The sequence below is a fragment of the Balaenoptera musculus genome, chromosome X (assembly GCF_009873245.2).
Source record: "Balaenoptera musculus isolate JJ_BM4_2016_0621 chromosome X, mBalMus1.pri.v3, whole genome shotgun sequence".
In the NCBI taxonomy this organism is placed as follows: domain Eukaryota; kingdom Metazoa; phylum Chordata; class Mammalia; order Artiodactyla; family Balaenopteridae; genus Balaenoptera; species Balaenoptera musculus.
Window position 1 is genome coordinate 19,956,035 of NC_045806.1, and position 142,992 is coordinate 20,099,026.

The 142,992-nt window shown below is 40.1% G+C and overlaps 2 protein-coding genes across 4 annotated transcripts; one reads left to right on the top strand and one right to left on the bottom strand.

The window, feature by feature from the left end:
* Positions 1-14,461: 14,461 nt before the first annotated feature.
* APOO (apolipoprotein O) lies at positions 14,462-73,164 on the bottom strand. Of its 3 annotated transcripts, none has more exons than XM_036841081.1 (10): positions 72,923-73,164; positions 57,030-57,134; positions 50,639-50,746; positions 49,095-49,214; positions 45,207-45,261; positions 42,089-42,184; positions 33,772-33,863; positions 30,271-30,351; positions 18,154-18,219; positions 14,473-14,718 (listed from the first exon to the last, which is right to left on the bottom strand). In XM_036841081.1, the coding sequence occupies exons 1-9, from the start codon at positions 72,929-72,931 to the stop codon at positions 18,184-18,186; spliced, it is 702 nt and encodes a 233-aa protein (XP_036696976.1). In that variant the 5' UTR covers positions 72,932-73,164; the 3' UTR covers positions 14,473-14,718; positions 18,154-18,183. The 3 variants fall into 3 exon arrangements, with proteins under 3 accessions (XP_036696977.1, XP_036696976.1, XP_036696975.1); XM_036841080.1 differs by having other exon boundaries at positions 57,030-57,180; XM_036841082.1 differs by lacking the exon at positions 57,030-57,134 and having other exon boundaries at positions 14,462-14,718.
* Positions 73,165-73,314: 150 nt separating this feature from the next.
* On the top strand, positions 73,315-101,169 carry CXHXorf58 (chromosome X CXorf58 homolog). Its single transcript, XM_036840314.1, has 9 exons — positions 73,315-73,446; positions 77,041-77,176; positions 78,185-78,284; positions 81,852-81,946; positions 82,360-82,471; positions 93,384-93,515; positions 97,827-98,056; positions 100,113-100,275; positions 100,829-101,169. The coding sequence occupies exons 2-9, from the start codon at positions 77,061-77,063 to the stop codon at positions 101,003-101,005; spliced, it is 1,125 nt and encodes a 374-aa protein (XP_036696209.1). The 5' UTR covers positions 73,315-73,446; positions 77,041-77,060; the 3' UTR covers positions 101,006-101,169.
* The last annotated feature ends 41,823 nt before the right edge of the window (positions 101,170-142,992 follow it).

Below are 142,992 nucleotides of genomic sequence, written 5' to 3' on the forward strand. Positions count from 1 at the left end.
GAGTCCATGAGTACAAATCAGCTACAGGAATATAAAGAGTGGTAATCTTAGGCCACCATTCCAGCCCTTGCAGTGACTAATTTCAGTAGTGAGCAGGTGGTAATGGTCATGTGTCTATCTTTCATTTAGGACTGACCGATTCAGACCTAGTAAGCCCCTTGGGTTCTTGAATACAATTTGGGGGGGGGGGCTTGAGAGAGAGAGTGCAATATTGGATTGCCTACTAATTTGGGTATGTGGCTGTTTGAGCAATTAACTTGGTTACAGGGAAGTGACATTTGTACCTCCAAGCTGGTGAAAAGGTCATACCTACTACAACTTTCATATGCTAATTTGTGGGCCTACCTGCCCCTCCCACCAGATTAGAAGCTCTTTTAAGGACAGGACCCATCTTACCTGGTCTCCCCAAAGGATTTAACAACAAGCTTGGCCTCTGGAATCACACAATTCTTTTTTTAACATCTTTATTGGAGTATAATTGCTTTACAATGGTGTGTTAGTTTCTGCTTTATAACAAAGTGAATCAGCTATACATATACATATATCCCCATATCCCCTCCCTCTTGCATCTCCCTCCCACCCTCCCTATCCCACCTCTCTAGGTGGTCACAAAGCACTGAGCTGATCTCCCTGTGCTATGCAGCTGCTTCCCACTAGCTAGCTATTTTACATTTGGTAGTGTATATATGTCCATGCCACTCTCTCACTTCGTCCCAGCTTACCCTTCCCGCTCCCGGTGTCCTCAAGTCCATTCTCTACGTCTGCGTCTTTATTCCTGTCCTGCCCCTAGGTTCTTCAGAACCATTTTTTTTTTAGATTCCATATGTATGTGTTAGCATACGGTATTTGTTTTTCTTTTTCTGACTTACTTCACTCTGTAAGACAGACTCTAGGTCCATCCACCTCACTACAAATAACTCAATTTCATTTCTTTTCATGGCTGAGTAATATTCCATTGTATATATGTGCCACATCTTCTTTATCCATTCATCTGTCGATGGACACTTAGGTTGCTTCCATGTCCTGGCTATTGCAAATAGAGCTGCAATGAACATTGTGGTACATGACTCCTTTTGAATTATGGTTTTCTCAGGGTATATGCCCAGTAGGGGGATTGCTGGGTCGTATGGTAGTTCTATTTTTAGTTTTTTAAGGAACCTCCATACTGTTCTCCATAGTGGCTCTATCAATTTACATTCCCACCAACAGGGCAAGAGGGTTCCCTTTTCTCCACACCCTCTCCAGCATTTATTGTTTCTTGATTTTTTGATGATGGCCATTCTGACTGGTGTGAGGTGATACCTCATTGTAGTTCTGACTTGCACTTCTCTAATGATTAGTGATGTTGAGCATCCTTTCATGTGTTTGTTGGCAATCTGTAAATCTTCTTTGGGGAAATGTCTGTTTAGGTCTTCTGCCCATTTTTGGATTGGGTTGTTTGTTTTTTTGATATTGAGCTGCATGAGCTGCTTGTAAATTTTGGAGATTAATCCTTTGTCAGTTGCTTCATTTACAAATATTTTCTCCCATTCTGAGGGTTGTCTTTTCGTCTTGTTTATGGTTTCCTTTGCTGTGCAAAAGCTTTTAAGTTTCATTAGGTCCCATTTGTTTTTGTTTTTATTTCCATTTCTCTAGGAGGTGGGTCAAAAAGGATCTTGCTGTGATGTCATAGAGTGTTCTGCCTATGTTTTCCTCTAAGAGTTTTATAGTGTCTGGCCTTACGTTTAGGTCTTTAATCCATTTTGAGTTTATTTTTGTGTATGGTGGAATCACACAATTCTTGATTTAAATCTCAACTCTGCCACGTGCTAGTCGTGTGGACTTGATTATGCCGGACTTAAGGGTCCTCATCTCAGAATTATTAAAAGGATTCAATGAGATTATTTTGCCCTGCACCAAGAAGGCAGTCAATAAATATTAGTTCCTTTCTTTCCCACTCAAAAATGTATGGTCAGGCAGACTCAGACTCCCCCATCCTACCCTTTGCCAGTTAGCTTTTTAATTTCCCATGAGTCCTTCCTCTCCCTGTTGGCGCATGCTCCAGAGACTTCCCTTGAGCCCTGCCAGTCTTGTTCCCCCAGGAATTTCACTCCTCCCCAATTCCCACCATGATAGGAGGAGGAGTTGGGGAGGCAGGAAGGGACCAGGGGCTTTAGGAATAAGAAAGAGGAGCTGGTATGCCTTGGGGAGCAGGGAGGAAGCCCAGTTACTAGAGCAAGTTAAATCCATTTCATTCATTGATGAAATAAATATTGATTCCATCTCACTAGGTCCTAAAGACTATGCAAGAAGCTGGGGATACAGCAATGAGGAAGAACAAGGTCTCTATCTGATCTTTGCAGACTTTTGGAATTTATATTAGTCATTAGTATATTGTATGTGGGGAAAAGATGGTGTAGACAAAAGATAGACAAACAAAATATAGCGATAGTGCAAGAAGGAAAATAAAACTACCTTACACTGGTTGATTGGAACCCACCCAACTGAAGATCGATTTAGGTCAAGACCTGGATGTCAAGGAGCTAGCCTTGCAAAGATCCAGGGCAGGGCTGCTCACCCCCAGCACTACTGACATTTGGGGATGGATCATTCTTTGTTGTGAGACTGTCCTGTGCATTGGCAGAAGTTCAGTAGCATCCCTGGCCTCTGCCCACAAGATGCCAATGGCACCCACTCTCCTAAGTTGAGACAGCCAGAAATGTCTCCAGACATTGTCAAGTGTCACCTGGGGGACAGAACTGCCTGATTGAGAACCACTGGGCCCAGCCTGCTTGGCCTCACCAGTTCCAGCTGCCCCTCCCTCTCAGTGAATCTGTCAACTGTGACAACTGGCAATAGATCTTGAAGATGAAAGAGGTAAACCACGAAGTGGGAATACTTCCTGGTTCAACCCTTCTTCGTGGGCTGCTCTTCTTCCCCACTTGCAGCCTGAAACTGGGGTGAGATAGTATCAGAATACCACAGGGTACACAGTCAGGCGGGTACCATGGGACTGGGTTCTGCATCACTCCCCTGAAGAGGACCCCCCAGCAGTCCATCAAACTTAGAGAAGGGCCAGGCAGCCACATTTCTATCGTTCAAGACCAGATTTTTAGTTGCTTTTAGCAGTTGTCTTAGTTAACTGGAAAAAGTAAATGTAAACAACTCTACCTCAAATTTTATCGTTTAAACTCACCATCTCTAAATATCATCAGCTTCCTAGAAATAAGCCACAAATAGAAATAACTGAGCTAATATCACTTGAACTTCCTAAGTATACTTTTATTACATTTTGAGAAATTCCCTCATTTTCATTTCAGAGACTATGTATAACACGATATGGGACAGAACAGGGTGTTGGGGCAGAGTTCAGGTAATAGGGGTGTTGCTTGGGCAATGCAGGACACAAAGTCTTTTTTTTTTTCATTTTAAAAATTGTGATTTTAAAAAAACAACATAAAACCTACCATCTTAACCATTTTTAAGTATGCTATTTTTAAGTTCAGTAGTGTTAAGTATATTTACATTGCTATGCAAAAGAACTTTTCCATCTTGAACTTTTTCATTTTGCAAATCTGAAACTCCAGAACTCCAGAACCTTTTCATTTTGCAAATCTGAAACTGTACCCATTAAACAAGAACTCCCCATTTCCCCCTCACCCTAATTCCTGGCAACTACCATTCTTTCTGTTTCTATGAATTTGACTATAGTAATGCCCCCTTAACCATGGGGGATACATTGTTCCAAGACCCCCAGTGGATGCCTGAAACCACAGATAATACCGAACCCTATATACATACAGGCATACCTCGTTTTGTTGCATTTCACTTTATTGTACCTTGTAGATACCGCAGTTTTTACAAATTGAAGGTTTGTGGCAACCCTGTGTCAAGCAAGTCTTTTGGTGCGATTTTTCCAAACATTTGCTCATTTCAGGTCTCTGTGTCACATTTTGGTAATTCGTGCAGTATTTTAAACTTCTTCATTATTATTATACTTGTTATGGTGATCTGTGACCTTTGATGTTACTATTACAAAAAGATTATGACTTGCTGAAGGCTGATGATGGTCAGCATTTTTTTAGTAATAAAGTATTTCTAATTAAGGTACATACATTGCTTTTTTAGACAAAATGCTATTGCACACTTAATAAACTACAATACAATATAAACATAACTTTTATATGTCCCAGGTGGGATGGTGCAAGATTTCATCACACTACTCATAATGGTAACTTAAAACTTACAAATTGTTTATTTCTGGAATTTTCCATTTAATATATTGGGAACTTGGTTGACTATGGGTAACTGAAACTGGGTAACTGAAACTGCAGAAAGCAAAACCATGGATAAGGGGGGACCACTGTACTTTAGATACCATATCAGTGGAATCACACAGTATTTGTCCTTTTGTGACTTATTTCAATTAGAATAATGTCCTCAAGTTTCATCCACATTGTAGCATGCTGACAGGATTTCTTTCCTTTTTAAAAAAATTTTTTTGGTTTTAGATTTCCTTCATTTTTAAGGCTGAGTAATATTCCATTTATGGATATATTACATTTTATTTATCTGTCGATGGGCATTTGGGTTGCTTCCACCCCCCAGCTATTGTGAATACTGTTGCTATGAACACAGGTATGCAAATACATACACAGTCTTTTAAAAAACATCTTTATTGAGATATAATTCACAAACCACACAATTCACCCATTTAAAGTGTACAATTCAATAGTTTTCCATATATTCGGAGTTGTGCAACCATCACCACAATTTTAGAACATATTCATCACCTCAAAAAGAAAACCATTAGCAGTCACTTCCCCTCCATGCCCCTGCCCATGATGGTCAGCTTTATGTATCAACTTGGCTAGACTACAGTCCCTAGGTGTCCAATCAAACACTAATCTAGGTACTGCTGTGAAAGTTATTTTGTAGATGTGATTAAGTCCATAATCAGTTGACTTAGATCTAAGTGGGCCTGATTCAATCAGCTGAAAGGCCTAAAAGCAGAACTGAGGTTTCCCTGAAGAAGAAGTTCCACTTACGGACTATAGCTTCAGCTCACACCTGAGAGCCTGCCCTTCCTGACACTCTGTCCTGTGGATTCTGGACTTGCCTAGCTAACCCCCACAATCACCTAAGCAAATTCCTTGCAATAAACCTCTCAATATATATCTCCTACTTGTTCTGTTTCTCTAGTTGAACCCTGATTGATAACACTCAACTCCACTCCCACCCTACACAGCCCTAAGCAACCACTAATCTACTTTCTGTCTCTATGGATTTGCCTATTCTAGACATCTCAAGTAAATGGAATCATACCATATGTGGTCTTACAATACAATATGTGACTGGTTTCTTTCACTTAGCATAACGTTTTAAAGTGTCATCGATGTAGCATTTATCAGCACGTCATTCCTTTCCATGGCTGAATAATATTCCATTGTGTGAAAATACATTTTGTTTACCTATTCATCTGTTGATGGACATTCAGTTGTTTCCACTGTTTGGCTGTTATGAATAATGATGCTATGGACATGTGTGTACCAGTTTTCATGAGGACCATGTTTTCATTTCTCTTGGGTATATACCTAGGAATGGAATTTTTGGGTCATATGAATACTCTAGGCTCAATATTTTGAGGAACTGCTGGACTGCTTTCTCCACATTCTCATCAATGCTTGTTATTGTCTGCCTTTTTTATTATAGCCATCCTAGTAGATGTGATGTGGTATCTCACTGTGGTCTTCATTTGTATTGCCCTAATGACTAAGGATGTTGAACATCTTTTTCATGTATTTATTGGCCATTTGCATACCTTCTTTGGAAAAATGTCTGTTCAAATCCTTTGCCCAGTTTTAACTGGGTTATTTGTCTTTCTATTGCTGAGTTGTAAAAGTTCTTCATGGGCTTCCCTGGTGGCGCAGTGGTTGGGAATCCGCCTGCCAATGCAGGGGACACGGGTTCGAGCCCTGGTCTGGGAGGATCCCACATGCCGCGGAGCAACTAGGCCCATGAGCCACAACTACTGAGCCTGCGCGTCTGGAGCCTGTGCTCCGCAACAGGAGAGGCCGCGACAGTGAGAGGCCCGCGCACCGCGATGAAGAGTGGCCCCCGCTTGCCACAACTGGAGAAAGCCCTCGCACAGAAACGAAGACCCAACACAGCCATAAATAAATAAATAAATAAATAAATAAATAAAATAATTTAAAAAAAAAAGTTCTTCATATATCTGGACACCGACTCTTATCAGATATACGTCTTATTATACAAATATTTTCTGCACTCAATGGGTTGTCTTTTAATTTTCTTGATAGTATTGTTTATAGCACTAAAGTTTTTAAATTTTGAGATAGCCCAATTTATCTATCCTGTCACTTGTACTTTTGGTGTTGTATCAAAGGAACCATTGCCCAACCCAAGGTCATGATTTACTCCTTTACCAAGATTTACTCCTATGTCATCTTCTCAGAGTTCTGGTTTTAGCTCTTACATTTAGGTCTATGATCCCACACAGTCTAAAAGTCTTACCTATTTGGTAGCGCTTTCCCAGGGAAATATTTATGGCACCATCAAAAAACAAACAAACTATTGTGTTTAAAACAAAATGTGCAATGTGTGCTCTTTAGCATTCTGATCTAGGCTGAGAACAATATTTGAAATGAGCTAGTGCTCTCTCTGTAGGACAAATAAATGCTTTCATAAGTACGTCACTTTTGAATGGAGTGCAGTTTATGACCTATTTACTTATGAACTAGCCCAAACAGCTTGCCTCCATAGCGTGAGGGAAGGAAGAAAGACTCTATTGTAAGAATCAGAAAAAAAAATCCAATCACTAATTTGGTCTAAATAAGGGAGCTTAGAGATTTTGGTGGCTTTCAAAACCTACTTTCTCTTTGCTTGAGGAAGACGAATAAAAACTGTTTTTTAATGTTTTGTGACCTGGAAATATTTAATGTAAATATAATAGACCTTTTATATTTACGTTTTTCCTCTAAAGCAGAGGGGAAGATGGCACAACATAAATTAAACAAATAGCATCTCAACATGCTGTTTTGCGTGTCCCCAAGATTACCCACACATTCGGCAATTCGCTGAGATGACTCACAGGACAGCATACAGTTGTCCTCGTGGCTTAGGTTTATCACGGCAAAGGGTACACAACAAGACCAGCAAGAGAAAAAGACAAGGGCAGAATCTGGAGAAATGCACGCATAAGCTTCAGAGGCTCTCTCCCTCCCAGCCTAGCAGGGATACATGAGTGTCTTCCTTTCTCCAGCAGAAAACCTGCAGCCACACAGGTGCAATGCTTCTGCCACAGGGAAGCCCATTATAGAGACTCAGCACCCAAGGTTTTTACTGGGGGCTGGTCGCAGAGGCAGCCCCTGCCTAGCAACTACCAAAATTCACGATCCCCAGAAGGAAATCAAGTGCTTGCCATAAATCACATCATTTGCACAAACAATCTATGTGACCTGACAGAGCAGAGTCTGGTGCCCCAGCCTTTATCAGCTTGGGGAACTTCTGAGAAGCTGAGTTTCCTACGGGCCAACCCTGCAAGCAAGTCTTTCTAAAGATGGCAGTCTCAGGCCTGCTATGTTAACTCTCTTCTGCACAGAGGCCATCGCATTCACTTAAGCTCTAATTTGAAATTTACTTAAGGAAACATTCAAATTTGGTGTCTAATAATATTCTGATTTTGTCATCATTTTAGTGAGATGAAGTTTATACTATCAATGAATTTTAAAAAGTATATTACAACAGTAGATATTGTATGGTACATGTTTAAGCTAAGAGATTTTTAAAGGACAGTGGCATACCTTACTATGCAAACAGATATTAATTTTAGAGCTACTTTATTTATTTATTTATTTATTTATTTGGCTGTGTTGGGTCTTCGTTTCGTGCGAGGGCTTTCTCTAGTTGCGGCAAGTGGGGGCCACTCTTCATCGCGGTGCGGGGGCCACTCTTCATCGTGGTGCGCGGGCCTTTCACTATCGCGGCCCCTCCCGTTGCGGGGCACAGGCTCCAGATGCGCAGGCTCAGTAGTTGTGGCTCACGGGCCCAGTTGCTCCGTGGCATGTGGGATCTTCCCAGACCAGGGCTCGAACCCGTGTCCCCCGCATGAGCAGGCAGATTCTCAACCACTGCGCCACCAGGGAAGCCCAGATATTAATTTTAAATTAAACATATCTATCCATTAAAGCACGACCTGCAGGATCTCAACTGGTACTACTCTTAGCCAGACATTTAAATTCCTATTCATACTGAAAGTAATAAGACATTAAATCTTGTCTAGGACTTCCCTGGTGGTGCAGTGGTTAAGTATCGGCCTGCCAATGCAGGGGACATGGGTTCGATCCCTGGTCCAGGAAGATGCCACATGCCTTGGAGTAACTAAGCCCGTGTGCCACAACTACTTAGCCCGCATGCTGCAACTACTGAAGCCCACGCGCCTAGAGCCCATGCTCCGAAACAAGAAATGCCACCGCAATGAGAAACCCGCGTACTGCAATGAAGAGCAGCCCCTGCTCGCCGCAACTAGAGAAAGCCTGTGCGCAGCCAAAAAAAAAAAAATCTTGTCTATATGCAATAACATTAAGGAATAAGCTAGAAGAATAAAACAAGGGTGCCTCAAAAGCCCAACCTGGGCCAACTCCTGCTGAACTTACTACAGAAGGTGTTCCAAGGGGCAACAGTGATTACACAAAGAGAGCACAAGTTAGGTCCTAACGCAGTAAACGTAAAATCACGCATTCAATGTCATCTGTTTTACCAGGCTTGTTTCCTCTGATTACTCTTCTTTCTCTAAAAAACTTACTGTACACAAAAAACGTATAACCACTGCCTAGGTACATTACGTTCATGTTTTAGACAAATATCCTCGGGTGCTTCTTTGCACAAGACCAATATCCGGAATCACTATCTATTAGATAGTTAATCTGTATGTTACAATGATGCTCCCCTGTAATTATTCTGATTGTTTTGTGTACTTGCTTTGTCTTTGCATCTGAATTGTAAACTGTATTTCTCCTCTCTGCCTATCAAAGCAAAATATCTAGACCATGCACTCAATTGATGCTTAATAAATCTAAGGAGGAAAAGTTACAGGGACTGAAGGCCTTTACAGAGTACCTAGCCCAATCTCCTCTGTTCATAGATTTGGAAGTCAGAAACACAGGGACACACACTCTCAGGTTGGTGGCAATGAAATAATTCCAATACCTATGGGTACCCTCAAAGGCTCGACTAAAACAAAATCATAATGCAATTTTGAACTTTAAAGAGTTCACTCAACACACATTTTGCAATGTATACATCAGTACATTAGGTCAGCACTGGGAACACAAAGAAGAAAGATACTTGCCCTGGCCTCAAGGAGATTATAGTCCACTAGAGATCAGGTATGAGCTAACAAGGGTAGAACATGCATAAAGCCATAAGAAATCTAGAAAGTGATCCAGGAGTTCAGAGAGAGAAGATTTTTAATGTCTGGAAATTCAGTTCTTCAGAACTGAAGAGTGATGGTGAATTCAATAGGAGTACAAACAAGTTAAAAATGGTTTGCAAGGGTGCAAGTTTTTCCTAAACCTCACATCCTGCCTAGAAACAAGTAACAAGAACAGAAGATGTCCCAAGGGGTAACAGAAATCACACAAAGAAATCTATTAGTAATAAGTTAAGCCTCTTTAGGTCAGTGGGACCACAAAGAGCCAGTAACACAAAGTGAGGGGTAGGAAACAGTGCCATGTTTGCTTGATAGGATAGAGGGCAGGTGCGGAAAGGAGACACATTCTCCTCTCCACCCTCACCAACAGGAGGCAAGTGGGGTGCATGAAGTGGGGAAGGCCCTGGAAGCACTACGGCCACTTCCGGTTCTGAAGAGCCTCAGCCAGGCTAATGATACACTAAGCACTTTCTGCTTTTCTTCACGGAAACAACGGACTTCCTATTCCAGAGAACATGCCCCCAAATGCATCACAGCCTCCCTCTTGAGCAATGTTGCAATAGAAAGTTGCCTTCCCAAGGGAGGATTCAGAAAATGAATCAGAGATATGACCCACAAAATGCCATAGATACAAAGACACACCAAAACCTTCTCAAACTTTAAAAAATGGGGAGAAATGTATCATATTGCATTCATTACAGGAAGGGCCCCATTGGACACATGGAACCAAAGTTTACAAAGTAAATATGACACTTTTAATATTAACTTCCTTGCTTTTCTTAGAACTTGTTTTTAAATGTTTTTGTTATTTCTATTTGTGTCAATTTTATATGGGTTCAGGGTTTCAAGAGTCAAACAGTTCCACTAAGTCTGTTGCAAAAAACAGGAGTCCTATTGTCTCCCTCTCCCCAGCCTTTCCTTGTGTGCTAGTGCCATCCCTTTCTTCTTGGCTTCCTGGGGTTTCAGGCGAAAGTAATGTATGTGTTCAGACACTATCATTACCCGAAAGCCATTTTCTCATAATTTAGAAGAGATATGGAAGATAAATGAGATGGCTGATACTTAAAAGCTGATATTTTCCCTGTAGTGAACGAAAGCATTTAAAATCATTCCTCCAGACTTCCCTGGTGGTGCAGTGGTTAAAGAATCCGCCTGCTAACACAGGGGACACGGGTTCGAGCCCTGGTCCGGGAAGATCCCACATGCCGCGGAGCAAGTAAGCCCGTGCGCCACAACTACTGAGCCTGCACTCTAGAGCCCGCGAGCCACAACTACTGAAGCCTACGCGCCTAGAGCCCCTGCTCCACAACAAGAGAAGCCACCATGATGAGAGGCCCGTACACTGCAATGAAGAGTAGCCCCCGCTCACCGCAACTAGAGAAAGCCTGCGCACAGCAGCAAACACCCAGCGCAGCCAAAAATAAAATAAATAAATTTAGTTTTTAAAAAAATCATTCCTCCAACCACACTCAAATTTGGGGTCACTAACAAAATCCCAGTATTGTGTCAAATAAGCATTTAAAGGACTCACTAATGACTTCACTTTTGAGTGTGGGGAGCAGTCTTTGCATCCTGTATTTTCCTCCATCTTTGCATTTGTTTTTTGTTCCACCTGTCCTGTACACTCCCAAAACAGGCCAGCACTGAAGTGAGTCTTCAGTGTGTACCTTCAGGGTGTACCTGAGAGGAGAGAGAGTTTACGGAGTGACTTTGCCAATGCTGAGTCTGAAGACTACGTCACAGGTGGGAGGGTGGGCAGGGAGAAGAGTCACTTCCTTCGCTTTTCTTTTGCCTTTAAGAGTCACAGCTAGGGCTTTCCTGGTGGCGCAGTGGTTGAGAATCTGCCTGCCAGTGCAGGGGACACGGGTTCGAGCCCTGGTCTGGGAAGATCCCACATGCCGCGGAGCAACTGGGCCCGTGAGCCACAACTACTGAGCCTGCGCGTCTGGAGCCTGTGCTCCGCAACAAGAGAGGCCGCGATAGTGAGAGGCCCGCGCACCGCGATGAAGAGTGGCCCCCGCTTGCCACAACTAGAGAAAGCCCTCACACAGAAACGAAGACCCAACACAGCCATAAATAAATAAATAAATAAATAATTTAAAAAAAAAAAAAAAAAAAAAAGAGTCACAGCTAAAGTTGAACAACTAAGTTCTAGAGCTGATTAAGATGATAAAGGCCCTTAAATATGAAATACAGGTGACTCAGCACTGAACAAAATGTGAAATAGTGAAACACTTGTTTATGAAAACAAACTTTTCTCCCACTGAGAAATGTGCTTGGCTATCATTTCATAAACTTAAATAAGCCTGAACTTCGGTTATATCTGGAGTTTGACCTAATTGTACCTTTAGAACTATGTGCTGGCTAATTATTGACTTGAAATCTGAACCTCTCAGAAGGGAAACAAAACATCAGACAGGAGGTGGACAGGGTGAAAACCAAAACCTCAGGCAAGTTTCTTTCAACCAGTGGTGAACAAAACCATTATTGCAAATATTTACTTTTAATTAAAATTAAGCCTCGGATGAGGGTGTAGTCCCACAAATATACTGCTGGTCCCTCTGACAGTGGTTTTTGCATTAACTTGGGTGGGTGCAATGAATTAAAAAGTGAAAACTTACACTCACGGTAAATTCCTCAGCTCCTATAAATAATCATGAATAGTGCTGGTCACAGACGAAAATGATCCTCTAAATACCCAGCCTTTTCCAAAAGATTGTGCCAAGTGTGTTCATCAAGATAGGAGAATGAGGAAAACATAATCTGTCTCTTTTTTTTGCTGAGCTCAAGCATTCTGAATTCTATCTTTAAACTAATGAAAATCATCATTACTCATTACTTGGCCTAATTTTAACTGTCACAGATTTGCTATTTAACCACAAGCTAGTTGCATTTTTCTATCTCTATATGTGAACACAGGCATTTTACATATATTCTGAATTTTCTTTGAGCCGTTTAGATATAATGTCATTGATCCATTAGGGAAGTGCCTTGCATCACACAGGCCTCTACTGGGCTGGGATCCAGCACTGCACTTAGCACAAAAGTTGCTGACCCAGCGGCCCAGGCACCTGCTACTCCACTGCCTGGGTGGGTGGTCCCTCAGCGGGGCTCGATTCTTCTATCTACTACTATTATTGTGACTCTGTCCCAAGGCGTGACATAGGTGATAAGATTGATGAAGGCATTCTTTAGCGCCACTAGTCCCTTTCTTCCCCACTGAAACAATTGCTTTTAAATCTTGATTTTTGACAAAGCAATCTTTCTCAGGACACATTATTACAGAACAAAACATGCCACATCTGTCTCTTCAGAGAAGCTTAAATCACTCCATATGGTAGAGAACGTTCTCTCCAAAGCCCTAAAGTTATTCAAATAGATCCATCCTGATTAAGTTAGAGATAAATTGGATTGAGAGTCAGTCTTATAATAAAAAATGGTCATAAGAAACAGAATAAAGAGTGTAAATGTAAGTAGAGAGTATTACCTCAGGACAGAGAAAAACAGAGTACAAATGCACTAAGGTCAGGAAATAAGCCAAAAAGGAAAGATATAAAATAGCACTTAGAAAAGTATAAACAGCTAGGGAAATGCAAGATACTATAATATGCAAAATTTATATTCCCTGCAGTTCAAAGTTCATGGAAGGCACGCAAAAAGTATTAAATAAAAAAAAGGCAGCACTGGATACAAACAGCCATGAAAGGAAAAGATCATAGTATAAAAGCAACTGAGTTGCCCTGGGTGGGAGGTGATTCTCTTGTTATCCTAAATATGGGCCAGATACTACCGGGTGCCAGCTCTGTGAGACCCACCCTCCTTGGAGGAGTTAAGAGATTTTAAGGCGATGTTTCAACACGACTAAAGTGTTAAAAATGGAAGTAATACCTTCCAATTAGGAGACTCTGAAACACCTTTTGATTGATGATCTCCAGAGCACGCTGTGGTGGGGGCCATTCCTTCATCTTCTCTAGATCAACAGTGAGGAAACCTGTGGATTCTCTACTTTCTGGAGGCGACAGAGGAAGCCAAGCCAATGGGAAAAGCCTGAAACAATAAAAGTATATTTATAGTGAGATATTATAATTTAGGCACAGCTTTAATGTATTTGGTTGACTGGTACAGTAACACGAAAGTATTTCAGTATAGCAGGAAATAAAATATTTCTGGGTCACTAGGGGGATTATTCTAGAGACAAACATGCTTCGGCTCATTAATCCAGTAACAATGCTGGCACCATTCCTGTCATCTTGGCTCTGTCAAATGTATTTAACATTAACATGTGCATGTTCCATTTGTGTATCGCTATCTTACCAACTGCTATCAGTTCTGGAAGGTCAACAATTTAGGAATTAAATTGACACTATAAGAATACAAAGATGACTTATAATTTCTAAGCTTGATTGAAATTTGGAAATTCTCAACCCTCTTTCATATAGTTTCCCCAACCATCCTTCCTGGCTGGCTGACAAGTCAAAAGAAACTCCTGCTGTTCCCACCAGCACTGGGAAGACGGAGTTCAATGAGCTGTGCATTTAGAGGCCACAAAGGCAAATACAAGGCCTACACACAGAGAACCAACACACACAACCACATACCATTCCTCCACTGGCAGAGGACAGAGACTACGTCATTAGGCATCTCCCGCTGGCAGTCAAGAACTGGAAGATCTGTACAAGCTGGGAGGCAATGGCACACAATAAGGGGTCACGGTCACTGTTTTCTTTTGTATGTCTTCTCATCAGGGTCAGGCAAACTATTACTTACAAGTTTTGTTCCTTGTGCTGGCAATAGAAGCATCGTCTCTCAGCTCCAGAGCCACTTTTCCCAACTTGACCTTTGGAGACTGCCTGACAGCTGATGCTAAGAAGCAGAGTGAATGGTTTTAACACACACACACACCATGCACACACGCACACACGCATACCCCCCCCACATACATGTACACTCAGAGACACACACAGGGACATCAGATACACTTAAACTGTCACTCAATAAATAATAAGAGAAAAAAAAGCAGAACAACTTTTGTTTTTAACTTAGAATTTTAATTATGTACATAAATAGCAACATGAGAACAAGGAGTTCTAAGGCTTATACATTATCTCTAGGTGAAAGAACTTCAGATTAGTCCACTTGGAGTATGGCATCACCCAAGATAACAAAGAGGCCTAGTATAGTTTCTCCTGAAGAAGAATGCCAATTTACTACATTCAATACTAACTTCTCTGCCATTTTTCTGTAGAAATACTGGTTTACCATATGGAGTTTCCAATGTTTACCTATAACTAAAAGAAAAAGAAAAACATAAATAAACAGTTCCTCCCAAAATAAAAACAGCTCTAAGATTTTGCATTTTGAAAATTCTTTAGGTTTAAGTAATCACATCAAATACTTGTAATACCATTATATGACCATGAGGATCACAATGAGCCAGAGAAAACAGTAATTATTCCCATTTTATAAATGGGTACACTAAAAACCAGAAAGGTTTTGTGTTACATCAATACTACATGCAGATTCTCAGCTAGCTGTGTATCTGAGATAAACAGATGGATGGGTGAATAAATTAAAAATAAACGCTTAAATGGCACAGGACACACTACATCGCTCCCCTTCTGAAAACCAAACAACTACATTTCCATCCACCTGCTGGAGGAGAGCATGATTATATCATTGCTAGTCTGACGCATACCTTTCCTCACATCACCCCATCATTCTTTTCTGGAATGAAACACACATCAAATCCAAAGACACCAAAGACAAACCAATTCTTCTCCAGATTGCCTTTTTCCTAATACGTAATGAATCTACTTAGCAATTAGAGGTTTATAAATATTTTAGAGGCCAGTGACTACTCACTTGATCTTTTAATATAAAACTAAAAATTCTTAAACATCTAAACCACTAACTTACCTTTTCTATCTCTGTTTATTAATCTGTTTTGAACTTCTCTAAGAATTCAATAGATTTACTGCACTGTTAAAAAAAACCTACAAACTGCCAGTAATCTATATTAATAAGGATTCAATAGATCATGGTAGTCCATACTAGGAAATTATGAAGCAGCTAAAGGAGGAATGAGATAGACCTATAAGTACAACAGGGAAAGATGTACACAACATATTAAGTGGAAAAAAAAAGCAAGTTCATTCATTCATTCAACATAACTAAACATAACACTGTCTACAAAGTATTCTTACCAAAAAATTGAACCAAAATCTGATTTAGCCTTCAGATCCAACTATCAGTTTATGGGAAATGCAGAGAGGAGAGGAACCAAGAGATAAACAGAATGACACTAAATGGATGCACTCAGCCACAGCCAGAGCATGGGAAATTTAAAGGACAAATAAGCCCAGTTTTTCAACAAATAAATGATAAGAGAAAAATGAGGGAGAAGGAACTATTACAGTTTAAAAGGGACTTAAAACATCTGAAAATAAAGACAGTTTATATCTTTGTAAAAAAATTAAAAAACAAAAAAATAAAAGGGACTTAAGAGACTCATCAGTCAAATGCAGTGGGCAGATCTTGCTTGGATCCTGACTCAAACAAAATAACTGTAAAAAAGTTATTAATGAGACAATCAGGGAAATCTGCAAACTATCTGAATATTAGATGATATTACGGAATTAGTGTTAATTTCTTTAGGTGTGATAATAAAACTGCAATATGTGCCTGCATGGAGCTTTCAGTGTACTTGCAAAACAGTACAAGGAATATGATCTCATTCTATCAAAAACCCAAAAGCATGTATGGATGCGTGTGTGTGTGCATGTGTGTGTGTGTGTGTGTGTGTGTGTCTGTGTGTGTATGTGTATGTTACACATAAAGAAAAAAGTCTGGAATGATGTACCAAACTATCAACAGAAATTACCTCTGGGAAAGGAATGGAGGACAAGACAAGCTTTAAAAATATTTATCTAAAAAAAATTCTTTACAACAAATATGCATCGCTTTTATAATCAAAAATTACATCTCCAATAAAGAGCTAACAAAAATTAAAAATGAAATCAAGGCTGTGTATATAGTAAGCTGAACTCTGGCCCAGAATAGTTTTGAAAGAATGAAGTGGATATGTACATAGTTTTCCTTTATTCTGTGGCTCGTTGCCCCTGTAAAGAAATATAACCATATTCAGTGTAAAGTCTCTGAAGGACACGTGTGACTTCCTGGCTGCTTACCCACCAGTCGCCTTTCTAACAGCATATCTGATGCACATCGGTTCCCACTTTCCAGAGATGCCAGTTCTAGGGTAGGGCTTACGCCGCTGCTTTTTAACAAGCTTCCCAGGTAACTTGTATAACAAAATTTGAGAAATGCTGATTTGGGGTTACTATATGAAAGGCTGTGATGTGAAAGAGGATCTGGATTTATTTTCTGTGACTGCTAAGGCAAGATCAGACCACTGTGTAGGAGTTACAAGGAGACATATTTTTGCTTAGTATAAGAAACAGCTCCCTAAAAATTAGGACTGCCCAAAGATGGCTGTCCTGTGGGGTGCTTTTCCTATCAGTGGAGGTGAAAAGTGGGAACACACAGGGCTACAGAGAATTTACGCTTGAGGCTGGGGGTTGGGCCAGATGATCCTTTTCAAATTCTAAGATTATATGACTCTCTAGGTCTCTGAAAACACGGAGACAACTTGAGAAAGAAAACCTCAAACCCAGAGCTTTCATGAGTTTTAAATAGTAGCCATGACTTATGATAAATGTGACACTGATTTTTTAAACAAATTCCTATTATAAAGAAAATGCATATTCATTGCAAAAAATTTAAAAATACATAAAGTTACATAGAAGAAAAAATATAAAAATCATCCATAATCCTACCATCCGAAGATACATACTTAAATTTTTTGTTGTGTTTCCTGGTCATTATCCTCTCTAAATATGTATCACACTAGCTTTTTTTTTTTTAATTTAATAATTGTGCATATGTTCCCAGGCAATTAAATATTATTGAAACATAATAACATTCCTCTTTATGGACATACCATAATTAAACCATTTTCCTGTAGCTGAATATTCAGATTGTTTCCAAATTCAATATAATCTAATTACCATGAAATCATAAGTGCTATTATATAATTTTTAATATATACACAAAATAATATTAACATAACTAGTGTTTTCTACTTAGCAAGTACTCAATGGGTAAATATTGAACATATGAATGAAAACAAATGGTGAATTGAGTATACGACCAGAAGAAATCACACTGATTGACTTTATCAGATACCATCCTAAATTTCTCTAGACTCAAGTTACTCAAATCTGCAGAGAAAGATGACACCTATGAATTCCCTATGTCACTTACTCTATATAATCTTGAGCTTCTCTACAATAGTCATGCATTCAGCAAATGTTTATTCAATGATTATTAGATGAATACAACTGTGCGTACTATAGTGAAATGCTGTCTGAAAAAAAAAAATAAGCCTAAGAAATAATTGTTTGAAATAGGTTTATAGACAAATCCCAAATGTCGAGTTCTAGCTTGTCTAAAAAACCCAGGTACTTCTCAGGAACAAACACAATTAAAAACTCATAGCACTTAAGCCCAGAAATTAAAGATGGAATGAAATATCATCCTGACCCTTATGTGTCCACACGAAGTTGAAATGGCTACAATTAATCAAATTAAATTAATTAAAGACAAGCCATTTCAATTGGTGCTAATAATGCTAAAAATAACCACAGAGTTTTCTTGTTCTTTACCTGATTAAAATGGGCAGAGCATGGAGTATTCTACTTATTTCCGGGTGAATTCTTCACATTTTCCGACTTGTAAAACATAAAGTAAGAATATTAATGCAGTTTGAAAAGAAATAGTAAAACTTCTAAAGAAATAGTAGACTATCTCAAAGTGCACATCTTCACTATGTGACTGAATATTATCTGATGCAAAGTGACCCATGTCTCGGTAAACTGAAGGAATTACTAGGGCTCCCTGAGGGCCCTGCTGTAAAAAGTGACTCAGGCACAGAGAGCAGGAAATAAAGCTCCATTAATCCTCACTACACAGATTCGGCCAACAGCTGATTTGATAAAAAATCCAATCAATAGTGAAAAGATTTCTTTACTACTTCATGCCACTGTAATTGTTAAAGAAGGTTACTGAATCACTTTGCTGTACACCTGAAACTAACACAACACTGTAAATCAACTATACTCCAATTAAAAAAAAAAGAATAATCATCATGATCTGAAACTAAAAAAAAAAAAAGGTTTTACACCTATGGGACGGTTTCCGGTGGGTACTCCACTCCGTATATCATCCACCATAGGGGCCAAATCACATAACATGTTTACTCTGAAAGAGGTTATAACCAGACCGCACCCATTCCGCCTGGCCACCATCTGGGAACATATAATTAGGTCACGTCATCAATGAGAAGTAAGGTAGGAAAGGTTCTAGTGGGAAAAGTTCACGTGCTAAATGTTTAAGGCCTTACTTTCTTTCCCAGATGTTTTTAAGACTTTAATTCTGAAAACACGTTAATAAGACCAGATGTACGTCAAGGATCTGAGCTCTCATGAGATGGCAATCTGAAAAACACTAGGCTGTAGTTGGGTGGGCAATAGGGCTGTGATTCTGTGATCTAGACTTGGTGCAGGTTCTGCCGGTGGCCTTCTCTCAGAGTTATCCACGGGTGAAGGAGGGGGAAATGTGAGAAAGCAGGACCACATGCCTAACCCTGTAATTTCAGAGCATGGTTTCTAGGCAACTTCAGGCTTACTGAAGTGGTTGAGAACCTGTCTCTAAGCATAGTGATCATACATCTTGGCTTGCCCAAGTTATACATACTGGTTTATACCTATTGTCCCAGCATAATTAATAGTGCCCCCTTTCACTCTCAAGAGTATCCTGGTTTGGATGATAAATTATATGGTCACCCTATCTACAGACCACATTCACTTGATGATGGAGTTCTGGGGAAAAAGGCCATACGTATTGCTTGGTGGATCATCATACAATATCCAGGTCTACTTGTTGCTCTGAACAGAGCTCTACAGGACTCAGCGCCTATGCCTTACGCTATTCCTTGAGAGCCACTTTCACACACACACACACACACACACACACACACACACACACACACACAGAGGCCTTCTTGCTGTTGCTCTTCCAACTTGCCAAGCTCTTTCCTGGGATAAAACCTTTGCAAAATAAATCCCTTGACCTAGACTGGTCCATCCCAATTTTGGCCTGGCTAAATGCTATTCATCCTTTAGATCAAGGCTTTCCTCTGTCCTCCGCCCTTCGATTCAGATAAGAACCTTTTATTCACATTGATAGCACCCATGCACTTCCTGATTTGTGTAATTCTTTCATTCATGTTTGAATCCTTCACAAATATATATAAGTTTCATGAGGGCACAATACTCCTAGAACCTCCTAGCACACAGTATTCAAACATTCGTTGAATAAACAAATGAAATGAGGTAGAACCTAGAGACCTGATGAGTGTTTAAAAAAAAGTTTGGGTATTAATGAAGAAGAGATAAAAAGAGGCTTATGAAGGCAAGTGAGATAACCATGTCCAACAACTGGGTCTGTCATAAAAACCATGTGGTTCCCTACTTAGTTAAATGTATTTTAGGTCTGAATTACCTTAACATAATGCTTGCCAAATACTTCTAGTGATATTCTTATATATTCTACTACCTATATTTGCCAGCAACTCAATCTCAAAAATATAAGATAAGATATATTATCTTAGAATAAGATAAGAATATAAGATGCTAAATTCATAAGCTTCTTTTATCCTTTGGACATTAAGAAAATGAGCACATAAAAACATTCTTCTGGTTGAAGAAAACAACTCTGTTGCTAGGAAATTTTTCTTGTTTGATTACATATCACTTATAGTATAACAAAACATGACAGTCAAATATCTCACTAGTGAAGTACTGAACCTATCCACCCTATTACAAATCAGATCTCTCTTGGCAGAAACCATCATCATCTCAGCAAAAACAACATTATGACTTCAAAAGACAGTTTGTGACTTAGCACAAGCCAGAAATTAAATTTTTTTGCATTTTCGGACAGTTTTATTTAAAATATTTTACAATGCAACCATTCTCCTTATAATCTAATTTCAATACATATTGGGTTTCATCATTTTTTAAAAGTGATTGATACATTTTATTTAACCCAACACATCTAAAATACTATTATTTCAACATGTAATCAATATAACATCAATCAACATTAAAATTATGAGATAGTTTACAATCTTTTTATCTGTACCATGTCTTCTAAATTTGGTGTGAATTTGCGCTTACAGCATACCTCAGTTCAGATTAGCTACACTTCATGTAGTCAACATCTGGTGCCTGCCATATTGGATTGCAAAGGGCTAGAGGAATAAGCTAAACAGCACTGCACTGTGATGGTTAATTTTATGTGTCAACTTGGCTAAGCTACAGTAGAAATTTTATTTTCTTACCATGTCCATGAACATGAATAATAATTTCTATTAGCAAAATTGAAACATTTGTTTTAATCAAAATATTTATTTCTAATTAGTATGCACTGCCATATGAAGGGGGATTTCCAGCCAAACTTTTGAGGTACAGGAATCCACTTGAAATGTCTGATCCCCTCACCAGTTGAATTATTTTGATCAATTACTTAACTCCTCCAAAATGCAGTTTCCTCGTTTATAACATGGAGATAGTAATAGAACCTGCCTCACAGACTCTTCCTGAGCATACAGTTAGCACCCAGGGCCAAGCTCACAGCAAGTGCTCAATAAAAATGACCTATCCCAAAAGAAATGAAATTGAGTTATATGTAGTGACGTGGATGGACCTAGAGACTGTCATACAGAGTGAAGTAAGTCAGAAAGAGAAAAAATAAATACCGTATGCTAACACATATATATGGAATCTAAAAAAAAAATGGTTCTAATGAACCTAGGGGCAGGACAGGAATAAAGATGCAGACATAGAGAATGGACTTGAGGACACGGGGAGGGGGAAGGGTAAGCTGGGACGAAGTGAGAGGGTGGCATGGACTTATATATACTACCAAATGTAACATAGATAGCTAGTGGGAAGCAGCTGCATAGCACAGGGAGATCAGCTCGGTGCTTTGTGACCACCTAGAGGAGTGGGATAGGGAGGGTGGGAGGGAGACGCAAGAGGGAGGAGATATGAGGATATATGTATATGTATAGTTGATTCACTTTGTTATAAAGCAGAAACTAACACACCATTGTAAAGCAATTATACTCCAATAAAGATGCTAAAAAAAAACTACCTATCCTATGTGGTAGGCCACTTAAGTTTTTTGATGAGGAAATAAAAGGTAAACATAAATGACCTGTTAAAGACCCCAGTGAAATTCCAGTTCACTGGATGTGGTAGGCAGAATAACGGCCCCCTCAAAGATGTTTGCACCTTAATCCTGGAACCTGTGACTGTGCTACCGTACATGGCAAAGGAGAATTACGGTGGCATTGGAGTTAAGGTTGCTAACCAGCTGACCTTACAATAGGGAGATTATCTTGGATTATCTGGGTGGGCCCAATCGAATCACATGGGTTCCTATAGTCTAAGAGGACGGAAGACAGGGTCAAAGAAATGGGACATGAAAAGGACTCATCTGCAGCAGCTGGCTTTGAAGACGAAGGAAGAGGGCTGGGAGTCAAGGAATGCTGCAGCCTCTAGAAGCTGGGAACTACCCTCACTGACAGCTAGCAAAGCAGACCTTGGTCCTATAACTGCCAAGAAACTAAATTCTGTCAACAACCTCAATGAGCAGGAAGCGGATTCTCCCCTGGTACCTCCAGAAAGGAACGCAGCCCTGCTGACACCTTGATTTAGCACCGGACTCCTGACCTACAGAGTCTAAGATAATAAATTTGTATTACTTTCAGCCAGTAAATTTGTGGTCATTTGTTATGGCTGCAATAGGAAACTAAAACAGATAGGAGGACTTTTGACTAAGGAGTATAATAAGCCCTAGGGCTCCATTTTCCATCAGGAAATGCTACCTTTTCCTATGCAGATGTCACATGACATTTATCATAGCTACCATTTCTAAAGTCTGTCCATTTTCTCAGCTTCTCACATGGATAAACTCAATCCTTGAAACAGCCCCATGAGGTACTACCCCCATTTCCCAAGAGCACCAGAGCAATTTCCCAAGGTTTCAAGGCTTGTTAGAGGTGGGGGTGGGGTGGGAGTGGGGGAAGAGCCCGGTGCACCCACTCTGGAGTCCACTCTCTTGGCCACCAGGCCATGCTGCATCCTGCCTTGTCTACCTTTCCTCATACCAAAAGTGTATGTCTTTCGAAAAAGGAGACATTTTTTTTCAAGATTTCTTACTTTTTATTTTGCTAAGTAATGATGTTTAAAAAAAAAGAAAGGGACTTCCCTGGTGGCGCAGTGGTTAGGAATCTGCCTGCCAATGCAGGGGACACGGGTTCAATCCCTGGTCCAGGAAGATCTCACATGCCGTGGAGCAACTAAGCCCGTGCGCCACAACTACTGAGCCTGCGCTCCAGAGCCCACGAGCCACAAATACTGAGCCTGTGTGCCACAACTACTGAAGCCCAGGCGCCTAGAGCCCGTGCTCTGCAATAAGAGAAGCCACCGCAATGAGAAGCCCCTGCACCGCAACGAAGAGTAGCCCCTGCTCGCCACAACTAGAGAAAGCCCATGCACAGCAATGAAGACCCAACGCAGCCAAGAAAAAAAAAAAGAAAAATCATTGCCTAGTACCTTTATTTCTTAGAATTTTAAACAGCAAAAACTAGAAAGGGCACAAATTCAGAACAAATTTAGCTTTATGGAAAACCCACCACATTGTCCTTTTTATTTTATTGTGGTAAGAACACTTAACATGAGATCTGCCCTCCTGACAAATTTTTAAGTGTACAATACAGTAATGTTAACTACAGGCACTATATTGTACAGCAGGTCTCTAGAATGTATTCATCTTGCATAACTGAAACTTTATACCCATTGATTAGCAACTCCCCATTTTCCCCTCCCCCCAGCCCCTGGCAACCACCACTCTACTCTCTGCTTCTATAAATTTGACTATTTTAGATACTTCATTTAAGTGGAATCATACAGTATTTCTCCTTCTGTGACTGCCTTATTTCAAAGATGATCATTTTAAAATCACGTAACTTACAGCAAAACTTGAGTGTGTTTAGAAAGCTACGGAATTTCGAATGGAGAAAAAGGAAGCGGGACACATTTACTCCAGATGATGGCTGCTGCTTCCCTTTCATTTTCCTGCTGAGCCAGCAAAGGCTCGAATACAACTATTAAAAGCTCAGCTTTAGAAGTTCTGCTCAGTTTTCATGTTAGTAACAGGTTTATATTTCTTTTATATTTTCCTTACCTTCAAAGAATTATTAAGATTTTTTTTAGTTACTGTTGGTTTTTAACAGTCATTCTACAATTCTTTGATAGTAACTTGTCACATTTTTTTAAAATCTAGTGAAAATTAAACATGACTTTTACTGAAACACACTGCTGTGCTTGGCTAATGTAGAAGACAACTCCAAAAGAGCTATCTGTGACCCTGGGGCCTGACACCCACAAATAGCCTCCATCTCTGAAACTCAGGCTTTGAGCTGGGACTATTCTGAAAGGGTTTCAGATTAGCAATGGACAATCAATAGTTTCATGCTTTTATTAAACACCTAGAGTCAAAGAGTGAAAACTGTAATGGAAAAGATCTATGAATCAACTACATTAAGTACTTCTGATCATCAAAAGACACCAAAACTGAAGAGACAAGCCTAAAACTGGGAGAAGACATCCGCAAACATGTGACCAAAAATATTAGTATCTAGGAAAAAATAAAGAACTCTTATAAATCATTAAGAAAGGAACTAATGACCCACATAAAAAATGGCCAAAAGACATGAACAGGCATTTCAAGAAGAAACCAATAAACATGTGAAAAGATGCTCAACCTCATTAGTAATCAAAGGAACATACAATAAAACAACAATGAGAGATTCTGAGACTATTTTGACATGCCAGACAGCGAGGAAACTATTGCAGTCCTTGCGTCATGTCAAAAGGACGCAGAGCCAACTTCTACTAGCCAAAATGGAACAATCTGAACTCCAACAAGGATAAGAAATACAAAGCATTCAAACCCAAATATATTTAAGTCTACAAATTCAAAATGATTCTAAAAAAAACCCCACTAATTGGTGACCTTCTGAGGATGAGAGGGAACCAATTTATTATTTTGAAAACCAGATAAATAAGAGCAAAAATTGAGCATTTATCCTATCTTTCCTATAACTGAGTAACTAAATAGTATATGAGGGGAAGTAGTTCCTTATTAAAGTGTTCTAGCTATTATGTGAAAATGAAATGACAGAAGTAGAATATCACCATTTTCCAACTCCCAGTGAATCAGTAGGTCTAGGCATTGAGCCTCAACAGCCACTAACGCCAAAATGGTAAACTGAAGCAAAAACTTAGATGCCTACATAGAACTATAGCCTTGCCAATAGGATCAAACACGAACTTGATTAGGCAGCCTCTGGATCCAGTGGCCAATCTACAGGAAACGTAGAGAAGAAAGGAACACGTTCAACTGCACCGTAAGCGTGCAATGCGCAAAACCCAAACTGTTGGAAACTCTACAGGTCCGACACGCCAGGTTCCTTCAACAGATACAGTGTAAGGAAAATAAGAGGATGGAAGGGGAACCTGTAGATTAAAAGTGACTTAAAAGGGAAAAAAAGACTTAAAAGGAATATCAAGTCAGAAATAATCATGGGCAAGACTAAAGTGACAGGGATAAAGACTTAGGTGATAAAGCCATTAAGAAAAACAGGGAAGTTACTTCCTACTATGGAAGTCAGGATAGTAGGTAGTTTTGGATGGAAAGAGAGGAATGTGATTGGGGTGAGCTACATGGAAGGGCTTCTGGGGAGGCTGGCAAAATTCCGGGTGTTTGTCCTAGATGATGGTTACAAGGGTGTGTGCCTTATAAGAATTCACTCAGGTATAAAAAACTCAATTTAAAAATTGTTGAAGGAAAGCACATTATTGTGGCAACTGAAGAAATCTGACTATGGACTGTATATTAGATAATGATTATGGAAACAATGAAATGTCAACTTTCCTGAGCATGATAATGGTATTGTGATTATATCAGTAAATGACCATGCTCTTTAGAAATATATGCTGAATTAGATATGGGTAGAAAGCGCAATATCTACAACTAACTCCTAAATGGTTCAGAAAAATAAAATACACATGTCTGTGAGCACCCAAGCATGTGTAAAAAGACAAAGCAAATGTAGCAAAACGTTAATTGGTGAATCTAAGTGAGGGGTATATTCATTATACTATTCCTGCAACTGTTCTGTAGTTTTGAAATGGTTTTTCAAAATAAAAATTGGGGAACAGGGGCTTCCCTGGTGGCACAGTGGTTGAGAATCTGCCTGCCAATGCAGGGGACGCGGGTTTGAGCCCTGGTCTGGGAAGATCCCACATGCCGCGGAGCAACTGGGCCCGTGAGCCACAACTACTGAGCCTGCGTGTCTGGAGCCCGTGCTCTGCAACAAGAGAGGCCGCGACAATGAGAGGCCCGTGCACCGCGATGAAGAGTGGCCCCCACTCGCTGCAACTAGAGAAAGCCCTCGCACAGAAACGAAGACCCAACACAGCCAAAAATAAATAAATAAATTTACAAAAAAGAAAAAAAATTGGGGAACAAAGTAAAGACACACACACGCACACACACACACACACACACAAACACACAAACACACCCCACAGTGAAAAACTATTTTAAAGGCACCAGACTGGCAAAAATGGAAAACTTGTCATCTAGTAAAATTGATGTGCAGACCCTATGAACTAGGAATCTTGGCCTAGAAAAACTCTTTTTTAAATTAAATTAAATTTAATTTAATTTTTGGCTGTGTTGGGTCTTCGTTGCTGAGCGCGGGATTTCTCTAGTCATGGCAAGCAGGGGCTACTCTTCGTTGCAGTGCGCGGGCTTCTCATTGCGGTGGCTTCTCTTGTTGTGGAGCATGGGCTCTAGGCGCGCAGGCTCCAGTAGTTGCAGCATGTGGGCTCAGTAGTTGTGGCTCGTGGGCTCTAGAATGCAGGCTCAGTAGTTGTGGTGCACGGGCTTAGTTGCTCCGCAGCATGTGGGATCTTCCCAGACCAGGGATCGAACCCGTGTCCCCTGCGTTGGCAGGTGGATTCTTAACCACTGTGCCACCAGGGAAGTCCCTGGCCTAAAAAACTCTTAATAAACCATGACACATACAAAAATATGCTCAAAGCTGTGTGTGCAACAACAATATACTGAAAGCCATCTAGCTAGCCATCAACATGGGTATTTTCCCACAAAGAAATATTCCATAGCAGTGTAAATTAATAAATTACGGGCACACAACCCATAAACATAATGTTTAGGGAACAAAACAACTTGCAAAATAACACATATAGTAAGACTCCATCTAAACTATATATTTATTTACATGTATATTTGATAGTTATTTATTTTATAAAGGCAAAAAACAGGCAAGCTCAACTACAGTGTTTTAGAATAAATACGTTATGTGGTTCAACTAAAAGAAAAAGTTTAAAGAAAAACAATGGAATGAAAAGCACAAAATTCTGGATAGTGGTTCTCTCTGGGGAGATGGAAGGGCCCAGGAAGAACTTGGAAGACATTGGTAATTTCCTATTTTTAAAGATGGATGGTTTGTTGGTATATGTATGGTCATTATATTGTTGGATTTTAAACTGTAAATATACATATATATGCAGTTATTTTATATTATATATGTTGTATTTTATGACATATTTTATATGTTCTTTTATCTCAAAAAAAGAAAAAAAAAACCTAGACCCATTATGATGACAATATTTCTGGATACACCCATCTTTGCTTCACAGTTCTGACAAAGAATTCATTTTAGCTGAAGCAGATAAATTCCTCTTCACTGACCAATGACAGGACTGAAAGACCACCTCATCCAAACTTCGTTGATAGAAGACTCAGTGCAAACATTTAGAATTAATTCCTAAAAGGGAAAAGGGATATGGCAGAGCAAACAATGCCACAGACTGAGGGTTTCTGAGAGTAATACAGCTCCATGGGAAATAATATAATTGACAACTGAACCATCATTCATACCACTTAAAATTTCAGGGCCCCATTATTTGATAGTGAAATGCCATTGTCTTTTATTGATTTCCCTGCCCCCCACTTGTTGGACTTTGTGGGTTTCAGTATTTTTTGTTTGTTTGTTTTTGCTTTATTAACGAGAGCAAAGACTTAAGCTACCCTGGAACAGGAATCTTTTGGGGCCCGGGAACTCTTTGAAGGGAACTGAAGAACACCTCATGGAGGAGATATTTGTTTGTTTCTTAGCGTGTTTGGAAATTGGTTTTCAAGTTAGGCTTCAATTACCAGTCTCAATTAGGTGCAATCTGATTCATAATTGTTTGTACTATAATAATGTAACAGATGTACCTACTTTTGGTTGTAAATAGTCAAAGAAATTTGTGGCATGCAGGGATCTAGTTCCCCTGCATTGGAAGCACAGAGCCTTAACCACTGGACCACCAGGGAAGTCCCTCAGGGCCCCATTTTAAACACAATGTCCACAAATTTCTTTGACTATTTACAACCAAAAGTATGTACATATCAAATAATTCCCAAAATCTAACTATATCAAATCTTGAATTAATAAGGCCTTCTGATATTTTTCATTTAAAACTTGTGCTAGGGCTTCCCTGGTGGCGCAGTGGTTGAGAATCTGCCTGCCAATGCAGGGGACATGGGTTCGAGCCCTGGTCTGGGAAGATCCCACATGCCGCGGAGCTACTAGGCCTGTGAGGCACAACTACTGAGCCTGCGCGTCTGGAGCCTGTGCTCCGCAACAAGAGAGGCCGCGATAGTGAGAGGCCCGCGCACCGCGATGAAGAGTGGCCCCCTCTCGCCGCAACTAGAGAAAGCCCTCGCACAGAAACGAAGACCCAACACAGCCAAAAATAAATAAATAAATTAATTAATTAATTTAAAAAAACACAAAAACTTGTGCTAAATGTTTAAGTAGTCAACATCCATTTTATTATCTTCTATTCACAACAGATAGCTGTCAGGACAACTGTGCTTTGAGAGTAAATGAATGGAAGAACACTAAGCTCTCAGTGACGCTCAAGAGCATAGAAAGAAGACCAGAGGAGACATGCAGACCAACCCCAGGCTAATTAGGCATCTTTACTATCTCACTCCCCAAAGACTTGCATGTAAATACGAGTAGCTGTAATAGGCAATGTTTTCAAATTACCATAAAATGCTGTTCTGCTTAGCTTGCATTCCAACCACAGTCCCATTGGTGTGCACGTGTCTGCCTAACACCACAGTGAGCGCTCAGAGGCTCCCAGGGGATCCCCCCCACCATAGCTTTCATGTGCCTCGGTTCTGCACTGACACCACAGTGAGCACTCAGAGCTGAGGAGGAGTTTCATTTTCCACATTTCTTTCTAAGGCTGTGTATAGCTTTCCTGACATTCTGTTTCCTTTCCCATATTAAACTCAGTGTGGACTTAAGGAATTTTTTAAACAGGAAAGAAAGCTTCCAAAGAAAATGTCAGAGAAATGAAAATAAAACTATGAGCGTTTATTCTTTAAAAGGGATTGCCAAAGGGCACTTGATATTAATACAGAACTTCCTACTCAAGAGCTAGTATAAACAGGCTCAACAGAGACTAATTCATTTACAAATCACCAGTACAATAATTAGTCTTACGATTTCACTGGAAGATTATTTATGTAACTAATGAGGAGGGCTTATAATTTATTCCGTAATGTTACTTCCAAATTCCAGTTCGAAATCCTGGGTTTTGAGATAGGTATGTATGTATGTATCTATTTATCTATCTAGCTATTTATTTATGGGCCATGCCGCATAGCATGCGGGATCTTAGTTCCCCGACCAGGGATCGAACCCATGCCCCCTGCAGTGGAAGCTCGGAGCCTAACCACTGGACCACCAGGGAAGTCCCTAGGTATTTATATTTTTAAAAAGGGTATTCTGATTTGAGATGACAGGAGTCAAAAGTATTCTATGATACAGAAGGTATGTTAATAATAAGAACCCTAATTCTTCCTTATCGAGCTGTGCCTCTGAGTGCTTGGAGGAGACATGATGCCTTGTTCTATATTCACTAATCCTTATCAGAGGAAAGAGAGAATGTCCCAGCAAACATAGGCAACATTTAATCAGCTAAGTGGCTGTGAGAAGAGACAAAAAAATGACCTGTCCTTATAATTCCACAACCTTTTCCCCTCTGCTGTTCGCCCACCAATCAGCACAGTGGCCTGTAACTGGTGCCTGGTCCTGTATATGCCCTTAACTGGGCCCATAGGCTAGGGGATGAACAGTTACAGTACTGATAAAGTGAAGAATGAAGCCTATGATGAATGAAATAGCAAGAGGAGGAGTCTCGGTTATTTGTCTTTTGCTGGGAGCATAGCATGTTCCCTTTGAATCTAGTTTTGAAAAAACTTTCAGATAATATGCAACACTTTGAGCCAACTGTAAATACAATACAGTGGAAATTATGGTCTAAGACTGGGGTGGAATGTATTTTATGGTCCCCACTTATTCAGCCCTGCTGAAAATAATCAAATGCACAGAGGTTCTATTGCTCCTCCAATAAAGGCCACCAGAGAATCTGAGCTAGAAGCATAAGGAAATACAAACAGAAAAAGCAAGAGCAAGCAACAGGGCATCAAGAATTTTATAAAACCCGAGAGAAACCACATATTTAAACCAAAAGGAAGATAATGAAAAAGATCTTTCTCACCTTTTGAATATTCTCCTTCCACAAATCTTCAACGACTATGTATCCTCGTAAACCCCAGTCATATAATTTCTCCCCACTGACCTTGAAACAAAATATAAAAGATCCATTGCTATTCCATACATGAAGTGGTAAGGAAGAGAATTTTCTGTTTTCTTTTGTCCTGTTTCCAAAAGAACTGTATTTAAGCATACGACAAACACAGGAATCTTGGGACATACACATTAAAACTGTGCAATGTAAGCAAATAAAAGATAGTAAGAATGATAGCATAAAAAGAAAAAATAGCTTGCCCGTGTATAGTTACTGTTTAAAATAATTTGCCATAAATTATAGGTGTATATTTCAAACTTTCACAATTTCAAGGAAAAAAAAATGTGGATCATTGCTGATATGGGAAATGCCTGAAGATCAGACAAGAAGGAAGGCTACTACCTATCACATCTAGCACGTAACAGCCAAACAAGTCTGAAAATCAAGCTTAAAATCAATCATTCATTTTAGGGGCTACGTAAAAAAATAGGTGAGCTCAGTAAAGATGCTCTCAGTCTTCCCAGATCCCTCAAAACATAAAGTCTTTGAGTTTCTACAGCGATTTTGCCTCCTGTTTCAAAATCCTTTCTACAACATCCTGAGAGGTAGGCCCCAGGGTCAGAGAATATTTTGGGGTCAGTGAGCTCACTACCTTAAAATGCACTTGTCCAACTTTGGCCTGCTGGCTTTAATTGTTGGAAACTTTTTTTTTAAGTATTGAGCTTTCTTAAAAAAATGCTTCCAATAATTTGCATTCGTTGGTCCTACTTATGACCATATTGATTATTCTTCTAAATGACAGTACTTCAATTTTCTGAAAGCAGTTATTATTCTCTTCCTAATTTTTATAATAATTTGTCAATGTATAGCATTTTACTTTACAAAGCACATTCACATGATTTATCTCTATTCTATATAACAACCCTATGTGGTAAGTAGGCAAAGACTGTAAGGAAATATTCAGAGGCCAAGTGACTCATCCAAGATCACAGTGCTAATAAATCCAGGGGTTGCTGCAACATGCTGGTTTCTTACAAGTTACATTCTTCCAGTTGCTCCAACTGTTCTTAGAATATGATATGATTCTCAGACCCACTGGTAGACATATCAAGCATTTATCATGAGTATGGCACTGTTTTCAGTGCTTTAAATTTGAGAGAAAAATAATATTTGCCATCACTTTAAGGGTTTTCTTACAGTACTTTTCTCCAAACACTACTGAACAGAAAACAGAATATAAGTGATTAAGTGGCTTGTCCAAGGTCATGGCATTCATTAAAAAAAAGAATAAAAAAGAAGAGGAAGTAGAAAAGAAACTGTGAAATAGGAACTAAATGACACTAAAACGGTATCAGAAATTCTCTTTCAGTCGCTGATGTTGTTTTGTTTTACTGTGGCAAATACACATAATATAACATTTACCATTTTAACCACTTTTAGGTGTACAATTCAGTGGCATTAATTACATTCACGATGCTATGCAGCCATCACCACTATCCATTTTCAAAACGTTTTCATCATCCCAAACAGATCACTAATGTTTTATATCTAGTGAAACTAGTTAATTGCTTTGCTCTGGCTTACCCTAGGTACAAAATAAAAGACAAAACTCCTTCCCACTGACTTTAAAAATAAATTAGAATACAACTCAGATTTGCATGCTACTATCTTGGTTGTGAATACAAAAAATCTTTTGCAACATATGCTGTGGCATATAAGATAAAAAAAGACCTCTACTCAGAGGGCAGCCACATATGCTTCTCAACCAGCAGCCAATTTACTATTTACACCATAACAGACTGAGATGATGTTTGATCATTTTTATGATCTAGGGCAGGCAGACACGATTCACTGTTCCAGAGCTGGGGCTGAAGCAGGCAGAGGACCAGTAACTGTCTGCCTCCAGGACTGCTGCAAACAATGTTAAGGCCATGCCACGAAGATCTTACTGGTATTTGCCACCAAAGGCAACAATTTCCCGCAGCTGGAGCCACTGGGCTCCCACCTTCAACTGCAGCACCATCTAGGAATCTAGACTCGATACTGTCACAAGGACTCCAGGGGGCACAGTTTCAGGTCAGTTTGGCTCAGAGCCCTCAGGGCCCAAATCTGGTGATGGCACTGCTATTCCTCCTAGGACCAAGTCTCAGTGTGAGATGGCAATTCTGGCAAATGAGTCCTTGTCTCCATAAGCTGTCTAGGACCTCAAAACCTCGAGTCTGCCTTGCTCTTGCCAGTTTTCCAAGGGCCTCTACATGTAGAGTCGCACTAAGTCCACATACCACTGCCCGGAGAGAGTCTAGTCTTTATCAGTGGTTCTCAAATATTATGGGCTTGCTAAAAATCCCCCGGAGGGCTTGCTAAACCACATATTGCTGGCCCTAACCCTCAGAGTGTCTGAGTCAGTAGGCCCGGGTTGGAGCCTGAAAATGTGCATTCCTGACAAGTTCCCAGGTGATCCTGATGCTGCTGGGCCGGGGACTACACTCTGAGAACTGCTGGTCCAGCTGTTATGGACTGAATTGTACCCCCCAAAATTCATATATTGAAGCCCTAACCCACAGTGTTAATACAGTAGACTGTATTTGGAGACAGGGCCTTTAGAGAGGTAATTAAGGTCAAGTTCGTCATAAGGGTAGAGCTCTAATCTAACTAGTGTCATTATAAGGCAAGGATGATAAACCAGGGGAGTGCACGCACAATGACAAGGCCATGTGAGGACACAGGGAGAAGGTGGCCATCTGCAAGTCCCGGAGAGAGGCCTCAGGAGAAACCAACCTTGCTGACACCTTGATCTTGGACTTCCAGCCTCCAGAACTGTGAGAAAATAAATTTCTGTTATTTAAGCCTCACAGTCTGTGGTATTTTGTTACGGCAGCTCAAGCTGACTAAGGCATCAGCTTTATCCGTGTTCTTGCCACTGTGTTCTACTTGCCAGGATGCCATCAAACTGAGGCCTGAAGGGTAGGAAAGGAGCAGCCAACTGACAGCCCTGAGAAAGGCGTTCCCAGCAGAAGGGACTGCACTCCCTGTAGTCCCCAGCAAGGAAAGCAAGGCTAGCACCAGGATGAGGGAGAAGGCGCAGAGGGCCAGAGCACAGGCCCGTGCCTGCAACTCCAAGGAGGGCAGGTTGTGACCAGATAAGCCCAAACTGAGAATGACCTGTAACTATCAGCTTTGGAATTTGAGTCTCTAGATTTCCATGTAATTATGCAAAAAAAAGGCATAGCAAATTTTCTTTGATTAATATTCAAATTAGCATGCATTCTCTGAATACTGACATTGGACGGAGGGCCAGAACTGAGGTACATAGTGCAGAAAAACATTTAAATTTGTTGTAGTTCATTTATATGTGCAAACAAATTTTAGTCTGGTGTTAGAAAGGCTGCAAAATAAAATTAAATTAAGCAGTAAACCTATACATACATAAGCAAGAACAAAGGACATGCAAGCTTACTGGATCTAACTTACCTGGACAAATACGATGGCTTGTTGTGGATAATAAAGAGAGGCAGCTAATCCCATGAAACCAGGTGGATACACCAGCTTCTTTATTTTTGAACCTATTATAAAAAGGTTATGGACACCATCAGAGTATTCATTATCTTCACCATTACAGTTTCCGTCATATATCTAACATTGAGTAAGACTTCTTTGGTCTTAGACTGACAGAGAATGTGTCTAATATATGAACCAAAAAGGACCACCACATTTTCATAGCTTTAGGAAGATACAATTCACACAACTCACCCACTTAAATTGTACCATTCAACGGCTTTTAGTGTATTCACAGAGGTACACGGCCATCACCACAATTAATTTTAGAAGTGATCACCCAAAAAGAATCCCCACATCCGTGAGCAGTCACCCCCCAATTCCTCCATCACCTCCAGCCCTAGGAAACCATTAATCTACTTTCTAGCTCTATGGATTTGCCTACTCTGGACATTTCGTATAAATGGAATTATATAATATGTAGTCCTTTGCACCTGGCTTTTTTCATCAATACAATGTTTTCAAGAGAACTACCATTTCTAAGGAAACAGAAAAAAAGATTGTTTTAAAAAGAAAACCAGACATTATTTTGGTTTCTAAGGTTTACATTCTTTCATAGTAAACTGGCTTCCTATTTAAATACTGAATGCAAGCATTCCTCTCCTCTCCTTTCCAATATCCCATAAAAATAACAGTAAAAGAATAAAATACAGATAATAAACCCAAAACGAAGAGAAAATGTATGGAGGGGCTAGTGGCTATTAAGAAGTCTCAAGCAAGTTTCAGAAAACGGAGAGTGGATGGGAGCAAGAGGACAGACAGCCTTTAAATCCTGAGCAGGGGCCACAGCAGAGGAGGGAGCAGAATGTCCCTGGCAGCCCAGAGATGTCAGGTACCATGCAGGGTGGAGAGGGCAACCAGGGATCAAGATAGAGGGAGAAATACAAGTCCTGTGCATGGACCAGGTGAGCCTCTCCTTCCTCCATGCCATGCCAGTGCAAAACTGCCTGTAGTCATGCCATCTCGCCAGACAAAATCTTAAAAGGGGGGCAGGGTATCGCGGAAGAAATGCCATGGATTTGCTGCTGAGAACCGAGACAGCTGGTGTGAGTGCATGTGCGTGTTAGTGCTGAGGGTCCAGCCTTCCCCAGGTGGGCACTGTCACCCCCCCACCTAAGGGCAGTCCCCTTTTGGCTCACCCTGAGGGAGAACCTGCTTGCCAGCAAGCCCCATCTATACGCAAAAAGTTCTTATTAGAGTTTCAATTGCTTTGTTCTTTCTTGTTTTGTTTTTTGCCTTGTTCTTAAACATGACTGTACAACTGAGGAAAGCTGAGGAAAGCCTGCAACATAAAAGAGAAGATCAAGACAAGCAAGAAGGGAAAATGACCCTAAAGGAAAGAGAAGAACTTAAAAACAAAACTAAACCTGTTATTAAGTATCATCAATAAATTCAAGAAGCTACTGCATTAAAAGAAAAATGAGTTCTGTGAAAAGAGAGCAGAAAAGAGCTCTTGGAAATGACCAAAGTAAACTAATGCAAAAAGAATAAAATAGTCAAGAAAATACAAGAGACATATGGGGTCAGTTTAAATAGCTCAATCACAAATGAATTCGTGTTCAGGAAAGAAAAAGAATGAGAGGAAATTTTCAAATAAATACAAGATATATATTTGCCTACAGCTGAGGGCTGCAAGCCACCAAAATGCCCAACCAAAGAATGAAAAACATCTATATGTAGTCACAGCACCATGGAAGTTCAGAACACTGAAGACTAAGAGAAGATCCTCAAAGCTTCCAGAAAAAAAGAAAAAAATGAATCACTTCATACGGAACAATCATGCAGACTGGTTGCTGACTCTCACACCTGCAACGCTGGGTGCTAGAAGATGCAGCCTTCAAAGTTTTGATGGAGAACAAATTCTACGACCAACCAAACGATCACTAGGTATGAGTCCTTTCAGACTTGCAAAAACTTGGAAAGTTTACCTCCAACATAGGCTTTTTCGAAAGTGACTTAAGCATGTAGTTCAACAACAGGCAGCAAACCTAGGAGAAGACAACATGGACCCCAGGCAAAGGGAGTCAAACCCAAGAGAGCGTGGAGCCATGTCCCAAGACAACAGCTGTGTTGACTGAGTCTCAGTCTAGACTGTGAGAATACGTAGAGCCCTGGGAAAGGGGAAATGAACAGACAGAAGGATGGAGAGCTGGGAGAAATGAGAATGAGATTAAGAAAACTGGTAGAGGGTAAAACTGGAGAATACACTAGAAATGGACTTGACACAAGAAACAGTCTCCACTCAGAGGCATGGGGTTTTTGAGATGGGACGCATATAGATGCTAGTGCAATGTATGTTACTCACATTTACAAAGAAGAATGTAAGTGCTGTTTATCGGTCTTAAACTTTAAACAGACAAATCCCCCAAAATGGAACTGGGGTTACAGAAGAGAATACAAATACTATCAATCTAGACTCTTAATATTATGTTTCTCTCCCTGTCCTACTGCCTTGACTGAAAGGCTATAATTACTCTAGAAGAGAAAAGCCTTTTACACCTCTGGAAGCCCACCTGTACACTTGAAGCTTTAAGCACCTGGGCAGCTCATGAAGGTGAGGACCAGGTGAAGGACAGCAAACCCTCCAACCAGCCATTTTTCACTCCTCTAGGGAAAGCTGATAGGCAGCAGCTCTTGAGCTTCTAGCTCCTAGTGGTTCACACAATGAGCTGGGGGCCCCAGAGCTTCTGGAAGAAAGTGCAATCCCCTGTCTCCCTGCCTATCTCCACACCCACACCTCCCAAGAAGCCAGTGGTCTACACTGTAACCGTCAGCATTGCCAGAGGGGAACCACTGGCTGCCAGTGCTGGAGGGAGCCACCAGAAGGCAACAACGGTGGGCAACGACCACCTGCCACCCTTGGGTGTCCTGGCTGGGCCCACTTCCTCTGAATGATCATCCACTCATCTCTCTTCCAGAGAAGTACCTCTTGTCCTCACCACAGTCCTGGCCACCCTCACCACCGTTATCTGCCGAATGCTCAAGAAACCTATCCATATGATCCAGCAATCCCTCTTCTGGGTATATACCCAAAGGAAATGAAATCAGTATCTTGAAGTATCCCATGTTCACTGCAGCATTATTCACAATAGCCAAGACATGAAACCAAACTAAGTGTCTTTCAATGGAAGAATGGATAAAGAAATTGTGGTATATATTTGCAATGGAATATTATTCAGCCTTTAAAAGGAAGGACATTCTACCATGTGCAAAAATATGGATGAACCTGGAGGACATTATGCTAAGTGAAATAAGCCAGACAGAGAAAGAAAAAACAGTGCAAGATCTCACTGATATGTAGAATCTAAAAAAGTCAAATACATAGAAGCAGAGAGTAGAAGGGTGGTTATCAGGAGTGGGGAGGTGGGAGAAATGGGGAGATATTGGTCAAAGGGTACAAAGGTGCAGCTATGTAGGATGAATAAGTCTAGAGATCTAAGGTACGGCATGATGACTACAGTTAATAATACTGAACCCTGGACATTTACTAAGAGGAGATTTCAGGTGCTCTCATCACAAAAAAGGTAACTATATGAGAAGATATATTAATTAGCTCGACTCTAGTAATAATTTCACTATGCATACGTGTATCAAAACATCATGTTGTACACCTTAAATACATATAACTTTTATTTTTTTTATTTATTTATTTTTTTTTAAACAACAGCTCCTGTTTTTTAATTTTTATTTATGTATTTATTTATGGCTGTGTTGGGTCTTCGTTTCTGTGCAAGGGCCTTCTCCAGTCGCGGCAAGCGGGGGCCACTCTTCATCGCGATGCGCGGTCCTCTCACTATCGCGGCCTCTCTTGTTGCGGAGCACAGGCTCCAGACGCGCAGGCTCAGTAATTGTGGCTCACGGGCCTAGCCGCTCCGCGGCATGTGGGATCTTCCCAGACCAGGGCTCAAACCCGTGTCCCCTGCATTGGCAGGCAGATTCCCAACCACTGCGCCACCAGGGAAGCCCCATATAACTTTTATTAAAAAATAAAATTAAAATAAATAAAATGTTAGACTGAAAACAAAGAAGAAATGAAACTCCACCAGGAGGAACCTTCTGAGCCCATCGTACTGCTGCCAGCATAGGGGACCTGGAGGGGCCTGAAAATCACTCTGACCACCCATGAACATACCTACCCTCCCACTCCCCACTCATCTTGCTTAGGGATCCCCCACCCCAACATTGTTTACCTCAGGCCCTTGTACCCCAGCACCCACAGGAAAAGATCTGTTGTTTGGTATGTGCGCATGAGTATGTGTGCGTGTGTACTTTTCTGAAAAAGAATTAAGGTTTTAAATTATTTTAATACAACCGAGCCCTCTCAGGAAAAGGAAGGAGAGAGAGGAACATATAAACAAGCAAGAAAACAAAAGCAAAGACAAAGGACCCGCAGTAGTGGTGTCCTTCTGCTGCTGTTCTGCCCAGGAGAGCATAGCCCCCAGTCGTCCTCAGGACAGTCACCACAGTGGATATGCAGGAGATAAACACGGTGTAAAGAGCACACATGGCACAGGGAGCTCTCTTTAGGGCTGTAAAACTGCTCCACATGCTCTACCCATGGAGAGGGAAGGAGGAAGCTAATCTCACTTGATTCCACGTTCCTGGCTCCCTAACACCCAGTCAAATTCCAACACCTTGGCCTTGGGATCTTCATAAATTCTAAACACTATCTAAATAAGATAGGAATGCTTTCCTAGACAGCTTTACAGAAGGAGGGGAAAGAAGTTTGGGACAAAAAGCTGGTTCAACTATTGCCCAAGCTGATTAGTAAAAATAAACTCTGCATTTAATTCTTATATATCCTGCACAAGACGGGAGGAGGACACAAAAACTACAACAGGAGTTCACTCCACACACTGGGGGAGTGGCACCAGGGCAGCATTCTTCCAGATTCTAAAAGAGCGGTTAAGGCATGTATAGGAAGGTTTTTAATATTGAGAAATGGTTATAAGACCAGTCTCTATAGTTATCTTTTATGGGGACCGATTACAGGGTTCATAATCTTTATAATTTAGGAATTTTTGTGAAGTCTGAATTTTACAATCAGTGAAACTTCAAGTAGTTCATAACAAATTCATCTCATTATAATGAAGTATTTTACCATCCTGTATTTCCTATAAATGTTTTGTAATCCAGCAGTAAGGTGTAGTAATATCTTTAAGTTGATATTTGTTAGCTTTTAATTTTAAGTATATTTTTAAAAAATATTTATTTATTTCGCTGCATTAGGTCTTAGTTGTGGCACGCGGGATCCTTGTAGCATGCAGGCTCTTCGTTGCAGTGCACGGGCTTCTTTCTAGTTGTAGCGCGTGGGCTCTAGAGCACAGGGGCTCAGTAGTTGTGGTGCACGGGCTCTCTAGTTGTGGTGCAAAGGCTCCAGAGCGTGCGGGCTCAGTAGTTGTGGCACGCAGGCTTAGTTGCCCTATGGCACGTGGGATCCTAGTTCCCCGACCAGGAATGGAACCCGCATCCCCTGCACTGGAAGGTGGATTCTTAACCACTGGACCCCAGGGAAGTCCCTAATTTTAAGTATTTTTAGAAGTTTTTATCATCACTGACTGAAGGTACAAGACATCAAGAAATTAATAAACTCTCCATGAAATCACTGTTACTAGGAATAATAGCCTGATCTTTTATTTTAATATAAATTTATTTTATTTATTTTTGGCTGCATTGGGTCTTTATTGCTGTGCACGGGCTTTCTCTAGTTGCAGGGAGTGGGGGCCACTCTTCGTTGTGGTGTGCGGGCTTCTCATTGAGGTGGCTTCTCTTATTGTGGAGCATGGGCTCTAGGTGTGTGGGCTTCAGTAGTTGTGGCACGTGGGCTTCAGTAGTTGTGGCTCGCGGGCTCAGTAGGTGTGGTGCACGGGCCCAGTTGCTCTGTGGCATGTGGGATCTTCCCAGGCCAGGGCTCAAACCCACGTCCCCTGCATTGGCAGGCGGATTTTTAACCACTGCACCAACAGGGAAGCCCTAATAGCCTAATCTTAATAGTGAAACATTTACAGTTTCTCAGGTGTGATAGATCTTCATTAATGAAAGTTCACTCTTTCTGTATCAAAGAGCAACAGGAATTTGACCAAGTAAGTGTACCTATAAAGGATAACTAATTTCTTTTTTTTTATTCTAATTAATTTTTTATTGGAGTATAGTTGATTTACAATGCTGTGTTAGTTTCTGCTGTACAGCAAAGTGAGTCAGTGATACATATACATATATCTACCCTTTTCTATACTCTATTCCCATATAGGTCATCACAGAGTATTGAATAGAGTTCCCTGTGATATTCAGTAGGTTCTTATTAGGGAAAATTATCTTTTTTTTTTAAACATCTTTATTGGAGTATAATTGCTTTACAATGGTATGTTAGTTTCTGCTTTATAACAAAGTGAATCAGTTATACATATACATATGTTCCCATATCTCTTCCCTCTTGCGTCTCCCTCCCTCCCTCCCTCCCTATCCTACCCCTCTAGCTGGTCACAGAGCACCGAGCTGATCTCCCTGTGCTATGCAGCTGCTTCCCACTAGCTATCTATTTTACGTTTGGTAGTGTATATATGTCCATGCAACTCTCTCACTTTGTCCCAGCTTACCCTTTCCCCTCCCCATATCCTCAAGTCCATTCTCTAGTAGGTCTGTGTCTTTATTCCCGTCTTGCCCCTAGGTTTTTCATGATCTTTTTTTTTCTTAGATTCCATATATATGTGTTAGCATACGGTATTTGTTTTTCTCTTTCTGACTTACTTCACTCTGTATGACAGACTCTAGGTCCACCCATCTCACTACAAATAACTCAATTTCGTTTCTTTTTATGGCTGGGTAACATTCCATTGTATATATGTGCCACATCTTCTTTATCCATTCATCTGTCGATGGACACTTAGGTTGCTTCCATGTCCTGGCTATTGTAAATAGAGCTGCAATGAACATTTTGGTACATGACTCTTTTTGAATTATGGTGTTCTCAGGGTATATGCCCAGTAGTGGGATTGCTGGGTCGTATGGTAGTTCTATTTTTAGTTTTTTAAGGAACCTCCATACTGTTCTCCATAGTGGCTGTATCAGTTTACATTCCCACCAACAGTGCAAGAGTGTTCCCTTTTCTCCACACCCTCTCCAGCATTTATTGTTTCTAGATTTTTTGATGATGGCCATTCTGACCGGTGTGAGATGATATCTCATTGTAGGTTTTTTTTTTTTTTTTAATTTATGTCATACATTTATAGCTACTTTATTTATTTATTTATTTATTTATGGCTGTGTTGGGTCTTCGGTTCGTGCGAGGGCTTTAGTTGCGGCAAGCGGGGGCCACTCTTCATCACGGTGCGGGGACCGCTCTTCATCGCGGTGCGCGGGCCTTTCACTATCGCGGCCCCTCCCGTTGCGGGGCACAGGCTCCAGACGCGCAGGCTCAGTAGTTGTCGCTCACGGGCCCAGCTGCTCCGTGGCATGTGGGATCTTCCCAGACCAGGGCTCGAACCCGTGTCCCCTGCATTGGCAGGCAGATTCTCAACCACTGCGCCACTAGGGAAGCCCCTCTTTGTAGTTTTGATTTGCATTTCTCTAATGATTAATGATGTTGAGCATTCTTTCATGTGTTTGTTGGCAATCTGTATATCTTCTTTGGAGAAATGTCTGTTTAGGTCTTCTGCCCATTTTTGGATTGGGTTGTTTGTTTTTTTGATATTGAGCTGCATGAGCTGCTTGTAAATTTTGGAGATTAATCCTTTGTCAGTTGCTTCATTTGCAAATATTTTTTCCCATTCTGAGGGTTGTCTTTTCATCTTGTTTATGGTTTCCTTTGCTGTGCAAAAGCTTTTAAGTTTCATTGGGTCCCATTTGTTTATTTTTGTTTTTATTTCCATTTCTCTAGGAGGTGGGTCAAAAAGGATCTTGCTGTGATGTATGTCATAGAGTGTTCTGCCTATGTTTTCCTCTAAGAGTTTGATAGTGTCTGGCCTTACATTTAGGTCTTTAATCCATTTTTAGTTTTCTTTTTGTAACCAAAAGTATATAATTTCTTTCATTTTATTTTTTTACAATTTCTATATATGTTTAAAATCAAATATACTGGAGAAAACAACCATATCAATTATACATCAAGAAGGCCATATTCAGGAACTAACTCATTACTCCAAAAACTGGTAAGTGAAAAGAAAGAATCAAATGTATATGTTATGTCTCCCTTATGAACTGTTTAAAAAAAAAAAAACTACAAAATTGTACCTACCTCTAGCCAAAAGGAGTCCAACAACTCCAGCAAAACCAATAACACCAAGTCTTGGAAAAAATCCAGGAGGTGCATTTTGGAGATATTCATAGCTGTCTACAATAGAATCAGACCAGGAAACAGTTTTATAAATTGCTCATTAAAAAACAAAACATGTACATCAACTATATTTCAATTAAAAATAAACATAAACAAAAAGAACAAAACAAAAAAGTCAAATATAAGCAGCAATATGTAGTAGCAAATGCTTTTCAAATAATGTATTCTTTGCTTTCTGTTAATATGCTTCTTTTCAACAAGTTCTTTTTATGTAAGAGATAAACATGATTTACTAGTTACATAGCAAGTATCCAATTTTCAAACAACTTTTTAGCCTGACGACATTCTGACAATAAAGTAATGTTAGATTACCTTCATATTCCTGAAGGCAACAGATCTGAATCAATTATTCATAAGGGCAGAAAGACAAATATAGGAATCCCTTGCTATCCAAACACAGAAACAGAATAAATTTGGATAAATCTTTGGATAGATCTGTTGCTATCAGAAGCTTTGCTGCTTGCTCTCTAAAATTCAGGAACCAAATACATTAGACTCTGGAAAAAAAATGTATCTTTTGCCATCTGAATTCATTATTTAAACTCAAGATAAGAATAAATCTGGATAATGAAGGAAACTTGTAGTGCAAGTATATGCAGGAAATAGTCACTGTTGATAGATAAAATAAATACAAATAAATGCAACATGTGAGTCTACTTGCCACACCTGACCATGCATTATGACCTCATTCACATGATGCCGCCTCTCCTCTCCCCTGAGCCAATGCCACCAAATAAAAGCCAACTTAAGTCCTACCTCCTCAGAAAAGCCTTTCCTATACTTATCAGCCCACACCTCTCTTTCTCCTCTAAAGTCCCACCATATTTATTTTCTCTACCGTCATCTGATGCCTAATTGTATGGCCCTTGTTTTTAATTATTCAGGGTGTATTTTATGTCTCCTCAAAGAGAATATCTGCTCCTTAATGGTGGACTGCTTAGACTTCTATGTCATTTTCCCCCAGTGGTAAATAGTGGATGTTCACTCAACAGATACTTATTTGAAGCCCTGCTAGGAGTTAATGGATACTGAATGAATTAACAAAGGGATTTCAGCTAGGTCATAACTTGAAAAGCCTGCAGGTCTCTCAATCTCATCTTCAGCACTCCCGACCTGCTTCCAGTTCCTGGCACACGCAACACTAAGTCACCACTCCAAGCCTTGGTCATGCTGTGCCCTCTGTGTGGAATGCCTCCCAACTCCCACCCCCATGTTTTGGTGTGGCTAACTGTTCCTTCAAGACTCATCTCAGAACTCCTTCCCTGACTGCTCCCATCTCCCCAATCTCTGTTAAACTAGTCTCTTTCCTCTGTACCTTCAATGGTGGTCTACGACTGTCTCTGTATTTGTGCTAGTATTGAACACTTTATTATATGCACCTCACTGGCTGTGACCACTGTCTCAATCAGCCTCTCTCTTCAATGCCTGCCACGATGGTGACTTAACAGACATACATGGAACTGAACTAATTGGAATACTCAATAATTCTCTCGTCTAGATAATACTAGGCATGTGCCAGTTATTCTTTTCTTGGTTTCTTTGGGAAATGTGGTGATCATTTTAAATACTACTATACAGCTTGTGTTCTTTGCACCAATTCCTGTCTGGCCTTTTACTTATTTTGCCTTTAACCTGGTTTTAACTTTTCATCCTCTTGTCTGGGTCATTTGAGGCAATTTTCTGCTTCCCTTTATTTTTGCCTACTAGCATGGTATTTTCAATTCTAGACAGGCACACAGAGCAGGTGATAGAAGGACACCCAGATGCCTTGGTGAGCTGAGCCAAAGTGGGAAAATCACAAAGAAATGGGAAAGAAGGTATGCTGTAAGACTACACTAAATATGAAGCCCAGCTTCTAGCAACATGTCTTGGCTATGATTCCTGGGAAATGGACTGACTGCCTTGGCAGACAACAATGCAACTCATAATGGAACGTTTCTTAAGTCTTTGCAGTAACTATGAGTCCAGGAGAAGAAAAAAAAGACTCATATTGCAAATACTGCCTACTGCTGTGAATCAATGGGAAATGATAGGCGACAATGAAGAGACACCTCAGTCACCCATATAGATAAAAGATCAGGAGTTCTTTAGCTTTCTCAGGTAAAAAATGAAGGTAACAAAGTACCTAACTGCCAAGGTTGTTATGAGGATTGTACATAAATTAATACTTTCAAAGCACTTAGACTAGTTCCTGACACATAATAAGCACTAAATAAGTGTTTATAAAATTAAGATATTAATTAACATACATGAATAATTTAAAGAAGTGGTAAGCTACTGATATGTCTGTCTTCAAATGAAGAATTTACTTATATAGTAGTCTCAGGGGTATCAGTGCATCAATACTATGATAATCTTCACAAAGAAACAAATTGTACTCATGCTTATTTTATTCTGTCACGGAAACACTTGTAAAAACAAGAGGATGACTGGCTGAGATGTCCAATAAAGGGAATGAAATATGATCAATGTCTATTAATTTATCAGTTCCTGATATTAGTTAGAACACAGTCTGTGAAACCAGTTTATGAGTGTATATGTTAAGTGAATGTGAAAAACAATCAAAGGCGATAAAAAACAAATGAAAACATGTAAGAACACTACGAATTATGTAATAAAGCCTTTCCTAGGCACACCAGCCCAGTTCCTTCCTGCCTCTAAACTTCTATAAAATGTGTTAATAGCTGTGCCAATGAGCTATCCTGATTCTGAAAACCTATAGATGAGTTAGGACATTGCACCTGGAAATAGATTTAAAGAAAGAAAATCCAGTGTATCTGCACCTGCTAGGCCAACAATCCTAATGATCTTGAAGAAACTTACCTGAGTGTTTGGGGACACTAGTTCTCTGAAATCTGATGAAAAACATAGATCCTCTTTCCAGAAAAATCCAAATAGCTCTAAAATTCTACACACAATTTTAAGGAATTCACAGATCTCCTGGAGCCCATCCATGGACTCCCAGTTAAAGAATCCAATGTCAAACAAACTGATTATGCCTAATTAAAAATCAACTTACCTAACCCCCACTGAACCAAACTTTGCATCTTGGGCTTAGTTTGGGAGTACATTTCCTAGAAAGATGAGAAAAAAAAAAGAATCAATAGGATTTGCTGATTAGAATGTAGCAATAAATATATTTGTCTTTACTGAATAAATTATCATGTTATTAGCACTTTTTGAACAAAGGGATACACTGTCTATCTGGGTTTTTTGTGTTGTTTTTCCTTTTCTAATTTCCCCTTCACCACAAATTGCTCAGCAGAATGGCTTATTATTGCCACAGGAAGCAAAGATTTCAAGTAGGGTGGTTTCAACAACCCAGCCTTTTCATTCTTCTATTGAAATTGAAGAGGACGAAAAAAAATCAATCCCCTTGATAATTAAAGTGGATATTCTTTCCCTGTGAGATTAAATCATTCATATTAAGTCTATTTCCTGATTTGCCATGATTTTAGAGCCTATATCTGAAAACTGCCCATTTGAAGCAGGAATGACCAGCTGTAATGGGACAAAGGAGTCTATATCCAGGTTTGGAGAAACATTTACCCCAAATGAGCAAATGAAGTATTAACATTCTCTTAACGACAACAATAAAAAGGCTTTGTACATGAACATCAGATGATCCTAAAGAAAGCAAGGGACTACTTCAAAAAGTGTACAGTAAAGATGGGAAAAGAGATATGTGGGTATCAGAAGATATCAGAACCAGTTGCCACTTGGAAAAGGATTTGTTTATTTTAATTCAGTTCAAGTCAGAGCAAGTTACCCTAATACTGTTAAATGGCCTTAAATAATAAGTGCTGAATTTGGGTGAGGACATAAAGAACATTAAAAAAACCTGAGTACTGCTTCATTAAAATCCATTATTAGTTTTTTTTCTGCACATGAAAAGAGAAAAACTACAGATCAATGTCTAGACTGACTGCCCACTTCTTTTGCTAGCATAATCTGTTTACTATGAAGAAAAATTAAATCAGTTCTTGAAGAAAGGGACTAGAACTTGTAGGCCTGAAAATGGAGCCAGGAATGAGAAAAATTTTCATTCATGAAGACTTCAATCTATAGGAAAATAAAACCAGTGTAATCACAAAAAAAAGCTTTTTTACATATAACCAGTACAAATAAACATGTTGATAACTATTCTGAGGCATTTTGTTGCACTAGGCATCATGCACAGACGAAAACGTAAAAAACAAAAAGCAACCTTGAGTTGAAGGGTAGAGACAAAGTACTTTTATAACCACAAAAAAAAAAAGAGGAAGAGGGCTTCCCTGGTGGCGCAGTGGCTGAGAATCTGCCTGCTAATGCAGGGGACACGGGTTCGTGCCCTGGTCTGGGAAGATCCCACATGCCGCGGAGCAACTAGGCCCATGAGCCACAACTACTGAGCCTGCGTGTCTGGAGCCTGTGCTCTGCAACAAGAGAGGCCGCGATAGTGAGAGGACCGCGCATCGCGATGAAGAGTGGCCCCCGCTTGCCGCAACAAGAGAAAGCCCTCACACAGAAACGAAGACCCAACATAGCAATCAATCAATCAATCAATCTTTAAAAAAAAAAAAAAAGAGCAAGAGAGAAGTAACAGTAGCCATGCCTACATGATACAGAAATATTTGCAAATGTGCTGACCTTATCTTAACCACCAGCAGATGGTTTAAAAATCTTCTAGTCCATTCTCTACGTCTGCGTCTTTATTCCTGTCCTGCCCCTAGGTCCTTCAGAACCTTTTTTTTTTATATTCCATATATATGTTAGCATATGGTATTTGTTTTTCTCTTTCTGACTTACTTCACTCTGTATGACAGACTCTAGGTCCATCCACCTCACTACTAATAACTCAATTTCGTTTCTTTTTATGGCTGAGTAATATTCCATTGTATATATGTGCCACACCTTCTTTATCCATTCATCTGTTGATGGACACTATGTCCTGGCTATTGTAAACAGAGCTGCAATGAACCTTGTGGTACATGACTCTTTTTGAATTATGGTTTTCTCAGGGTATATGCCCAGTAGTGGGATTGCTGGGTCGTATGGTAGTTCTACTTTTAGTTTTTTAAGGAACCTCCATACTGTTCTCCATAGTGGCTTGAGGACACGGGGAGGGGGAAGGGTAAGCTGGGACGAAGTGAGAGAGTGGCATGGACATATATATACTACCAAATGTAAAATAGATAGCTAGTGGGAAGCAGCCGCATAGCACAGGGAGATCAGCTCGGTGCTTTGTGACCACATAGAGGGGTGGGATACGGAGGGTGGGAAGAAGACACAAGAGGGAGGAGATGTGGGGATATATGTATATGTATAGCTGATTCACTTTGTTATAAAGCAGAAACTAACACACAATTGTAAAGCAAGTATACTCCAATAAAGATGTTAAAATTAAAAAATCTTCTAGAACAAGAGAATAAAGTTTAAGTGTGTTACAACACATTATGTATAAAGTCTTTAGGTATTTCATAACTCAATAATATGGTTACGGTACTTTAGTATAATGGCCTAATTTATGCTATTTTCTTTCTAAATTGGTGAACAAAAGTTCAGCACTGGCACAGACAGTGGAAATTAAAAATTTTAAAACAAGTTCTGGATGAAAATTGAGTTTATCATCTCAAGCAAAGTAAATCTAGACCACGTCACACACATCTACATTCGTTTACTTTGTCATCAGTTTTCAAAATCAAGATCAAGTGTGGCAAATATACATATCAAAGCCCACGAAAACATTCTGTAGACTGTAAACTTCAGTTTCCAATGTTAAAAATTGCACACATGCTTTCATGAACATAATGACAAATGCCTGATTTAAAACCTGAGCAGTAAAAGTCAATTTGTATATGCAGATCTTTGGTCACGAAGGGAAACAGTTAAGTACTCAAGTATGTAATTCCACCCTCTTTTAGTTATCTACACTCCTATTATAGCATTCAAAATCCTCTGTACCCATTCCTGTTTAAAGTGGTACTGGGATTCCCCTGGCGGCACACTTGTTAAGAATCTGCCTGCCAACGCAGGGGACACGGGTTTGAGCCCTGGTCCAGGAGGATCCCACATGCCGCAGGGCAACTAAGCCCGTATGCCACAACTACTGAGCCTGCGGTCTAGAGCCCGTGAGCCACAACTATTGAGCCCGCAAGCCACAACTATTGAGCCTGTGTGCCACAACTACTGAAGCCCACGCACCTAGAGACCGTTCTCTGCAACAAGAGAAGCCACCTCAATGAGAAGCCCGCGCACCGCAACAAATAGTAGCCCCGGCTCGCTGCAACTAGAGGATGCCTGCACGCAGCAACGAAGACCCAACACAGCCAAAAATAAATAAATTAATTAAAAAATAAAATAAAATAAAGTGGTACTGACTTGTAGAATCTCTGTGGGGAGAGAAACTTCCTAATTTTGATATAAATGTTTACATTGTACCCTTTTCCTTCTTCTGAAGTTCCAGCCCCATATCCTCCCCTGGTGGACAATAATGTTTTCATAGCCGCAACCAACAAGATAGGCGCCATGGGGGAATTCCCTGGCAGTCCAGTAGTTAGGACTCGGCGCTTTCACTGCTGTGGCCCAGGTTCAAGTCCTGGTCGGGTAACTGAGATCCCACAAGCCGAGCGGCCTGGCCAAAAAAAAAAAGAGAGGTACCATGGGCCTCTGCTCTCTAGTCAACATGACACAGGCTGCCCAGTGGGAGGGAAACTCTCTCTGCAGCTATGGCGACAGCTGCCACCAGGAAGGTAGGGCTCTCTGCTCCCCTCCAGAGATGGCACTGACGAACATTTTTAAGTCAGGCACTCTTAAGTTGGGGCCCTTTATTCTGCCTTTTTCTGAAAACATGCAGCCAGTATAGACTTTTTACTACTGACTCTAAACAGAAATGCATTCATTCCATTTTCAGAACAGCTGTCTGTACCTGACACCAACTTGTATATGGTTCGCAATAATGTCGGAGATGGGAGATGCTTTCTTCAAGTTGGGTCCTTGGCTCTTCCACATATTTAGACTGACCCTCAGGAACAGAGTAGAGTGAAAGCTGAAAGATTGAAAAACAAAATAAAAAGAAATTAAGAAGTGTATACAGTAATGAAATAACAATCAATTATTAAAGTTGTAATAACTCACAAACTACAGTGAATAAGGGTTATGTGCACCCTGAACCTTGCTTCAGACGATCTTTGCACCTTAATCAATAAGGACAAGGACAAGGCCAAGAGAGCAGGGCTATGAGGTGTCCTAGCCTCCCCCAACCCTACTCATAGCAGACAAAGCAGTCCCCTTTTACCCATTTTATATATTAGTATTCGTTATTTCATCTTAGATTTAGTTTGGAAAAAGGATTCTATTACTCTAAATGGTGGGTTGAAGGTGGGATAGGAAAAAAAAGCTTGAGAATAACTGAATAGCATATGACTTAGTTCTAGTGATCAGTCTAGTGCTAATCAAAGCAGAATAGCAGGTTTGTTCCCCACCAGAGAGGAAACGTTTCACAGCCACCACTGGCTGCCTTCTTCACCCTCAAAAATGCCACTGTCCCAAGGCCTGAGAAGAAGAGAGTAAAGGGCAAAAAAACAAGCTATTTAGCTTTAGGTAAACACCATTCAAGTAACCCTGACCATAACTGAAGGTAGATCTTTTTTTTTTTTTTAATTAATTTATTTATTTATTTATTATTTTTGGCTGTGTTGGGTCTTCGTTTCTGTGCGAGGGCTTTCTCTAGTTGTGGCGAGCGGGGGCCACTCTTCATCGCGGTGCGCGGGCCTCTCACTGTCGCGGCCTCTCTTGTTGGGAGCACAGGCTCCAGACACGCAGGCTCAGCAGTTGTGGCTCACGGGCCTAGCTGCTCCGCAGCATGTGGGATCTTCCCAGACCAGGGCTCGAACCCGTGTCCTCTGCATTGGCAGGCAGATTCTCAACCACTGCGCCACCAGGGAAGCCCGAAGGTAGATCTTTATGACACTTTACTCAAAGTCAAAAGAAACCAAATATCTAAAATAATCAGTGGGAAGTATAGACAAAAAGGAATGTAAACAATGGAGAGATGATTTCCTGTTTTATTTATTTAGTATTTATTAAGCATCTACTTATGAGCCTCTAATCCAGCCAAGAAGCAGGATGAGCCCTGGTCTTTACTTTCTTAGGAGAGGGAAAAATGTGAATGTTTTCCTGGCTTGATAAGCAGTCTGGAAGCAGACAGATCACTTAGAAGTGACTTGGGCTTACAATCTACTGGGACAGAGCAGATTCCCCACTAAAAATCTAGGAGATATTCCTTAACTATGCCCTCAGCTAAGTGCCATTAATTAAAGCTGAAAAAGCCATAGTCTAGCAGCTTCCCACAAGGAAAAACTATTTCCTCCTTTTAAATATCTTCTGAATTGTCCTATCTTCCTGATATTCAATTTGTATGCTTCCCATAGTAACTAAATCACATGTTCAAAATATATCACAACATGTTACCTCATTAACCTTCACAGCAGCTTTGTGAGATGAGTCCTTTTTTGCTGATGCATAGACTTTGAAGGTGAGCAGGCTCAGGCTGGCCGGCCCCACAGACCTCTGAATTACCTGAAACACAGAAACAATCTTAAGCTTTCTCTCAATTCTACAAACTGAAGGTACATAACGTGGGCACATTTGCAACCTCAGCCACTCCTGCCCTGAGAGGCTTATTGAGCATTATGAGAAATGTATTCCCGAAGTTTTATGGAAGTCGGAAACTAAAAAACATGTTCTTGGGCTTCCCTGGTGGCGCAGTGGTTGAGAGTCTGCCTGCCAATGCAGGGGACACGGGTTCGAGCCCTGGTCTGGGAGGATCCCACATGCCGTGGAGCAACTAGGCCCGTGAGCCAGAACTACTGAGCCTGCGCATCTGGAGCCTGTGCTCCGCAACAAGAGAGGCCGCGACAGTGAGAGGCCCGCGCACCGCGATGAAGAGTGGCCCCCGTTTGCCGCAACTAGAGAAAGCCCTCGCACAGAAACGAAGACCCAACACAGCCAAAAATAAATTAATTAATTAATTAATTAAAAAAAAAAAGAAGAACCTCTGCTTAAACAAAACAAAAAACAAAAAAACAAAACAAAAAAAAACCATGTTCTCGTGGACTTAAAATTCCAGGTCACCTTTATCTTCATTTTCAAAACAGCAGTTCCTGAGTTTTCTACTTAGCCTTTCAAGGAAAATAAAAGATACACCTCCCCTACTCTCCCCAATAACAAGAGAGGAAGGAGGTTTTTTTTTTGTTTTTTTTGTTTTTGGCTGCATTGGGTCTTCGTTGCCATGCACGGGCTTTCACTAGTTGCAGCGAGTGGGGGTTACTCTTGGTTGTGGTGCGTGGGCTACCCATTGCGGTGGCTTCTCTTGTTGTGGAGCATGGGCTCTAGGCGCGCAGGCTTCAGTAGTTGTGGCACACGGGCTCAGTAGTTGTGGCTCTTGGGCTCTACAGCGCAGGCTCAGCAGTTGTGGCATACGGGCTTAGGTGCTCCGCGGCATGTGGGATCTCCCTGGACCAAGGCTTGAACCTGTGTCCCCCGCATTAGCAGGCGGATTCTTTAACCACTGCGCCACCAGGGAAGCCCGGGAAGGAGTTTTTAAATGATCTCACCTAGTGATTCATTGAACAGAGTGAAGATTCTTTCGATAATTCCAATAATCAAACTTTGAGCAGCTCTCCCTTTCCATTCCCACCCAGAACCGCTCTCCCCCAACCTCAGTTCCCAAACTCAGTCTCTTTCTGTGCCTTGCTCTCCCTGACTAGGTCACTCATGCCCATGGCTTCAACATGAAGCCAGTGACGCCTAGATATGCAGCTCCAGCCCAGAGCTCTCTCCTGAGTTCCCAACTCCCTTATCCTATTGCTTCTGGACATTTCCACTTGGATGGGACACAAGCTCCCTACACCAAGAACACCCAAAACCAACTCATCAGGATCCTGTCTGTGCCTCCAAGTCTATACTAGGCCTGACAGGTGAATGTGTGCCGTGGAATCTAGAAAGCTTTTTCAAAAGTGATACATTTTAAAAATTAATACACAGCACTTGACCATCTTGCATCTTTACCCCAGAAATGCCCCCTCTTCCTCTACTTCTTCTCTCAGGAATGGTGCCACCATTCAACTAGACAACCCAATCGGAAACTCTGAGGTCATCTCCACTGCCCCCCACCCCGCCATCCTACTGGTCATTAAGTCCTGTTAATTCTGCCTATTAAATGAACTTAATTCACTCTCTCCTCTTTATCTTCTCCTGTACAACCTACCCTTGGGCCCTTGTTTCTTTCCTGGATTGTTTCAACAGCTTAATTCTAAATGTTCACCTGGCCCTCTGATGACTCAAACCACCACACTGCAAAAGAACGATCCTTCTGAACTGCAAACCCGAATATCTTCTATCCTTATTTGAGATCCTTTGGTATTCATTACCTAGGACTTTTATGTGAGCCAAACAAGGCCCATTTATGATCTGACCCCAACCACCTTCTTAACTTCATCTGTCACTCTGCCTTTTCCCACAAAACTTGAACTCCCTATATTTCTCCCATGCTGCTTCCCAGCCTCATGGGTTCACACATGCTGGTTCCCCTGCCTAGAATGTTCTATATTTGCTTTGCCTTTCTGTACAATTGCCTAAGAGCATGGAGACTTATTGCTTTTCTTTTCTTATTTATCCATTTATTTATGTCTATCAAGTTCTCCCTCCCAAACTGGAAGCCCTTTCAGGATGGGGCTGTGTCTTACCCTGTATTCCTCATGTCTATAACTGTGTCTAACACATAAGAAATGCTCAAGAACTGTTTAATGCCTGCATGAATGGACAGAAGAGAGGCAAAAAATAAATGACCGGTTGACTTGTTCTAACTACTTAGGCATGATTTGGCATCACGGAAATCATATTCCTGAGATCTGCAGTGCCCGTAATGTGAAAGACTATGCTACTCTGTAATACTCACAAAACATGTAATGCTAGATAAAACCTAAAAAGGTCTGTTGAAATGTATGCCTTGGGCTTCCCTGGTGGTGCAGTGGTTAAGAATCCACCTGCCAATGCAGGGCACACGGGTTCGAGCCCTGGTCCGGGAAGATCCCACATGCCGCGGAGCAACTAAGCCCGTGTGCCACAACTACTGAGCCTGCGCTCTAGAGCCTGCGAGCCACAACTACTAAGCCCACGCACCACAACTACTGAAGCCTGCACGCCTAGAGCCCGTGCTCCGCGACAAGAGAAGCCACTGCAGTGAGAAGCCCGCGCACTGCAATGAAGAGTAGCCCCTGCTCGCCTCAACTAAAGAAAGCCTGCACGCAGCAACGAAGACCCAACGCAGCCAAAAAAAAATGAATAAATAAAATAAAAATTTTTTTAAAAATGTATGCCTGAAGTTGCACACAAAAAAGGAAATACCCATATTTCAGAAGCAAATAAAGAGCTAGAAGTTATTTTTAAAAGGAGTGGTTATTACTTAAACTGGTTTAAAAATAATTAACACACCCTAAAGCATTAAGTGGAATACTTAAAAGGTATTTATTTCCAGGCAATATTGCCACTAATTTTTTTTGCTTCCAGGATAAAGGTTAGTGAGCCACTGCTGACAGTCAGTGTGGTCCCTCCCTACTTCCCAGGAGAGGGCCTATTAGGCTGCTGGTATCTGCAGGTGCCAACTCACTGCTCTCTGCCTTCTGGGTTTGTCCACAACTTACTGACAACACTGCTTAACCTGGGGACTTTCCACTGAGCCAGCTGGCAGGCACCGCCCCAACTTTGTTTCAGATTCCCTTTCTTACCATCAATGGCTGGTGCCCCACCCCTTTTCCCACTTCCTCATCCAAGCATTTTGGGTTCATGTTGTCCCCTTTTTCATCCTCATTTGATATAATGCCTTGTGTTGACCTTTTAAAGTCTTTTCTTTTTTTAATAAATTTACTTATTTATTTTTGGCTGCGTTGGGTCTTCGTTGCTGCATGCGAGAGCTCTCTAGTTGTCGCGAGCGGGGGCTACTCATCGTTGCGGTACACGGGTTTCTCATTGCAGTAGCTTCTCGTTACGGAGCACGGGCTCTATGCGTATGAGCTTCAGTAGTTGTGGCTCGTAGGCTCCAGAATGCAGGCTCAGTAGTTGTGATGCATGGGCTTAGTTGCTCCATTGCATGTGGGATCTTCCCGGACCAGGGCTCGAACCCATGTCCCCTGCACTGGCAGGCAGATTCCTAACCACTGCGCCACCAGGGAAGTCCCCAGATACCTTTTTGAGTTAGTGTTTTTGTTTCCTTTTGATATATTCCCGGAAGTGGAATTGCTGGATCATATGGTAGGTCTATTTTTAATTTTTTTTGAAGAACCTCCATACTGTTTTCCATGGTAGCCGCACCAATTTACAATTCCATCAGCAGCGCACAAGGGTTCCCTTTTCTCCACATCCATGCCAGCATTCATCTCGTCTTTTTTTTTTTAACATATATATTTATTTACTTATTTTATTATTTATTTTTGGCTGTGTCGGGTCTCAGCTGCAGCATGCAGGATCTTCGTTGCGGCACGCAGGCTCTTCGTTGTGGGGAGTGGGCTTCTCTCTAGTTGTGGCGTGCAGGTTTTCTCTCTCTAGTTGTGGCGCTCAGGCTCCAGAGTGTGTGGGCTCTGTAGTTTGCAGCACGCATGCACAGTAGTTGCGGCGCATGGGCTCAGTTGCCCCACAGCATGAGGGATCTTAGTTCTCTGACCAGGGATCGAACCCGCATCCCCTGCATTGGAAGGCGGGTTCTTAACCACTGGACCACCAGGGAAGTCCCTCATCTCTTGTCTTTTTGATGATGGCCATTGTAACAGAGGTGAGGTGGTATCTCATGGTGGTTTTAATTTGCATTTTCCAAAAGACTTGTGATGTTGAGCATCTTTTCATGTACCTTCTGGCCTTTTGTATATCTTATTTGGAGAAATGTCTACTCAGGTCCTTTGCCCATTTTTTAATTGGGTTATTTGTTTGTTTGTTTTTTGCTATTGAGTTGTATGTGTTCTTTATATACTTTATTTTTTTTAAATTTTATTTATTTATTTATTTATTTTTTTTTTTTTAAGATTTTTAGAAATTTCATGTAATGTCTGAAACATTTATATTAACATATTTCCATACATATTTCCATACAAATACAAATATAAGATTTTTAGAAATTTCATGTAATGTCTGAAACATTTATATTAACATATTTCCATACATATTTCCATACAAATACAAATATAAGATTTTTAGAAATTTCATGTTAAATTTTATTTTTAAGGAATTCCTTTATTTTATTTATTTATTTATTTATTTATTTATTTATTTATTTAGTTTTGGCCGTGTTGGGTCTTCGTTTCTGTGCGAGGGCTTTCTCCAGTTGCGGCGAGCGGGGGCCACTCTTCATCGCGGTGCGCGGGCCTCTCACTGTCGCGGCCTCTCTTGTTGCGGAGCACAAGCTCCAAACACGCAGGCTCAGTAGTTGTGGCTGACGGGCCTAGTTGCTCCACGGCATGTGGGATCTTCCCAGACCAGGGCTCAAACCCGTGTCCCCTGCATTAGCAGGCAGATTCTCAACCACTGCGCCACCAGGGAAGCCCTATACTTTAGATATTAACCCCTTATCAGATATATGGTGTGCAAATATTTTTTTTTCTGTTCTGTAGGTTTTTTCGCTTTGTTGATGGTTTCTTTTGCTGTGCAGAGGTTTTTCAGTTTGATGTAGTCTCACCTGTTTATTTTTTATTTTGCTGCTTGTACTTTAGGTGTCATTAATTTCTACTTTATTTTTCCCTCTTGTCCATTTTTCTAGTTTTAATATTATGCTAAGCCTGCCCTTTTATTGCCCAAGTTGTTTTCTTCATCTCCCTCTTCTCCTGTTAGTCACTCCCATTCCACAGCAAGAACTGTGGCCACAAGGGTGGTAGCACTCAAGAAAGGTCCCTCTTGCAGTTGCCCTTTCCATTTCCTGCAAGCTCTCAACAAACAAAACAAAACAAACAAAAAACAAACCTCATCCCCAGAGACTTGGGAGATACAGAGATTAACACTCCCCAGGGCCACAATTCTCTCTGCAGAGGTTTACTTCAGGGTTTATCAATCTCAGCACTGTTGACATTTTGAGCTGGATCATCCTTTGTTGGGAGACTGTCCTGTGCACTGTAGGAGGCTTAGCAGCATCCCTGGCCTCTACCCACTAGATGCCACTGCCAACCACTCCCAGCCATAAGTCAAAAATGTGTCTAGACATTGACAAAAGTCTCCTGGGGGGCATCCTCCCGCCTTGAGAAGCACCAATCTACATGAATAAATATTTTCTGATATCTCTCACCATCTAGATTTTTTTTTAAGATAAAACACAAGTCAAATTTATTGTTAGATTTGTCCACAGTCAGCAGTGGTGATCTTCTTGCTGGTCTTGCCATTCCTGGACCGAAAGCACTCCATGGCTTCCACAATATTCATGCCCTCTTCCACCTTGCCAAAGACCACATGCTTGCCATCCAACCACTCAGTCTGGGCAGTGCAGATGAAAAACTGGGAACTGTTTGTGTTGAGGCCAGCATTTGCCATGGACAAGATGCCAGGACCCGTATGCTTCAGGAGGAAATTCTCATCATCAAATTTCTCCCCATAGATGGACTTGCCACCAGTGCCATTATGGCGTGTGAAGTCACCACCCTGGCACATAAATCCCGGAATTATTCTGTGACAGCAGGAACCTTTATAACCAAAGCCTTTCTCCCCAGTGCTCAGAGCATGAAAGTTTTCTGCTGTCTTTGGAACTTTGTCTGCAAACAGCTCCAATCTGTTAACATAGCTTTATGGATTGGATGAGCAGTCACTTCTTGGTTTCCAGGTCCCTTACCTCGAAGGAGACACGGCCCAAGGGCTCACCGTCGATGGCGATGTCAAAGAACACGGAAGGGCCGACCATGGTTGGGCAGCATGGGAGGTTCCGGGGTGACGGCGTCTGCAAAGCAGTCACCATCTAGATTTTAAGATCTGTGGCCTTAAACCTAATACACAGTGATAGAAATCAGAATAGTCGATGCCTGGGAGGTGAAGCTTGCATGGGGTAGACTTACTAAGAAGGGGCACAAGGGAACTTTCTGCAGTGACAGAAATGATCTATATCTTCATTGGGTGTGAGTTACAGAAGGTGTATACACTTGTCAAAACTCAAATTGTTGCACGATCTGTACAACGTACAATCTGTGCATCTCACTGTATGTAAATTACATGTCAAAAAAAATCCACACAGACCTAAACCATGTCAAGTTTATGCCAAAATATGGGTGGGAACTGCAGGTCAAGGGTCATTCTTAGGAAGGAGTCAGCCATACACCTGACCATGGTAAGGATCTAGGTGGTACTGACCTGTGCAATGGAAACTCACAGGAAGAGCCTGGGTAAAAGATCCACAGGCAGACAAGCCTGACACTGATGCACTACCCAGCATCTTGGGCGGTTCACTTTCTTTTTTGGCATCAAAGAGGGCTCCTCATCATGAGAGACTACCCCATCCTGCCTTGACCAGATGTTATCACAAATGGGGATTCTCAATGCTGAGTCCCTACTGGGTGGCTATCATAATTTGTTAGAGCTCATATTGATTATACAGGCTAACCCATTCAACATCAGAATTTAAGAAGGAAAGTCTGTTAAAATAGGCAGAGATCACCCCAAGAAAGTGTGAGGGCAATAAAGGGGGCAAAGAATCTTCTTCTTCAACCTTTTGTCTACCCAAGGAAGAAAAAGAATATGAATCTGGAAGTTAGATCTCCTGAAGAAAGATTTAACCAACTGGGTCATAATCACTAAAGCTCTAGCTTTATCACCTTTTCTCCCATGGGTACTCCTGTTGGGTTGCCTTGTGAGACACGAACACAAAGGCTTTCTCTCTCCATGAGGGATCCTGACCCATTATGGTACAACCAGAATGAAAATACCTCCTGGGAAGTGAGATCTCCCCTGGACCTCTTCTGATGAGGGGCTGGAACCTCTAGACTGTGTGTACCCATGGCCTGAGCACTCACTGTCCCAAGTGACAGTCCTTGAGAATCCTTGTTTGCCAGGCTCACTCTCCACCCAGGGCAGATGGCTTGGCTCAGAAACTGGGTACACATGCACCTTCCAAGAGCTGATTAAACATTCTCTACTTTGGATTAGATGAGTTTGGCTTGCTAGATCAAAGTCAAGCCCACTCTGTTAAGAGCTGTATGTTCAATGAGTGCTAAGCTACAGCTACAGACTAATTAGATCCAAAGGCTGCATTGCTTTACATCCAGCCTATCCTCTGGAGTGTGCCCTTCAGTCACTAGATGCCCCTCCTGGAATTCAGCTAGTTGAGGGTCTCAAATTAAGGACCCAACGTATTGGCTTGTTTGAGGTTTTAAATATAGCTGTAAGAGACCCACAGTCAATAGGGGAAACAGGTGAGTTGGTGACCCTGAGCTTTGCAAACCTCAGAGGGAGTGTCACCGAGTTCCCTGGCTCATGTGGTTAAACACTCTTTCTTTCTGTCTGATGATATTCCCCAGCAAGATATCTTATATACTCTGCTTATCAAGGTATATTCTCCATCTTAGACCTTTGGACTCTCTTTGCTCTCAACTTTTGTTGAGTCCTCAGAGTGCTTAATTGTCAACGGAAACTGAGCACCAGGATTGGCAGTTGGTTGGATGGGGCCCTAACAAGAAGTGTTGTAAAGGAGTAGGTCACCACTGTCTAAAAGGCTTTTGCTTCTTACTCTCTCCACTGGAGCTCATCAAGGACTGATGAGAACAAAACAAATCTGGCTAGGGAAGCAGGGTTATGTATGATATAACAATTAGAAGTGGTCAACTAGAATTTTATTTCAAAAACAAATATTTATTACATATCTATTCCACATCAGGTACCATGCTAAACAGGACACAACACTTAAGCAGACATGGTCCCTGCCCTTACAGAGTTTCCAGGAAGCTTATGAGTTTACTCAGAAAAACTCAGGTTACAACTTTAAAAAAAAATGTTTTTTAAGACTGAGGCATAAGATTGAGTTTAGCCTTCAGCTCTAGCAGCAAGGGCAGATTCTTGTACACAGTTAACTAAGATATGAATCGGGTGAGGTTACACTCAGATCATAATGGGTACCCAGAAGGCTAAACTATCCTTGTTTTGCAAATAAAAGTGTACTGCCCAGAATTCTAGCTCCAGGACCACTTCCTGATTGTGTCCCAGTAAAACTGCTTCAAGGACAAATAAAACTCTCAAACTGAATAAGCCACCCTCAGAATTATTCAAGGATGCTCAGGAATGGTGGGGCTCAAAACCCTGACAATTTGCTTTCTCTGTCAACTTTATGGAAAACCCAGTATATAGTCTCTCTCATTATTAAGAAGGGTATGCTTTTGGGCTTCCCTGGTGGCGCAGTGGTTAAGAATCCGCCTGCCAATGCAGGGGACACGGGTTCGAGCCCTGGTCCGGGAAGATCCCACATGCCACGGAGCAACTAAGCCCGTGCGCCACAACTACTGAGCCTGTGCTCTAGAGCCCGCGAGTCACAACTACTGAAGCCCGCGTGCCTAGAGCCCGTGCTCCGCAACAAGAGAAGCCACTGCAATGAGAAGCCCGCACACCGCAAGGAAGAGTAGCCCCCGCTTGCCGCAACTAGAGAAAGCCCGTGTGCAGCAACGAAGACCCAACACAGCCAAAAATAAATAAACAACAAAAAAAGGGTATACTTTTATTCCCCCACAATTACAGATCTATTATTTTATTAGACCTTCCACTAAAAATATATACCAGCTTCCTAACACAACATTTTAAATCAACTATACTTCAGTAAAATAAATTTAAAATATATACATACATACACCAGTTTCCTTTTCGATAAAACGTAAGCCTCACTTTCCAGGACTGTGTAACATAAAAAGTTTCAGAATCACCTGGGGAGTTTTTTAGAATCACAGATTCCATTGCCTTCCCCCAGAGTATCTGACTCAGTAAACCTAAGAGAGTCCCAAGAATCTATTCCCACAATCAGCCAAGTTTAGAAAACCACTATTCTAAAAGCAGATGCTTGGGGAACAGTTATTCAACTTAAGTTTGTATAAACACTCAATCGTACTTACTTTTAAAAACATTTGAAAGAATGAAATGAAAACTGTCCTAAACATAAAAAGAAACAGTGACTGGTCAACCAGTCTAGAGAAGTTATGGGATTTATTTACATTCAAGAAAATCTTTCCCATCTTAAACACAACACAAACAATACCCTCCACCCCTAATCCCCTTTCTAACTACCACCCTATTCTTCTATCTCCCTCCACTGACAAAATTATTTTTAAAAAAAAGACTGGTTAGAAGGCAGAATAATGGATATCCTTAGCAAGCTGGGGAGTGACTAGAAGGGCCCTGAAGGCTTCTCGAGTGCAAGATATACCAGTATGGTCAGTTTGCAAAAATTCCTTGTAATCTGTGCACCTTCCTGTATGTATGTTATATGTCAACACAAAGTTAGAAAGATAGATTCTGCCTGCTTTCTCTGCTTTATTCCCTCCTCCCCTCACTACTCAAGATATCTAAAACTGGCCTTCCCAAAGCCACCAATGGCCTCCCAGTAACTAAACTCCAATGGACATCTGGCACCTCAGTTGTACCCTGAAACTGGTGACCACTCCACCATCTTCAAACTCTCTCTTCCTTTGGTTTCCAAGTTTCTACTCTAGCTCCATTCTATAAGCTTTGTAGGGCACTCCTTCCATCTCTCTTTGGGCCTTCTCTTCCTCTGTCTGCCCATCTCTTCAAGGCTGACAAGTCAGAGTAGTACTTAACCAACCCTCTTCTCACTCCAGAGCAATTTCACTTAAATCTAACTCTTCAACTCCCGCCCTATGCTATTGATACCCAAATCAGTATTCCCAGGCCTGGCCACTCCCTAAGGCTCAGGCTTGTGTGTCTAACTCCCCATGGACATCTTCACCAGGTTTCTCAATTGCTACCTCATAACGAATTCTCTTTCTCCAAAAACCTCTTTTTCTCTGGGTTTCCCTACCTCATTTAATAGCCTTACAAGCCACACAAAGGACAACATCAAAGCAACTCTTTAATGAAACAACGAAAATAGACTTCAAAGACAATAAAATGTGGTCGCTGCCTCCACAATCTAATAAAGCAGATAAACGAATAATTACACCACTTGTGGTAAGTACATTACCAGAAAAAGGACAGGAGTAACACAGAAAAAGGAATAATGTACCACGACTGGAAATTCTGGGAAACAACTGTAGAGAGAAGGCAGAATCAACAAAGTTTATGCCTTTCTGCCTGCCTTCCTTCCTTTCTTTTTTAAGCAAAGTCACCCAACAGATTGATGTAAAGACTCAGCGTCACTAGGAACAGCCTCCGTAAAGAGCAGTAACAAAAGAAACAAAGGTTTGGAACATGAGGATGATTTCTGACACATTACAATCTTTTCAGCTATACTCATAAGTAGCTACAATCTCTAGATGGAGCAAATATAGGCAACCATAAACCATGACTGCTACATATCAACATTCTCAATCCACAAGTTCCCTTTTAATATCAAGATCAGATGAGGTGGGACTTCCCTGGTGGCACAACGGTTAAGAATCCACCTGCCAATGCAGGGGACACGGGTTCGAGCCCTGGTCTGGGAAGATCACACATGCTGTGGAGCAACTAAGCCCGTGTGCCACAACTACTGAGACTGTGCTCTAGAGCCCGCGAGCCACAACTACTGGGCCCGCGTGCTACAACTACTGAAGCCCGAGCGCCTAGAGCCCGTGCTCTGCAACAAGAGAAGCCACCGCAATGAGAAGCCCGCGCACCTCAACGAAGAGTGGCCCCCACTCGCCACAACTAGAGAAAGCCCGTGCGCAGCAACGAAGACCTGATGTAGCCAAAAATAAATAAACAAAATAAAATTTTTAATTATGAAAAAATAAATAAAATAAAATTAGATATTCCTCTATTTACAGGAAATGAGACACAGTTATGTGTTTTTTCCCTAACTGTTACACTGCTTCTTTGATCTTCAATCAATCTTTTCTGCAAAAATTTCCATCTGAAAGCATTTTTCATTTAAAAACAAAATGCTTTTAATCTGATTCTTTTCAGTTGTTTAAGAGGTAAAAATGTGATAGGGATTTTTAAAGGTCTATGAAAAGTGACAATACTTTTGAGGTTATTCTTGTTCTATAAAAAGAACATAAAACAAAAAATAAATTATGTAAAAGAATTTAGGGTAAAACAAAATGATGAAAACAATCAACAATTTTGCCCACATCAGGCTGCATTGCTGTCCTTAGTAATGTGTCATAAACTGAATTAATAAAGAGAAACTAAATGAGTCCATAACCTCCAAAGATCAAAAGAATATGCCTCCCCCCATAGTGAGCATTCAGTACAGTTCCTACATTTTATACAGCAATCCTTTCTAATCTGGAGGGCCATATACCAAACTGGCAACAGAGGCTTTCTCTGAAAAGAGAATTAGAGGGAAGCAGATGATGGGAACCATATAATTACCGTTAACTGTACTGTTTGACTTTTTACAAGTTATTTCAGCATTACTTATACAATTTTTAAAATAGGTATTTTCTCACCTCATACCCCTCAGGATGGCCACTATCAAAAAAACAGAAAATAACAAGTGTTGGAGAAGATATAGAGAAACTGGAACACTTGTGCACTGTTGGTGGTATTATAAAATGGTGCAATCACTAAGGAAAACAATATGTAGGTTCTGCAAAAAATTAAAAATAGAATTACCATATGATTCAGCAACTCCCCTTTTGGGTATACATCCAAAAGAATTGAAAACAGGGTCTCAAGGATGTACCTGCACACCCACGTTCATAGCAGCATTATTCACAACAGCCAAAAGGTGAAAAGTCACCCAAGTGCCCATGGACAGATGCATGGATAAATAAAATGTATATACATATAATGAAATATTATATAGAACCTCGAGGATATTATGTTAAGAGAAATAAGTCAGTCACAAAAGACAAATACTGTATGATTTCATCTATATGAAGTGTCTAAAGTAGTCAAGTTCATAGAAACAGAAAGTAGACTGGTGGTTACCAGAAGCTGTGGGGGAGGAGAAAATGGGGAGTTTTTGTTTAATGGGTACAGAGTTTCAGTTTGGCAACAAGAAAAAGTTCTGGAGATCTTTTCCACAACAATGTGAATATATGTAACAGAACTGAACTGTACACTTAAAAATGGTTAAGATGGTAAATTTTATGTTATGTGGGTTTTATCAGCATAATTAAAAACTATGGAACTTAAAAAAAATGCAACCAGAAAAAAAAAAAATAAACAGTATGCCTCCTCCTCCTCAAAAATAAGTATTTTCTCTCCAAAGCAGTAACCTTGATGGATCATATCAGAACTCACTGTAACTATTTATATAACAAATTAATAAAGGAAATCTACTTTTTTTTTTTTTGGAAATTTACTTTTAATATGTGATCATACAGCTTCCATTTCTAAATGCCTTCACATCAAATTTTAAGCCATAAGAAAATCAGTCTCAATATATTTGAAATAAAAGCAGATTAGAAAATGAAATAAATTAGATTGTTTTAAAAAGAGGGGGGAGGATTTGTGAGGTTTTTGAAAATGTTAGACTGAGGAGGTCTATTTAAGTATGCCCAGAAATGAGTCTGAAAACGATGTTAACAATGGTTATCTACAGGTGGTAGGATTAAGGGTGATTCTTCAGTATTAACTGAATTTCCTGAAGTTTTTGCAATGAATATTAATTTGTTTTGTAACATGCAAGAAACAAAAATAGCTGGCTCCTGAGGATATTCTAAAGAATCTGTCAGAGAGTATGACCATAACTCCAAATGAAAAGAGACAAAATGTTTTGATCAGGGATGATATTTCTGGAACAAATATATTGATCAGTGACGGCGTGTTTGGAAGAGATGTATTGACAAGATAATTAAATCTGTCCTCTCAATAACGACTGTTTTGACAGGCACTCATTTGGATGTATAAATCTGGGAGCACTTACACTTCAACAACAACAAGACAAACCACAATCATTTCAATCTGTTTCATAGTGAATGGATTATGAAGCCAATATTTTAAGAGTTCAGACTTTAACCAACAAAAAGAAAAACTGTCTTCCAACTATGACAAACATAGAACTATCTTATGATAAACTTTCAATTCTGTAATTCTGTACTGGGGTAACTGATATTTTCTAGTTCTTCCTCATCCACTATAAACACGCTGTGGTCTAAAGAGATAAGTGAAGAAAAAAAACCAAGTGAAGAAAAAAAACCAAGGCTGTTTTCAAGATTAACATCAACTTTTTTTTTTTTTTTAAAGAGAAAACCAGCTTCTATTTTATCTTTGGAGGGCAGAATTCACCCAAAATTAGGTCAGCAAAGCAAAGCAAGTATGTTTCATTTGCAATTGTTTCACCTTTAAAAATAATCATTGGATTTTGTTAAATTCACACACAAAAAATAATAAACTTGTCTGATAAACAGGAAGGAAACCTCAGAGCCAAAGAGTGAGATAATTGTTCGTTCAGGCAGGTTTTGAGTCATCTGGTTGGGCTGTACTGGTTTCACAGTCTTGGAACACAGATGACACATAATTTACCATGTTGCAAATTTATTTTGAACTTCCTCATTCAGACAGAAACTTAACAGTGCTTACCTAAAACTCCAAAATATAAATGTATTTCTTTTCTCTCTTGGAATGGCATCCCAAGATCCATTCAGTCTTTAATGAGTTAAGAAAATAGAGGCAGGAAAAAAAAATCACAGAGGAACATTTACTTCAAAATTTGCCTTTCAAATGCTTCTACATTTTCAAACAAGTAAAAAAAATTCCATTTTCTAAGAGGAAGAGGTATTCTGTCAAAGTAAAGTCTATCTAGACCCAAGTTTCGTTTCCTAATAGACCGCTGTGTGCACAGAGAATGCCGAACTCACTGACAACAACTGCCTTCAACCTCATCTCAGTTATTCACAGGCTCTTCCTTCTTTAAGGAAAAGGAAACTACAACATTCTTTTGGAAAAAAAATCATGGGCAAGGCTCAATTCAGCTGATGACAATCTGGATTCATAATGAAAATCTCTATGAAAATAAGGAACAAAAACAAGAGAAGTCAATATTTGGACTAAACACAGCAATTTTTAACAGTGCTCCCGAAAGATGTGACTCCACAAACAGGCTCAGTCAATATTTGCCAAGTGAGGTAAGCCATCAACAAACGATTTAGGAAACTTGTTGGAGTCCCTGTATCACTTGGTTCTTACTTACTCACTCACCAGTTTAACCCATGTCATAATACGACACATGAAGCAGCACCTCTAATGGGAGAGATTCATTTCAGCAAGCACAAAGAAAAGCAGGCTGTTATTTCACAAGGACTGACATCTATGGAATGGGGGAAAAAACAAAAATGAACGTTTATTATTTTCATATATCCTATTTAAAGACTGTTCAAAGGAATGAACAGGAACATCTGAAAAAAAGAAACCACTGGGTATCCCTCCCAACTAAAGCAATGAACATGCACTTGTGAACCTATCTCTAGCTCCCACAGAGGGCTCCTCATCCTCACCCAACCAAACAAAGACGTCCTTAAGTTGGAGCCAGTGTGGGCTTTGAACAAAACACGCTGCATTGCTTCAAAGACTTAGAAAGAAGTAGGAAGACAAAGGGTGACTGTATTTAAAGTGCCTTTAAAACAATATTCATTCAAAATACAACTTACTGTCTATAATGGTATTATCATGAAAATATAGCTTAATATTCAAAGTTATAGGCTCTCGGTATAATGAAAACTCTACAACCCTTGCTCTAAATTCCTCCTTCTACAAGTTTTAGTGTACAATGAACACAAGTTTTTTTTGTTTGTTTGTTTTTTTAAATTTATTTATTTATTTATTTATTTGGCTGTGTTGGGTCCTCGTTTCTGTGCGAGGGCTTCCCCTAGTTGTGGCGAGCGGGGGGCCACACCTCATCGCGGTGCGCGGGCCTCTATCGCGGCCTCCCTTGTTGCGGAGCACAGGCTCCAGACGCGCAGGCTCAGTAGTTGTGGCTCACGGGCCCAGTTGCTCCGCGGCATGTGGGATCTTCCCAGACCAGGGCTCGAACCCGTGTCCCCTGCATTGGCAGGCAGACTCTCAACCACTGCGTCACCAGGGAAGCCCTGAACACAAGTTTTAAAACCCACTAAATTAAGAAACTGGCACTGTTCCAGTTTTCTAATAAAACTGGCATAAGGCCATGCAAAAATCAGGAAAAACTCAGCAAAAGTGAAAAACAAATAGCTTCCAAATTCTACAATATACCTCTAGACTGAGTTTTTTTCCCCTGAAAATATCCACATAAACTTTCATGCTGTATGCACTAACCATAAATTTCCGCTTAAGCATTACTGGGGAAAATTAACTGATACAAACTGTAATTCCTCAAGGAGAATTCCCTCGGAGATGTTTTAACTGTAAGGGCAAAAAATCTTTATTATCTTTCAAAATATGTGACATTTAAAATAATATTCAAGTAAAATAAACTTACAGTACTTTTCCAATTTACAGATGATTTTCCTTTTCCAGTTATCAGTGTAATTCTCCCCTTAGTTTGTAATAGTAACATACTATTCACGATAAGAAAATTTATTTCAGGACTTCCCTGATGGCACGGTGGTTAAGAATCTGCCCGCCAATGCAGGGGACATGGGTTCGAGCCCTGGTCCGGGAAGATCCCACGTGTCGTGGAGCAACTAAACCCGTGCACCACAACTACTGAAGCCTGCACTCTAAAGCCCGCAAGCCACAACTACTGAGCCCGTGCGCCGCAACTACTGAAGCCCGCGTGCTCTAGAGCCCGTGTGCGACAACTACTAAAGCCCGTGTGCTCTAGGGCCCACGTGCCACAACTACCGAGCCTGTGTGCTGCAACTACTGAAGCCTGCACACCTAGAGCCCGTGCTCCGCCACAAGAAGCCATCAAGCCACTGCAATGAGAAGCCCGCGCACCGCAACAAAGAGCAGTCCCCGCTTGACGCAACTAGAGAAAGCCTGTGCACAGCAAGGAAGACCCAACGCAGCCAAAAAAAAAAAAAAGGAAATTTATTTCAGAAAGATAGGCAATAAAGGCATTACATCAAGACCAAACAGCCACAACAGGTAATAATGCCTTATAGCCAAGGATACGGTCACCTCAGGCTCCTATGAGCAGTGAGCTCTGAGTGGAGCTCACATCTCCGTCCTTCAGGAAGGAAGTGATGCAGACCAGCTTTCACTAGGCCATCTTCTGGCCCTTGAAGCATCTGATGATTCCTCCATCTCCAGCCCACATCTCTCTCAGGAAAACTCCTCACTCCTGGATTCCATGTCAACTGATTACCACCTCTTAATGTCCACAGATACTTCTCCAAGTCCAACCTATTCAAAAGCAAGTTATCACCTCCCTGCAAACCGAACTCAGCCTTCTTCCACTCTCCCATCTCAATCAACAGTTCTAAGAGCCACTCAATTTTCCAAGCCAAAAGCCTGGGCAGCATCCTTAAATTCTCCTTCTCCCAACTCTGCCACATCCAATGAACTACCAAGATTTGACACTAAAAAATACTTCTGGAAAGTCCCAAGACTGTGCACCACCATAACACTACCATAGCAGCCTCCTACAAGACGCCAACTAAAAGTTATTAATAACTCACGTTTACAGAGAACTTACTTTGTACCAAACACTGTGCTAAACTTTGGGTCTGAGTTAATTTAATCCACGCAACAATTTAAGGTTGGTACTAGTCTTATCCTTGTTTTATAGATGAGGACACAGCTACAGAGAACTTTAGTGTCTCACCCTAGGTAACAAGGTTTTAACTTGGCACTGAACTCTCAGTTCTGTGTCCTTGCATGAGCTTTTCTGCTCTGCTTGGAAGGCCCTTTCAACCATGTCTGCTCAGCTTCAAAGGCATGTTCTCCTCTATCAAGTCTCCTTATGCCCCCTGCTGGTGCTTGTTCCTCTAAGTCAGTAGTTCTCAAGGTTGGCTACATGCCCTATATGCCCTATAAACTAGATCCCTAAATCTCAACCCCAGAGATTCTGATAGCACTGGTCTGGGTGCAGTCTGGGCATAGGGACTTATAAAAGCAACCCAGGTGGGTCTAATATGCAGTCAAGGTTGAGACCTACTGCTCTACATTTCCCCAACCCTTTTACATCAGAGCACTTATCCCACTGCATCTGAATGAACTGTTCCTGTCTGTGCCACTAATTACATTGTGAGGTCCTGAAACCCAAGTTTCACAGTCACCTGGGGGGCTTTTTCAAAACTAGAGATTCCTGGACCTCACTTAAAAACTAAATCCGACCCATGGGCAGGCCTTGGAAACTGTCTCACAAATAATTCTGATATGTGGCCACACTGGGGGACTCTCTCCTAGGTAAAAAATGGGTCTTTTCATTTATACCTGCCAAGGTACCGCAGAGTGCCCAGCCCATAGATGAACTGTGATAAACATTTGTGCAACAAATGAAATCTAGTAACATGAATCTGAAGACTGGGTGTATGTAGTCAGTATTCAAGCTTCTTGCAGCAGCACCTGGAAAAGCTGCTTCCTGCAATAGAATGCAAACACTGGGCAGCTTTTCAAATGTGTTTTGTGATCCACCAGTGCCCCCTACTGACTTGAAGATGGATAGCTAAATCAAAACAACGGTTAAAACACAAATATTTTCATTGTATATGCACATAACTAGCCACACAAACTGTACTTTTTCCACCAACACCTATACTATCAACTCTTCTGCCCTCCAGTCCTAGTTGACCCAAGCTGATAAGTCTCAAACCTGATCAAGCCCTACCATGTGCTCAGCCCCACTCCCAGGCTGCAATCATGAAAGACGGCCAGTAGCAGTTCTCAGCAGCGCCCTCAAAGACTCTCACTTATCTTTTTTGTTCTTTGGTCAATGCCTCTTCCAAATCCCACCACACTCATAAAATCACTCACCTGGAAAATACAAGAAACCATTCATCTACCAGTTTGCCTCAGTTCTTACTATTCAAAGTATGACAGGAGACGAGCAGCATCTACATCACCCAGGAGCTTGTTAAAAAATGAAGACTCTGAGGCCCCCACCCAGACCTCCTGGATCAGAATCTGCATTTTAATAAGAGTCGCATGCACATGAAAGCTTGAGAAGCACTGGTCCTCACCTACTAGACCTGACACCGCCATTTTATGACAAATAATTTTCTAAGTAACTCTTGCTATCTTGAAGTAAAATTCATCACCCACCTACATACATAAGTCCAAAAAAAAAGAGAGACCCGTATATCAATTTGATGGTAACACAATGGAGAAAAGGAAAGACTTATAAGCATTATATTTCAGCATACGAATGTTCAACACAACTAAATGAAAGATGTGAAGAACCAACCAAGTTTCTAAAACACGCTCGAGGCAGGTGGTACCATCCAGATGAGAACCACTAGTCTACAATTACTGCCATCCTTCGTTCCCTTCCATCTCACAGGTGGAAGGGACTATCTCTCCTTTTCGAAGCTAAGGGATTCTCTTTTATAAAAGTTCCCTCCCTACATTCCTCCCGAGGCCATAAACATTGCCAAATCTTGAATACTGGAACAACCACAAAACAACTCTAGAATCTTGACCAAACATGTCCCTCAAGTTACTATATTCTCCCTCCTTCCCTTGACAGTCAAGCTTATAAACCCCATTTACTCATCTTTCAGCCACCAACCCATATTAACCTAGCTTTCACTTCCATCAGTAAACCTACATGTATAAACATTGTGAAAGCCTTCCAACCAAATTGCCCAAAACAGTGAACACTTCTCCAAACCCATCTAACTCATCTTTCTGTAACAGACATTGTCGTTGCACATCCAGTCTCCATTCCCCCACTGTGTTCATGGATTCATTTCTCTCCCAGGTGATTAATGTAGTGATCCCATCCTGAGCTGATCCCGTTTAGTCTAAGCCAATCAGGGCATGGCATTCCCCTGGCACTGGCTATTGGGTCAGGGGCACTGGTCCAATCAGACTGAAGAGTGTAATCCAAGTCTGGGAGTTTTGTCCTCTCTCTTTCTCTTGCTCTAGTGGATGGGAAAGCATGTGTTACTGGCAGTCATCTTGCAACCATAAGGGGAACCAATCTTACTTCGGAAAGCCAAGAAAAGAGATGGGGACCTTGAGGACATCGTTGACCCGCTGGAGTCCACCCTTTCTCTGGACTTTGTGAAATAATTTTCCTTACTATTTAAGCAATTGGGTTTTCCCAACTGGAAGCACCCTAACATAGCCTGTCCTTGAAACTTCCCTCCCTTAATTTTCTAAACATCACTCTTGTGCTCCTACTTCTACTTATCAAAAGTTGCTTCTCGAAAATCTCTGGCCTTCCCTCTTCCTCTTTCTCCTCCTTACATTTTGGTATCCACCAAGGTTTGTCGTGAGTTTTTCTACTCAAAGCACATATTTCAACAATTTCAGCTCCCTTTATCTTTCCCTTGACACAGCACAGCTGAGCTACTGGCACTTCCTCAATGGAGTACCCCTGCTGCTGTTTCCCAGCTCATCCACCTGAGGAACTCCTGTCTCTCAAAACTTGCCTCCCCTGAAGTCCCCAGGGGTTCCTTGCCTTTTTTGTGCCACTGACCTCTTTGGCAGTCTGGTGAGCGCTATGGACCCCTTCTCAAAATAATGCTTCTAATTGCATAAATGCCAATTATAGTGCAATATAATTGTTTTTTAAGACCCAAAATCTGATACAGTAATATGTGCTTCTTTATTAGCTCATTAATACTAAAAAGATCTAGTAGTGAGTCATAACTACTGTAACTTTGATGTAGTGATGAGCATCAATGATATTTGGAGATCTGCAAGAACTGTAATATGACATGAAAATGTCTGTGACATGCACTGGTCCTGTTAACTTTGACTGGTGACAGGTACTGCCAATACTACTGTAGTTTGTTGCTGTAGTAGCTTATTAAATGAATTGCTCCCAATCAATCACATGTCCTCATATCCATGCTCTGTGTAGTCCCCCACCATATTGACTCTGGGCTTGGCCATATGACTCATTTTGACATCAACAAATGTGATGCAAGCAGGTGTTTAGCATCAGGACTAGCCTTCTTGGAACCCAGTAACCATGTTAGGAAGCCCAAGATAGCCACACTGAGGGGCCCTAGGCCCACAGATATAGGAATAAGTCCACCTCATAGTCTAGCCACCAGCTGAATTCAGCCACTGGGAGATGCCAGCAGAACTGCCCAGCCAACCTATAGATGGTGAGAAATAATAAATCATTGTTGTTTTAAGGTCGTTATCCGGAAATAGATAACAAACAGTTACCTACATTCATAACTGAAGGAAATGCTAAACTGCAGTGAAAGATTAGTGAAAAAGAGTATTTTTTCCCCCTCAGAGTTCAGGGACCCCCTGAATGCTATTCGCAGACCCTCTGAAGGGCCAATAACCACAAACCCCTGGTAAGACAGATCCTGCTCTTTTTACTACCACAGTACATTGATAACCATATAAACTGATCACAGCATATCCTTTGTTGTTCCACCCTTAAAACTGAGCCGAGCTCCTAGCACATAATAGATGTTCAACATAAATTTATCAAATGAACCAAGTTTCTTATGGGATCTGTTGTCCTAACTAAACTGTGAGCTGCCTGAAAACAAAATAAAAGCAAATACTTGGATGTCACTTCTATGTGCCAGGACCTCTTCCAAGTGCTTAACACATACTAACTTATTTATTCCTTATAACAACCCTATGAGGTAGACGTTATTTCCCCAATTTCACCAATAGGAAAACAGGCTCAGAGAGGTTAAGTGACTTGTCCAAGGTGACACAGCTAGAAAGTGGCAATGCCAAGATTGGATGGCCAAATCCATGTTCTGATTTTATTGTCTGTCCTAATGCACCCAAAGCACATTGCAGCTCAATAAGACTTTTAAATGAGTAGTGCAATTCTGATATTTCATTAGCGATATTTTATGGGTGCACTGCTTCTTCAAGACTCGATTTTGTAGACTCCTTTCTAGTAGCCTGTGATTTGTTTTTCATGATAGAAAATATCATTTACTTTTTTTTAAACTAGGAGAATAACACCTTCATGTGTACAGATTTTCGAAACAGTCTTCCCTGTAAAAGTGTATTTCTTTCAAAGGACATGAGTTCACAGAATGTAAATGGAGTTGACCTATCCATACTATATACTGTTCACTGGAAATGGCAGAGAAGTTCCAGCTTCTCCCTCTCACCCAGCCATTCCCATGCCAGCCTCCCCGACTTCCTGCAGCAGCTTCTCCGAAGGTGACCCTCCCCCATTCATACACCAGGTTCTGAAACCTGACCTTACCAGGCAACCAGAACCGAACCCCGCAGTGCCCTGAGGTGGCCTAACCCTACTCACGAACCCAAGAGGGCACCAGACGAAGGGTGGATACTTTGTACTTTAATTTTTTAAGTGTTTTATTCACGAGAGCACAACCCAAAGGGCCCCACCCACCCACCCCCGGGTCTCACGCCTCCGCCCGGCAGCGCCTCGCTCCACGCGGACCGGTGAATGAACTGCGGGGCCGGGACGCAGCCGGCCCGGAGGCGGGAAAAACCTCGGGGCGAGCCGGGCCTGATCCCCGGAGAGGCCCACGAGAGCGCGGGGAGGGCTCCGGGAGGCCGGGAAGGGGCGGTGACAGCTGTGACCCGGCTCCACTCTCTCACCTTGAACATGTCGCTGGCAGCGGCGGCTCCGGCGGGGGTCACCCGGCCTTGACCCCGCCCACTACAGAGAGGTGGCTACGGCGGCCGGCTAGGGCCCGATTCCTCCGACCGCAAATGGGCCGCGGTGCGGGTGACGGCCGTACAGCCAATTCGATCCGACCAAGGCTTAGCTCGGAAGCCTCGGGGGGAAACCGCGACGTTGAGCTGCAGCGCGTCGCGCCTCGGGCGGCGAGCGAACGCAAGCCCCGCCTTCCAGAGGCTCCACCCCTGCGCCGACGGTTGCTAGGCGGCGGGAAAGCGCCACCTCAGTGTGGGCGGCACGCGGGGGTGAGAGGAGGGAGGTACCGGCCCCGCGCCCCGCTGGGAATCGGCCTTCGCCGTTGCGATTGGGCGCCCAGTGGTGTGGGCTGAGAATCGTGTGTGCGGAGGCCGCCGGGCGGGGGCGCTCGGCAGGCCTCGGGCGGCTTCGAAAGCCTAGCAGCCGCAGCTGCCGACCTCTGGGGCCTGGATTTACCTCACAAAAGGTTTTTAGTTTTGTGGGGATTTTGTTGTTGTTGTTGTTGTTGTTGTTGTTGTTTTACTCTGGGCTGGACATTTCTAAGATTTTAAATTTAAACTAATTTGCCACGTCCTTTAATCTCGAAAGACCTGACATTTTATTTTTCCTCTTGAAAATACTTAAGCTTCTGTCCCTCACTGGGAATCAAATGTCCCTTAATACTAGTAGAAATAAGTAATAATGACAATAATTATCTTTTTTTAAAAAATTAATTAATTTATTTATTTTTGGCTGTGTTGGGTCTTCGTTTCTGTGCGAGGGCTTTCTCCAGTTGTGGCAAGCGGGGGCCACTCTTCATCGCGGTGCGCGGGCCTCTCACTATCGCGGCCTCTCTTGTTGCGGAGCACAGGCTCCAGACGCGCAGGCTCAGTAGTTGTGGCTCACGGGCCCAGTGGCTCCGCGGCATGTGGGATCCTCCCAAACCAGGGCTCGAACCCGTGTCCCCTGCATTGGCAGGCAGATTCTCAACCACTGCGCCACCAGGGAAGCCCCGACAATAATTATCTTATTAACAAGAGTAGCAACCACCAATAGCGTTTACTATATGCCAGGCTCTGACCTAAACTCCTTATACATAGTCGTCTTCTCTTTCCAACAACCCAAGTAGGTGGGCACGATTATTACTTCCCATCTAATAGATGAAGAAACTGAGGCACAGACAAGTAATATGTGCAAGGCCACACAGAAGGAAAGTGGGAAGTCTGGATCCAAATCTAAGTTGTCAGCCTTTAAACCCTGTGATCTCACCTAAACAATTGTTACAGTGGCTCATAATGGGGTTGTGTTTCATATTTCATTCTGTATTTTATATTCTAAACCTATAGCAAGTGTAAGCCCATCCAGGCAGGCATCCAGAAGATTTGGGGGATTTTTGTGATGCAGTGTCACTGCCCTCCAGCCAAAGACCACTAGGAACACATCTGTAGTTGAACAAGTTGGGTTTTTTTCTTGTTGCTGCTAGGAAAATGCACACCTTGGGAAACAGTGGGGCATCTCAGTAAGAGGGTGTTAGAAAGATTTATTCTAGGATTGGGCTTTGGTTGGGTGATTTGGGGGCGGGTTCAAGGAAGCAGGGCTTTGCTCTGGGTTCGGTGGTGTTAGGAAGCCAGGGTTAACACTAAAGCCCAGCTGTGAGTGCCAGGCCAGCTCCTGGATATATATTTTTTTAATATAGATTTATTTATTTTTTTATTTATGGCTGCATTGGGTCTTCATTGCTGCGTGCGGGCTTTTCTCTAGTTGCGGTGAGCAGGGGCTACTCCTCGTTGTGGTGCGCAGGCTTCTCATTGCAGTGGCTTGTCTTGTTGAGGAGCACGGGCTCTAGGCACACGGGCTTCAGTAGTTGTGGCTCTCGGGTTCAGTAGTTGTGGCATGCGGGCTCAGTAGTTGTGGCTTGCGGGCTCTAGAGCGTAGGCTCAGTAGTTGTGGTGCACGGGCTTAGTTGCTCCGTGGCATGTGGGATCTTCCTGGACCAGGGCTTGAACCCGTGTCCCCTGCACTGGCAGGTGGATTCTTAACCACTGCGCCACCAGGGAAGCCCCAGCTCCTGGATATCAAGGCATGCTTTTCTCTTTCTCGAGAGAATAGTGTATTCCAAGCCATCCACATCCTCATCCCTAAGGAGGAATATTAAGGAGACTCTGAAGGCTTTGCATCAGTAATGGAATGTCATATGTATATAAAAGTGTGACTTATAAGTGATAAATTAGGGCAGGAATTCTTAATTTGGGGGTACATGAACTTGGGGAAAAATTGCAACTTTATTTTCACTAACGTCTAACTGAACTTTAGCATTTCTTTCAATTATAGTGTAAGTAACAAACCACAGTAGTATCAGCAGCACCTGTGACTTTGTCATCCATAGAAAGCACAGTATTTTCATATCATGTTACAGTCACGGCAGATTTCTTGAAATATCGTTTCTGCTCATTACCACTTCACAAGTACAGTGATTATTAGCACTCTCGTATTATTTAATGCATAAAGAAGACACATTTCTATAATTTTGTTTTTGAAAATGTTTTGACAATGATTTCAATAGAATTGGAGTCTTTTGTAATCTCATATAGTTTATGTTATGCGTCTTAAAAAACATAGTTCGTAGAAGGAGTTTGTCCATAGGGGTCCATGGCACCAAAAGAAAAGATAAAGAGGACCTGGTTTAGTACAAGATACTAAGCAGCGACTAAGAATTTGGCAGCTGCTTCCAAATTGGAGTAATGTGTCAAAGGATAGAAAACCAGAGATGGAATCAGATCACTTACTACACGTCCTCTCACTTTACCAGGGAGGGAACTGAGCTACTGAAAGGTTAAGGGACTTGCCCAAAGTCTCACAGCTATTCCATGGTAAAAACCAGGATGAAAAGTTTTTAGAAAGCATGTAAAAACCCTCCACTCTGATAGGCACTGGGGATTCCATAGTTAGCAAGATGCCTCCTGCCTTCAACAAGCTTGTTGGGGTGACGGCCAAGAAACCAAATTATGATGCAATACGAGAAAAAATACTGTAAAAGAAAAACATATACAGTATTATGGGACCTTGGAGACAGTAGTCAGTAGTTCTGGAAAAAAGACAGTGGAAAACTTCAGAGAAGAGGCATCAGTTAGCTGGGGTCTTGAAAGATGAATTGATGTTTGCTGGTGGTAGGGAAGTCATTCCAGGTAGAGGAAATGGCATGATCAGCAGCACAGAGTCGTAAAACATTGATTTTGGCACGAAGTTCTTGTTCTCACAGAGTATAGAGAGGAATGCTAGTGGAAAGTTGATATTTTGAGATTTGAGAAAGAATGGAACTAGATTGTGAAAAGAGTTGAACGCAATTCTAAGGAGTCTGGACTTTAGCTTGGAGGAAATGAGGTGTCCCTGAAAGATTTTAAGTTGAAGAGTGATAAGGTTGGATTATTGCTCTGAAAAGTTAACTCCAGCTGCAGTGTGGAGGATGGAAGAGACTGCAGACAGGGAGACCAGTTAGAAGGCTATGGATAGATCCACTTGTCTTTCCCATATACCTCATAATATTTGTAGTACACAAAGAATGTAAGCAACATTAAGAGATCTAGGAATAAAGACGCAGACGTAGAGAATGGACTTGAGGGCACGGGGAGGGGGAAGGGTAAGCTGGGAGGAAGTGAGAGAGTGGCATGGACATATATACACTACCAAATGTAAAATAGATAACTAGTGGGAAGCAGCCGCATAGCACAGGGAGATCAGCTCGGTGCTTTGTGTCCACCTAGAGGGGTGGGATAGGGAGGGTGGGAGGGAGACGCAAGAGAGAGGAGATATGGGGACATATGTATATGTATAGCTGATTCACTTTGTTCTAAAGCAGAAACTAACACACCATTGTAAAGCAATTATACTCCAATAAAGATGTAAAAAAAAAAAAGAAAAAAAAGTGTTACTCATGACTCAAAAAAAAAAAAAAGAGATCTATGAAACCTTCCTTTTTCAGGGGTTCTGGAATTAGCACAACAATCATAATGGCACTTGAGTCTCATCCAAACAGTGTAATAACATAGATTGTGACCTCAAATGTTTAATTTATGTATTTCAGAGTACTTCATTGTGAGGAAAATGAGTCATTCCCCAAAGACATCAGTTACTGGTGTCCCAAAATCAGATAGTCCACACTTGGGAAAAGGTCACAAAGTACATTTGTCAAATACTGTAAAGACAAAGGGAAAACAACAGTAAGTAGCCATCTTTCGCCTTGTATCATCTTCCACAACTGAACAGTTTCCGTATGGTATTTACCCAGCTAACATCAAACACTTCTTGTTTGAAGAATTTGTAAATTAGAGGTTTTTTGTGTGTTTTAAAATTACTTGTGAATTGAATAATAATTATTATAATTATAGTATTTCATAATTGACAAAGCATGTTAACACACATCTCTTTGATCCTGACACAACCCTGTGATGCAGTCTTGTTATTACATTTTATAAGTGAGGAAGTAGCAACTGGAAGAAGGTAAATGATTTGCAGAAGGTTAAACAGCTAATAAATGGCATCAGCTAGTATTCAAGGGTTTGTTTCCATACTTCAGGCCTTTTCTACTCTACATCTTGTAGTCTGCACTTTGCCAGTCAACAGTGGCATTATACAGGAGTACCTACCTCTCTTTGTAGCCCTATGAGGGGTAATGATGGGGTTGGGGGGGGCAGTTCTTGGAGAGTGAGATCCCTATTATCTGCCAGTGCTGGGACATGATCCAAAGTAGAATAATGCTGTGACCTGACTGGGATGAGCCTGGTTCAAACAAAGATCAGAGAAGGGAGTTTCTTTTTCTAGGGCATGGTCATCTGCTCCCAGAAGAAAATTGGGCCTACTGTAACTTCAACTATTCTACATTCTATTTTCTTAGCACTTGAACTAGTTGGACAGTGTTTTTAAGAACTATAATGGAATCATTTTAGGTCATGGATGTTTTTAGAAAGCACATTTTTTTGACGATAAAGTTTTAGCCAGGATTTTTTTTAATCTCAAGGGAAATATTCTCAAGCATTTCATATCCTCATTCTGACTAGATTCTGCAGATGACCAGTTCTAATTACCACATCCAAATGTTCCTCATTAGGTCAGTCTTAGGGTGGAGGATGGGGAGATGCAAGAGGAGGAAGCATAAATTCAGAGTTCCCCAAGACTTTAGGAAAATGAAAACTACTTCACAAATCTTAAGCTCTTTTTTTTCCTCTCAGAAATAATAAAGATATTTCAGCTCACACGATACAGAGAGTGTGGTTATCTCATCTCGACAAATCAATGTTTCAACTCCTTAAGCGTACAATTTGTGCAGCGGTATGTATTTTGCTTTTTGTTTGCTCTGACAGATATAATTACTTATCAAGGTAAAAGGTGTGTTAAATAAAGAAAGAATATATAACCTTTTAAAATCTCTTCTATTTGAATATAATAATATTGCATGGAATTATGGGATTTCTTCTTTGGTTGACCCTAAATGAATACTTCTGGATTTACTTTTAACATGGGTAACTACTGTGTCTTTTTTCTGAAACCAATATGATTTTTAAAAAAATCTATTTCTTATTTGAAGATGTGAGACAGTGATCTTCCAGCACTAAAAATCTCTGAATTAAAAGTGCCTTTGCCTTCCACCCAGCAATTTCACTTGTAGGAATCCATTCTACAATCTATGTACAGTTTCATTGCAGTATTGTTTGTAACAGCAAAGAAAGTAAACCTTATAATGTCCATCGATAGGATACTGGTTAAATAAATGTTGGTGCTTTCATACTGTTAAGGCTTGCAGCCTTGCATATGATTCTGCAATAGAAAGATAGCTAAAATATCTCATTAGTGAAAAGGCAAGTGCAGAACATTATGAATAATATAGTCCTATTTGAATAAAAACAAACAAACGAACAAAAAGGTGCACATCCCCCACTCCCCAAAGAAACAACTCTGGCAACGCTGGCAGAGTATTAAGCCTTCTTTCATATAGTACTAAATATTCTCCTAATAAAATCACCTGTGATTACAGTAATCTATAATTAGTAATAGTCACATTAAGCGAATTTTAGCAGCTCTGAAAAAAATGATAAACTCTGAGAAATGTGTACACTTTTTCACCGTCTGACCCACAGACCCATTGCTTTATTTATTTTTTAAATTTATTTATTTTTTTAAATTTTTTTTCCCTCTTGCATCTCCCTCCCTCCCACCCTCCCTATCCCACCCTTATAGCTGGTCACAAACCACCGAGCTGATCTCCCTGTGCTATGCGACTGCTTCCCACTAGCTAGCTATTTTACATTAGGTAGTGTATATACGTCCATATATACACTACCACTCTCTCACTTTGTTCCAGCTTACCCTTCCCCCTCCCCGTGTCCTCAAGTCCATTCTCTAGTAGGTCTGCGTCTTTATTCCCATCTTGCCCCTAGGTTCTTCATGACCATTTTCTTTTTTTTTTTTTAGATTCCATATATATGTGTTAGCATATGGTATTTGTTTTTCTCTTTCTGACTTACTTCACTCTGTATGACAGACTCTAGGTCCATCCACCTCACTACAAATAATTCAATTTTGTTCCCTTTTATGGCTGAGTAATATTCTATTGTATATATGTGCCACATCTTCTTTATCCATTCATCTGTTGATGGACATTTAGGTTGCTTCCATGTCCTGGCTATTGTAAATAGAGCTGCAATGAACATTGTGGTACATGACTCTTTTTTTAATCAGTCATCAATTTTATACACATCAGTGTATACATGTCAATACCAATCGCCCAGTTCAGCACACCACCATCCCCACCCCACTGTGGTTTTCGCCCCTTGGTGTCCATACGTTTGTTCTCTACGTCTGTGTCTCAACTGCTGCCCTGCAAACCGGTTCATCTGTACCATTATTCTAGGTTCCATATACATGCGTTAATATACAATATTTGTTTTTCTCTTTCTGACTTACTTCACTCTGTATGACAGTCTCTAGATCCATCCACGTCTCAACAAATGACTCAATTTCGTTCCTTTTCATGGCTGAGTAATATTCCATTGGATATATGTACCACACCTTCTTTATCCATTCGTCTGTCGATGGGCATTTAGGTTGCTTCCATGACCTGGCTATTGTAAATAGTGCTGCAATGAACATTGGGGTGCATGTGTCTTTTTGAATTACGGTTTTCTCTGGGTATATGCCCAGTAGTGGGATTGCTGGATCATATGGTAATTCTACTTTTAATTTTTTAAGGAACCTCCATATTGTTCTCCATAGTGGCTGTATCAATTTACATTCCCACCAACAGTGCGAGAGGGTTCCCTTTTCTCCACACCCTCTCCAGCATTTGTTGTTTGTAGATTTTCTGATGATGCCCATTCTAACTGGTGTGAGGTGATACCTCATTGTAGTTTTGATTTGCATTTCTCTAATAATTAGTGATGTTGAGCATCTTTTCATGTGCTTCTTGGCCATCTGTATGTCTTCTTTGGAGAAATGTCTATTTAGGTCTTCTGCCCATTTTTGGATTGGGTTGTTTGTTTCTTTAATATTGAGCTGCATGAGCTGTTTATATATTTTGGAGATTAATCCTTTGTCCGTTGATTCGTTTGCAAATATTTTCTCCCATTCTGAGGGTTGTCTTTTCGTCTTGTTTATGGTTTCGTTTGCTGTGCAAAAGCTTTGAAGTTTCATTAGGTCCCATCTGTTTATTTTTGTTTTTCTTTCCATTACTCTAGGAGGTGGATCAAAAAAGATCTTGCTGTGATTTATGTCAAAGAGTGTTCTTCCTATGTTTTCCTCTAAGAGTTTTGTAGTGTCCGGACATGACTCTTTTTGAATTATGGTTTTCTCAGGGTATATGCCCAGTAGTGGGATTGCTGGGTCGTATGGCAGTTCTATTTTTAGTTTTTTAAGGAACCTCCATACTGTTCTCCATAGTGGCTGTATCAGTTTACCCCACCAACAGTGCAAGAGGGTTCCCTTTTCTCCACACCCTCTCCAGCATTTATTGTTTGCAGATTTTTTGATGATGGCCATTCTGCCCAGTGTGAGATGATACCTCATTGTAGTTTTGATTTGCATTTCTCTAATGATTAATGATGTTGAGCATTCTTTCATGTGTTTGTTGGCAATCTGTATGTCTTCTTTGGAGAAATGTCTATTTAGGTCTTCTGCCCATTTTTGGATTGGGTTGCTTGTTTTTTTGATATTGAGCTGCATGAGCTGCTTGTAAATTTGGAGATTAATCCTTTGTCAGTTACTTCATTTGCAAATATTTTCTCCCATTCTGAGGGTTGTCTTTTCGTCGTGTTTATGGTTTCCTTTGCTGTGCAAAAGCTTTGAAGTTTCATTAGGTCCCATTTGTTTATTTTTGTTTTTATTTCCATCTCTCTAGGAGGTGGGTCAAAAAGGATCTTGCTGTGATGTATGTCATAGAGTGTTCTGCCTATGTTTTCCTCTAAGAGTTTTATAGTGTCTGGCCTTACATTTAAGTCTTTAATCCATTTTGAGTTTATTTTTGTGTATGGTGTTAGGCAGTGTTCTAATTTCATTCTTTTACATGTAGCTGTCCAGTTTTCCCAGCACCACTTATTGAAGAGGCTGTCTTTTCTCCATTGTATATTCTTGCCTCCTTTATCAAAGATAAGGTGACCACATGTGCGTGGGTTTATCTCTGGGCTTTCTATCCTGTTCCATTGATCTATATTTCTGTTTTTGTGCCAGTACCATACTTTCTTGATTACTGTAGCTTTGTAGTATAGCCTGAAGTCAGGGAGCCTGATTCCTCCAGCTCCGTTTTTCTGGTGTACTGTCACTTTGCCATGCCCCCTCTGTTATTTTCAATAGATTGTGCCTGGGCAGGGTACCGCATTCCATTTATAGCCCCATCATCTATTTCAGGAACATCATGTGACACATGAAATTTTGAAGAAAGTGAGCCCTTTAGAGGCTGAGCTTGTTAAAGATCCTTGCATGAAGTGTAAAGTTAGATTCAGGTAATGTTTTTATGCTGATTTATTTCAAGCAGTACTTCGTTAATGTGAAGGAATCTTAGAAATTTATTTTCTTAAGTCCTCATATGTAATTACAAAGTAAATGTGTTGTTCTTATTTACATTTATTATGTGAAGAAACTGAGGCATGACTCTTGGGCCAAAAGTTGCCTTGAGAGTAGCTCTCATCTCTCATGATGTGTTCAGTCTGACACACATATGAGAATAACTGTGAGCACACATGCCAAAGTGTGGCTCTTTCATACTCTGTGATCCGTTTCATTATCAGTTCTTTTTATGCTCTGGTATAGCCTTTACCCTGCATGCAAAAAACTATGTGAATGATCTTAAGTACAAGGAGGAGAAGTAACAGCCCCAAACCTGATGCCAAATGACTAATTTTGGTCTTTATTTCAGATTTAGTGGCGAAACATTTCCACCTTTCATCGTGTTTAAAATTTTTCTTCATACTGAAGGCCTTGGTTACAAGTATTTCAGTGGAAAAAGTTTATTAAAGCCATCAAGTGAGGTGATGTTTCATGATGTAGAGTTTGTGTTAATTTAGCTTCTTAACATCTATGCGGTATCTGAATTGCATTCAAAGTGTACAGACTACGTTATTTCACCATTAAACAGCCCAGCAGGCAGGTAGTATTTTTTTAAGCATCATGTTTCAAAGTGTCTCTGTTTATTAGCTAAAAAAATATTTGGAATGAATTTCTTATATAAGGCCCTAAAAAATACTCATCAGTTTTCTTTGTATGAAAATTTTGGTTTGTTAATAATGAATTACAGTGGCCTATTGGTCAGGGCTTTTTAATTATGCAGAACATTTGATGCAATTTTGTTTTAATGGTATTTTATCATTGTTTCTTTGATTCTGGTAGCATGTTTAGAAAAAGTGTGCTAGAGTATTGAAAAGGAACTTTTAAAATGTTTATCCTTTTTTACATGAGTTCTCATACTTTTAACTTTCATGAATATTCATCATAATTGTGTCTACAGCATAGGACTCACCTGAGGATCTTATTAAAATGCAGTTTTTGATTCAGTAAATCTGGGACGGGTCCTGAGATTCTGCATTTCTACCCAGCTTTCAGCAGCTGCCACTGCTGCTGATGCATGTACCACATTTTTAATAGTGAGGATCTACAGCATAGGTTTTATTCCTTTGACCCTTATATATGACTATAGTTGAGAAAAATGTGTACATTCTCATATTTAGCCTTTTATAAACCACATATCAAAGGTTGTTTTCTTGTAGCCTTCTGGAAATATCTTACATGAAAAGTATGACCCACCTGAAATCATCAGTAATGGCATGTATTCAGGATAGAAGACCACACAACCTGGCAGTTTCTGACCAGATCCAGCATGTGCAGCATTTATTCTCTGAAGAATATTAGAAAAGGAAAAGACACTGCTTTTCTATGTCTTCTCAGGCAATATCAGAGAAAATTTAGCTTGGTTTCAGAAATGTATCAAAAGGACTAGTGGTTTCATGTGGAATATGGTGTTTCAGAAACATTAATATTTGTTCATTTATATAGAATGACTTCAAATGGGAAAGTAGATGTTTATTCTCCATTCCAGAGATAAATTCATGCCACATTTATCTACAGAGTAAGCTTATAGTTGTCCCTATAAAATGTCATCAACTTTTGTTTTTCTGAGGTTATATAATGGGGCTTTTTTAGGAACTGAAATTTTCCCAAGACAGCTAATGGCAGACCCTGCTATGCCCAGGCTGGAGCAAATGAGAACCTTAGAGGCCATGACTGAAAAGCACTGTGTATATATCCAATGCATTAAAATGCTGTATAATAACTTAAATTTTATTTTAATTACAAAGTAACTGTTAAAAAAGGGAAATAGCACAGAGATTTTTTTTAAAAGGAAAATATGCCTTTATGCCTTTCTTCTTTGTGCTGCAACTTTCATTCACCTTGGGTGATCACTGTTAATAGTTTCTTGTGTATCCTTCATTTTTTTCCATAAAAATACACATATTATTGCACATATTTTTCCATAAAAATATTTTTTTATTTAAATATATTTTTAAATTTTTCATTCTTATTTTTAAAATGTGATTATACTATTCAGCTTGAGTTTTTCACTAAACATTATAAGGGGTTTTTAATGATCAGAACATACCCAACTTGGAGAGAACAGTTTAGGATTCCTTTTTCCTTTAGTTCAGGTTCAAAACAAACTCTGGCAATACTTGGATTCATAGTTAATAGAAAGCCTGTAGAAATGGAAATTTTCTCACTTTAAGTTCACTCAACTTTTTTGCTCTTTGAATGTAGACACTGTGTCTTTAGCAAACTGATACAACTTTACTAAGTTTATTTATTTCTCCATGTGAAAGAAATAAGTCAGTTGTAGTCCATTCAGATGTTTAATCTAAGTTCATTTATGAAGGAGGGGAGTTTCACCAATTCTTTTTTGTTCCATCTTTTCCCTCGTTCTTATATCCAATTCTAGTTTCATTTCCTTATCATTTTCCAACAGAATTTCTCATGTATTTACAAACACACACACACACACACACACACACAGAAGCAAAAACAAGTGAAAGGATGTAGAATAGCCTGAACAACTTTGGAGAAGAAGAACGAAATTAGGCTATTTACACTACCTGATTCCAAGACTTAAAATGCTATAGTAGAGGGCAGACAGCAGAAGCAAGAAGAACTACAATCCTGCAGCCTGTGGAACAAAAACCACATTCACAGAAAGATAGACAAGATGAAAAGGCAGAGGGCTATGTACCAGATGAAGGAACAAGATAAAAACCCAGAAAAACAACTAAATGAAATGGAGATAGGCAATCTTCTGGAAAAAGAATTCAGAATAATGATAGTGAAGATGATCCAGGACCTACGAAAAAGAGTGGAGGCAAAGATCGAGAAGATGCAAGAAATGTTTAACAAAGATCTAGAAGAATTAAAGAACAAACAACCAGAGATGAACAATACAATAACTGAAATGAAAACTACACTAGAAGGAATCAATAGCAGAATAACTGAGGCAGAAGAACGGATAAGTGACCTGGAAGAAAGAATGGTGGAATTCACTGCTGCGGAACAGAATAAAGAAAAAAGAATGAAAAGAAATGAAGACAGCCTAAGAGACATCAGGGACAACATTGAACACAACAACATTCGCATTATAGGGATCCCAGAAGGAGAAGAGAGAAAGAAAGGACCCGAGAAAATATTTGAAGAGATTATAGTTGAAAACTTCCGTAACATGGGAAAAGAAATAGCCACCCAAGTCCAGGAAGCTCAGAGAGTCCCATACAGGATAAACCCAAGGAGAAACATGCCGAGACACGTAGTAATCAAATTGGCAAAAATTAGAGACAAAGAAAAATTATTGAAAGCAGCAAGGGAAAAACGACAAATAACATACAAGGGAACTCCCATAAGGTTAACAGCTGATTTCTCAGCAGAAACTCTACAAGCCAGAAGGGAGTGGCATGATATACTTCAAGTGATGAAAGGGAAGAACCTACAACCAAGATTACTCTACCCGGCAAGGATCTCATTCAGATTCGATGGAGAAATCAAAAGCTTTACAGACAAGCAAAAGCTAAGAGAATTCAGCACCACCAAACCAGCTCTACAACAAATGCTAAAGGAACTTCTCTAAGTGGGAAACACAAGAAAAGAAAAGGACCTACAAAAACAAACCCATAACAATTAAGAAAATGGTCATAGGAACATACATATCGATAATTACCTTAAAGGTGAATGGATTAAATACTCCAACCAAAAGACACAGGCTTGCTGAATGGGTACGAAAACAAGACCCATATATATGCTGTCTACAAGAGACCCACTTCAGACCTAGGGACACGTGCAGACTGAAAGTGAGGGGATGGAAAAAGATATTCCATGCAAATGGAAATCAAAAGAAAGCTGGAGTAGCAATACTCGTATCAGATAAAATAGACTTTAAAATAAAGACTGCTACAAGAGATAAGGAGGGACACTACATAATGATCAAGGGATCAATCCAAGAAGAAGATATAACAATTATAAATATATATGCACCCGGGGCTTCCCTGGTGGCGCAGTGGTTGAGAATCTGCCTGCTAATGCAGGGGACACGGGTTCGAGCCCCGGTCTGGGAAGATCCCACATGCCGCGGAGCAACTAGGCCCGTGAGCCACAACTACTGAGCCTGCGCGTCTGGAGCCTGTGCTCCGCAACAAGAGAGGCCACGATAGTGAGAGGCCCGCGCACTGCGATGAAGAGTGGCCCCCGCTTGCCGCAACTAGAGAAAGTCCTCGCACAGAAACAAAGACCCAACAAACACAGCCAAAAATAAATAAATAAATAAATAAATAAATAAATAAATAAAAACGTTAAAAAATATATATATATATATGCACCCAACATAGGAACACCTCAATACATAAGGCAACTGCTAACAGCTATAAAACAGGAAATCAACAGTAACACAATAACAGTAGGGGGCTTTAACACCTCACTTACACCAATGGACAGATCATCCAAACAGAAAATTAATAAGGAAACACAAGCTTTAAATGACACAATAGACCAGATAGATTTAATTGATATTTATAGGACATTCCATCCAAAAACAGCAGATTACACTTTCTTCTCAGTGTGCACGGAACATTCCCCAGGACAGATCACATCTTGGGTCACAAATCAAGCCTCAGTAAAATTAAGAAAATTGAAATCATATCAAGCATCTTTTCTGACCAAAACGCTATGAGATTAGAAATCAATTACAGGGAAAAAACCATAGAAAACACAAACACATGGAGACTAAATAATATGTTACTAAATAACCAAGAGATCACTGAAGAAATCAAAGAGGAAATCAAAAAATACCTAGAGACAAATGACAATGAAAACACGACGATCCAAAACCTATGAGATGCAGCAAAAGCAGTTCTAAGAGGGAAGTTTATAGCTATACAAGCCTACCTCAAGAAAGAAGAAAAGTCTCAAATAAACAATCTAACCTTACACCTAAAGGAACTAGAGAAAGAAGAACAAACAAAACCCAAAGTTAGCAGAAGGAAAGAAATCATAAAGATCAGAGCAGAAATAAATGAAACAGAAACAAAGAAAACAATAGCAAAGATCAATAAAACTAAGAGCTGGTTCTTTGAGAAGATAAACAAAATTGATAAACCTTTAGCCAGACTCATCAAGAAAAAGAGGGAGAGGACTCAAATCAATAAAATTAGAAATGAAAAAGGAGAAGTTACAACAGACACCACAGAAATACAAAGCATCCTAAGAGACTACTACAAGCAACTCTATGCCAATAAAATGGACAACCTGGAAGAAATGGACAAATTCTTAGACAGGTATAACCTTCCAAGACTGAACCAGGAAGAAATAGAAAATATGAACAGACCAATCACAAATAATGAGATTGAAACTGTGGTTAAAAATCTTCCAACAAACAAAAGTCCAGGACCAGTTGGCTTCACAGGTGAATTCTATCAAACATTTAGAGAAGAGCTAACACCCATCCTTCTCAAACTCTTCCAGAAAATTGCAGAGGAAGGAACACTCCCAAACTCATTCTATGAAGCCACCATCACCCTGATACCAAAACCAGACAAAGATACTACAATAAAAGAAAATTAGAGACCAATATCACTGATGAATATAGATGCAAATATCCTCAACAAAATACTAGCAAACAGAATCCAACGACACATTAAAAGGATCATACACCATGATCAAGTGGGATTTATCCCAGGGATGCAAGGATTCTTCAATATACGCAAATCAATCAATGCGATACATCATATTAACAAACTGAAGAAGAAAAACCATATGATCATCTCAATAGATGCAGAAAAAGCCTTTGACAAAATTCAACACCCATTTATGATAAAAACTCTCCAGAGAGTGGACATAGAGGGAACCTACCTCAACATAATAAAGGCCATATATGACAAACCCACAGCAAACATCATTCTCAATGGTGAAAAACTGAAAGCATTTCCTCTAAGATGAGGAACAAGACAAGGATGTCCACTCTCGCCACTATTATTCAACATAGTTTTGGAAGTCCTAGCCACGGCAATCAGAGAAGAAAAAGAAATAAAAGGAATCCAAATTGGAAAAGAAGAAGTAAAACTGTCACTGTTTGCAGATGACATGATACTATACATAGAGAATCCTAAAGATGCCACCAGAAAACTACTAGAGCTAATCAATGAATTTGGTAAAGTTGCAGGATACAAAATTAATGCACAGAAATCCCTTGCATTCCTATACACTAATGATGAAAAATCTGAAAGTGAAATTAAGAAAACACTCCCATATACCACTGCAACAAAAAGAATAAAATACCTAGGAATAAACCTACCTAGGGAGACAAAAGACCTGTATGCAGAAAACTATAAGACACTGATGAAAGAAATTAAAGATGATACCAACAGATGGAGAGATATTTACCACGTTCTTGGATTGGAAGAATCAATACTGTGAAAATGGCTATACTACCCAAAGCAATCTACAGATTCAATGCAATCCCTATCAAATTACCAATGACATTTATTGCAGAACTAGAACAAAGAATCTTAAAATTTGTATGGAGACACAAAAGACCCCAAATAGCCAAAGCAGTCTTGAGGGAAAAAAAACGGAGCTGGAGGAATCAGACTCCCTGACTTCAGAGTATACTAGAAAGCTACAGTAATCAAGACAATATTGTACTGGCACAAAAACAGAAATATAGATCAATGGAACAGGATAGAAAGCCCAGAGATAAACCCACGCACCTATGGTCAACTAATCTATGACAAAGGAGGCAAGGATATACAATGGAAAAAAAGACAGTCTCTTCAATAAGTGGTGCTGGGAAAACTGGACAGCTACATGTAAAAGAATGAAATTAGAACACTCCCTAACACCATACACAAAAATAAACTCAAAATGGATTAGAGACCTAAATGTAAGACCGGGCACTATAAAACTCTTAGAGGAAAACACAGGAAGAACACTCTGACACAAATCACAGCAAGATATTTTTTTTTAAATTTTATTTATTTATTTTTGGCTGTGTTGGGTCTTCGTTTCTGTGCGAGGGCTTTCTCTAGTTGTGGCAAGTGGGGGCCACTCTTCATCGCGGTGCGCGGGCCTCTCACTATCGCGGCCTCTCTTGTTGCGGAGCACAGGCTCCAGACGCGCAGGCTCAGTAGTTGTGGCTCACGGGCCCAGTTGCTCCGCGGCATGTGGGACCTTCCCAGACCAGGGCTCAAACCCGTGTCTCCTGCGTTGGCAGGCAGACTCTCAACCACTGCGCCACCAGGGAAGCCCAAGATATTTTTTGATCCACCTCCTACAGTAATGGAAATAAAAACAAAAATAAACAAATGGGACCTAATGAAACTTAAAAGCTTTTGCACAGCAAAGGAAACCATAAACAAGACGAAAAGACAACCCTCAGAATGGGAGAAAATATTTGCAAACGAATCAACGGACAAAGGATTAATCTCCAAAATATATAAACAGCTCATGCAGCTCAATATCAAAAAAACAAACAACCCAATCCAAAAATGGGCAGAAGACCTGTATAGACAGTTCTCCAAAGAAGACATACAGATGGCCAAGAAGCACATGAAAAGCTGCTCAACATCACTAATTATTAGAGAAATGAAAATCAAAACTACAATGAGGTACCACCTCACAGCAGGTAGAATGGGCATCATCAGAAAATCTACAAACAACAAATGCTGGAGAGGGTGTGGAGAAAAGGGAACCCTCTTGCACTGTTGGTGGGAATGTACATTGATACAGCCACTATGGAAAACAGTATGGAGGCTCCTTAAAAAACTAAAAATAGAATTACCATATGACCCAGCAATCCCACTACTGGGCATATACCCAGAGAAAACCGTAATTCAAAAAGACACATGCACCCCAATGTTCACTGCAGCACTATTTACAATAGTCAGGTCATGGAAGCAACCTAAGTTGCTTCGTCCCATCGACAGACGAATGGATAAAGATGTGGTACATATATACAATGGAATATTAGCCATAAAAAGGAACGAAATTGGGTCATTTGTAGAGATGAGGATGCATCTAGAGACTGTCATACAGAGTGAGATAAGTCAGAAAGAGAAAAACAAATATTGTATATTAACGCATATATATGGAACCTAGAGAATGGTACAGATGAACCAGTTTGCAGAGCAGAAATTGAGACACAGAAGTAGAGAAAAAACGTATGGACACCAAGGGGGGAAAGCGGCTGGAGGTGGGGGTGGTGGGGTGAATTGGGAGATTGGGATTGACATAGATACACTAATATGTATAAAATTGATGACTAATAAGAAAAAAAATACATAAAAGTTGAGTGGAAATATAAAGAAAAAAAAAACGCTATAGTAATCCCAAAGGTGTAGTGATGGCAAAAAGGCAAACATGTAGATCAATGAAATAGAACAGACAGTTCAGAAATAGACCCACACATATATGATCAGTTGCTTTTCATCAAAGGTGTGAAGGCAGTCTAAATGGTGCTAGAACAATTGGATAGCCATGTGTATAAAAAAGAGATCTCAATTCAGTTACCTACTTCGATGATCTATTTTCAGAGCTATGCTCATTTAAGGAGGGTTGTCACTATCGTAGTCCACCAACTATACTTAGAATATTCTAAAGCCTTGCTACTGAAAGTGTGGTCTGCAAAGATAAAAATAAAAAAAATCTTTCTAAAACAAAAAATTTTTTTAAATAAATAAAAAATAAAATAAAGTGTAGTCTGCAGACCTGCAGCAATGGCATCCCCTGGAGCTTATTAGAAATGCAGGCTCTCAGGCCCCACCTCACACCCACTAAATTAGCCTATGCATTTTAACCAGACCCCCAGATGATCCTAGGCACAATATAGTCTGACAAGCACTGTCCTAAAGGTGCCCTCCCCCATGACCTGGACACCTCTGGGTAATTGACAATTCTTAAACATTAACATCCAGTAATTGTTATTTTAAATTGAAGATCCCTGTTGTTTTTGAGGATTGGGCATTTATGTAAAAAGGAAAAACATTATTATTAATAATAGCTGCCCTTATTGAGCACTATCAAGTATGATGTTAAACATTTAATGTGCATTATCATTTAATTCTCATAAACTCTAGAATGTAGATTCTGTTATTGTCTTCATTTTAAAAAGACTAAGTAACTTGCCTAAGGTCTCACAACTACAAAGTGAAGGAACTGACATCAAGACCCAGTGAGCCTGACTCCAGAGCCCATGCTCTTAACCACTTCTGTGTCAGGAACCCTGCTAAATACATTCTCTTATATGGCCCCCTGATAACTCTGATGAGGTACATGTCATTCCCATTTTGCCTGTGTGGAAGCTGGAACTTGGAGAGGCTCGTCCGGGCCAGAACTGAGACTTCACTTCTCCATATTTCCGCTTGACAAGCCTAACTGTAGATCTTGGCCAGCAGGTAGCCGCAGGGCTGTGGGGGACTGATGCTGGCTATCGGGGGAGGAGTCAAGTTTAGAGATGCCCCCCTCTGACCCTTTGAGTTGCCCACCAAGAATGGAACCTGCCTCTTGAATCCTAGTCTGATTGGCTGCTCTCCTGGAATCGTTGCCTAGTTTTCACCCTTCCCTTTCTCCTGGGGCTGGGCTCTTTATTCCAATCCCTTCCTATCCAGAAAGACTTTCCTGAATCTGGCCATACACGGCAAATGTCTGAGAAAGAACATCTTGACCACTGGAGGGCAAACTTTTTTCAAACCCCTGTCACAAGTGGGCAACAAGCCTGCCCTGTGCTGCCAGGCGTGGGGTTTTTTTGGCTGAGAGCCTGGGATGGGCTTGACACACCTGAGCCACACAGCTGAGGCACTCTATGAATAAGGAAACTGGGGCTTGGAGAGATTGGTGGTGGTGGCTGAGTGGAGTAGAGTAGGAACTGACAAGAAATACCTTTTCTAAGTAACTTGAGCTAGTAAAATATATCTAAAGAAATTCTCAAGGCATAAATTATATGGTTTTCAGACCTGTTCAGCCTACAACTATTTGCTTTTACCTTTAGTGTCACTGTGGGGATGGTTAATTAGAACCCACAGGAAATAAATTGCAAGAAAGCATAATGGAGATATGTGCCAATACTGCCTTTTCTTTAGATGCATAGTGTTTAAAGAAACTAATGAAACGGAAAGCCAAAATGATCTGCCTAAAGGAAGGTTCCATCACATTTTTAGTAAACTGTTTCTGTCCCTTCGATTTAGTGCATTAGGAATCAAACTACAACCATTTGAATATTTTCTTTCACTTTCCCTATGTGTCTGTGTTCTACGCTTTGGAATTTAAATAAAGAAATAAATAGGAAATATTCTGGATAACAAAAGTGAGAATTGGAATAAGAAGTACATTAAGGCTTGCTATTATTTTGCGTGTTAAGTAAAAACAGAGATTCCGAGTTTTAGTCCTGTCTCAACCACTATTCTATGGTCTTATATCAGCATTAAAACACAGAGTTCCCATACTTTCACAGTATCACATTCTGAGATACAAAGGAAAAAAGAAACTGATCTGGAATCAAATGATGCTTGAATTTTCATCTATGCCAGTCTCCCTTCACATAAGCATAACCTTTGTGGCCAGAAGCACAGATATGTAATACAAATATGTATTAGAATAGTCAGCACATATTTACGGGGGGTGGGAAGGAGGGTGGGGAAGCACTTAATTCTCTATTCACAGTCTATGTATAGCTCTTAGCACAAGGATAGGTATACGTGGAAGGGTATGGTGCAAATACAGCCAGACTGGATTCGAGCCTCCATGTTTTCTGTGATTCTTCTGTCTCTGCCCTCTCAGGTGCTTTCCTTGAGTAGAAAATGTTGACATTTGTGAGAGAAAAAAAAACCTTTGTTTGCTACTCTTTTGCTACTGAGAAAAGCCTAAAGGAGAGGGAGGTCTCAGCCCTCTGAAATGTACATGTTTCCGTTTGAGGGCGAGATATTAACAACCACATAAAAGAGAGCTGGCCCTAGTACCTTTCATTGCGGTTCCTAGGGCAACCTGTTTAATAACCAGATAAGCTTTCTCTGCATTCACAGCATGAATAACGTTAGAGGTTTGTTTTGTTTTTTAAAGGAAAATAATGTTTTTTCAGGGGGAAAAACTTTTTTTTTTTTTTTAAAACCTGTTGTCCTCTGAGGATTGTGGACTCAGCTACCCCTCTAGCTACATTTTAAAACTATTTAGATATGGTTATGGAAACAAATTTTAAGTGGTTTAAAAATCTATATAATCTTTTCTTTGTAAATACAGTCTTTTATTGAATAGCAAGCTACTAGAAGAAAGGAACAATATTTGATGTATTTGTCTCAAAAAATATGTAAAGTGTGTGCTGATAGTTATTGCTATTATACTACTATTTTAAAAGTATTTTTTTCCTCTTTATAGGCTGTGGTTGATGCTTGCAAAATAATGGGGAAAAAGAAATTTTATCATCAAATTATGGAAGATGAACGTCTTTTCCAGAAGTTCAAAATAACTGATGAAATAGATATTGTCACCCTGAAAGATTACATGCAAGTAAGGAATTTAGATTTGGATATTGAAAACAAACAACAAAATAAGCCTTGTGACCCTATCCTCCAGGAAGAAAGAATCATGTATCAGTTTACTGTGGTGAAATACACACAATATAAAATGTACCATTTTAAAGTGTACAATTCAGTGGCATTAAGTACCTTCACAGTGTTGTGCAAACATCACTACCGTCTAGTTTAAGAACATTTTTGTCACCCCGAAGGAAACCTCACATCCATTAAGCAGTCACTCCCCATTCCTCTGTCACTCCAGCCCCTATCAGCCACTAATCTGCTTTCTGTCTCTCTGAATTTGCCTGTTCTGGATGTTTCATATTAATGGAATCATATAATATGTGGCTTTTTGTGTCTGGGGAGTGATAGGTAAGGAATGTAGGGTGTTTTTCGGGGGTGATGGAAACGTTTTGGAATTAGTAGTGATAGATATTGTGAATTTACTAAAAAAAAACAAAACACTGAATTTTATACTTTAAAATGGTAAATTTTATATTATGTGAATTTTATCTCAATAAAAAAATCAAAAATAAATACATGGTGCTAAAAAGAGTACATGACGGGGATTTGACCTAGTAATGAAGGGGTCTATTATTGTTTCGATGCTTTCTGCTACAAGGAACAGAATATCCCCAACCACAAGAGGCTTAAACAATAAAGGACATTGTCCCATGTTAGGGAGCCCCTGGACAGGTCCGTCCTGGGATAGCTAGTGTCGCAGCTCAAGGACATCAGGGTTGTTTGTCAGCTTCTCTACAGTCCTCTCAGCTTCCTTCACATAGTAACAAGATGACTATCACATTCTCAACTACATTCAAAGGCAGGAAGAAGAGGACTCAGCATCATTTTCTCTAAATCTCAAGAAGAAAAATCTTTCCCAGAAGCCCCCAACAGACTTCCTCTCAGGTCCCATTTGTCAGAACTGGATCACATGCTCCCCCTAAACCAATCACTGTAAAGGGAAATGGGATCGTTTCCCATGTGACTTAGAACAATCATGGTTCATGTGCTGGGGCCTTCCTTCCCAGAGCATATGTCTGTTCCATATGTGAAAAAAAAATCGGGGCTCCATAAGTAAGGGAGAAGAGGGAAGTGGGTGATAGGCAGGCAATCAACAATGTGTCACAGCCTCGGTCTGCGGCTGAACGGGTGGTGCACCCCAGGCAAAGGCTCTGTGGCAGGACAAACTGCAGGGCATGAAAGCAGGTTTGTGGGCCTGAAGGGAGAGCACGGAAGGTGTGGTATGCAGTCAGGCTAGAGGGCTGGTGAGAGATCATGATGCAGGGCTTTTGACCATAGTAAGGTGTTTATTTTTTTCCTTGATTCTGTGTGCAATGAGAAGCTGGTGCAGTGTTTCGGGAAATGAGGTGACCTAATCTAATATGTGAAGAGATCCGTCTGGCTGCAGTGTATTATAGATAAGGGATTAGAAGACAGCAAGAGCCTCCTTCTAGTTTGGAGATTCCTGCAATATTTTAGGAGAGATGGTGGTATCTTGGTTTAGGGCTGTGAGGCTGGAGATGCAAGAGATAACTAGAGAATAAAAGCAGTGGGCCTTGGGGACAGAGAGGTAAGCTAAAGGAAAGTGTCCAACATGGCTTCTAGGTTTCTGGTTTGCATAACTGGTCGGACAGCAGTGCTGAATCAGGGAACTTAAACTAGATACCTGAATAGTAATAATAGCAAATGCTGGTGTAATAACAACTCCTTTTATTCTCATAACAACCCTAAGAAGTAGGTACTATTATTACCCCTGCTTTATAAGTTCTAAAGAAACAAGGTATCCCAAAATTCTAGCTCATAATAATAATAATAATATATGGCCTTAACTGTTCACCTAGTTGCTTGCATGTGAAACATGAAATTAACACGGTGCTTTAGAGACTCCCAATTGTGTTATCTTTCTTTTAGAGCATTAACCTAGAAGATTCAGGGACTGAACCAGGAAATAAGTAGAGCTTGGGGATGTCAGCTATCTTTGCTAAGGACATGGGTGGCATACTTCCAGATTGTCCCTATGCCAAGGATTGGTGTCACAGAAAGAAGTTCCCAGATAGACATATTGAAGAGAGAGATCTGATGATTGCTGACGTTTATTGGGCCCTTTATGGACACAGCATTGTTTTTAGCTCTTTAAATGCATATTATCTCCTTTTATCTCCAAGTTTGTAAATTATGTGACCCTTTAAGAGATGAGAAAAATGGAGCTTAATGAGATTTTTAAAAACTTACTCAAGGTCGTATAGCTAATAGGTGCAGAGCAGATCATTGACAGTTCTGAGATGTTTACCCATTTTACCATTCCACTGTCGGGAAAAAAAATATACAGGCAGTCCTCACTTTGCATGGTAGTGCAGGGCCATAAAAAGGACCGTGCAAGCTGAAACCATGCAGAGCAAACTTAATCATCAATGGGAAAAATCGTGATTGTTCCGTGCCTTTAAAAAATCTTATCAAAACATTAAAAACTCTCTTACTCTCTGTTATAAATATATAGGAAAATGGAAAAAGCAAAACATTTATTTAGTACACTATAATTTAAAACATTAGAAACATTCAGAATTTAAAATGTTTTATTTCTTTGTAAAAAGCTTATCAACTGTGAATATACTAGAAACTATTGAATTATATACTTTAAATGGGTGAATTATATGAGATGTGAATCTCAATAAATCTGTAAAAAAATCGTTTTATCAAGAGTAGTTTAAACAGTGCTTACCTTCTTGTTCTCATATAATTTACAACAAGGAGTGAGCATCTTCTCTATGCCCTGGCAAATTGTCATACTCCTTTCTAAGTTTGGATCACCCGCCAACATTTTATCCTTGTACTTTTATTGGCCGCACCACGCAGCTTGCAGGATCTTAGTTCCCTCACCAGGGATCAAACCCAGGCCCCTGGGAGTAAGGGCACCGAGTCATAACCATCGGACCGCCAAGGAATTCCCTATCCTTTGTACTTTGAATGTTATGAAATGTTTCAGAGCTCCTTTATTATGAAGTTTCTTTTTTGCCAACATAACTTCCTCTGAGAAAACTTTACCCTTTTCAGCAGTGCCATTTTCCCCATTTATGTTGGTAAGTTCACCTTCACCGAATTCCTCTAGCAGCCTCTCTGCAGTGTCTTGAATGATGGCAGTGTCAGCATCCCCATGGTCACCTATTTCTTCTAGAACTCTGTTTACATTTGATTTGAATTTCACTTCCAGCTTTACCACTTTTTGTTTCTTTGTTTGACCTTTCCCTCTTTTGATTATCTTTATTTGTAAAATGTCACATGGATTTATCACTGGGAGACAAAGAGGTAACACAATTACACTCTTTGCTGTCTGTGAGTGAACTAAAAAGCAGATCTACAGTGACCAATCACTGACACACTTCGAAAGAACTGATGTGATTTGTCATCTACCACCATGCACATCTGTTATTTATGTAGTAATCTATGGACTGAAGAGCTAGCAGCAGAGTTTGTACTTTATGCATTTAACTCAGTTATACTGTGGTAACTGAAATTTGAACTGTGTTATTGAAGGACTGAGCTTATTTGACGAAATGGTGGTGATTGACTGAAATTCGTGCGTGCCTAAATGATACAAAGGGAGCACTGCCTGTACGTGTGTGAGTGCGAGAGCGCAAGAGGGAGAGAGAGAGTGTACGTGTGTTATACCCTAAATGCCAGGATTGTAGCTCCTCCTGCCCTATTCCTATCTCTTAAATGAACATTTATAAGGTTGAATTGATTATATATATTTACATTTTTAAATTCCTAATTTGATATTTTAAATTTAAAAAACAAAAGTGGGATTTCTACAGATACTCCAAATGAAAATAGTGAAATTTGCCACTTAGCCCCAGAGGTGAACTAATTATTTCTAAAAAGGTTTGTACAAATGTCCTTTCAATGCAAGCATGTCATGAACAAGCATTGCCAGGTATGTAGATCACATAGCTATTTTCAACTTTCAGGCCCATCCTGAGTTTAATTTATCTGAGTTATATTTGCCTTAAAGATTTAGTGTTTATGCATTAAATAAATATTTAATGAGCATGGTACTATGTGCATGATACTGTGTGACAAGGATCCTGCCTTGTCACAGTAGGGGAGCTAAAACATACACAGATAGCTAGAACATCAAGTAGTCAGTAATAAGAGTCATAGAAGAGAGATACCAATACAGTTCAGAGACGGGATCAAGGAATGCTTTTGCATGAAGTAACATTTGAGTGGATCCTTGGGAAATGTGTCTAAAAACATTCAAGAGCACCACAGCCAATCATGCTTAGTTGTTTTTTCCATATAGTATTCCAGTCTTCTGGATGAGATCCCTGCATCTTCTGGTGGCAGAAATAACTATTGGCGAAGATTAAATCTCGAAAACATTCCCAGGACAATGATAATGTATGACATAGTTGATTATGCAGAGTCTGGAATAATCTCAAACCGTCTAAAAAAAGAAATGAAGTATCTAGTACAAAGACCAAAGACAGAAGAGATGCGTCAGCACCAGCTACGGATTGTTTCTCAAGTTAGGTAAAACGTGATCCTTCACTGGGGTTACAATACTAGGGGCATTTCTGGAAATGTTCACATTCTGCCAAATAGCTCACGAAAAATAATAACAGAGCATATGGAGAAAAAGGGGTTGGGGCAGATTGCTCAAGACTTATGCAACTTTGCAAACAGAGCACTAACAAAAAGGACAATTGGTACCTGGGAAGATACCTTGTACCACCAGACAGGCCACCACAGCAAATATAAAAAATGTACAATAGAGTGAAAATGCTGGCGACTCTTTCATTAGAGCAGGTAGTGGGCACCGAAGACAGTGCAGATGGAAGTGGAGCCCTGGGCCAATGTGGTGGCCTTTTAAGTGGACATGAGAGGCAGTGTGACCTGCCAAGAACCATGAACCACTCAAGGCAGGGAGTAGGGAAGAGGGCAGTAAGGGTGGATTGTGTGTGTGTGCGGGGGAGTGCCTCTCTGGGGAGAGAGCCCTAGGTGCCGGTGCTCATTCTTGTTTTCATGAATGCAGCCAAAAGGGCTCCCTTTGCAGAGGATAAATTGCATATAAATTACAGTGACATTATTCCCTTCTTTACCAATAACATGTGCGCCATTTCACATTATAAAAGAACATGTTGTAGCAAAATAGACTGTGTTATGATTTGAAACAACATGGACAGACCATGACTGCACCAATTATCTTTCTTTTTTCTTTCCATTACCAAGTCTCACCTAGCCCACCTAATTTACAAATTAAGCTTTTTTCTTAAGAAAAAAAAAGAGATTATAAGACTGAAGAGGACCTGTTCGTAGTCTATTTCACACAGTCATATTTGAAATGAAAAATACTCCTTTAGTACATGAAAAGACACTGGTGACCCACTGTCAGGCAAACACACTGGTTGTTTTTTTTTCAGGAGTAGAGATGAGTGGGTGCTGACCCAATAACATAATTTAGCCCATTTATTTTATGATCAAGGCTATACATTTGCCAGACAGATGGCCTAGTGTAGGGCGCAGTCTGTCATCATGAAATAGATTTTCTCTAACTCATCCGTCTAAGCACTGAATATGGAACTTAACCCTGTTACCACCAAGGTCAAATAAATGATGTAATTTTCTCTGCCACCATATATAACTGTAGGCTCCCTGCTATTTAGACTCATGCTACTGATTATCCTAGAATGAGTCACTTAAAGAACCAAATAAGTAGCCAAATTCTAAATCAACTGAAGAGGGAAAAGTACTTTCTTAAAGGCTCCTTTGAAGGCAGTTCAAAGTTTGTGATCTCCCAGAAGCAAACCCTGAGGTAAGTATTTGAGTATGAGTAGTTTATTTGGGAGGTGATCCCAGGAACCACTGATGAGAGGGGGTAGAGAAGTGAAACAGGGAAGAGCAGGCAGCCAAAACAGTGTATGTTAGCAAGCAGGTTGTCACTGTGGGTAACTGGAGCTTAATCTCTCCTGGGAATGTCCTAGCCAGTGTAGAACACACAACTCAAGTTATCCCACAGAGGGGAAGGGAGTTGGGATATTTATACACCAACACCCATCAGTCACTGGTTAAGGGTAGCTTAGGAGGGGAGGTATTAATTCTGGGGCCCTTTCCCTGCACATGGGCTCTTGTTTTCATAAGAAAGCTCTCAGGCTAAGTGAGGCCAGTGTGCACTATGGCCAAGGGGACTATGAGCATGGCACCAACTGTGTCTGGTCCCAACACTGATCAAAACAACTTGTCTCAGCCATTATGAAATTTAATACTTTTTGGTGTTAGTATATAGTATATCTTTTCAAAAGATTCAAATGGCTACTACACAGTATTTTCCAGGAAGGCTGATTTTAAATTGATATAACATTTTATAATTTTCATTATTATTGTTGTAAACATCATCTATACACCTTCATAAGTGGCAAAGAACTATGCTATGTAACTCAAGCAGAAATGATAACTTTGGCCTAAAAACTTATGTGCAGTATTGCTCCAAGCACAGGTTTAGGATATATTTACCAGAGGATGCTTTAATAAAATTTGGAACTTGCTTATTTTGTACAATTTTTCTGTCTATACTACAAATATTTTCTAGGTGCCCTTCATCCTTATCAAGTCTTCAACCTTTATATCGGCCCTACCAACAGCAAAGTCAAATTAAACATCTGGGTCGTCGATCCCAGCAAGCTCAAATGAAAGTTGAAAAAATGAAAAAAGCTTATAAGATGGCTAAAGAAAAAATTGCTTCTGCAGGGACTGTAAGTTTAACTTGTACTGAATTCATTGTTTTGGACAATATTCAAACTGTAAGTAATTCTACTTCCTTAAGTAGAATTTTCCTAATCTACAAGTTCAAGGATGAAACACATACATTTGGTATATACCTTGGGTAGTATAAAGCTACATTCCTCTTGGTAACGCATATTTTAAAAATTCTTAAACAATATGAGTAGCTAGTCTGATAAATACCAGCCATTTTGACTCCACATCAGCATGAGTTGGCAAAAACCCTATTGTTTCTGTATATTGGCACTGTTGATTCAGCACATCGCTAATGGTGCTCTTCTCAAAGTGGAAGTCATTTCTATTTACACTTATTAAGAGCTGTAGTGTGGAAAGTCGGCTTCAGTATAGTACATTGCAGGAATATTTACAATGAACATGTATTCATGTTTTACTTTGTAATTTTTAAAAAATCTGCTATATATTTTTTTGAGATGAGGCTAAGTGTGAACAGTCAAATATAAAAAACATAAAATAGTAAAAACCAAATATAAAACACTTCCCGCTTTTATTTATAATTCTACCTAGGAACCGAAAATGGACACACCAGGTACAAAGCAAAAAGAGACGATGGTCTTCTCCACCCCATTCTTTGACATTGTAAAAGTTAATGAACTCCTGTCAGATGACGAATTGGAAAAAGAGGAAAAGGAATTATTTGCCTGGTGTCAAGACTTGTATATTAATAATTCTCCATCACGTTAAAGCACAGCTAATTGACAGAAAACCAAGTTATTCAACAATCTGCTTGTCTATCTATAAATGATGAGTATGTGCGTTAAAGGAAAACAAAATATAAACAAGCCCTCAGTATGCTCTCTTAACCAAATGTGTGACAGATTTTAAAGCCCTTTTTGTATTACTGTAGGTACAGGTATTTTTTACTAACAGAATTTTAATCTAAATAAATTAAATTGAATCAACTAGATGCCCTCAAACTAGCTGTATATGGTTTTGTTCAAGAAATGGTATTTCGTCCCTGGAACTTTTATTCAATTGTGATTTTCCTTCATTTAAAAAAAATATCGAACAGGCCATGCTTAGCATAAATATTAGAATTCACAGAATAAAAGGCTGCTCTTGAGTCAGCCTCCAGTGTCTTTTTTTTTGTAGCATGTTGTTTTTACAGAACAGCTTGTGATTGACCTATTCTGAATTATAATAAAAATAATAATGAATTTGTTGCTACAGTAGGCATGACATAGCATACCTAGTCATTACTGAGCATTGTAAGCACCTGGGGCAGAATGCTGCATCTGCTTCAATGTTGTACTTTGTATTTTTTTAAGTATAAAGACTGTTTTGAGTAATATTTATCAATTTCCTTTTAAATTGATAAATTCTCATTCCTGATGTAGTACAAATTATTGATATTTTTTTTGATCCAGGCTATTAGATTATATCAAACCTTACTTGAGGCTGCGATAATTAAACAAAGTGCATTATTTATTGAACTTTAAAAATACAATTTTTATTGAATTTTTGAATTTTATTTAATTTTTATACAGCAGGTTCTTATTAGTTGTCTATTTTATGCATATTAGTGTATATATGTCGATCCCAATCTCCCAATTCATCTCACCACCACCACCTGCCCCTGCCACTTTCCCCCCTTGGTGTCCATGCGTTTGTCCTCTACATCTGTGTCTCTATTTCTGCCTTGCAAACCGGTTCATCTGTACCATTTTTCTAGATTCCACATATATGTGTTAATATACGATATTTGTTTTTCTCTTTCTGACTTACTTCACTCTGTATGACAGTCTCTAGATCCATCCACGTCTCTACAAATGACCCAATTTCATGGCTGAGTAATATTCCATTGTATATATGTACTGCATCTTCTTTATCCATTCGTCTGTCGATGGGCATTTAGGTTGCTTCCATGACCTGGCTATTGTAAGCAGTGCTGCAGTGAACATTGGGGTGCATGTGTCTTTTTTTTTTTTAAACATCTTTATTGGAGTATAATTGCTTTACAATGGTGTGTTAGTTTCTGCTTTATAACAAAGTGAATCACTTATACATATACATATGTTCCCATATCTCTTCCCTCTTGCATCTCCCTCCCTCCCACCCTCCCTATCCCACCCCTCTAGGTGGTCACAAAGCACTGAGCTGATCTCCCTGTGCTATGCGGCTGCTTCCCACTAGCTATCTATTTTACATTTGTTAGTGTATATATGTCCATGACACTCTCTCACCCTGTCACATCTCACCCCTCCCCCTCCCCATATCCTCAAGTCCATTCTCTAGTAGGTCTGTGTCTTTATTCCCGTCTTGCCACTAGGTTCTTCATGACCTTTTTTTTTTTTTCCTTAGATTCCATATATATGTGTTAGCATACTGTATTTGTTTTTCTCTTTCTGACTTACTTCACTCTGTATGACAGACTCTAACTCCATCCACCTCATTACAAATACCTCAATTTCGTTTCTTTTTATGGCTGGGTAACATTCCATTGTATACATGTGCCACATCTTCTTTATCCATTCATCTGTCGATGGACACTTAGGTTGCTTCCACGTCCTGGCTATTGTAAATAGAGCTGCAATGAACATTTTGGTACATGACTCTTTTTGAATTATGGTTTTCTCAGGGTATATGCCCAGTAGTGGGATTGCTGGGTCGTATGGCAGTTCTATTTTTAGTTTTTTAAGGAACCTCCATACTGTTCTCCATAGTGGCTGTATCAATTTACCCCACCAACAGTGCAAGAGTGTTCCCTTTTCTCCACACCCTCTCCAGCATTCGTTGTTTGTAGATTTTTGATGATGGCCATTCTGACCGGTGTAAAGTGATACCTCATTGTAGTTTTGATGTGCATTTCCCTAATGATTAGAGATGTTGAGCATCTTTTCATGTGCCTGTTGGCCATCTGTATGTCTTCTTTGGAGAAATGTCTATTTAGGTCTTCTGCCCATTTTTGGATTGGGTTGTTTGTTTTTTTAATATTGAGCTGCATGAGCTGTTTATATATTTTGGAAATTAATCCTTTGTCCGTTGATTCGTTTGCAAATATTTTCTCCCATTCTGAGGGTTGTCTTTTCGTCTTTTTTTGTTGTTGTTGTTCCATTATTTATTTATTTATTTATTTATTTATTTAATTAATTAATTTATGGCTGTGTTAGGTCTTCGTTTCTTTCTTTCTTTCTTTCTTTATGGCTGTGTTAGGTCTTCGTTTCTGTGCGAGGGCTTTCTCTAGTTGTGGCAAGCGGGGGCCACTCTTCATCACGGTGCGCGGGCCTCTCACTGTCGCGGCCTCTCTTGTTGTGGAGCACAGGCTCCAGACGTGGTGGCTCAGCAGTTGTGGCTCACGGGCCCAGTTGCTCCGCAGCATGTGGGATCTTCCCAGACCAGGGCTCGAACCCGTGTCCCCTGCATTGGCAGGCAGATTCTCAACCACTGCGCCACCAGGGAAGCCCTGTCTTTTCGTCTTGTTTGTAGTTTCCTTTGCTGTGCAAAAGCTTTTAAGTTTCATTAGGTTCCATTTGTTTATTTTTGTTTTTATTTCCATTACTCTAGGAGGTGGATCAAAAAAGATCTTGCTGTGATTTATGTCAAAGAGTATTCTTCCTATGTTTTCCTCTAAGAGTTTTATAGTGTCTGGCCTTACATTTAGGTCTTTAACCCATTTTGAGTTTATTTTTGTGTATGGTGTTAGGGAGTGTTCTAATTTCATTCTTTTACATGTAGCTGTCCAGTTTTCCCAGCACCACTTATTGAAGAGACAGTCTTTTCTCCATTGTATATCCTTGCCTCCTTTGTCATAGATTAGTTGACCTTAGGTGCGTGGATTTATCTCTGGGCTTTCTTTTTTTGATTTTGCTTAACATTTAAAATGTAGAGGTTGATTCCCGATTTAACTCAGGCAAAGCAGCCTATAAATGGATCTCATCCTCTGATAAAACATTCTCTTAAATGATAAAGAATATTGGAGTAAATGTATATAATTCCCACTAGAATATGTTTTACATAAATGTGTACTCTTCAATATTAATATAGCCTCATTCGATTTCCAAAAATAGGATGGATAATTCTGTTGTTTTCAGAGCTTGTACTGGACACTGGTTGAATAGAAAACACGTATTTGTCCTCATGAGTCACACATATTCTCATTCATTAAGTTGGGAAACAGTCCCTCATCTAATCAAATGCATATCAGATCTAGTCCACCCATAGTATGTGCAATAACAAAACTAAGGAAGATTTCAGATAACGAGATGAAGGAAAAGGTCAAAGGAAGGACAGACTCTTTACGTTTAAGGGCACACACTTCTCATATTTTATTAGCTATGACTTTGTCCCATCATAATGCCTGACTACAGGGGAGGCTGAGAAATGTACTCTTGTTTTGGGCAGTTATGTACCCAACTAAAATTCTGTTGTTATAAAAGAAAGGGATAATGGATATTAAGGCATAACTAGGGGCTTCCCTGGTGGCGCAGTGGTTAAGAATCCGCCTGCCAATGCAGGGGACGCAGGTTCGAGCCCTGGTCCAGGAAGATCCCACATGCTGCAGAGCAACTAAGCCCGTGCACCACAACTACTGAGCCTGTGCTCTAGAGCCCATGAGCCACAACTACTGAGCCCGCATGCTACAACTACTGAAGCCCGAGTGCCTAGAGCCCGTGCTCTGCAACAAGAGAAGCCACCGCAATGAGAAGCACATGCATCGCAATGAAGAGTAGCCCCCGCTCACCGCAACTAGAGAAAGCCTGCGCGCAGCACCGAAGACCTGATGCAGCCAAAAATCAATAAATAAAATAAATAATTTTTTTAAAAAAAGGCATAACCAGCATCAGCTACCAGAGATGTGTCTTCTATTATTCTTTTAACTCACATTAAACAATGAAGCCACATCACAAAAAACCCTTTTAAAAGTAGAATTACAGGATTTCCGTGGTGGCTCAGTGGTTAAGAATCCGCCTGCCAATGCAGGGGACACGGGTTCGAGCCCTGGTCCAGGAAGATCCCACATGCCGCGGAGCAACTAAGCCCATGTGCCACAACTACTGAGCCTGCGCTCTAGAGCCCGCGAGCCACAACTACTGAAGCCCACGTGACTAGAGCCCGTGCTCCACAACAAGAAAAGCCAACACAATGAGAAGCCTGTGCACAGCAACGAAGAGTAGCCCCCGCTCGCCGCAACTAGAGAAACCATGTGCGCAAGGAAGACCCAACGCAGCCAAAAATAAATAAATAAATATTTTAAAAAAAGAATTACATATAATCCCATCACTATAATGTAACAACTGTTTTCATTTGCTCATATTTTTCTTTCTTTCTTTTTTTTTTTTTTGGCTGCGTTGAGTCTTCGTTGCTGCACGTGGGCTTTCTCTAGTTGCAGTGATCAGGGGCTACTCTTCATTGTGGTGCGTGGGCTTCTCATTGCAGTGGCTTCTCTTGTTTTGGAGCACGGGCTCTAGGCATGCAGGCTTCAGTAGTTGTGATGCACGGACTTTGTTGTTCCACGGCATGTGGGATCTTCCTGGACCAGGGCTCGAACCCGTGTCCCCTGCATGGGCAGGTGGATTCTTAACCACTGCACCACCAGGGAAGTCCCTCATATCTTTCTGATCTGTCTAAATGCACACATATTTTCACATACAGTAAGTCCTCTACATATGAACCTCCAAGTTATGAACTTTCAAAGATGCAAATGTGCATTCAGATGTCCAATCACATAAGTTAGTTCACGTGTCTGGCGCACCTTGTCACGTGTGTGCATCCTTTACATATGGACCAGGGAGTTATAGCGACTGTCAAGAAATATTATTTACATCACACTTTTCGTCAGGCAGTAAAGGCAAGTGACGAATCAAGAACAACCTTGAGACAATTTTGGAAGGACTATAACATCTACAAGGCCATAAAAAATATTGACTTTCCTTGGCGTGAGGTTACGGCTGTCACCATGAATGGGGTTTGGAGGAACCTTTGCCCGAAGTTTGTTCATGATTTTCGTGGATTTGAGAAGGTGGATGAGAAGTCCAAAGAGGTCTTCAACAACTTAGTGACCCTCAGCAAGAAGCTGGAGCTAGATCTGCAAGAAGACAACTTCATTGAACTCCTGGCTGTGCAACATGAGGAGCTTACTAATGAAGACCTGATGGAATTGAAGGCCCAGAGAAAGGACGAAGAGAGACAAGAGGAAGAAGAAGTAACTGAAGAACCGAAGATATTCACAACACAGGAAATGGCAAGGGGATTCTCTTTATCTGAGGAGGCACTGTTAGTTTTTGAGGCACAGGACCTGAATGTAGAACAGTACATGAAGGTTGCAGCAGCCATTCAGAATGCAATCCAGTGCTACCATGTCATCTGTGATGAGAAAAAAAGAGCTACTACCCAGACATCACTGGATCGTTTTTTCAAGAGGGTAGATAGAATTGAGTCCAGCAAGGAACCAGAACCTGTGCCATCAACGTCAGGCATGAGTGAAATTGCAGCTTGCCCTTCATCTTCTATTACTGACGATCCTTCAGTTCTACCATCTCCCACCTCCTCTCCCTCCTCCAGTCAGTAATTCTTCTTGCCTGTTCACTCGATGCCAGCCCCTGTATACCAGTTGTTGTACTGTACTACTGTACTTTTCAAGGTGCTCTACTGTAAGATTAAAAATGTTTTCTTTATTCTGTGTGTTTGTTTTTTATGTATTATTTGTGTGAAAAGTATTATAAACCTGTTACAGTACAGCACTGTATAGCCGATTGTGTTAGTTAGGCACCTAGGCTAACTTTGTTGGACTTATAAACAAATTGAACTTATGGACGTGCTCTCGGAACGGAACTCGTTCGTATGTAGGGAACTTACTGTAGTTGTAGTCATAAGTAACACATATAATATTAAGTGAAAATTTAGAATCTATCTTAAACATAGTCTATTTTAAAATAAATTAGGAGTTTGGAATTAACATATACACACTACTATATATAAAATAAACAACAAGGACCTACTGTATAGCACAGGAAACTATATTCAATATCTTGTAATAACCTATAACGGATAACTGAATCACTTTGCTGTACACCTGAAACTAACACAAAAAATAAAAAATAAAAAAAATTTGGGAATTCCCTGATGGTCCAGTGGTTAGGACTCCGTGCTTTCACTGCCGAGGGCACGGGTTCAGTCCCTTCTCGGGGAACTACGATTCTGCAAGCCACATGGAAAAAAAAATTAGAAAGTAGAATTACATATAATCTCATTACTATAATATAACAACTGATTTCATTTGCTCATATTGTTCTAATGTGTCTAAATACACACATTTTCACATGGTTGTAATCATAAGTTACATATAGATTCTAAATTTTCACTTAATATTACATCTTGAACATAGTCTATTTTAATAAAATAATTTTTAATATCCACATGATACCCCATTGGGTTGATGAGGCATAATTTACTTAACCATACCCATATCATTGGATATTTCAGTGATTCTAATTTTTCACTATTGTAGGTAATTAACACTAGAGTGAACATCTTCATACACAGTCTTCTTCCTTTTGGTTATCTTTCTGTTATTTATTTTTAACCCAATTGCACTGTAATCAGAGAACATGATTTGTGTGATACTGATCCTGGGAAACTTGTTGAGACTGGCGTTATAGCCAAGTATATGGTCAGTTTTTATAAGTCTTTCTTGTACTCTTAAGAAAAATGTACATTCTCTATAGTTAGGTCCAACATTCTATACATGTCCTTTAGATCAAGCTTGTTAATTTTATTATTTATATTTTCTATACTATGCTACTAATTTTTGGTCTGTATTATATCAGTTACTGAGAAAGATATATGTTATATCCTACGATGGTGGTGGACTTGTTGGTTTCTCCTCATAAGTCTGTGAATTTTTGCTTTATGTTATTTGAAAATATCATTAGGTACATATATAATTTCAGAAACTGCATCTCTTCCTGGTGAATTGAATCTGTTATCATTATGTATTATAGTTACTATCTTTATTCCTAATAATACATTTTTCTTTGAAGACTTGTCCATTATGAACAGAGCTACTCTAGTATTCTTCTGGTTAGTGTCTGCCTGGCATATCCTTTTGCATCTTTTCTTATTTTCAACATTTTTGTGTGCCAGAGACTGGCTAGATGTTCACTAATTCCATTTCCTCTTCCTGGGAACACAAGACTACATTTCCCAGCTCTTTTTGCAGTTATGTTGGGACCACCAGAGGAATGTGGGCAGAAGTGATGTATACCCCTTCTAGGCTTGGCCCCTAAAATGTTATACATGGTCTTCGATGTACTCTTTCAGCTGCTCACATGGCTCAAGGCAAAAAAACTCCAAAATGGTAGAACTAGGATTGAAAGATCTTAGATTCCTATGTCACTGATTGAAGGCGCAACAGTCAAAGCAGCACCCTGACCTGATGAATTGTGATGTGAGCAAGAAATAAACTTTGTTGTGTTAAGCCCCAGGGATCTTAGGGGTGGTTTGTTACAGCGGCTAACATTAATTATTCTGATATACCATGTCTTTGTGTTTTAGGTTTTCTCTAGGATAACAGCAAATATCTGGATTGTTTTGTTTTGTTTTGTTTTGTTTTAGTCCAGGCTGAGGATATCTTCCTTTTAACTGGTGAGTTTAGACCATTTACACTTTATTGTGATTTTAATTAATTGTTGATGTGTGGAATTATCTTTACCATTTTATTTTGTGCTGTCTGTCCTGATTTTTTCTGTCTTTTCTCCCATTTCCTGTTTTCTTTCAGATTGTTCTTTTGATTCCACATTTTCCCCTCTATTATTTTGGAAGTTATAACTCTATTTTTTTCTTAGTGATTACTCTTAAAGTTTAGCATGTGTACTTGAAATCTAAATCAATAGTTCCACCCCCTCTCCAAATTTATCCAAGGGTCTTAGAATGCTAATCACCATCCCCTTGTCTTAAAAGTTATTGTTATCCAATATTTTAGCACCACCTTGTTTTCAACCTCCAAATTAGACATTATTGTTGTTTTATAAATCTCAGACTTTTTTCTAAGATTATTTTTCTTTATCCTGATGAATAATCTTGAAAACTTCTTTAATGAGCATCATTTGGTGAGAACTCTGTTTTTGGTTTTCTGAAAATGTCTTTATTTCACCCTTATTCTTAAATACATAATTTCAGTAGGTAGCAAATTCTGCATTGACAATGGTTTTCTCTCAGCAATCTGAAGTTATTGTTCCCCTGTTGCTGCCAGTCTAGTTGTTGTGCCTTTTAGATGCTCTCTCTTTTCTCTTTGTATTTTGTGCTCTTCAGTTGTACTGAAGAAGATTGTCCCACATTCTCTCTCTTCCATCTCCGTTTTGTTTCACCTCACTGTCCTTTGAGAGTCTGGCTTTATGCGGAGGTCTCAGTTCCAACCTTACCTGAGCCCAAGATTTTGTCTCCCACATACATGAGGTCATTAAAACCTGAGACTTCAGGGACTTCCCCGGTGGTCCAGTGGTTAAGACTCCCCACTTCCACTGCAGGGGGTTTGATCCCGCATGCCATGTGACATGGCGAAAAACAAATAAGTAAACAAATAAAATTAAAACCTGAGACTTTAGGTTCTAGGGAGTGACAAATGTGCTAGTGTGTAGCTCCCTCTTTATTTTTCACTCCTGAGGATTTTCATTCTTACAAGCTCAACTATACCTTTTTTTTCTTTCTTTTCTTTTTTTTTTTTGGCCGTACCGCGCGGCATGTGGGATCTTAGTTCCTCCATCAGGGATCGAACCTGCGCCCCCCACCCCTGCAGTGGAAGCTCAGAGTCTTAACCACTGGACCACCAGGGAAGTTCCTCAACTATACCTTTTAAAAGATTTTAAATTTTATTTTATCTAGGGTTTCTGTGGTTTTTGCAGTGGGATGGTTTTTCAGAATAGTTAGTCTACCATTTTCTCATAAGTGAAAGTTCACATTGTCATTTAATTCTGTTGAATTACATCCTTAGGATAAAATGTTGAGAGTGGCACTACTTACTGCATCAGAGATTTTAAACATTTTTATAGCTGTTCATATTTTGAGTGGTGAGTACTATATTGATGTTTGTTTATCCACTTCATGGAGGCAGAGTAGTATCATAGAGTATGGGTTTAAATCACCCAAATCTGCTTCTCTCTCCCTACCCCATCTCTCTCTATTCTGCCACTATTCATACATATACAGATTAGAGAAACTCTTTCCCTAAAAACTTTTGTTGTGGTTTGAGATGCAAGAGAATTAAGAAAGAATTAATTCTTCCCTTTGAGAAGGAGGGAATTAATATACGTGTAGAAGAACTTCTGACTAAAACTGCTGGCTTGAATATCTATCGTAGTCTCTTCTCCCCCGCCAAAACCCACTAAAATAACAGTAAAAAGATTTTTTTTAAGCATAAACTTTCAATGATAAAGAGAGATCAGAGGAAACAGTGGCAAAATTTTGTCAGTTGGAAAACTTACAAGTTTTTGACATAGTTGATGTAGCATGTCTGAGAAAACTGTATCTGAAACTGGCTAAGAAAAGCTAAGAAGCAAACCAATTTACACCGTGTGACCCCCAGAAGACTCAGGAATTGGCAACAACTAACAGGTTATTTTTGGAAGTGAGGGGTGAAGTGAAGGAGAAAGAACTGGCTGAAAATCTGTTAAAGAAGCAATTAAAACACCAAATCCCTTTCCCACTGTTATGGGTTGAATTGTGTCCCATCCTCTTCCACAGAAAATATATGTTGAAGTCCTAACCCCTAGTACCTCAGAATGTGACCTTATTTGGAAACAGAGTTGTTGCAGATGTAATTATTTAAGATGAGGTCATCCTAGAATAGGGTGGGCCCCTAATCCAATAAGACTGGTGTCTTTATAGGAAGACAGCCATGTGAAGACAGAATCAGTTAAAAGAATTGAAATGATTGCCTGTAAGGATCAGAAAATGGGAGAAAGAGGAGCAGTCTAGTGGATTTTAGAGCAATCATTGTAGAACTATTTGACTTTTAAAACTCTGTGCAAGTATGCATTTGATTTTAAAAACTAAATTTTTTGAAAAATACAAGAAAGCAAGAGAATTGTTGGGATGCAGACAGTAGTGTGTCAGAGCAGCGCATACTTAGCTTGCTCAAGCTGGTTGTTAAATTTCCAGGAATTTCATAAGCCAGTTGTTAAATATAGCCATTATTAAAAATTAAATTATATATGCTTACAATTAAATAAACATATTAAAAGCACAGTTAGTTACTCAAAACTCATCACTTCCTATTTATCTTACTACATTTTACTATGATCTATGACCTTGCTGTTATTTATATCTATTTTATTTGTCTGGTAGAAATGATATATAATGTTGTGCTACTGGACATCTCTTCTGAACTCCGTGTTGTGGTATCATGTTGGAAAGTAACTTGAAAATATATGTATTTCTTGTTTACTTCTTAAACTTATTTATTGTTAAATATAACACATCTATAGAAAACTATATAAGACTAATATATAGTTTAATGAATTATTGGAAGCCAAAACACCTTTGTAACTACGATCCATGTCAGAAAAAGAACCATGGCTAACCACCCCAGAAGCTCTCCAGCTGCTCCCCTTCTAAGAGTAACCATACTTCTGACTTTTATGGTAATCACTTCATTACTTTATAGTTTCATCACCTAAGCATGCATCCATAAACACTACGGTTTAGTTTCACCTATTATTTTTATATGGCTTTTACCTCTTTTTAATCTGTAGGTTCCCCATCCACCTCTTTTTCTCCCCCTTCCAATGTGTTGACAAAACTGGATCATTTATCTCTAGCATCTCCCATGATCTGGATTTTGCTTATTGAATTCCCATGGGGTAGCTTAACATGTTCTTCTGTTCTGTGTATTTCCTATAAATTGGTAGGTGGATCTAGAGACTCGCTCTTTATTATTAACAACAATGACAACAACAAAAATAGTAATTCAGTAAATATATATTGAACATTTATTACATGCCTTAATGGGATGCTATAAAAATACGAAGTAATTTTTAAGGACTTTCATTATTTTCAGGTAACTGACAGAATCTTCTTGAGGGACAAATTGTTATACTTCACTCTATATAGCATTAGCTTGGTCGCCAGCTCAGGATGCATCTCCAAAAGTGTGAGGTTTTATATGTGAAATGTTTATTAACTGACAGAGGGACTCCTGATAATAGCATAGCAGTAGTGCAACAATGCCTTCCTGAAGAAATTATTAACTGCATAACCACTTGTATAGAAACCTCTGTCTGTTTTTTCAAGGCTAGTACATTTACCAGACACCACTGACAATGATTGCAAATTTTATAGAAACAGTTTGTAGGAACTCAGCAGTAAAGGACTTTTTAAAAGAAAAGGAGGAAATTTGATTACATAGTTCTAAGTAATCAGAACCTGGGAATTCCCTGGCGGTCCAGTGGTTAGGACTCGGCGCTTTCACTGCCAGGGCCCAGGTTCGATCACTGGTCGGGGAAATAAGACCCCGCAAGCCGTGCGGCGTGGCCAAAAAAAAAAAAAAAAAAAAATCAGAAACTTAAGTTTAAAATAGGACGCAGAACAGTGAGATTCTATAACTTGATGCTCTCTGTAACTTTTTCCCATGATGAGCCAATAATACAGTCTCCTTAACTAATACTAATTATTTCTAGAATAATATTGAAACTTGAACTGTTGATTTGCTTTAAATCAAACATCAAGGCTTCCTGTTCATAAACAGTACTAGGCTAAATTATTTTAAGTGTGGTTTAATTTAGAATAGTTTTGTGGCTTATTTTCATAGTGTACTAGTGAATGTTTTACATATGTATATTATGCTGATAAAATTAATGAAGTTTTAGTAAGAAGAATTTACTTCACCTCTACTATTCAATCTTTGCTTGGAAGTAAGGTGAGATGCTCAGATTTGTGGACCAGAAAGATAAGAAAGAATGAAGATTGCCCAAATACCTAAAAATTTCAACCCTATTCTCTAAATTTACAGTATTTTTTTTTTTTTTAATTTTTTTATATTTATTTATTTATTTATTTTACTTATGGCTGTGTTGGGTCTTCGTTTCTGTGCGAGGGCTTTCTCTAGTTGCGGCAAGCGGGGGCCACTCTTCATCGCGGTGCGCGGGCCTCTCACTATCGCGGCCTCTCTTGTTGCGGAGCACAGGCTCCAGACGCGCAGGCTCAGTAATTGTGGCTCACGGGCCTAATTGCTCCACGGCATGTGGGATCTTCCCAGACCAGGGCTCGAACCCGTGTCCTCTGCATTAGCAGGCAGACTCTCAACCACTGCGCCACCAGGGAAGCCCAATTTACAGTATTATATTCAGCTATGATTCATAGGAATGACATTAAGTTTAAAATATTCATGTGTATCATTTTTTAAAGTTCTTCAAGAGTAAGTCATTTCCTTCTGTATTTTTGGAAAAGTGAATATTCATTTCTCCCTGGTAATATTAAATTTTGACAATCTTTGGCATTAAAATTAACCTGTCAAATTATACTCTCCAACATTTGCAGAGATATGAGAAACTTTTAAAAGTGAAAATATCAATGATGGTTATAGACCAGACTAAAAAAATAAATACCAAAAATTATACCATTCCGTCATGAAATATTAAGAAAGAATCAAACACAACCTGAGCTTATTTTGGATCAATAATTATTGCGAGTTTCTATAAATAAAAATCCTCCAGTGTTAAAAGACGTTGGATCAGCATTTCCGGAAATCTATGACTAATGCCATTATACTATCTGTCCCAGGGAGTTTTATTATGACATCATCTCTTGAGAAACTTTAAATATTAATCCATAGGTTATTCTCAGCATGGAATCCATTACGTTTTTTCCTCATTCAGAGTACTTTCTCATTTAGTGCACATAAGTTGATGTAATTCTTTAAACATGCTAAATAGGATCAGATGATGATATTCAGCTTTGCATTAATTTTAAGTGAATAAAAATGCTCTATGCAAAGACTATGCATTGCCAGTCCCTTATTGCCTTCACAGATTATTTCTGAAGGCATAGCATCAAAGGGCTATTATTTTTGACAAAAATTTTATAGTGTCACTCCCAGGAATATGTTCCTATAGTTTGAGTAATTTTGGAATAAATTAAATCATGATATTCATATTTTCCTTCTAAAATCACACAAATCTTTCTCTGCAAGGTAATTTCACTGTCTCCAAAATGCGATTCCCCTTCCCAGCTATGGCAGATGCTGTAGATGTGCTGTGTGTATCCCTTCCCCTTTACCACTTCCGTGCACACAGCCTAACTTCCAACTTAACCAACCCCTGACCACCTTTTTTCCTCTTATTCATAAAATTCTGTATTCATATTTATATCATCATTAGGAAGACCACTGCAATGTACTAATGGTAAACAACTTTTTAAATTTAAACCTGGGAGAATGTATTTGAGAATTGTCAGTATAAAGAGATGAAGAACCACAAAAAGAAGAGAAGAGTGGATTAAGAAAGGAATGCAAAACCTGGAACAAAAATATTGGGACCAACAGGTAAAACCGTTGCTTCTGTTTTTGTTTTGTGTGTGCTTGGCTTTTTGTTTGGTAAGCAGACTGATCTTTGTTTAGGGCATTCTGCTGCTGGTTTTTACATAGCAGGCCAGAAGTGCCAGGGAATTAATGCCTCTCAAGAGTGACTCTAATGCAATGCCTGAAAGAACTTGGTATATAAATATCCCAGCTCCTTCTGTCTTTGGTGGAGTAACTGAGGTGTGTGTGTGCCTTACACTGGTTCTCAGAATTTCACCAGCACGATTAAGTTCCAGTCACCCATAGTGGCAATGGACTTAATAATTCACTCTATTGGCTGCCCTGCCTTCCTTGTCTTACTTTCCCAATAACTTCCTCATTCTCCTACTGAGGTGTTTGTTTGTTTGTTTTTCTACCTTCTAAATAAGCTACCTGCGCTGGAATCCTTGCCTCAGAGTCAGCTTCTGGGGAAAACCAACCAAAGACCAGCCCTTACTGCTTTGGTTCATTCTTTCCTCAACATTTGAATTTATTTGTCATTTCCTGGTTTTATAGTGCAATGAAGAGAACAGATATCACCTTTGTTAGGAAATGACTTTTCAGCTCCTTCTGAACATACTATCTTCTTTCTATTCTGTGTCAAGAACAGTCATTTTAATTCCTTTGCTAATCCTCCAAAGTATAGAAATCTACAATTAAATTTGGCTACCTGGAGAGAAAAAATGGGGTCTCTGGTGTCCCTATAGTCAAATCAAGGTCCTAGTCAGTACTCGATTTCAAAGGTGCCTTCCAGCTTTAAAATTCTATGAGTTTTAGCACCAATTCTACAGAAACTCCTCCACAAAGTTGAAGAGGAGGGAATGCTTCCTAACTCATTTTGAGGACAATGTAATAATACCCAAACCAGATGAAAGCAGCGCAAAAAGAAAACTATAGAATAATATCACGCATGAACTTAGACACAAAAATCCTCAAAAAAATTTTTTAGCAAATCAAATCCTGCAATATATAAAAAGAAGTATATACACCATAATTAAGTGGGGTTTATTCCAGGATGTAAAGGTAAAATATTTAAAAATCATATGAACAGGCTAAAGTAGAATAATCACATGATAATATAATTGATGCAGAAAAAGCATTTAACAAAATTAAACACTCATTCATAATAAACACTCAGCAAATTAGGAATACAGGGGAACTTCCTCACCTGATAAAGAGCATTGAAAAAAACCCCTATAGCTAACATCATACATAACGGTAAAAAGCTGAATGCTTGCTCCCTAGGATCAGGAACAAGGCAAGGATGTCCACTCTCACCACTCTTACTCAATGCAGCACTGTGACTCCCAGCCAGTGCAATAAAACGATAAAAGGAAATAAGATGCATACATATCAGAAAGAAAGACTGAAAACTATTCCTATTTGCAGATGGCTTGATTGTCTACATAAAAAATCCCAAGGAATCTACCACAAAAACTTATAGAACTAATGAGTTCAACAAGGTTGCAGAGTACAAGATAAATACCCCGAAATCAATCTATTCCTATATACTAGCAAGAAACATGTGGAAACTGAAAAAGAATACCGTCTCATATCATTACTGAAAACACCCCCACCTATGTGCAAATCTAAACAATCATGTAAAACATATGTATGCTGAAAATTTTAAACTATGGATGAAAGAAACCAAAGATTTAAATAAATGGGGAGACATACTGTGTTCATGAATGGGCAGACAATATAGTAAAGGTGTTAATTATCTCTAAATTGATATACAGATTTAACACAATTCCTGTCAAACTCCCAGTAAGACTTTTTTGTAGATATGGAAAAGCTTATCCTAAAAGTTATATGGGACTTCCCTGGTGGCGCAGTGGTTAAGAATCCGCCTGCCAACGCAGGGGATGTAGGTTCGAGCCCTGGTCCGGGAAGATCCCACATGCCTCGGAGCAACTAAGCCCGTGCGCCACAACTACTGAGGCTGTGCTCTAGAGCCTGTGCTCCGCAACAAGAGAAGCCACCGCGATGAGAAGCCCGCGCACCCCAACGAAGAGTAGCCCCCGCTCGCCACAACTAGAGAAAGCCTGCGCGCAGCAACGAAGACCCAATGCAGCCAAAAATAAATAAATAAATTTATTTTAAAAATAAATAAATAAAAGTTATATGGAAAGGCAAAGGAACTGAAATAGCTACAACATTTTGAAAAACAGGTATAAAGTGGCAATAATCACTCTACCTGATGTTAACATACTATCTAGCTACAGTAATCAAGGCAGTGTGATATTGGTGAAGGAAAAGACATATAGATCAATAGAACAAAATAGAACCCAGAAATAAACCAAAATAAATACACCAAATTGATTTTTTACAAACATGCAAAAGCAATTCAATAGAGGAAGAATAGTCATCTCAACAAATGGTGCTTGAACAATTGGACATCCATAAGCAAAAATAGAAGAACGTTAACTTGAACCTCACATCAATGTTTCCCATATTTCGAGCTTGCTTCACTCTGATTAATTTTTCATATGCCATTATTATTGCTTCCAGTTGTCTTTTCAGAAAGGGACATGACTCCTTAAATGTCTGAAATGTTTGCCTTTGCACCATGAAGAATAGCTGGAACAGGGGCAGAATTACAGAGTCACATTCCTTTTCTGACAGAACTCCATTTTTTTCTATCATTTGATTCTAGACTTGAAGCTCCATGCTAGTGAAATTAATAATACTTTAATAGTATTTTGGTCAGATTGAGATGAGCGATCAACAATGATAATGGACAAAGCAGTATGGTAAAATATTTCAAATTTAAGTTTTATCTTTCATTTATTTCCTTCCTGACTTTACTAAAATGTTTCACATTTTAGCCAAATGTTGAAGTGCATTGATTGAAGAAGTTTAATTCTGCAAATAAAAGATGAATAATTTTCAAAGAGGAGAAAAATATCTTAGCCTTTGAATCCCTGTTTTCCTGCCTCTGATAACTAATAAATGGCGAGTGCCTGGTCAAGCATGACTATGGTTATAATCCTCACATAGAAAATTGGGCCAGGGAAAAATATTCTCAATACACAGTACAGAGACTTCCCTGGTGGCGCAGTGGTTAAGAATCCGCCTGCCAGTGCAGGGGACACAGGTTCGAGCCCTGGTCCAGGAAGATCCCACATGCCATGGAGCAACTAAGCCTGTGCACCACAACTACTGAGCCTGCGCTCTAGAGCCCGCGAGCCACAACTACTGAGCCCACGTGCCACAACTACTGAAGCCCACGCGCCTAGAGCCCGTGCTCTGCAACAAGAGAAGCCACCGCAATGAGAAGCCTGCGCACCGCAAGGGTGAGTAGTCCCCGCTCGCCGCAACTAGAGAAAGCCCGCGAGCAGCAACGAAGACCCAACGCAGCCAAAAATATTAGTTAATTAATTAATTAATTTTAAAAAACTACACAATACACAAATCTTAATTTTTAAAAATTGCAACTGGGCTTCCCTGGTGGTGCAGTGGTTGAGGGTCTGCCTGCTAATGCAGGGGACACGGGTTCGAGCCCTGGTCTGGGAAGATCCCACATGCCGCGGAGCAACCGGGCCCGTGAGCCACAATTACTGAGCCTGCGCGTCTGGAGCCTGTGCTCCGCAAGAAGAGAGGCCGTGATAGTGAGAGGCCCGCGCACCGCGATGAAGAGTGGCCCCCGCTTGCCACAACTAGAGAAAGCCCTCACACAGAAACGAAGACCCAACACAGCCATAAATAAATAAATTTTTAAAAAATAGCTTTAAAAACACAGCTAGAGAGCATAGGGCACTTCCACTCATGGGCCTATAAAATGGGAAAACTAAAAAAAAAAAAAAAATTGCAACTGCTTTGTTGACGTGTACTAGACATACAATAAATCATACATATTGAAAGGACAATTTGAGAAGTTTTGACCTATGTATATACCCATAAAACCATCACCACAGTCAAAGTAGTGAATATGTCCTCCATCCCCGTAAGTTTCTTCACGCCACTTTAGTCCCTCCCTTATGCCTTTCCCAGCCCCCATCTCCAAGCAACCACTGATGTGCTTTCTGTCAGTATAAATTCGTTTGCATTTTCTAGCGTTCTATATAAGTGGAATCAAATGACATGTGCTTTTTTTTGCCCAGCTTCTTTCACTCAACATAATTATCTTGAGATTCATCTGTGTTGTTGCACGTACTCATCTGAGTAGTATTTCATTGTTTAGATAGACCACAATTTGTTTATCCATGTTGGGTAGTTCACCTGTAAATGGACATTTGAGTTGTATCCAGTTTGGGGCTATTACAAATAAAACTACTGCTTTGAACATTTATGTACAGTCTTTGTGTGGACATAGACTTTCATTTCTCTTGACATCATCAGTCTTTTTAATTTTAGCCATTCTGATAAGTGTGAAGTGATATCTTACTGTAGTTTAATATGTATTTCCTCAAGGACTAATGATGTTGAACATCTTTTCATGTGCTTATTTGCCATTCATATATCTTCTTTGGTGAAGTATCTTGCCAAATCTTTTGCCCATATTTTTATTGGGTTGTTTTCTTATTATTGGATATTGAGAGTTTTTATATACTCTGGATACTAATCCTTTATCAGATATATTCTCTGAAGAGATTTTCTCCCAGTCTGTGGCTTGTCTTTTCATCATAAGTGTCTTTTGAAGACCAGTTCTTTTTTTTTTAATATTTATTTATTTGGCTGCATGGGGTCTTAGTTGTGGCACGCGGGATCTTTCGTTGTGGCGCATGGGCTTCTCTCTAGTTGTGGCGCTCAGGCTTAGTTGCCCCGCAGGTGTGGGATCTTAGTTCCATGACCAGGAATTGAACCTACGTCCCCTGCATTGGAAGGCAGATTCTTAACCACTGGACCACCAGGGAAGTCTCCTGAAGACCAGTTCTTAATTTTGATGAAGTCTAATTTATCAGTTTGGTTTTTAATGGATTATGCTTTTGTTGTCCTATCTAAGAAATCTTCACCTAACTCAAGGTCACAAAGATTTTCTGGTATGTTTTCTTATAGTTTTATAGTTACAGGTTTTACATTTAGGTATATGATGCATTTTGAATTAATTTTGGTATATGGTGAGTATATAGTGTGAGGCACGTATCCAAGTTCCTTTTGTTTTTTGGGGTTTTTTGCATGTGGATAACCAACTGTTATGGTACCATTTGTTGAAAAGGCTATTCTTTCTCCACTGCATTGCCTTTGCACCGTTGTAAAAAATAAGTTGTTCCTATATGTGTGAATTTATTCCTGAACTCTCTATTTTATTCCATTAATCTATTTGTCAATATTTTACCTAAAAAAAATCCTGCTAGGACTTTGGGATTGCATTCAATTTTTGATCAATGTGGGAGAGAATTAACATCTTAATATTGAGTCTTCAATATTAAGAAGACACATACCATACAATTCACCCATTTATTTTTTTTAAATTAATTAATTTATTTGTTTTTGGCTGCACTGTGTCTTCGCTGTGCATGGGCTTTCTCTAGTTGCAGCGAGCGGGGGCTACTCTTCGTTGCAGTGCGCGGGCTTCTCATTGCGGTGGCTTCTCTTGTTGTGGAGCACGGGCTCTAGGCACAAGGGCTTCAGTAGTTGTGGCGCACGGGCTTAGTTGCTCCGCGGCCTGTGGGATCTTCCGGGACCAGGGCTCGAACCCGTGTCCCTTGCATTGGCAGGCGGATTCTTAACCACTGCACCACCAGGGAAGCCCCAATTCACCCATTTAAACTAAGTATATCTTGTCATTAATTTAGTCTTTTTAAATCTCTCTCAGCAATATTTTGTAGTTTTCAGAGTATAGGTGTTTCACATCTTTTGGCAAGTTAATCCCCAAGTATTTAATGTTTTATGCTATTATAAATAAAATTTTTTCAAAATTTCAATTTTCAACTGTTTATTGTGAATATATAGAAGTAAAATTGATGTTTGTGTATTGTTCTTGTATCCTACTACCTAGCTAAACTCATTAGTTCTAGTAGCTTTTTTGTAGATTCCATCAGATTTTCTACATAGATAACCTTGTACAAGACAATTTTACTTCCTTTTTCCAATCTGGATGCCTTTTTAAAACAGCTTAATTGAAATACAATTCACATACCATACAATTCACCCATTTAAAGTGTACAATTTTATGGTTATTAGTATATTCACAGAGTTGTGAAACCATCACTGCAGTCAATTCTAGAACATTTTCATACAGCAAAAGGAAACCTCATACCCGTTATCAGTCACTCTCCATTTACCCCCTACCACTGCCCCCACCCCCAGCCCTAGGCAACCACCAGTCTACTTTATGTCTCTATAGATTTGCCTATTCTGGGCATTTCATATAAATGGAATCATACAATATGTGACCTTTTATGTCTGACTTCTTTTACTTAGCATCATGTTTTCAAGGTTAATCATGTTGTAGCATGTATCAGTACTTCATTCCTTTTTTTCCCCATTTTTTTTATTGTGGTAAAATACACATAAGATAAATTTGCCATCTTAGCTACTTTGATGGTAAAGTACAGTTCAGTGGTATTAAATACATTCATATTATGCTACCATCACCACCATCCATCTCCAGAACGCTTCTCTTCTTGTAGAACTGAAGCTCTATACCCATTAAGCAATATCTCCTCATTCCTCATTTCCCCCTCCCGCCCCACCCCCTGCCAAGTCCCTGGCAACCACCATTCTATTTTCTGTCTCTATGATTTTGACAACTCCAAGTATTTCATATAAGTGGTATCACACAGTATTTTTCTTTCTGTGACTGGCTTATTTCACTAAGCATACATTACCGAGTCCGAGCTCATACTGCTTGCTGCGTGACAGGCCGATAAATCGAGAGAGGAGTTGTCAGGGCAAGGAATAGCGACTTTATTTTGAAAGCCAGCAGACCAAGAAGACAGTGGACTAGTGTTCCAAAGAGCCATCTTCCCCAAGTTAGAATTCAGCCTTCTTTTATAGTCAAGGGAGAAGGGTAAAGTCTTGGTTCCAGCCAGACTCCAGAGGGGTTGTGTTAATTTCGTCCTTCCTGCAGCCATTCACAGGTGGGCCCGGCCACGATGTTTCCTGTGAGCTAAACAAAGGTATTTTAGCTTAAGGCTCATTACCTGGGCGGCAGGGTTCCCAGATAATGGGCCATTATGTATAATTTAAGTTTATAGGCAGCATCCCTTCAGTGATTAACTTGTAATAGAATACAAAGGTTCTTACCTATTACACAAAGTGTCTATCCTCAAGATTCATCCATGTAGCATACGTCAGTATAGTATTTCATTCCTTTTATTGCTGAATAATATTACAGTGTATGGATATATGTACCACATTTTTTTATCCATTCATCAGTTGATGGACATTTGGATACTTTTCACTTTTCGATATTAAGAATAATGCTGCTATGAATATTTGTGTACAACTTTTACCCCTTACCACTGGAAACCACTGATCTCTATTCTGTCTTCATGGTTTTGCCTTTTTCCAGAATGCCATATAGATGGAATTACACAGCGTGTAGCTTTTTGAACCTAGATTCTTTCACTTACCATAATGCATTTGAGATTCTTCCATAATGTTGCATGCATCAGTAGTTCCTTTTTAATGCTGAATATTATTCCATTTTATTGATGTACCATACTTTGTTTATCCACTCAGCAGTAGAATGATATCTGGGTTGCATCCAGTTTTTGACAACTGTGAATAATGCTACCATACACATCTGCGTGCAGGGTTTTGTCTAAACATATGTTTTCATTTCTCTTAAGTAAATATCTAGGAGTGGGATTGCTGAGTGGTATGGCAAGTTGTATTAGTTTCCTATTGCTGTTGTAACAAATTACCAAAAACTCACTGGCTTAAAACAACACATATTTATTCTCCTACAGTTCTGGTGGTCAGAAGTCCAAAATGAGTCTTTTTTTTTTTTTTTAGTATTTATTTATTTGGCTGTGCCGGGTCTTAGTTGCGGCATGCAGGATCTTTAGTTGCGGCATGTGGGATCTAGTTCCCTGACCAGGGATTGAACCCGGGACCCTGCATTGGGAGCGTGGAGTTTTAGCCACTGGACCACCAGGGAAGTCCCCAAAATGAGTCTTAAGTGGCTAAAATCAAGATGTCAGTAGGGCTGATTCCTTCTGGAGGCTATGAGGAGAGATCCTTTTCCTTGCCTTTTTCAGTTTCTTGTGGCCACTTGTATTCTTTCTTCAGGTAGAATACAGAAGGATGGATGAAGGTCTCTTCTTCCATCTTCAAAGCTCATCACTCCAATTCTCTGCTTCCATCATCACGTTACCTTCTCCTCTTACTGACTTCTCTTGCGTCCCTCTTACAAGTACCTCTGTGATTAAGTGAGGCCCACCCAGATAATCCAGGATTATTCCCTCATCCCAATAGCCTTAACTTAATCACATCTGCAACTTGTTCCTTTTACCATGTAAAGTAACTTTCACAAATTCCAAGGATTAGGATGTGGACACATTTGGAAGGTCATTATTCAGCCTATGTGTGTTTAACTTTGTAAGTGTATGTTTAACTTTATAAGAAACTGCCAAACTCTTTTCCAAAGTGGCCATGATATTTTGCATTCTCACCGGCAACGTATAAGAGTTCTAATGGCGCCACAGCCTTGCTTTGCGCTTGATATTATTAGTTGTCTTAATCTTAGCCATTGTAGAGGGAGTGGAGTGGTATTTCATTATGGTTTTAATTTGTGTTTCCCTAATAACTAATGATGTCAAGCAGCTTTTCGTCATGCATATATCTTCTTTAGTGAGGTATCTGTTTAAATATTTTGACCATTTTTTAGTTAGGTTGTTTGTGTTCTTAGTGAGTTTTCAGAGTTCATTATGTATTCTGCCTACAATTCCTTTATCAGATATGTATTTTGCAAATATTTTTCTCAGACTGTGGTTTGTCTGTTTCCTTTTCTTTTTTTAAATGAAAGCTTCTTTATTTATTTAATTAGTTTTGGCTGTGTTGGGTCTTCTTTTCTGTGCGAGGGCTTTCTCTAGTTGCGGCGAGAGGGGGCCACTCTTCATCGCGGTGCGCGGGCCTCTCACTGTCGCGGTTGCGGAGCACAAGCTCCGGACGCGCAGGCTCAGTAGTTGTGGCTCACGGGCCTAGTTACTCCGCGGCATCTGGGATCCTCCCAGCCCAGGGATCGAACCCGCGTCCCCTGCCTTGGCCGGCAGATTCTCAACCACTGCGCCACCAGGGAAGCCCTGTTTCCTTTTCTTAAAAATGTTTTTCAAAGAGCAGAATTTTAGCGAAGTCCAACATCAATTTTTTATAGATTGTCCTTTTAGTGTCAGAGATAAGGATGCCTTGTCTAACAAAAGTCACAAAGATTTCATTCTAAAAGTTTTCTGCTTTAGATTTTACATCTAGGTCTGTGATCTATGCTTAATTCATTTGTGTATATGACGTGAGGTATACAATGAAGTTCTCTTGTTTGTTTTCCCTGTGACTGTTCAGTGGTTCCAGCAACATTTGTTGAAGAAATTATCTATTTAAAAATTGCCTTTGTGCCTATGTTAAAAATCAATTGACCATATATGTGTGGGTTTATTTCTGGATTCTCATGCGTCTGTGGGTCTTTTTGCCAATACCACACTTAATTACTCTAGCTTTATATCACATCTTGAAATCAGGCACTGTGAGCCCTCCAGCTCTGCTCTTGTTTTTCAAAATTATTTTGACTATTCTAGTTCCTTTGCTTTACCATATCAATTTTAGAGGCAGATTGACAATTTCTACAAAAAGTCTTTCTGAGATTTTTGGTTGGGATTGCATGGAATCTATCCATAATTTGGGGAAAATTGACATAGTATTATCTATTACTATATAACAGACTAGCCTAAAATTAACTGGTCTACACCATCAAATATTTATTACCAAACAGATTCTGTGGATTAGGTGTCTCAGCTTAGCAGCGTGCCTCTGCCTCATGTCTTTTCACCATCCTGCAATAAGTTGTCAGCCAGGGCTTGGTTGAAGGCTCAACTTGTGGAGGTTCTCCTTCCAAACTCACTCATGTGGTTGTTGGCAAGATTCAGCTCCTTTTGGGGTGTTGGCTGGAAGCCTCCCTCAGTTCCTTTACCCATGGGCCTTTCTGAAGAGCAGCTCACAACATGGTAGCTCGTTTTCCTCTGAGCAACAGGGTGAGAGAGTGCTCAAGACAAAACCACAGAATCTTTGCAACCTAATCTAGGAAGCAACATCATTTTTGCCCTATTCTGTTCATTAGATGTGCATGACCCTATGTAGTCCACCTTCAAGGGGAGGAGTTAGTGCAAGGGCATGAGTACAAGAAGGCAGGGATCATTAAGGGCCATCTTTTTTTTTTTTAACATCTTTATTGGAGAATAATTGCTTTACAACGGTGTGTTAGTTTCTGCTTTATAACAAAGTGAATCAGCTATACATACACATATATCCCCATATCTCCTCCCTCTTGCGTCTCCCTCCCACCCTCCCTATCCCACCCCTCTAGGTGGTCACAAAGCACCGAACTGATCTCCCTGTGCTATGCAGCTGTTTCTTAAGGGCCATCTTAAAGGCTGCCTACCACAGACATCTTAACAATGAGTCTTCCAGTTTATGAAGATATTATATCATTATGTATTGAGGTCTTCTTTGATTTCTTTCACTGATATTTTGTAATTTTCAGCATACTGATCTTGCACATATTTTATAAGAATCATACCTAAGGATTTCATGTTTCTGGTGCTCTTGTAAATAGGACTATTTTCAATTCTCAATTTCCAAATGTTTATTACTAGTATATAGAAATATAGTTGATTTTCACATATTGACCTCCTGTGCTATGACCTTGATAAACTCACTTATTGTTTCTAGTAGTTTTTTCGTAGACTCTTTGGGTTTTTATACATGGAAGGGTTGTTTGTCAATATAAATGATTTTATTTCTTTTCTGATATGTATGCTGTTTATTTCTTTTTCTTGCCTTTTTTCACTGGCAATGTCCCAGATGTTCCTCTTAGAATCATTTTTATCCTTCTGGGATATATTCTTTAAAAGTTCTTTTAATGATGTCTGTTTATGTCTGAAAATATCTCTATTTCACCATAATTCATAAAAGTTTATTTGCTGGTGGGACTTCCCTGGTGGCGCAGTGGTTAAGAATCCACCTGCCAATGCAGGGGACATGGGTTCCACCCCCGGTCAGGGAAGATCCCACATGCCGCGGAGCAACTAAGCCCGTATGTCACAACTACCGAAGCTCACGCGCACCTGGAACCTGTGCTACGCAACAGGAGAAGCCCACGCACCTCAATGAGAAGTGGCCCCCTGCTCGCTGCAACTAGAGAAAGCCCGTGCACAGCAACGAAGACCCAACGCAGCCAAAAATAAATTAATTAATTTTTAAAAAAGTTTATTTGCTGGTATAAAATTCTAGGTTCACAGTTATTTCTCTTGCCACTTCAAATATACTATTTTATTGTCTTCTGGCTACCATTACTGGAAAGTCTTCTGCTTGTCTTTGGTATACTGAAGTTTTATTACTACGTGTTTAAGTGTGAATTTATTTTAATGATCCTGCTTAGAATTCTTAGGTTTCTGCATCTGAAGATTGGTGTCCTTCATAATAACTGAAAACTTATCTCTTTATATATTGCGTTTTCCTCTATTATCATTCTTCTCTCCTTCTGGAATTTCACTTGGAACATATATTGGACCTTTTCCACGCTCTATTTCTCTTAACCTCTAATTAATATTTTCTATCATTGTCTTTTTTCCTATATTGGTAATTTATTTAGATCTATCTTCTAATTCTCTGATTTTATCTTTAGTTCTATCTGCTGTTTATAACATCCTTTGAGTTTCTAATTTAAATTATTACTTTTTTATTGTATAAACTCCTATTTGATTTTCTTTCAAACTTACCCTAGTCAGTTTTGATAGTCTCTTTGCCCTTAATTGTCAAGCCTATTTTTAATTTTTTTAAAAATATATTTATGTATTTATTTTTGGCTGTGTTGGGTCTTCGTTGCTGCGCGCAGGCTTTCTCTAGTTGCGGCGAGCAGGGGCTGCTCTTCGTTGTGGTACGCGGGCTTCTCATTGTGGTGGCTTCTCTTGTTGCGGAGCACGGGCTCTAGGTGCTTGGGGTTCAGTAGTTGTGGCTCGCGGGCTTAGTTGCTCCACGGCATGTGGGATCTTCCCGGACCAGGGCTCGAACCCGTGTCCGCCGCATTGGCAGGCGGATTCTTAACCACTGCGCCACCAGGGAAGTCCCTAATTCTTTATATACAACAAACATTGCTATTTTATAATTGGTACATGAATATCCCATATCTATTGTTTTGTGTGTGTATGTAGCTGAGTCTGAATTTTGATGTTCATACTGACTCTCATGGATTTATTGATTTACTTATTATTCTGAATTAGTAACTTTATGGTAATTCTTTAAAGCTGGTAAACGTGTTCCTTCAAAGAAAAATTTTTGTTTTCTTCTGGCAGTTTTCTGAGGACACTACCAAGGACTAGTTTGAACTCTGTTTTGGGCATGGGGTTTATTTTGGTCACAGCAATTCAGGTTTAGATCTGGCCCACACTCATGTGAGTTCGCTTGTGCGTGGCTGTCCCCATGAAGTTTACTTCCCCCAGTTCCATCTGCAGGGTGGGCTTTTTCCAGCTGAACTTCTTGAGGCTGTTGCTCTTTGGCTCTCCGGCCTTTATGCAAGCGTCTCCATGCTGACCTCTCACACTGCTTGGGCTCTAGGATTTGTCTCCTGTCCCCCACAGCAATGGCTCATTAAAAGCTGGCTCTAGGCCATCAGGAATCAGCAGATACCTCCAGAGTAATATGATCTCTAACTCTTGTGGATTTGTGCTTTCTTATCATTCCTGCCCCCACCCCAGGAATTCCCTTACTTTCCCACCACAACCCTATGTATTAAAATATTAAAACTAGGGGACTTCCCTGGTGGTCCAGTGGTTAAGACTCCACGCTTCCAATGCAGGGGGTGCGGGTTCGATCCCTGGTCAGGGAACTGAGATCCCACACGCTACACAGCCGAAAAATAAAATGTTAAAAGTTCTTTTTTTGGCATTTAATGTCTTCTGAGCTAGGAGTTTCTCTAAATATCTAGTTCAGCATATTGCTGGAAAACACAAGTTCTGCTGTTAAATTATTAGTGTTTTCCTTTACGGAAATTTTTTCCATGCAGATATGTCATCTGTATAATAAGAAAACACCACGCATACTGCTTTATAACTTGTTGTTGTGTCATTTAGCAATATATTTTGAACATCTTTTTCACGTGAATAAATGTGTCAGCTGTGCTGTGGGCGGGGTTCCCCAGGAAACAGACTCTGAAGAGATTTGAGCGCAGGAAGTTTATCTGGGACAACTCTTAAGATCAACACCATGGGGAAAGGGAATAAAGTAGGACTAGGCAGAAGGAGAAGTTAACCAATGGTGCAGTAGTCGCAAGGGCTCCAGCTCTGGAGCTGGGAGGGCCCTGCAAATGGAAGAAAGAAGACTGGGTCTTTACACTTCTGTGGATAGGTTGATGTGGGCTGCCTCCCAGGAGGGGGAATGTGACATTGAGCAAGGCAGCCAACTTCAACTGAGTGCAATTCCTGGAGATAGCTGGCAGGTGAAGACTGGCAGCCTGGAGCACTGCTAGTATCTGGGAGCCCTGAAGGGAGATCTGAGGAAGCACATCACAACATCCATAAAGTGAGAGACACTTTGGGCTCAAAAAAAACAGAAAACCCAAGCAACTCTTGCTTAACAAATAGTTAAAATTTTCTCCCTTAATATAAGGTCTGCAGTAGATGATTATTGGCATCAACAGAATCTTTCCCTTTGATTAGGAAAGCAAAAAACTTCCTCAAAGCCCCCAGTAGACTTCTCCTTAGATTTCATTGACCAGAACCGGATCATATGTCCACTCCTAGGTGCAAGGGAAGCTGGGAAAGTGGGAACAGGATTGTAATGATTTTCTGCCTTCGAAGTGAGCATTGCTGCCCTGAAAAATATCTGGGTTCTGTCACTATAGAGGAAGACGGGAAAGGATTTTAGACATGCAGTTAACAAAGCCTGCCACAATAGACCTCGACAAAATTATTTTGAATTATTAGACATGTATATAACTTAGTGAAGCAGTCCCCATATTGCTGGACATTTTGATTATTTCCAATATTTTGCTATTATACACTGCACTGCAGTAAACATCCTTGGCTGCCCATATCCTCAGTTATTTACTCGAAATGCCAAATATGTAACTTCTGGGCCAAGAGAATCCTTTTTAAGGATTTTGATATAGATACCAAGATGTACCTGAGAAAGGGTCTACAGATTTATGTTTCCAGGAGCAGTTAATGTAGAAGCCTAGTTCCCCTGGATCCTTACTAACGCTAGATGTTAACATTCTTGTGAATTTTCATCAGACTTATATTCTCAAAAATGTACCTTATTATAATTTGCATTTTTGATAACTTTGTACTCATCGTATTTATTCATTTTTTGAATTATGGTCCAAAAATAGGGTTTGTATGGTTTTAGCATTTTGGAAATTATTGACTTATACTTTGTGTTTTGCTATTGCACTATAAAGGTTAATCACAGCAGATCTGCAATTAACCTGAGCTGTTTGGTAAAATTAAACCTCCTGATTGACACTGACTCCTGGTCAAAGCACGGAACATTGATGTGTAGTGTCTCTATGTAACCATGATCCAAAGAGTTTCAGGGTAGTTTGGCCCAGCTTGTCTGCCTTGTTTATTAACAGTGAGATTGAAGAGTTGCACCTGGTTTGGTGTGATTCTCCCCAGCCCCCGCCCCAGGGTTCTGCTTGTTCTGCAGCAGGGCTATGCCTAGGTGGTGAGCAAAATGTAAACAACCTCAGCAAAGACTTCATTTTAGTCTCCCTGGTTCTGAAGTGTTCTGTGCATACCTCAGTGGTTCCCAATCCACAAGACATCTGGCCTGGCCTTTCCAGCAAGAGGACAATAGGAGCCTGCACCTGGCCTCTCCAGACCCCTGCTGTGAGTCATATGCTCTGATGTATGTTCTGACTTTCACGCTCTTGCTATACTGTGTCCTTTCCCTGTAATAAACTGTACATTTGTAATCTTTGCCGTTTTGGGTCCTGTGAGTCTTCTTCAGCAATTGAACCCTGTTTAAGTGTCACTGTTAGTGCAGCATATATTCAATTTTTGTAAGTGTTCCATGGGAACTAGGAAAAAAGATGAATTGTTTGGTATACATGTTTCTTTCCAGGAAGCTATTAAATAAGACTTACTGTTATTATTGAGGCTCTATCCTTCATATTTTAGTTTTATACATTTCCAAGCCATTTCATTCAGTTTTTGGTCTCAAATTCTACTAATTCAAGTATCTTGATCTTGGTTTCCCTTCATTTGTATCTGTTTTGCATATTTTTCCAATTCTCTTTTCGTGCCATTGTGTGATTCTTTTAAATAACATAGAAATGATTTTTTAAAATCCAGTCTGGGAAATTTTATTTTTAAATATGGGAGCAGATTCCATTTATATTTATCATTATCGCTAATACATTTAGTTTATTATGTTTCATCTTTTTCTATGCTATTTTTAGTGGGCTCTTTTGCCATTTCCTTTGGTTTATGATTTTTCTTTTATGAGTATTTCCTTTGCTTTAACTTCTTCATGCTTTGGAAGGCATATATACTCCTTTTAGGACTAGTAAGTATGACCTTTAAGCATTCTGTGGATCTGGGGAAGGACACATACAAGGTGTTTTGATAGCAATAAAACTATCAGAGACTACTAGATCATGTCAAAAGGATTCAGGAGCCAAAGTGGGGATAATTTTAGCTAAAGTGGGGATAATTTTAGCATCAATAAAGATAATTGCAGTGGTGTGAAACACATCAAATATGTTTGAATCCATGAGTTCATATTACCAAAAAACCTTTACTGTTTACCTTTTTAAAAAAACTTACTGTTTTTTTTTTTAAGAGATGTTTCTGGCCCCAGCTGTATTTGGAAAACTGCTAAATAAAATATTCAAGCAGAACAACAATTTTTAAAAAAAGCATTCTGTGGCCTGTATTTCTTAAATTATCAGAATTTTTAAAATGAAATAGTAATCTTTTAGTTTCTCCTGATTCAGCCAAGTTGAGCTCACTTTTACTTTCCTCCCTCTTCTCTTTGTTAATAAAATCTTACATTTAGATGCAGATTAATCATTTAGACTTTTAAAAATTTTGTCGTTTTTACACGATTTTGTAATTTTTTTGAACTCTGTTTCTTTACTCTCGTTATTGTGGCATATATTTTTATTAAATTTTTTTTCAAGAAGTATGTGTTGGGACTTCCCTGGTGGTCCAGTGGTTAAGACTCCACACTTCCACTGCAGAGGGCGTAGGTTCAATCCCTGGTTGGGGAACTAAGATCCCACATGCCACGCAGCATGGCCAAAACAAATATAATAAAATAAAAAGTGTGTGTTGATGATATGATTTTGAACCCTGACAGTGTGGAAGATCAGATTGCCTAGGCACCATCCTGGCTCTTAGATAAGGTACTCAATCTCTCTGGGCTTCAGTTTCCTCATCTGTAAAATGAGGATAATAAGAATTTCTGTCTTACAGGGTTGTCCATGGAGTGGATGAGTCAATATATATAAAGCACTTAGAACAGTGCTTGTCACACAGGGTGTGGTTTTCTTTTTTGGGGGGGGGCCGCCCCGCGTGGCATGCGGACCAGGGATCAAACCCGTGCCCCCTGCAGTGGAAGCATGGACTCTTAACCACTGGACCACCGGGGAAGTCCACACAGGGTGTGTTTAATATCTGTTCCGTATTATTGTGAAAGACAATTTGGCAGAGCACGCAAATCTTTGGTTACAATCTTTTTCTCCACAAAGTCTAGCTGTTGCTCCATTTTCTTCTGAAAGCTGATGTTGCAGAGAAGCCTGAAACCAAACTGGTGTTGTTGCCTTATAGCAGAGTGGTTAAGAGCTCTGGTCAGACTGCCTCGGTTTGTGTCCTGGCTCTTCAACTTACCCTGGATGTGCGACCTTGGGCAAGTTACTCGACCTCTCTAATCCTTACTGTCGTCATCTGTAAAGTGGGGCAGCTCCTAGACCTCCCTGTCGTGGACCCGTTGGATTTGTTAGCCAAACCATCCTTCCTCTCTTTTATTTGTCTATTTTTTCTCACTCTAACCTGTTAGTTCTGGGACTTCTAATCAGAGTGCCCTCAGCCCCTGGCCAAGTATCTTCCTCCCTCCTCTTGGCCACCGTGGTGGATCCAAGGGCAAGCACAGAACATAAAGACAACCGGTGTCCTTCTGTGGTGAAACCAGAAGAGGGACCCTGCCTTTCTTCTGGGGTAACGGAGCTGGGACAACGTGAGCCCGGAGCTGCGTGTGCCGCTCTGGGGGAAGCCTGCCTGCTCCCACGCGGAATGAGAGAGCTGAGGCAGCTGGAGAGCACAGGGGTCCTGACAAGATCGTCCGAGTTTCTGAACCCAGTCCCCTTAAAGGCCAGCACCGCCACTTTACTGGAACGCTATGAGGGTTAAACGAGAGCGTTCACGGAAAGCACCAAGTGGCGTGTGGAACTCAAGGTAAGCCCTCAATTAATGATGACTTGTTTTCTCCTGCCGTAATGATCGCAGGGTTTTTTCCCCCTTGTTAAAAGTTGTCGCCAAATGTGTCTGTGTGTAGGTAGTTCATTTTCCCTGAAGTGTGGCAAGTTCCTGCAGTCTGCAGATACAGATCTTCCTCAAGCTTAGGAAGCCCTTTTTCTCAAAGATCTTTCATTGCATGTCTTGTCTGGGAACAGCGAGTACCTGGGTGCTGGTGCTCCCTCTCTGTTCTCCGTATCCATCGACCGTCTCTCTCGTCGTTCTCTCCTCCACCTGTGCCTGATGAGTTCCTGGGGGCGTGCACGTGGGTGACAGTGTGAATCCCAATAGCGCTTGACTCCTTCCTTGTTCTACCCCGAACCCTCCTGGGCCACAGAAGGCCTGGGAGGACGAAGCCCCTGGCTGCCATGAGGCAGCCCCTTTATCCGGAGGGGTCCCGGGGGGATGGGCTTCGGCCATTTCCCGGGCCAGGGCCTCTGTCTTTCTAGCAGCAGTGCCGGCAGGTACCTGCCGTACACGACTTCTCAGTGACAGACTTCAGGCAGAGTCGGGGGAAGAGCGGCAGCTCTGCGGGATCCCGCAGACCACTGTTGCACAGGCCTAGCCTGGGCGCTCAGAGGAAATGCAGAATCTCAGGCCCCATTCAGGACCCACTGCATCACAAGGAGCGTTTCTCACAACATCCCCAGGCGATTTGTGTGCCCGTTAACCTTTGAGAAGCTCTGCTCCAGAGCACAGGCCACTTTAACCCTTTTGTTCATAATCTTTTTTTTTTTTTTTTTTTGGTCTACTCACAAAGTCATTCTTTACAGCAAAAACTTTCCCAGACTTTATCACCAGACCAGATCATGTCATGTCCTCTTTATTGCTTACTTCAGCTTCATGTGAATTTTCCCTTAATGTAATGTTATTATCATAAAGTGGGGGCTCCATTGCCAGAGACTAGGAGTCTTACATGCACAGTCCACAATTCACTGAAACTTTAACTTTACTAGGTCAGATTCCTGCTGTGTCCTTGGCTCGCCTCACCTTGCCATAGTTGTGTCAGCAGCTTCTGTTTTGTTCTCTCCATAAGAGCTCAATGATTTGAATACTTTCTCCTGGAGTTTAGAAACTTAACTAATTTGTTTCCACTCACTAACCCTGATATATTTTCTTTCTCCAGTACTGGATCAATATTGCCCACCCAACAATAACAAAATATTAATGGCTAACATTGGTTACCACACACCGTTGACATGGTTAATCTCATTGTAACTCCATCAGGTAGGTTCAAATATTCCCATTTTTTGGATGAGTTGGAATTGGGATCTTTCTCTCTTTAGGATACTTCCATTCTCATGACAAAATATTATGTGTACTATAATGGGTATATAGAAATTCAATATACAATTTTGTCTACTTTTGTGTACCTTTGCATATTTCCATCAGGAAAAGGTACGTAAAAGCAAAATAAGTAAGTACTGTCTGTAATAGTGGATGACTGTCCAATGTATCTCTCCAGCTCCGGCCTCTCTTCTAAACTTCATCTAGATTTATATCTAGGGACTTTTTTGACCTTTACACTTGTGAACACCTCACAAGCATTTGAGACCTGATGGGACTGAACCTGCACTCCCGCTACTTCCTCCCCAAATCGCTCTTCTACCCATCCTTCCCATTGTAATTTATGGCATCATCATATGTCCTGTACTCAAGATGGTCCCCTCTCCAGCACCTCTTTTACCCAACCCATCACCAAGTTCTGCCGGTTGTAACCTCCAGAGCATGTCCTAACCATTCGCTTCTCTGTCTGCAGTGTCAGTCACCACTGTTTTCCAAGTCATCATCACCCTTCACACTTCCCTGACCCACTCAGTGAGATTCCCAACTCCATCCGTATTGCCATCTGGGGACCAGACGACCCTTTAAAATATAAATCACATCGGCCACTTATTTAGAACCCTTCAATGACTTCCCATTTCCCTTAGAATAAAATACAAACTCCTCACCCAGCCTTAGGTGGCCTTGTGTGACCTGGCCCTAGTACCTCTCCCATCACATCTTGCACCACATTTCCCACCTTCCTCTCCTCAGTCCTCTTTTAGTCTCTCTGCTGCCCCACCTGCTTTTTTGCTGCAGAGCTACACACCCCTGCCCACTCTCTATTTTTCGATCTTCTCTTACTCATCCTTTATATCTCCAGCTATATATTCCTTCTTTAGAGAGACCTTTCCTAACTACCCAATCAGAACTGGCTTCTCCTGAGTAATCTTTATAGTGCCAATTGTGGTAGCCATCACAATTTGCAATTACATGTTAATTTGTGTTTAAGGGTTTAATGGCTGCCTCTCGTACTCTGAAGATAGAGAATATGAAAGCCTTTAGATCCTAGCACCTAGCACAGTGACTGGCACATAATAGGTGTTCATGAAGCATGTGGTGAAGAACTGAATCTCCTTGTCATTTTCTTCTGCACTCTGGGAAAGCATCTCAAAGATGTCTTTCACATGAGCAGGTGAATTTTCTACCACATCCTTTCTATTCTTTACTGACTTCATATGGATTTTAATTCTCTTGTTGCCTTTGGAATTTTCTTAGTCTTTGAGTCAACTACCTTTTCGTCTTTTGCTCTTCATCTTCCTGTGACCTTTTGCTCCTCACGCACAGAGGTTATGATTACTTGAAATCTTTGGAAGATGCCAAGTAGTGTGACTTTTTTCTTCTGGACCTGAGAGCAAATAACGTTCCACAAATATTTCCTTTCTCTGAGTCTTCCAACTACTTCTTTTATCCCATAGTCTTTGTTTGTAAACCCCAACTTGTTTTTTCACTTAAGTCATACACAGATAAGGGGAAGACCCTTCCAGACTCAGTGTGTCAACAGAATGCATGGGTTGCCTTTAGTCTCAACTCCTATCCGTTTGGGTAGCGGTTCCATCCCTTTGATACATCTGTCGTTGGAAAGTGGGTGAGTTGATGAGCACAGCTTCCGGTCCACATTTCAGCTTCTAATAGGCTTTCTCTCATTGCACCTGTTGAATTCTGGTGGTTATTGCCCTCCTCTCATTGTCTCCTTCTCTGGTACTGGAAGCCAATGGCAGTAAGTGAAACTGTTCTTCCTATGTCTGTGGTCGCCTACACTGAGTGAGTAATGGGGGAGGATATGCTTTATACCACGGCCACTTGGTCCTTACTTCCTGCCTAGTTGATTGCTGGGCTTGTTCTGTCTCAACGTGAAAATGTAAAAAGACAGCTGGGTAGACTGAGGGGTGGGGATGGGGGATGGAGGGGTCAGAGGGAGCTGGTGGGGGTGAGGGGTTTCAAGGCAAGGGGCAAAACTCAGGAACAAAACTGCCTCACTTACAGTGTAGCTTCTTGGAATCAAGAGAATTGAATGCCCAGTTCTTTGGCTAGTAAAGGCCCGAATCTCTGAGTCAGGACACAGTTGGTGGAGCAATAACAATATACCTTAAAAATATATATATTTCTCCACTTGCTCTCTTTCATGAAGGGAAGCCTGAGTATTCCATAATGTGAAGTATGGATCTATTTTTCTCAGTCTAACTCCATCTGCCTTAAAATTATTTTCAGGGCTGCTCACAATTTTATATTATGTTGCCTGTCAATCTTTCATTATTTTAATGGGTTTTTATTCTTTTCTGTAAGGTCATGGGATATTAGTGAAAAGTTGTGAGGAGTTTCACTGGAGGACTGTAATATCCAATTTTTCTCTTATCCGCTTTCAACAAAGAACTCTGCAGATCCACAGAATATTCATGAATATGATTTTTTTTTCTTAACATCTGCTCCCATAGCTCTGTCAGTGAGGAATTCATCATTCCCAAAGCATTCCATATGCTTTTCCACTCTGCATTTACCCATGCAATTTCCCCTGGCACAAATCCTCTTCATTTTTTGGCCTCTAGCAATTCAAGAACAGGATGTTTCGATCCTCCTCTTCTTTTGAGCCGAGGACACTGTGACTCCATGTTTGTGAGTACAAACATTCTAATCAGAATCATGCCAACATTGATGAAATTTAATGAAGAACATACTTTCCTGAGCAAACTCAAATCAATTTAATTCCTTGATATCATTTTTTCTGTATAATGCAGGTAAAATGTTTCTAGTATATATTTAAATTTATTTGCTTTTATTTTACTGAAATTATTTTCATCTGGAAAATTCTTGTTCATAAAAATGTCACCATGGAGACCTCCTTTAAAATTTGTCCCAATAAAAAAATTTAACCTCTTACAAGTGAGTTTACTTTTATGGCAATTTTGTCTACCAATTTCCTGAGATGCAAATTTTGTGGCCGTAAATTTTGCCAAGATGTGAATCTTCTGATAGTTTTGAGCCAATAACAAATGTAGACGATAGTAGTGGTGACCCTCCCCATACTCCCTTGGCACTCACCCTTCAGTACACCTGCAACTCCCCACCTGAGGGCTTTCTCTGAGCCAGACACCCCAGGCCAGAAGTGCTGGGGAGTTAATGTGCCTGGGAGTAACCCTGAGCCAATGACGGACAGCAGATGGAGGATAAATACCCGAGCTTCCTTGTCCTCTGGTGAGATGACTCAGGTGAGTTCTACAGTTTTTCCCAGTACCCCGGGGAAGGGGGTGGGATTGACCCCCAGTCACCCCCAGTGAAAAACTGCTTGCTGATATACCCTTTACTGGCTCATCCCCAGCCCTGTCTTATTTCCCACCTCCCTACTGATGCTTTCTGGAATGACCTCTTAGATCATTCTAATACTCTCATCCTAGTCTCAGATGGAGTCAGCTTCCAGGGAGTTCAACCTAAGATTACAAATATAATTGTATAAAGTTTCTGCCATTGTCAGTTATATTGTGTTGATTATTTTTATGGAGTCTAAATTTTTCATGGTTGGTGTTTTTTTTAATTCCCAGAGATAAAAAAATTTTTAATGAGTTAAAATAAATGAGCCCCTAAATAAAAATGAGCCACTTTTTCATCTTAACAAATTTTACTAGGTGCTATTCTATGTTGATTATTTCTACCAGAACTAGAATCCACTTGAATAGAAAACTGATAGATTGGATCTGGGTGCATGCCTGGGTCAGAACCTCCTGCCTCATGTGACATCCTGTGCTTTTTTGCACATCCTTTCTTAAAAAGCCTTTTTCATATTCTCCACCTAGAGAAATCCAACTTAATCTCCATGACCAAGTAGAAATGCCAATTCCTCCATGAACCTTTTACCGATTCTCATCAATAGTAACTATAACTCTGAGCTCCCACAGCATTCCTGTTTTTCCTTCTACTTGGCACCTTAAGTGATTTTTAGGTGTTTATGTTTCCTCATTAGATTGAGAGCAAAGTAGATCTTTTCTTTCACTCCCACTAGCACCCACATAGCAGGTATTCAATAAAAGTTTGAATGTATGTTTTCATTACAGAAGATGGAACCCTACAAAGAAAATTCTCATAATCCAGATCTAAGGAGAATGCTGTTTAGGGTTTCTTTTGAATCTGTAACATATACCACGCTTTTCTCAATATTTTATCTCTCAAATATATTTGATGCTTAATCATTTTGTTCCATCAGTATATTTTCCATCCCTTTGTTTTCTCTAAATTGTTTTATTTGCTTTCCATATTTAATGAAATGTGATGATATGATTTTTAATAATTGCCAATAATTAAAGATACCTAGTCATCATTTGAAATACTATACTGAAGAGTGACAAAGCATAATTGATGAAGAATCCTTCAAAATCCATAATAAAACACCAAAATATCATTGAAAAATGCATAAGTGACATGAACAGGAATTCATAGAACATATATGACAGACGTGAAAATTACTCAACACTCACTATCATCAAAGAAATAGTAATTAAAATACAATTTTCATCTATTAAATTGCTAATTTATTTATTTCTAAGTACAGGGTATGGTAATAGAGGAACTCATATTCACTGCTGATGTGAGTTTAATATTGTACAACTTTCCTGGAGCTTAACCTAGCAATATTTGTCAGGGACATCAGTTCATTTTTTTATTCCATCTTACAAAACTACATTTAGAAAACAATTTTAAGTCTGGAACATATCAAATGAAGAAATTTTTTAAATGTAGTATAGGAACAAGAGGGGCATGGTTAGATAAATTATGGTATAGCCATATTATGGAACACTAAGCAATCACTACAAATATTTTCAAAGAAATTGTAATGACTTGTGAAATTGTTTCTAATAAAATTTTATGTGGAATACAGGATACAAAACTAATCTCACTCATCTCCATAACACTCTGATCCCTGAGACAGCTTTCTGTTGACTCCTTATTTTCCTGGGTATGAGTCAATTTCCTGTTTCTTAGCATGTCTCACAATTTTTCATTAGAAACATTTTAGATAATATATTGTAGCAACTCTGGATCCTGTGGGGTTGTTTTGCTGTTTTTTTGGTTTGCTGTGTGTTTGTTTAGTGACTTGCCTGGAGGAATTGTGGTGGCTATTCCCCGCCCCCCTCCCCCACCCATGTACAACCACTGATGTCTCAGCTCACTTTTTTTTTTTAACTCTTGTTTTTATTTTTAAACTGGGATGCCCAGGGATCACCGGAGTCATCACAGCTTTGTGGTCAGCCAATGATTGGTCAGAAGTTACACTTAAACACCTTGAGCCAGTAAAGCTTCTGCCCTTTGCTGAGCAATCTGTGTGTGGCCTGGGGAATGCATTCAAAGTCTGTGCAGTTTCCAAGTCTATTACAGCTTTTATTTTCTGTGTTTACAAGGCCTCACATCCAGCCAGGGACAAGTAGCTTGCTAGGGCCCTCTTAGGTCTCCCCTTAGTTACACACAGCCTTGTCCATGAGCACAGCTTCCTAGACCACCAGGGTTAAAGTAAATATCTCATTCACAAGATCTCCTGGTCTGTCCACTAGTCTATTGCTAAACCCAATCACTATTGAGACCTCAGGCTAGCTGCAGTGTCGGCCACACTGACACATGGGATTCTCCACACTCCATTCCAAAGAAAGGCAGACCCCTCCAATGGCCCTGGTACAACTTCCATGCCACAGAGCTGGGGGACAAGGAGTTAGGATGAGAACAGCCCCAGGCTAAAACATCAGACTCCCACTGTTCTGAGGTTCAGTACATTTTCTTGAATACGTGCTTCTCAAGTTGTTGGATGCCTTTGGTCAATTTCCAGAGTCTTTACACTTTTTTTGACAAGTTTGTTCACTTTTAACATTGTTTTTTAGGGAGAGGATTTGCTGAGCTCCTTAGTTGGCCATTCTGGAAGTCCTGCTCCTTAAATCATACAAGTTGTACAAATTAATTACACAAACTTATCTTACTCCTGGGGGGAGGTGGGACCTTCCTTGGGATGTGAAATCCCCAGGGTAATGTTGCCTTGGCAAGATTTTCACTTCAAGCCTGGAAGCTAACTGGAGCTGCAGGAGTTAAGTCCTACTTTGTAAACCAGAGTGCCTGAATCAGTGGTCCTCTGTGCTTGTTTTCTTTCAGTTACTCCTTAGCCAGGCTTTTTCAAGAGCATTCATGGATCATATATATTCCATGAAAAAAAGAGCTCCGTGGTCAAATGTTTGATTTACACCTAGCTAAACAAAATCAAATGAATTAACATAAGGACTTCTCAGTCTTTTAACATGCTAATGTTTGAGATTCTCTAAGAGAGAGAAATGATATGTAGGGTTTCCTCAGATTATCATGACCACTGAACACTATCCCCCCCCAGAGCATTTCAGGGGTTTAATGATCTGCAAAACACCCTTTGGTCTTGTTTTATTTGACATTTTCAGCCTGGGTCAGAAATACTGGATATTAAGGGAAGAACTATCTGTTGACAACTGTGATAGCTGTATGCATCAACCTTTTAGACATAGGAGCGATGGTAGTGGAAACTGAATGGAGGGAAATTTCTCTGGGAGGTCAATTTTGGCAGACAATCTAGCTCTCTGATACAGCTGCCCCTCCTCACCAGGAGTATTTCATTGGTGATCTTCCAAGTTTCTGGGTTCTATTTTTATTAAGGCAGACTTATCATGTGCCAGACATTAAGTCAGACTCTTGGAAAATAAAAAGACAGCATCTGTCCTCAATGAGTACAGTTAACGGTAAGGTAAAGAAGACATTTATAATCAAGTGTTAGAGGAGGTGGGGTCTAGGTATCCACAAGGTGCTATGGTAAGACCAAGGGGACATTTAAAAAAGATGACAAAGGCCATGATGCCCAGGCTGCTTCTTGAAGGCCAAGAAAGGGTTAGCCAGGAAAAGAAGAGGGAAAGATCATGTGTGAAGGCAGAGAGGCTGGAGAGAACATGGCATATTCAGGGAACTCCCAGCAGCTTGCATAGCTAGAGAATAGGGCACAAGAGAGACTGAACAGGTATGAAGGGCATGCTAGGGAGTTTGAATCTTATTCTCATGGTGAAGGGGGATTACTAAAGGCTGTTGAATCTCAGGATCAGATTTACCTTTTGAAAGTTCACTCTGGAAGCAGTGTAGAAAATGGATTGTGGAGGTAGAAGATCAGAGAGAAAGCTCCAGGAGGCCAGTATGGATGGCAAGGTGAGGGCAGTTGACAGTTTAAAGTGATAGGAGTGGGTGAAGTAAGAAGTTGGGGTGAAGCGGTAGAGAGGCAATGGTAGCGCCACCTAATAATATATGGAATACAGGACAAGGGGCAGGTTTGGGGGGGAGAAGATAATGTATTGAGGTTTGCACTTGTTCAGTTTGAGATTCCGATAAAACATGTGAGAGATGTTCAGAAGATGGTTGGAACTCTGGGTTGAGAAATAGAGATTTAACAGGTATCAGCATAGATGTGGGTTAAACTGGACAGGGAATGTATAGACTGAGAAGAAAGCAGAGACAAAAACCCTGAGGAACTATATTATCTCCCTCTTCCAAATGCCTACAGAATCTTTTTGTAACTCATAAGGCAATAAACATTTAGCTCAGTGCCTATTATGTACAAAAAGTATCATGCTAGATATGAGGGTACAAAGAGGAATAAAAGAAGGTCCCTTCATCCAAGGAGACTATGATCTAATTGTGGAAGGAATTATACCCAACTAGTATGCAAAATGAAATGAAGTAAGAGCTATAAGTGTGTTGAGCATAGAAGAGGCAATTAATTCAATGGAAGAGATAAAACAGGTTTCAGGAGGGGAGGAGAGCATTTGAGTTGGGCTTTGCAAAATAAGTGGACTTTGCAAGCAGGGAAGGGGAAACAAGGCAAGCGATTTGAAGCTGGAAATTAGCAAAGATCACAACAGAATAGAGTGCGGGAAGTGATAGAAAGAGGCGGGAAAGGTGGCTTGAGGCCAGGATCCAGGGAATCCTGTCCAGGTTTCTCAGGAGTCCATTTTAAAGAAGGCACACATGTGCCTAAATACATCCAAGTGCTTGTGTTGTAGCAGATTCATTTCTACCGGATTCCCTGATTTCAGAAATGCCTTTAAGAACACTGAATCAAAAATGCTAAAGGAAATCTAAAAATCACCAAACTAAGGCTTGAGGGTTTATAAATGCTTTTTCTCAGTTCTCTATTTCCATTCTGCAAAACTCTGTTAGTGGAACTTTAATTACTTGGCTTCACTATACAATTTCCATTGCATGTAAGTGTAAATAATTTCACTCAAATGCTCTCATTTCAATCTGTGGCTGAAAGCATCGGTAGAAATTACATTTTTGTGGCACTTCCTTGGCACGTTGAAGGAAAACAAAATGTATACCGTTAATCAAGTCATGAGCGACTTTGAAAGTGACAGATTATATCAAGATAGTAAATAATAAGAGATGAAGTATATTTTAAAGATTAAAAATATTTTATTTAAACTTTTCTTCATAAACACTTTTAACATTTTTTTCAATTTAAAAACAGAATGGATAGCATAAACATGTTTTGAATAGATTATATTCACGGCTTGGGAAAAATTACCTGACAAAAATGTAAAGGCTTTCAAAACAGGTATAAAAGGCAAACCTTAAATTATTCTAAGATTTTTAAATCGGCCCTAGGATTATTTGACTACTGGCCCAAAATGTACCTAAAGGTCAAAATATTTTTTCTATAGACAAAATATGCCCAAGGGGTATAGGGCATATACAAGTTAGATAGAAAATAACCTCTCTGATCACCTCACTGGAACATTCCTTCAGAAAGCAAACACCTAATCCTTACTGATACACTGATTAATAAGGTTTTTAATGTAGTTGTTCCCAAAGATGTAAAAAGAAAATCTAAGAACATTAAGGAGGAACAAACAAAGCTGATGGCATTCTCTCAATGTTACTTGTGTAATATTGAAGTTATACTGGTATACTGAAAGGAAACGACTTTCATGAGTTTACCTATTCCAGTCTATGTCTATTGAATATTTGACTTTATAAACTCTTGATAAACTAATTTTTCAGAACTTTCATTTTTAAGATAAATCTCTTTTTAGAAGATATTTATCCCCAAACCAACTCTAATCTGATAGAACGTATGATCCCTAAAAATGTTCAGAGTACAAAAAAAAATAAAAAATGTATAATAGGCAAACAGGAAAAATGGCACTAGCAGTTTTACTGCCATATAGCCCTCATTTATATCTAATTTACACTATTATCTATGTTGT

Bases quoted from the DNA above. Each gene is read 5' to 3' on its own strand.
- APOO (XM_036841080.1), bottom strand. From the start codon at position 57,152: ATGGTGACTGCTTTGCAGACGCCGTCACCCCGGAACCTCCCATGCTGC. The intron at 45,262-49,094 runs GTACAGACAGCT...TCATCTTTCTAG, and splicing joins CATATACAAGTTGGTGTCAG to GAAATGTACTCCCAAACTAA. The intron at 30,352-33,771 runs GTAAGTTAGATC...TTTTGTTTCAAG, and splicing joins AAGCCATCGTATTTGTCCAG to GTCAGTGGGGAGAAATTATA.
- CXHXorf58 (XM_036840314.1), top strand. From the start codon at position 77,061: ATGAGTCATTCCCCAAAGACATCAGTTACTGGTGTCCCAAAATCAGAT. The intron at 77,177-78,184 runs GTAAGTAGCCAT...TTTTCCTCTCAG, and splicing joins AAGACAAAGGGAAAACAACA to AAATAATAAAGATATTTCAG. The intron at 81,947-82,359 runs GTAATGTTTTTA...TCTTTATTTCAG, and splicing joins AAGTGTAAAGTTAGATTCAG to ATTTAGTGGCGAAACATTTC.